Raw genomic sequence first — 125,474 nt, forward strand, 5'->3', positions numbered from 1 at the left:
GAACTTCATCGGATGGGCAGTACAGAACACTAGGGATCTAGAAGCCTACTGGTCAGAGGCCCTTCCAGGGAGGGCTTAGGAGGGCAGGAACCATCCTTACAAAGGGAGATGAGTATGTGGGAATCCTTGGTTTTCACCATGAACATGCTGCGACTAAGAGAAGGGGACCAGATGATTCCCCTCACACACCATGAGAGAGGCGGAAACTGCACCAAGGCCTAAAACCTGGGGTGGCTCCAGGCCTCCGGATGGGGCAGCTGCGTCCTCCCTGAGCACGAAGCTGACCATGTGCCCTGCACTACTGTCCTAGGTTGGAAACTGAAGAACCACCAGATTCCCTCTTGAAATGCTTGGTTGAACCAGCTGGTAACCACACGAGTAGAAAGATTATTTTGACAGGGAGTAAGAAGCCAGGGATCGGACAAGGTATCTGCCTAACCTGCCTCTGGAGACATGCGAGGAAGATGAGGAGAGAAATATTTTTTCTACCTTCTGAATTCTCCTCCCTGAAACTCACAGGACAAATCTTTCTGGGTTTGGGGTCAGCAAGGAGTTCAACCTCTCACACTGAGATTCCTGTTTTACAAAAGTGATCTACTCTTAAGACTGTGAAATTGACCCATTTATTTGACTAAATCGCTGTTACCCAGATTCACTTAAAAAAAAAAAAATCCACTGCTTCCTACATTGGGAACAATGAAAGCAAGAAACATCGTCAAATCGGGATGTTGAGAGGTAGGTTGAGGACTGGCCACTGAAACTGTAAAAATAATACAAATGCAAACTCCAGAGGTGAAATTCAGGCAATTTATTGTAAACAGGATTACCCTAGCACTCTACCACGTACTGGCTGTGTCACATGCTCTCTCTTCCACATCAAGCAGTGAAAAAGAAGACTTTTCAAAAAGTCACGGGTAACTAACACCTTAGTGTGTTTCGCAAATCTCATTTACTAAGCGCTGAGTAAAGAGCAGTAGCCAGGTAGTCTGCTATTGCTCAGGGACTGCAGCTTGGACCCATGTAGCTGAATCCATAAGGATGCCTGAGTGATCCAACAGTAGCTCTAGATCCAAAGTGGAAACCAGACAACGCTAGAGTACGCTCAAGAGCAACCACAGGCTCCTGTAAGATGACGTGAGATGCCGTTCAGATTTCTTCACGTGACTTTCTCATAAAAGTGACACCGTTCAATTTCACCCCCTCCCTTTTTTTTTAAAGAGCAAAAAGTTACCCAGTAGCACATAATTTTCCACAGAAAAGATATAAGTGGATTTTTTACTTTTCCAGTGGTGGATTTATGCACTCAGGACTAGTTTTTGATCCCTCTCGTATATATCTGCAGTTTGATGAAAAGCTGCATAGTCTACAAATGCATAAAACCAGAAGGAAGTGATGATGACTCACGCACCTTCTGATGGACAAAGACAGGCTTCATACAAGGAAGCTCTTGAAGGCAGGGATAAAAAGATGGTTACAGCACCACATATGTCTGACAGTAGAAATGGAGCCCCGCTTTCAAAAGCAGCCTCCACAGTTGGGATTATCATTCTTGCCCCAAATTCAGATTATTCAGAAAAACAGCAAATGTGAAAACTTAAGATGTGAAAAGACATGACTCTACAGAAAGAAGTCCTGGCAAATCAAGTCATATGGAGGTGAAATGTCATTTGAAAATGCCATTCTTTACTTTGCCTGAGTTAGTGAACTACAGGGCCACTTACTGTTACTAGTGCCTGTATGTCTCCAATTTCTCTTTAAGTTTTAATAACAGTAAATATTTCAAAACAGCTGTTAAATCTACAGTAACAATTTCATCCAAAATTGTATCTCATGAAAAAAAATACTTTTTAAAAGTTCACTCCAGTCATCATCTATGTGTTTGTATGTTTGAATTTATATATTCAAAAAGTAACTTTACACTTAAGGCAGTATTAGACTGGTAGCAAAACAGGATTCAGAGTCTCTATGGAGAGCACGCTATTGAAGAATCCAAGGCTTTCCTTTTTATACCTCCAAAAAGGTGTCTGTGTACGTGTTGCCTTTTATATTCATAATGGGGCAAATATTTTGGTTCGTATACTGACTGCAATTTCGTGGTAGTAAAAAGTTACAGGTGTTTAGAATAGATGATGTTGGAAAAGCATGTCACACACTCAGTGGGATCTGAAGTTGACCCTGTTTGTTTTTGTTAAATAAATACAGCAACGTGTTGATGGGAAAAAGTGACACTGATGGAACACTGCAAACCAGCTATGAACAAGAATGTCAATATAATTCAATCAGAAAAAAACAAATCACAGTAATCCTGAGAAATTCAGTTTGGGACAAAATTGATGTAAGGTAAGTCTGTATTTCTAGCACTGTAAATAAGTAGGGTGTTCTAGAGTTTTCCAGCATTTTACTAGTTTGAATAAAAAACATGTTCAAATTCTATAAAAAGATTAAAACCATGCCTTATATAATCAGCAATTTCACTAATAAAAGAAAATTACATTGCTTTGTTCATTATCTGCCAAATGTAATGTTCTCCATTATTTACATGAAACCATTAAGTAGAAAGCAAAGTTGAGGATCCATTTTTAAAAAGGTATTATCTTTCTACATGTTTTTAAGTCTTTTCTGTCAACCTAGGAGGCTTTTAGAAAAAAGCTAACATATTTTTCTTCTGACAAGTGACTATTTTACAGAATAAGGAAGAAAGTTTCTATAGGAATATCATCCATCATTTTAAGTATTGTTATATAAGGGACATTTCTCTTAGTAATGAAAAGAAAACTTTTAAAATATTAAGAGGCATGTATTTTAAAAATATTCTACATCTATAAGATTTTGTAATTTAATTACTTTGGATTTTTAATATTTCTACATAATGACATTTGACAACTTTTTTTTTTTTTTCTGTTTTTCTAATAGTGAACCAGAAAATATTAAAATGGCCAAGATTGTTTTCCTAGCCCTTGGAAGACTCAGGAATGCATCCACTTGCACTTTCCCACACGTGAGGAATCTTCAGAGTTTTGCAGCCATGAAGTTAATATGTGGTTTCACAAGGGGAAACAGTGGCAAACCACGCTTGAACTCAGTCATGTTCTGAATCACTTCAGGCTGCAAAGAAAAAAAGCTTTCTCTTAGTGTATTTAGCCTAAAAAGCAGACCGAACAGGACATAAACTTTATTTTTACATAAACACACTAGTTTCTACACTATATATTACATATTATATCTACTGACCTCTCTTCCTGGATCAGTAAGGTCAGAGGGTCTATGCAAACCTATGCTGAATGTCCCCAGTGGGACTCTGGGCCAGAGGGAAGAATCTTGGCTCTCCTCTGGGCACTCGAGGGCAGACCCACTGAGGGCTCAGGACCGCCACTTTGGCGGAGTGGTAGAGGCCAGTGTGCCCTACCGGCAAGAGCCTAATTACACTGCCAGCTTCCTCTTCTTACAAGTAAATGACAACCTTTCCAGATGATTAAAATGCACAAGCACCATGGAAAAGGCTGGGATAAATGTGGCTGGAGATGACTCATTGCAGAGTAACACAACTGTTCAAGCTAGAGGACAAGGCGGACAAGAGCAAAGGCTGAGTCTCTGCAGCTAAAAAGGAAAGAATGGCAACCTGGTCTTTAAGGGAGACCTAAAGTAGATGCCCGAATACCTCGTAACCTGAAATCTCTAGGTCTTATGTGTCCTGGTGAACAAGCTCCTTCTAAGTAGGAAGTCCTCTAACAGGGCAAGCTAACATGAAATTTATATTTCTTACTTGTGGCAAGGCCGGTGCTTGTGACAAATTTATATCATTTTGACATGGGAACTCTCCAACCACAGGACCTATAAAAAACAAAAGGTTTAATGCTTTGCACTTACTGATACTTGTACACAAGAGCAAACAAACAAACAAACACAAACCAGACTCAGCTAAAAATCTGCACCAGGTCCCGTTCATGTACCTTTCAGATCCTTTTAGGGTGTGTGCTCCCAAGGCCTTGTTCGCTTGTCCTGCCTCCTATCCAGAGTGTCCCTAATGATGGTTCATGATGTTACTGTGCTTAAATAGCCTTGGCCGCAGCTGCCTTAGTGCCCAGCTCTGACCTCACTGGACCCTGAGGCTCTGGCCACCCGGAAGGACCCAGTAAAACAACCTGGAAGGCCGGGGGAGTAAATGGTCATGGGGCAAACCGTCACAGACAGGAGATGGGAAGGACGGATAAACTGCTCACCCTTCCCCCGCCACATGCAGTTGTTCCACACAGCTTCTTTGGAGATGCCCTACCAGCACCTGGCCTTGTTTTCTTATGGAGCTGTGGCCAGCTCGGCACTGTGTCCTCTGCTGTTGGCTCTCTCCTTCACTGCCTCATTTCCTTTTTCCCCTTATTTTTGCTTTGACAGAGGAGACCCTGTCTCCAGTTAGTTCCCCTTCTGTGCCCCTTTACTTCCTGGTGGTCTATAAGGGCTGTGGCTATGGCATGGTACAGCTATCGCGTGCCTAAAAACACACTTTTGAAAAAGCCAATACTCAATACTTACAAGAATCCATTTCTCTGGCAAGAACATGGACGGATACCTTATGTCTTCTTGGGGCATCTACTGCCAACATTTCCTGGGTGGAAAGAATAGCAAGGTCACCCTTTTGCCCCACTAAGGAACTTAAAATGAGGTGCTCTCTTACGACCATGAAGAATCAGCTCTCACGCAGTCAGAAACAGTAAAGACGCCTCCCTTTCTTTCCCCTTACCTATAGTATTTCATTTGAACTCCACAAAAATTAGGAGGTAGGCAAGAATTATTCTTAACCCCATCTTACGATGAGAAAAGTGAGTCCAAGGAGATTAAGTGCTCAAGCTCCTACAGCTAGTAGGTACCTGGGCTGGGATTAAAAGCCTAGCCTAGTTCTCATTGGGGTGTGATGCAGGGCTGCACCTACTGATCTGCAGTGTCTGCAGAGACAACGGCCTGAGCTTAGTTAAGGGATGACCACGATGCCTGCCCCCCTAAGAAAAGAAGAAAACTAACATCTCTTGAGTGTCATCTTGTATCAGCCTCTCTCCTATGTTAGCTCACTTGATTCTCTGTAAGCTAAACATCACGATGATTCCTGTTTTAGAGGCTGACTCTAAAACAAAGAGTCACACAGCTGGAGTCACACAGCTTGGAAGGGATGGTGCCAGAAGTGAGGTTTGCTTGTTCTCTCCATTCCACCACGTTGCTTTGAGGGACTCCCCTTAGTTACTACCAAGAAAGCCAGGAGTGGTATGTTGGCAGAAGGATCCTATGGGGAAGTGTCTCCTCACCTTTTCCTTGATGCTGGACCTGTATTTGTCTTTTCAAAAGGGAAAACACAAGTTGTGATGCAGCTTCCCCTGATGCCTCAGCCAGCAGCAATGTTTTGTAACCTCAGAGGAAGAGATCAGCAGCAAAGCCAGACTGACTCACGGTTATTTACGGAACAGTTATTGCAAGCCTGGCCGTGTGCAGCTGCAATGGAAGCCCTGCTGAGGTTGCACAGCAAGCTTGCCCACGGCTTTGCCAGCTGGCAGAACAGCCTCTTTCAGGAGCTCAGCCCAGGTCAGCCTCCAGTAACACGCAGTGCCTCATCTGAGAGCATCTTACTGGAGTAAAACGTTTGCTTCCAAAGATCTATTTTTGATCCCTTATCACCCAAACCTTCATTGCCCTCTTAACCTGTATCGGTTACAGCAGAATATCCTGTTCAATTTCCTGACCAACTTTGGATAATCCCCATTTTTCTAAAAACCAACCAACTGCAGAAATTTCTTAGAATTTCTCTATTCTAAGGAACACTAGAGTGCTAAGAGATACTTATAGGTATTCTGTGCAAAAAAAAAAAAAAAAAAGTGTCCACAGTGACAGCAGCTTAGGAAATATTTTGTTAATCAAAACTAAACAAATGCTGGGCTAAAGAAATCTTAACTATGGGGTTCTTAGAACTTTTCAAAAGCTAACATGCTCTGTGATTCACCAAGAATGAGAATAAAGAGTAGTCATTCCCAAACGTACATGGTCATGAAACCCTTTTTTCTAGGTACCCCCTACTAGTATCTTGTACCATGGAACATAGCTAGGGAAAGCCTGTTCTAGATTTAGCGTAAGCTTGGTAATAAATACTCTCATTTTTTCAAGACAAGAAAGTCAGTCTTATAACTGCTATTTTCACAAATTCAATAATCAGGTACCACCTGTAACTTCAAATAAATAACAGAATTTGTGGAAGGAAAGAGAAATCTTCATTTCTTCTGGAAACATCACAGTAAGTCATATTAAGTCATCATTCTTTTTGAGCACACATAACTAATAATGTCTTAAAATAAATGTCTTAGGAACCAAAAAGAGCTGAACATGAGCACCCTCTTTTGTAGGCAGTTGAGAACAAGTAGCTAACCTCACAAAGTGTAACAGTCTTAAGGAGTAAATCAACACAACTAAAACCCACTGTATAACACCAAGGAGGAAAACATATTCCGATCTAAAACATTCTGATTAAAATATTTAAAAATCCTAAGATTGAGTATTACTAATAAAGAGATAACGATAGAGACTGTTTAATAAATGCTACTAAGTGCCAATCACTTTACATACCTCATTTCAATGAATACCCCATAATCTCTATTTTGTAAATAAGGAAGCTTAAGTAATTTGGCCAAGGTCACAGAGCTAGCTAGCTGGTGATAGGGCTGAGCCCAGAGTCTGTGCTCAGAGGCCATATGTGCTCCTGCTGCTGCCCCACAGATCACTGAGTGAGGCCAGCAGCTCTGAGCAGGGCTCTGGATGGCTGAACAGCCTGGCAGCGGACACGTGTCCTGGAGCCCTGCTCTCACACCCAACTCTGCCCCTCATGGTCCTACTGCAGCTCTCTCTCCACAGACACAAAGACTACCTGGGGTTATATTTCAGAACAGAATCTTATTTTATATATTGTTTTATTTAAAAAATATGTATGTGTTGGGAGTTCCCTGGTGGTCCAGTGGTTAGGACTCTGTGCTTCCACTGCAGGGATTATGTGTTTGATCCCTGGTCAGGGAGTTAAGATCCCACATGCTGCATGGTGTGGCCAAAAAATAAAAGAAAAAAAATTAAAAAAAAAAAAAGTATGCGCTTTTGTTACATACATACACACACATTTTTTTAAATAGATTTTATTTTTTCAAGCAGTTTGGGTTCACAGCAAAATTGAGTGGAAGGTGCACAGATTTTCCATATACCCACTGCCCCTTCACAGGCCGAGCCTCCCCCTTGTCAAAATATATATATTTTTAAAAGACTATCACTGGGACTTCCCTGGTGGTGCAGTGGTTGGGAGTCCGCCTGCCAGTGCAGGGGACACAGGTTCGAGCCCTGATCTGGGAGGATCCCACATGCCGCGGAGTGGCTAGGCCCGAGAGCCACAGCTGCTGAGCCTGCGCTCTAGAGCCCTCGCGCTACAACTACTTAAGCCCGCAACAGGGGAAGCAGCCACCACAATGAGAGGCCCGTGCACCGCGGCAAGGAGTAGCCCCCGCTTGCCGCAGCTGGGGAGGGCCCTCATGCAGCAGCGAAGACCCAACAGAGCCAAAATTTAAAACTAAATAAATAATATTAAAAAAAAAAAAGACTATCACTGCAAAAAAGCACAATTCCTCTACACAATGCAAGGGAGCCATGAGGTAAAGAAAATGGTAAATTGACCAGCCAGCCATGTCCATAGCCAAAATGGTTCAAATCCCATTGCTGAGAAAGGAACATTCAAAATACTGTCTTTTACCGTCAAATTTTGAACCTAAAATTGCTACTGTCTCTCTTTTCTTATTGCTAAGGTGTTGCTGGCTATATGAATACTTGTTTGCACATACAGAGACCAGAAACCTTGTCGTCCTGCAGAGGATCTGGGGGGAAAGTAACTGGTAGACAGTGCTAAATGACCCTTTTCTTCTATGAAACAATCAGCACCTCCACCCCAGGGCTATTTCCTTTTCCTCACTCTCCCACACAGCACCAACAGTGGTGAATTCGATCTGATTAGCCTTCACTGTACAATTAATTTCACAAAATCATTCCAATGAGAACTGCAAGCACCACTCCTGTTATGGCAGTTACAACAGATCCCTGAGAAATGACCTTGAAAAGCAGATGACATCCCTCCCAGAGATGTTAGCATGAGGCAGGACCTGAGCTCCCAACGAAAAACCTGGTGTCTGATAAATCAGATATGAACCAGGAGAAGTGGCTAAGGATACTAGATAGGGTATAATTCTGAGGTACTATGGTAATTATGGAGTAGAATTTTGTTCCTTGTCCTAAAAAACAGACATAAAAGTATTTTACACAAATTAGAGGTCCCAATACATTACAAAGAATATATATAGCGCTTTAGGTACAACTCTATTGCAGCATAAATTTTTAATTTCTGCACTTAGCATGGTTACTACACATTATATGCCCACTTAAAATTTTTGCTACCCTTCTATGAATTCTGTTACAGGTGGGGAAAATTTGGATGGTGTAAACCTCTTCAAGCTGTACTGGGAAAACTTTAATGGTGGTGCCTCTCTTTTCTCTTGATGAACTGAACTTTCTCAGTGAGCTCAGGCATTTAAAGCTTACAAATCTGGGACCTCCCTAGTGGCGCAGTGGTTAAGAATCCGCCTGCCAATGCTGGGGACACAGGTTCTAGCCCTGGCCTGGGAAGATCCCACAGGCCGCAGAGCAGCTAAGTCCGTGCGCCACAACTACTGAGCCTGCACCCTAGAGCCCACGAGCCACAACTGCTGAGCCCGCGTGCCACAACTACTGGAGTCTGCGCTCTGCAACAAGAGAAGCCACTGTAATGTGAAGCCCGCGCACTGCAGCGAACAGTAGCTCCCTGCTCACCACAACTAGAGAAAGCCTGCGTGCAGCAATGAAGACCCAACACAGCCAAAAATAAATAAATAAATATAATAATTAGTATAAAAAGTCATTCTACTTTAAAAAAAAACTCACAAATCTCTAGTTTGGGATTAGCAGATACAAACTACTATATATAAAATAGACAAACAATAAGACTATATTCAATATCTTATAATAACCTATAATGGAAAAGAATATGAAAAAGAATATATATATATATATATATATAAAATGGAATCACTTTGCTGTACACCTGAAACTAACATGACATTGTAAATCAACTATACTTCAATAAACACAATTAAAATAAACAACTCAGGAGATCTCTGAACACAGTTCAAAGGTGAGTAATCATTTATTTATTTATCTTTTGCCGTACGTGGGCCTCTCACTGTTGTGGCCTCTCCTGTTGCGGAGCACAGGCTCTGGACGCACAGGCTCAGCGGCCATGGCTCATGGGCCTAGCAGCTCCGCGGCATGTGGGACCTTCCCGGACCGGGGCACGAACCTGTGTCCCCTGCATCAGCAGGCGGACTCTCAACCACTGAGCCACCAGGGAAGCCCAGTAATCATTTATTTTTAAAAGGAGCCATAGTGGCAACTAAATTAGTGAAGATGATTTATAGTTGCCAGAGGCTGGAAAATAATCTGATTCCCAAGTTCTATTTGTTTTCTTTGCTCTTTCTTCCCACCAAAAGCTCAGCGATGTTCTTTGTGGGCTGGGGCGAGGAACAGAGAGAAGAAACAGAAGGGTAACCTAAACAGGTGGATCTGGAAGCCAGGAAGGGCCACCACGGTCCTCGGTCCAGAGGGAGAGAAAAACACTACTGGGTTCAATAGGGACTATCTCTTTTTCCTAACAGTAATATGTGTCAAAAATACTTAGGTCCAGGGCTTCCCTGGTGGCACAGTGGTTGAGAGTCCGACTGCCGATGCAGGGGACACGGGTTCATGCCCCAGTCCAGGAGGATCCCACATGCCGCCGAGCGGTTAGGCCCGTGAGCCATGGCCGCTGAGCCTGCGCGTCCGGAGCCTGTGCTCCACGACGGGAGAGGCCACAACCGTGAGAGGCCCGCGTACCACACACACACACAAAAAATACTTAGGTCCATAAAAATGCCTTCATAAATCCGGCCTGAATGGGTACAAAGCAGCAACACACAACACAGTGCATACAGTATTTCCTTATCAAAACCTAAACATGCAAATTGAACCTACCTTATAGAATTTGATAATATCTTCCTTGGTAAGTGTTTTTAAATAGGCAACTTCTGTATTATCTAAAAAAGTAATCAAACAAGAATTTACAGTATTTTCATTTTAAGTATCCCAGAACACTACACTAAACGACAATATACTTCACTCCAACACTCTTAAGAATCCATCTTTCTGAGTGATCATCTGCTCCTGCAAGTAGTAAGGGAATAAATTTCAAGTAAAAAGTAAGAGGATATCCTGTCTCTCTAGTTATGAGCTGTTGGGTCTTGGGCTAGTCACTTCAAGTTTTCTGAGCCTCAGTTTCCTCATCTAGAAATTGGGGATAACAACTACTTAACTGACAATAACACAATACCAGGGGCACAGGGCAAATGCTCAATAAGTGGGAGGTACTGGGTTGGCCAAGAAGTTCGCACAGGTTTTTCCGAAACATCTTACGGAAAAACCTGAACGAACTTCTTGGCCAACCTAGTACTATTAACAGTGAATCCAACTGCTAGAAAAATTACAGGTAAGGAAACACAGGCCCAAAAAATGTTACTTGGCTGAGATCTTTGGCTTGTTGGTGTCACAGTGAGAACACAACCCAACTCTTTCTGACTTCTAGTGTAGCTGAGCGCACTCCATTGTTAATCTGTTCTAAGAAAGGCAAAAGGAAGCTGATAGGCAGGACACTTTGGGGAGCACAGTCTCCCAAATCTAAAAGCACTGACAAATTTTGGGAGATCCCTAAAGGGAAATGTTTGAACCCCTGTGCCTCCAGGGCAGCACCTGTCTCAAGAGAGTTCAATTTGCACATTTTCCATTTAGAGTTATGAGAAATACCTACATATCTGTGCTCAGAACCTCAGGGGCGTACTGAATGAACACAAAAAGTGAAATCAGATTTATTATTAGTGCATTATTATGAGATACAGATAGATCCAGCTCTAGTTCAGAGAAGGAAAAAAAAAGCTCAAGTTTCTACTAGGAAATTGTTGTTACATTAAATAAAGATTCTTTAGAAGTGGTATGCCTCCACCCCCATCCCAAATCGTACTGGAACATCACCTACAAAACAAATACCATTTTGTAGAATGACATCAATGTCCTCAAATGTTTTACTTGCATGCCATGAATGTTGGGGCCCTAATTTTGCCTTACCTCTGTCAAAATTGTATTGCTGGGAGATGATCTCCCCCCAGTATTTAGCACACTCTGCAGACAGTTTCTTTGGTTTGTCTAGTCGACGAATCGCTAATGCTTGGATGTGTTTTTGGAAGGCCTCTTCTGTCATGTCCTCTATGGACTTTTCCATGGTAATTAAGAAAGCTTCCACTCTGCTTTCTAGGTAGTGAGGTGGCTTTTCTGACTGGATGATGAACCGTAAGCCCTGTATGCCATTGGCTCGGCGTGGCCCACTGAAGACAATATAGCCTGAAACGCAAACACCAGCCAGTCAGGACCTTGGCATTTGAGACATGGGTCACTCTTAATCTTTCAAAACTTATCCTGTCAGAGCAAATAAAATCGACTTTAGGGCTTTATATTATTCACCTCTGAAGAAATGAGCCATTAAAATATCTTCAGTTCCTAAGGACAGGGCAGAAGAGCTCCCTGAAGAATAGTTAGAAATTTGGAGATAAAACCCTTGTTTATCTTTCAGACTCAATATTCCCAGGCTCCTCCCTGTCTGCTAGTTAATCCCCTTCAATCCATGTTAAAGTTATTCTCATCCCTACGAAATGCTGGACTCATTTTCATCCCCTAACCATTGTCCTAGCTCGGCTTCCTTTCACGTCCAAGTTCCTTATGTGAACTTGCCTCCACTATTGCATTTCTTGCTAGATAACCCGTTCCTGGACCAACTCCATTCAGACTGCAAATCTTTAGACCAAGTAACTGAAGGTCATACTTCCACTGTCACCTTGTGAGCTCATACACTACCTACCGTCTACATCTTTCCTAAACAGCGTTCGTGGCTTGCCTTCTCCAGCTGCTCTGCCCCAAACCACACCTCCCTACCTTCAGCATAGCCTTTAGAGTTTGAACACTCTTAGTAGCATTTGCCACACTGTACTACAATTATTCCTTACAGGTCTGCATTCCTGACTAGATTGTGAGCTCCATGAAGGGAAAGACCATCCATAACTTATCCACTTTTTTTTTTTTTTTTTTGCTGTACGCGGGCCTCTCACTGTTGTGGCCTCTCCCGCTGTGGAGCACAGGCTCCACGGCCATGGCTCACGGGCCCAGCCGCTCCGCGGCATGTGGGATCCTCCCGGACCGGGGCACGAACCCGTGTCCCCTGCATCGGCAGGCGGACTCTCAACCACTGCGCCACCAGGGAAGCCCCTTATCCACTTTTGCTGTCCAGCATCTACCACTGTGGTTATTTAAAAAAAGATTGTTACTTGGGGACACTCGCCCAAATCCTTTTTCATTGGTTATTCAATGTACATTACTGGGGCTTGTTTCTTTCCTTAATTGATCAAAGCTGCCAGGATCTCCAAGGCTTTTAACACTGCCTAGAACTCTGCCGAAACATTTCCTCAACAGACACTTACTGAGTACCTTCTATGTGCCCCAGGCTTGGGAAACAAAGATGAATAAAAGAAAATACCTGCCCCCTCAATGAATCCAAAATTCAGTAAATCTAAGCTTCTGTGGATGGCTTGCTTCCCACCTTGTCACCCATAACAGACTTCCCCTAGCATCCCACCCAAAATGACCTTTTTATAGACTCGTATGTAATGTAAACACAGTATCATCTCCTTAAGAACTGCTCTAATGTCCATGCGATATTAACTGCTTATCTTCTAGAAGTGGATTCCCCACAAACAAGGCTTTCACAGTCTTTCTGAGTAGAGCATGCCTGAAGCATCATGCTAGGGGACTGTACATGTGGAGAATGCTCTCGAGAACACTGGCTGTTCCTCAAGGACTGAGGTGTCCTGCCATCCCCTGCTTCCCCCTCACCCAGCTGTTCCTTGGTGCGCAGGGTGTTGAAGCATGGCTCGGAGATGATCTGACAGAAGAGCTCCAGAAACATGTTCTCCGAGGTGCTCTGCATGTCTGTTTGGTAGTATATCTCGATGCCACAGTTATTGTGAACTTCATTCCTCTGCTGATAGACAAACCATCCTCCTAGGAAGTTTCAAGAAGACAGCAACACGTTCAAAAATTTATTTAGGGTTTAATAAAGTTACTGTTTTGTTTGGCTGTTATGAAGTTGTTCAGTTCGGTTGGTGTCTTTTGGCAGTTCCAAACTATTACAGTTAATTCATTAAGAATGTGAAACTCAACTTACCCAAGGGAATCCTAATACAGTGATCTGTACTTGGTAGGCCCTCTATAAATACTCACTGACTTTAAAGGGCAAAACACTTACAAAAAACCCATTTTATGACTAAGTATTGATGCTAAATGAGATCCATAGTTAATGAAATCTACACTGTAGTGTACATACTAGATTAGCTAATATCTATAAGAACTTCAACAGAAATACTACCTATGTTTTAATAACCATACAAAACAATTTTTAAATGACTAGTTGTGCCATTATCTACTTAGCATTCTATTCCTCATACTGTTTACCAACACCCACACTGAAGGTCAATTCACAAATTTACACAAATGTGCACAATGCTCAGAGATGACAGCCTAACACCTTACTTTAGAGATGAGGCGACAAAGACCCTGAGAAGCGGGGTGACTTGTCCAAGGACACAAAGTTGGATGGTGGAGAGCTAAGACAAAAACTCAGATATGCTGATCAAGTATTCATCAAAGTTATAAACAGATGGCCATGCTTTATGATCTGACAACTATTTCATGAGCAGTAAATGTGACTAAGCAAATACACCGTGTTTAGTCATTGCCTGATGACCATGTGCTATGGTTTTTGAATGGCAGTTTGTTCGTTCATTCAATCATCTGTTCTTTCAGCTGTACCGAGCGGCTTGTGGGATATTAGTTTCCCAACCAGGAATCGAACCAGGGCCCTAGGCAGTGAAAGTGCAGAGTTCTAACCACTGGACCACCAGGGAATTCCCTTGAATGGCAGTTCCTGAGTCTCCCTCTCTGCCATGCTGCGGTGACTGAGGAACAAACTAAGTGAAGTTTGAAAGTAACCATTACCAGGTCTGTAATGACTGGCCATGCAGAATAGCAGTGCTGTGCTCAAAGTGTCTTTGAGCATTCAACAGAGAGATCCTGAGGTAATGCTTTAGTAGCTACTCAAGTGAGCCAGACACAGACTCCAGCCTTAAGAAATGTATAGACTAACGGGGGAGATGGAGATGCACTTCAATCCCAATACAAGAGAAGAAGTGCTGAGTAGGTTCAACAAGGAAAGGTTCAGAAAACCTGTGCTGGGGGTTCAGAAGAGGAAGTGATTACTTTTAGAAAAAGTTCAAAGAAAAAAATCAATGCTTCTCATCCCTGGTCTAACATACTTCCCACCATACAGTTCTGAACAATATTGAAAATAATGCTTAATGAGTTCTATATCAAAGGAAACCACTGTTAATGTAAAAGTAACCCAACATTGCAAACTCCAATATATTATTATCAATTCTTTATATTAATTCCTTATCAAATATGCATGCAATGAATACATGGTGTTATCTGCACCTACCAAAGACTCCTATGCACTCCTAATTCTAATTTACATTTTTATAAATAAATTTTATTTCATGCTTCACAGTCAACATTTCTTTAGTTTTGTGATTTTTTTCCTAACTCCTCTATACTCAATTACCAGTCAATTCCAATATCATTCTCTTCAAAATAATTGCCTACCTCCAATTTCACCTCTTTGGCACTCCTACAGATAATTTTCCTGCAGAATTATCTACCTCTAGCTATAAATAGTAGAGGATCCCAGTAGATCTTTACCATAAAACTATATATTATCATCCAAGTGACTTCAACTCATCTGTAATCACACACGATATTATGTCAAAGTAGTCCATTACCAAAGATATAACATTTCCACTTACTGTCAGGGAGCTGAACTTCTCTATACCGAACCAGCTGACTTGGAAGGAGAGGTTTTGTATGAGCATGTTCAATAAGGGTGTCTTCAACCATCTGCATAATTCCTAACGCAGCCTGTGGAAGAAGATAGGTCACAGCACATTACAAATCACAAACGTATCTTGATTAGATAGTAGCCCATGCAATATGAAACAACATGCTTGTGAAACAAACTAACCTAGTTTATCATAAAAGTGGATTTTTAAATCTTAAATACATTTGATCCTGTTCAAATGGATAAAAGCTGAACTCATCAGTTTGCAACAGAGTCAGTATGGTAGTAGTGAAGAGAAACAGAGACCCAGACCATCATCAGCACTGATCTCGATCCTGGGGAAAAGGCACTGCCAAAGCTGGAGAGGTATTGATGATGGAAAGGTGGTCCCACGTCAATGACCCACACCAGACAACTGGGGCTATAGCAAAGCAAAGGAGGTAAGCGTGAGGCTTTATTCTGAATAAAACTGACCTGGGGAAGAATACTGTCTCAGCCACTTATTAGCACCTGACCTTGGCATATTGTTTTGGAGGCAATATAACAGAGTGGTAGAGAGTGTGGGCTTTTAAGACAGACTACCAAGGGAATCTGGAATGCTTTCCACGTGCTGAACACTTAAGAATATACTATTTAATTTAATCCTTATAAGTAATTTTACCGATAAGGAAATTGAGCATAGAGAGATTAAGACGTTTTCAGAAGATTACATAACTTGTAAGCGGAGGAGTCAAGGTTTGAATCCAGCCTGATTCTACACCATGTGCTCTTATCCACTACACAGTCCTGCTGTCCTACAGAGTAGGGATAATTATTCCCATTTCCTTCAATGATTGCATGAGGCAGGCAAAAACAGAGGAGACAGCTGTGAAAGTAGGTCCACAGTTAACCATGATCATTCTGCTCCCCCTATACCCTCCCCTACCTTCCTGCACAGGGCAGGGAAGCCTGAGTCAACACTAATGTGCTTATACAGCCACACTGTGCTGGTTAGTTAGTAATCTTAGACCAACTAGGGTAAAATTTTCTCTTGCAATGATGCATAAAAGATTATTGCTAAAACCTCAGTCCCGCACCTGCTTTGTTATGTTTCCATGGAGAAGGGCTTCAATGTGCAGCCGTGACAGGAGCTGAGGTATGAAGGCCTTAAGGCGAGGAAGGGTAACATCTGTAAACAAGAGTAAGAAATAGTAAGCTCTACCTATAAGGTTTTCTAAAAAAAAACTCTGAGACAATTTGAGATTTACAGAAGAGTTGCAAAAATATTACAGGGAGTTCCCATATACCCTTCACCCAGTTTGCTCTTACGTGAACATCTGTAACAACCATAGGATGATGACCAAAACTAAGAAGTTAACACTGGGACAATACTATTAACTAAAATACAGACTTTATTTGGATTTCGGGTTTTCCACTAATATCCCTTTCCTGTTCCAGGATCTAATCCACAATCCCACCTTGCATTTAGTTGTCATGTGTCCTTAGTTTCCTCCAATCTGTAACAGTTCCTTGGTCTTTCCTTGCCTTTCATGACCTTAAGATTATTATTATTTTTTTTTCCAGTACGTGGACCTCTCACTGTTGTGGCCTCTCCCGTTGCGGAGCACAGGCTCCGGACGTGCAGGCTCAGCGGCCACGGCTCACGGGCCCAGCTGCTCCACGGCATGTGGGATCTTCCCGGACAGGGGCACGAACCCGCGTCCCCTGCATCGGCAGGCGGACTCTCAACCACTGCGCCACCAGGGAAGCTCTGACCTTAAGAGTTTTCAGCAGTACTGCTCAGTTATTTTATGGAATGCCCTTTATTTGGGCTTGTCTAGTGTTTTCTCGTGCTTAAATTGAGCTTCTGTATTCTTAGAAAGAATACCCCAGAGGTAATATGTCTTTCTCAGGGCATCACATCAGGGGCACATGATGCTGTTACGCTGTAATACTGGTGATGTAAACACTGACCACGTGGCTATAGTGCTGTCTGCCAGCGGACTGTTTTAATCTTTTGGTTATAATTAAGTAACTCATGTATGCTCTACAAGCAATTAGGAAAAGCCACCCCACCAATGCCTTCTTTTCCCATTATAATTTTTAAATATTTACTTTGGAGGAAATACTTTGAGACCACACAAATATTTTGTCCTTACTTAACTTTTACCCACTAATTTAGCATCCAATGGTGGATACTGCCTGTATCAATTATTATTATGGAATCCTAATAGTGTATTTTCTGTTCTTCTCATTACTTTTACATGTACTGATTTAATTCTTCAGTAAAGAAGAGTTGTCCCTTCTCCATTAGGACACCATACTAATAAATGCTACAATGGATGCTAAAATTAGTGAATAAAATTTAAAGAGAGACATAGGAAGGGAATTAACAAGTGCTTACTATGCATCAGGCATTTTATAGATGTTATCTTATAAACTATAAATTGTGCGTTATTATCCCCATTTTAAAGGTGAGAAAACTGAAGTTAAGAAAATTTAAGTTTCTTGTCCAAAGTCATCAAGTTAGTAAGTGGCAGAGCTGCATTTGAATCTTAGTCTAATTCCAAAATGCATACCCATCCCACTCCACTGCACTGCCCTAGAAGTCCCCTTCACTAGACCCCTCAGCTCTCTCTGCAAACTTCTATAACAATACTCAGTCTCTTTGCCTCTATAAAAAACAATCTGTTTTACATTTACGCTTTGCCACTAGACTGGAGCTCCTTGATCCAAGAAACCCCACCTAGTTGATCATTTTTTAATCTCAAGCACCTGCAGTCTGGCGCCTGGTGCATAGCAGGCAGTCAGTAAATGCGGTTGGACCACACTGAATTCTGAGGTTCTTGCTACCCTGGCACCTGGATAGCTGACAGACGTAGAGTCACAGGGGAGCCAGCCTCTCATATTGAGTTGTCTCCAGATTAAGCCATGTTGGCATTACCGGATTATTGATGAATATATATATCAAAACAGAATGATTATTAGAGCAGAAAATTTCAACCGAAAAAGTGCTGACTTTCTCTTTATAAAACACATTTTAGGAAGGCATCACACGCCTATGTGAAACTTCAGAACTAATTCTGCTTACAATTCATATACCATCTGACCCAGAATCTAACAAAGGGGGTGGGAATCCCCAAATCTCTGCTTTTGGATCATGCTGAATGCAGGTTCGGTCTCTTGAAAATGTATTTAAAATCAATTATGTGGTATTTTTTAAAAAAGGTAAAATTCCTGCTTGTTACAACCGGATGTGACTCATAACCATTTTGCAAAGAAAAGTGTATTAACTGTCCAGATTAAAAACATATCTGTTCTAGTTAATGAATTTTATAATCTATATGCCTACTCAACCAATAAAATAATGACCTTCAATACTTTGCTCTTGATTTGTCACTAAAGTCATCAAAGGCGCAGTGATACATAATAAGAAAGGACTTGTCATAAAAGATCATTAAAGGGCTTCCATGGTGGCGCAGTGGTTGAGAGTCCGCCTGCCGATGCAGGGGACACGGGTTTGTGCCCCGGTCCGGGAGGATCCCACATGCCGTGGAGCGGCTGGGCCCGTGAGCCGTGGCCGCTGGGCCTGCGCGTTCGGAGCCTACGCTCCGCAACGGGAGAGGCCGCAACGGTAAGAGGCCCGCGTACCGCAAAAAAACAAAAACAAAAACAACAACAAAAATGCCTAAGCATTCTTTCTGTGCGATAAGACTTTCAAGCTCAGCCCTTTTTTCCTTTTCTGAAAACTTCAATATTAACAAGGTAAGTGCTTGGGTCAAAACACTGTCATCTGCAGAAATCTATTAACAGTAATAACTGACTGTTGTGGGTCCAGGTTGAAAACAGCAAATGTGGTTAAACTGCCTGAATACAAAAGCCACTTCAAAGGCCACCACTGCTTTTCTAAAAACAAAAACAAAACAAAAACAAAAAAACCCAAAAAACAGTATGCCCAGCTGGCTTTAATGGAACTACAAGTTATTAGAAAGCATAAATACTAGGTAATAGGATAAAACCAAAATGATTTTAGAAAAGAATGAAGAAAGCATTAGGCTATAAGTAGAAAGAGTCTCACCATCCAGGGCTTCTTTCAATTCATCTTTAGTCCAGGCCACTTCAGTCATCAGCAAGCGGAGGTAGTACATGGCGTGCTGGTGAGGCTGTTCAGCTCGGAAATTGTTAAGAGATCGCATATACTAGTGAAGGGAGATGTGGGTTTGTTAATTTTATCGATCTTTTTAAAATCATTTCAAAAGGTCAGCTATAACCAAACTTCATTTTGCATAAATGATGTGTTAAATGGGATGCAGAGATATCTGCTTCATCTTCCTTTTCGAAGTTATGTAATTTAGAATGGGACTTACTCCTCTCTCCCTTTGATACTTAAACTAAAGAGCATGCTTTTTCTTTTTTCTTTCTTTTTTTTTTAAGTAATTTTTTTGTTTTTTGTCCCCATAATTAAGAAATGTAAAGTTAAAGTTAAGAAATGTAAAATTCTGAGAACAGAACTTCAATTAAATTCAATTAAAATATATGTTCCTTATAACACCAGAAATAGTATCAAGAGTGAGGTGTGTACACTGAGTCTTAAAAATGATTGCGGACTTCCCTGGTGGCGCAGTGGTTAAGAATCCGCCTGCCAATGCCGGGGACACGGGTTCGAGCCCTGGTCCGGGAAGATCCCACATGCTGTGGAGCAACCACGCCCGTGCACCACAACTACTGAGCCTGTGCTCTAGAGCCCATGAGCCACAACTACTGAGCCCGTGTGCCACAACTACTGAAGCCCACGTGCCTAGAGCCCATGCTCTGCAACAAGAGAAGCTACCACAATGAGAAGTCCGCACACCTCAACGAAGAATAGCCCCCGTTCACCGCAACTAGAGAAAAGCCCGCGTGCAACAATGAAGACCCAACGCAGCCAAAAATAAATAAATAAAGAAAAACGATTGCATGTTGTACTTTCAAAAGGTTTTTTTTGGCCATACTGCAAGGCATGAAGGATCTTACTTCCCTGACCAGGGATCAAACCTGTGCCCTCTGCAGTGGAAGCTTGGAGTCTTAACCACTGGACCACCAGAGAAGTCTTGAGCATAATTTTTCTTTGTCCAGGCTGCTGCTTTTACCCCCAGCATCTGACATGTACTCTAAGTACCTTCGCTACAGGATCTCTTTCATCTCTCAGAAAGTTATCCCCAGTTTTCAAGGCCTCCATCTCTTGGCATTCTTTAATTCTTCACCATAAGGTCATCCCAAAAGTCTCTCTAAGCAAGCAACATGGATATGTATATATAAAAAATATTGAATCTTAATTTGAAAACTGATGATAATTTCTTTGGGTGTACAATGAAGGTCATAGTTTGGCTTTTAAAGTAGCTATCCATCCCATATTTCCATTACTGGACCAACCATGAGTTGAATTTAAGTGGAAGATACATCAAGCCTAAATAGTCTCCCCTAATGTGACAAGGCTGTCATGGAAGGCTGAGGTCCCTCCTGCAGAATAGAGTGTTCTTCTTTTTTTTTCTTCCCTTTTTATTTATTTGTTTGTTTGTTTATTTAATTTTTGGCTGTGTTGGGTCTTCATTGCTGCACGTGGGCTTTCTCTAGTTGCAGCGAGCGAGGGCTACTCTTCGTTGCAGTTCACAGGCTTTTCACTGCGGTGGCTTCTCTTGTTGCAGTGCACAGGAGCTAGGCACGTGGGCTTCAGTAGTTGTGGCTCATGGGCTCTAGAGTGCAGGCTCAGTAGTTGTGGTGCATAGGCTTAGTTGCTCTGCGGCATGTGGGATCTTCCCAGACCTGCGCTCGAACCTGTGTCCCCTGCACTGGCAGGTGGATTCTTAACCACTGAGCCACCAGGGAAGCCCTAGAGTGTTCTTCTTAAATGGAGGTTGGATGAAACCTTCAAGGAGTCCCTGAAAGCCACTAGGTCTACCTCAGGCTCCTCTCTGAAAGTCAGTGCTATCCTAGCTCTTAGGGCCTACAGAGAAGGGGGCCAGGTGTCCACCAGAGTCTCCCAGGCTTTCCTGGGAGATTTCCTATAGGATTCAGCAAAGATAGGATAAAGTGACTGCCACAGAGTTATGAATGTTTCTTTTCCTCCTTGCCTCTTTTTCAAAAATGTTCATAATGTGGCAATATCACCTTATGAATAAAAAAATTATAAAAATAAGTTGAGAAAACTTACTGCCTCTTTGATAATTTCAAATCTTTTTTCATCAATCTCAAAGGTAGCCATTTTTTCAATGATCTTCTTTAGCAAAATTGGCTGCTTGTCATTATAACCTTTCACCGAGAGCTATGGAAAGAGTTCAGGATATTAAAAGTCTAAAATTAACATGAAACAACTTCAACTTGACTTTAAAACATGTAGAAAATCCCCAAACCAGGTGTATCAAAATAAAAATAAAACAAGAAATTAAATGAATTTCATTTCTCATAAATATAGTTCGACACTTAGGAAGATAACATTGACGATCTTTATTTACTAATATCCAAAAGCATATGCTTTTCCTAAACAAAAACAATAGCAGGAAAACTTACCTGGTGCCAAACTACGGCAGTACACACTATATATCATCAAAATTCAAGTTCTCATTAAGTCAAAATTAATTATAGAATGTGTTTTAAATTTAACCTTCAAAAAGAATTTCTAAAGAATGGCAGGCTTAAGATTTTTATAGTTGTGTTAAGAAGGTAAAAATCATAGGGGAGGGTTACCTAGCAAACTACTGGATATGTCCCCAAATTGTTTATATTTAAATATTTAAAAAAATCATCTTTTAAGAAATCAGGAAGCCCCAATTTTGTATTATATGGCATTTTGCCACTTTTCTTGTCCAATGTTGCCCAATAATGGTCCATAGGTCTCACTACTTGCTTGTTTGATGAGTTCTGCTGATGTACCAAAAGCCAGTGGCAAAACAGATGTGAAGTAAGGATACACTGTATGTACTGTCTGGATTTTGCCTTAGGACAATTTACTTTAATAGTTTCTGAAAGCGTAACGTTTTGAAAAGCAGGGGAAGCCTATTATCACACTTCCTACTATTATACTGCCACATGGTGGCACCCACAGAGGTTAGAGGATACACTGGAACTAGAATATCTCTGGACGCCTCTACCTTATGAAAATTGATAGGCAAGGGGCTTCCCTGGTGGCACAGTGGTTGAGAGTCCGCCTGCCGATGCAGGGGACACGGGTTCGTGCCCCAGTCTGGGAAGATCCCACATGCCATGGCGCGGCTGGGCCCGTGAGCCATGGCCGCTGAGCCTGCGCGTCCGGAGCCTGTGCTCCGCAATGGGAGAGGCCACAACAGTAAGAGGCCTGCGTACCGCAAAAAAAAAAAAAAAGGAAAAGAAAAAGAAAATTGATAGGCAAGTATCTCAGCAGGAGTGAAGGTCACTGCCCATGGAAAGCACATCATGTACCGTGGGAACTAGACTGACAACTAGCAGGAAGCCCTTTCTGTCACAGATTAAAAATTATTTATTTTAATGGTGATATGCTACTAAAACTCAACAGCAAAAAATAAACCATGGATTATTACTTTTCTATTTGGATTTTATTTTGACCTCTGAGCTTCAAATTTCCCTGGACTCTGAGAATGGTTAGGTTATATATATACTTATACATTAAACAAAAACTACCAGAAAAGTTACTTGTATGAAGAAAAAAAGTCACTGCAAAATAAATAAAATTTAAAAACCCTAAAACCTTTTGTATAGAATTAGAAAGAGTACACAGTGCATGCTCTCATTTTAGTTGTTATGAAAACATACAACATATTTTTAAGAAAAGTGAAGGTGAATGTGTGCTAGAAGAGGGATGTTAATTTGGAAATGAGATATAAGTTTGGAAACATAACAGAAACGGTTTCAAGAGAAAGGATCTAGTTATTTCTTGGGATGCATTTAATAATGTTTATCTTAAAACACACTTAAAAGTAGTTAATGATACATGCTACAAAATAAATTAAATGAAAATGTCAGTCATATTTGAACACAGGAACTTTCTACTACCGTCAGCAGAAATAAAGAAGCTTATAATATAAGTAAAATTCAGCACCACAACAGTAACTATGGGTATCTTTCACTTACAGATGTTAATATATTCAAATACATGGAAAGAACATGCTTTCAGGATTAATACGTTAAACATTTCAAGCAGAGGAACATGCAAATAAACGTAGCATAAATACATGTTCACAAGATGCACTAAACTCTACTAAATCATTTGTTAGTGGAACTAATACTAACTTGAGTTCTTCAATCATTAAAAAGGTGCAAGGAAAAAACCATCAATCTTCTTGCTTTAAAATGCAGAAGTTAATAGTTTTCCCAAGCTCAACATAATGCTTAAACGGTGTGACGCCTTTTCTTTCGTTTTCATTTTACTTACAAGTATTGCATTCATTCCTGATGCAATGCCATAGCTCAAACCTGAGAGGCGTGCTGCATATGTATACTCTTTTAAATCATCCTTCAATAACCTGATAAACAGGTATGTCATGTTGCAATGGAGAGGATCAGCATAAATGTAGCGACTAACAAAAAGAAAAACAAAAGAAATGCTTTGATACCTCAAGCAGTGGCATGGTAATGAAGAAACATGACCGAAGAGTATGAATATGCAGCCTCATGATCTGAATTTCTAGGGAAATAGTATAGGCCAACCTTTTGTTCTACAATGGCAGGAAGATTTCATTCTCTGTTGTCAAAGACCAAGACTTCAGATACAGAATGGGAGAGATCTAAACCTAAATCAGGGTCCAATTTTGTTTTGAGGAGAAAAATATGACAGTCTGATGAAAGATGTTTAAAAAAAAAGAAATCAAGGAAAATTCGCATAATATGAATGGTATATTGCTGAATACTTAACAGTAAGAGCTAACTTAAAAATTAAGTGATGCGAAAATATGATTAGTCACAAAAAAAAGAAATTAAACTCACACCCTCAATCAAAAGTGCTTCCAGCAAATCAATATAAAAAATGTTGATGAGTGGAAGGCTCTAAGACGTGGGTACTTACATACATCCCATAGATGGTATTTTGGAGGTCATAGCTCAAGCCTGCTAGCTCTGCTGCATATGCATACTCGTTGAGTGAGTCTTTGAGGAGCTCAAGGTACAAATAGGCCATGTTACAGTGCAAGGGGTCCACATAAGCAAATGGGCTGGAAGAAAATGTTGACAGTAAAATAGCTGATTTATTACTTCCCAATGTGATATGGCCTTTCGAGATGGATCAAGGAACTGAACAGGGGTTAAAATAACTTCCTGAAGATACACTTTGAATACACATGAATTCTCATGAGGAAAAAAAAACAAGATGTTTAAAAAAGAAGCTTGAAATATGCTATGTGTGCTGGTAGTGGTGAAGAGGGAGAAGGAATTGCTTACCCCAGATGGCGTGGTAGAACTGACAAGTTAGAAATGCTGCGTAGGTGAGGAGGAACAGGCCAAAACGCATGCCTACATTTAGGCTAATAGGAGAAGGCATGGCTGACAGAGCTGATAACAGCATGTGTGTGTCCTCTTTCTCCCTCTAAGCAAGCCATACCCTTGGTGGACAGGAGGATGAGATTGAGAAGTTTGTGTGCTATGATTATATAAACTTAAAAGGGAAAAACTGAGACTTGAAAGAGAAAAATTAAGACCTGTGAAAATGTTAGCTTATCTCTTGAGTTTCCTCCCAAACCAAGAGACTGGAACACTGTCAGTAAAGTAATTGATAATATCCATCATACAACTACAGCCAGAACTAGGAAAAAATATTAAAACAGGAAAATTTTTAAGTGAGAAAGAGCAACAAAAGAGAGGAAATAATTACAGAGCGCAAGAGCTAAATAGGACCACAGAGATGACCTAACTTAAATCTTCGTTTCCCAAATAAGAAGCATCACTTTCCTCATGTCACCTGGGCTAGTAGCAGCAGAGTTAGGATTCAGATTTAAGTCAAATGACCTATTCATTTGACTATGTGACACTGCTTACCTTTATGGGAAGCAAGTAAAAGATTCCTTCATTCAACAAATATGTACTACATTCTCACTATAGTGCTAGGCACTTCTCTAGGTACTGGGAATAAAGAAGGAACAAATCAGGCAGAGTCCCTGACTTCACAGAGTTTAGAGCCTAGTTGGAAGAGACAAATAATAAATTTAAATATGATACATCAGGTGGTGATAGTGTGCAGGGTCAGAGGAACAGGAGTGATGGGTAGTGGGACAGGAAGATTGCTAATTTACATACAATTATTAATAAATTAAATTGTTATAATTAAAATTATTATTAATTATTAATCAAGGCCACTCTGAAAGGTGACATCTGGGTCCAGACCTGAAGGAAGCAAAGGAGCAAGCCCTGGGGATATCTGGGTGGAGAACTTTCCAGGCTGAGGAAACAACCAGTACAAAGGACCTGAGGTAGCCTCGTGGCTTGGTTTGTTTGGCAGCAAATTAAAAATTTCACTCTATCTATAGCACAGTAAATATAACCAATGCACTGACATCAGAGCCAGAAATTTTATCAAAAACTGATAATTAAGTAAAAATAGGGGTAAAATGCTTAGCTACAGAGAATTGAAATCAAAGAGAAAATTCTAAAGCTATACATTCTCCACCTGGCAAATCTAAATAACACTCTGTCATTTAATTTTTTAAGTATTATACATGATGACAGACTTCCTTCTTTAGTCAAATAGAAGGAAGCAGTTCAGAAACTTACTAGCACAGCTCACAAAAGCATCAAAACAAAAGAGAGTCCTTGAAAGGGTTCATCCCCACAGGCACCCTTAGGTGGAAGTGAAAAGCTAGAAAAAAACAAATCTGGGAGTTCAAAGTCATGTGGATCAAGCTCAGAACGCAACTCCAAGAAGTGTCCTAAAATGCTGCATCCACAGCAGCTATGCTGGTGAACTGGAGAGGGTCCTAAACTAACTTTGAAAAGAGACCCTGATTCAAGTGGAATTCTTAAATCCTGGTTCACTTGTTAACTTAAAACATATTATTTTGTAATCAGATATTATATGCTTAAACATGGATCACAGAGTTTTAAAAACTGTACATATGCATGATATTATCCTATTTCTGAAAAGATTAAAAGGATAAACACAAACAGAAAATTTATTTAAGAACGTACAAGAAACCTAATAGTGTTTACCTCTAGAGAGACCAGAACATGGAGAGGGATTGGTGGGAAGCAGACATTTTAAATTCTGAGAACTATGCTAGGCAGTTTAGAGAACGCAAACATATCAAATGGTCTCTCAAAAGGTATTCTGAAGCCAGATCATAGAAGCCAAATGGGAAAGTGTGACAAGATGCTTAGAGGGTTAAAAATATCACTCTGAACTATCAAAAAATAAAACCAGCTTTGTAATGCTCTCTACCAACAGCAAGCCATAATCAGAAAGCCCATGTTTGATGTAAACAAACAAACAAAAACAACACCAACAATCTCAGCACAGCTCTAGATAATCTATGAATCTCATGCTATAAATAAACAATGTTTACATCCCTACAGTCTCAACATACTTGTTCGTGAACTGTTAACTTCCTACTTAAGAGATTCTTTTTCTCTTTTCTAAAACATTTAAAACACATCCAGCTTTAATTTCATGCCAAGCAAATCAAATAAAAATTAATGAAAAAGTTGATCATTATACTGAACATTATTAAAAAATGATAGATTTATTTTATAAACACAAACCACTGAATTTTAGAAATATAAAATTATAGAGTGCAAACTCACAAAGTAAAATTTGAATTGAGTGATAACATTATTACACATATAAAAGGAGATAGAGATAAACTAAAGATTTATACTGAGAAATCATTGCAATAGTAGCGTTATTCATAAATTTTATTAAACATCTTCTACCAAGCCAGGAATACAGAAAGCAATATCTGAGGGCTCCAGACAATTAAAGGGCTGGAAGAGATTCAAGATCATTTAGTAACTACTACCTCTTCTTCTGGGCAAGTTCCAGGAATATAAAACCAAAACCACAACAAAAAAAAACCCACCCCAAATTATTTAATCTTTCTTCAGTGAAACTTCTGGTGAGTCTACAGCCTTCCCTTAACAAGAAGGAGCAGCTTTCCTTTGTCTAGGCTAAAAAACTCTAATTCCTTTTATTTCCAGACATAGGTCCTTAAGGAAGCAAAGAAAACTTTCAGAAATGTAATTGTTGATTTTCATAGGAAGCTTTGTAGCTAGATTCATTTTACGTACCTGAAAAATTCAAAGTTGAGACAGGCCTTGGGCAAGAAAAACTTATCATCTTGTTTGAACCAGAGTTTGCTCATAGCTGTATCCTGTGATGGAGAAACAGTATGTTTAGGGAAATACAGGCACATTCGGCAAAAATCTTCAATCAAATCACTCTTCAAGAGGAGGAGGACAAAAAAAAAAAAAAGAGGAGGAGGACAGAGGCAATAGCTGAGCTTTGTTCTGGAGAGACTGCTGTCCCATGGCCTTGAAGCATACTCAGGGGGTCAGCTGGTGGGAAGCTGGAGAGATGACTGGTGATTCCAGTAGTAGAGAGAAATCACCCTCTTATCAGCACCCTGGGTCAAAGAGATGGGGACACAGTGGAGGAAGAGACAGACAGGTGAAGCCAATACCAACTGTCCTGTCCCTGTCTTTCTGGATGCAGGGACACAGATGCAGGAGTCCTTGGGGGCGGGGGTGTGTGTGTGGCAGCCAGCCACCAAAGTGGGCCACATGGATCCCTGCCTGCTGGAATTCACACCCTTGTGTGGTTCTCTCTCCTGCACTGGACCAGGGTTGGTCTCTGTCTGACCAACAGATTATGGCAGATGTGATGATACGACACTTCTGAGATTAGATTATAAAAGACACTGTAGCTTCCACCTTGATCACTCATTTTCCCTCTTGGATCACTCACTTTGGGGTAAGCCAGCTGCCATGTCACGCAACTCTATGGAGAGGCCCATGTACCGAAGAACTAAGGCCTGCCCAAAGCCACACAAATGAACTTGGAATAGAATCCTCCAGCCCTAGTTGAGCCTTCAGATGACCAAAGTCCCAGCTCACAACTTGACCATAACCTGAGAGACCCTGAGCCAGAACTACCCAACTAAGCTACTTCCACATTCCTGTCCCTTGGAAACTGCATGAGATAAAATAAGTGTTTGTGGTTTTAAACTGCTGAATTTTAGAGTAATTTGTTACACCACAACAGATAACTAACACAGCCAAGGATGAACAAATAAGCTACTCCTTTGCCTCTCCACTCACTCATTCATACTATATTTTAAAAAGTCTTAGGGACTTCCCTGGTGGTCCAGTGGTTAAGAATTCGCCTTCCAATGCAGGGGATGCAGGTTTGATCCCTGGTTGGGGAACTAGGACCCCACATGCTGCGGGGCAACTAAGCCTGTGTGCCACAACTACTGAGCCTGCACGTCACAACTAGAGAGCCCATGTGCCACAACTACAGAGTCCACGCTCTCTGGAGACCACATGCCACAACTAGAGAGAAGCCCACGTGCTGCAATAAAGAGCCCACACACCGCAACAAAAGATCCCACAAACTGTGAAGAAGATCCTGCGTACCAAAACTAAGACCTGACACAGCCAAATAAATTAAAAAAAAAAAAGTCTTAAAGTTCACTTGAAACTACCTTGAAACTCTGACGAGATAAATGGTTTAATGTTCTCCTTAGTTTATGCTAAGATGGCCTATTTAAAACAAAAAATAAAAATAGGAGAAGTAAATAAGCTTTCTCTTTGAATAACCTAACTCATTAAATTAACTCATTAATTAACCTAATAACCTAACTCATTAAAATGTCATTTTTAAAGAAAAATGATTGTCTCATTAATAATCTAGTTACTTGAGATAAATTAAATTTCATAGTCCTAAACACTAATTCTCATCTCATTGAGTCAATCTGAATGTTAGGTCATTTGAAGAAAAGGGAAAGAAAGATGTTTGTCTATGGTGGTAAGTTTAGAAAGAGTTAGTTTTAAAGTTTAGAAAAGAGGATGTGCTGTAATAATTTGATCCATTTTTCTACACAATCTACCCAAGGTGTGAAATAATGACATGAAAAGAACATTCTGAAAAAGAAAACACCCTCCTCAATCGTTCTTCCCACTGGCTTATAACTCCATTAACTTCATATAGCGCTCTGTCAAAATGAGAAAGAATTGTTTTTAAGGGCAGGAAATCCAACGGCTTCCCCTGGATATGCTCTCTTCCAGGCTTTAGAGATTCTTTCTTATCTCTAACTTTCATGATGCAGCATAAATCTACTTCCTTATTGGGCCTTCAGTGAACGTGGAAAAAAGCCCGCTTTCAATAGACTTGTAGTTACATTCCAGACTTACTATTTTATTGTCTGCAAAGAAAACAATTCCCTAGATTCTATGCTGTATAGTAGTTTTGTTTGTTTTAAAATGTCTAGCCTTTTAATATTTCTTGTAGTTATTCTCTCTGCAACTTTTCTGTTATCTATAGGGTGTGAGCCCCACAAATCAACATAGTATCAAATGCAAGAAAACATCTCTCTAGTCCCTTCTATGTAATAGGTCTGTCCCCTAAATTTAATATCAATGATTCTAACGTATTACCTTAATAAGAGAAGGGTATGGTGTTGCTTCTTTTTCTAATGATAAAATCTCAAAATTTGTAGGAATAAATTCATTCTTCGTTGGAAGTTTAAATTTCCCATTCAGATCAGCATTTTGCCATTTCTGGATGAATAGTGAAAACACACACACATAAAAGCGATTAGAATCTGATTTAAGAGTTTAAAACAGTCACATTGCTTAATATCTAGGCAAATAATAAGAGAATAAATGTCACACAGCATCCTCTTCCATCATATATAAAAAGGCTACTCCCAAGATCTATCAATGACTTTTCATGAAACTTGAACTGGAGTCTCTGGAACTAATCAAGGTTTTACACTCATCTATCTTTCCTCTTTACACATGTCTAAAATGACCAGCTGAGGTGAAGGAACAATCTGAGACTGTGGAACTGAGGCTAACTGGTCCATATGAAGATCATGTTTGCTCCAGCTCTTTAAAGAATGGAGAATAATCTGCACAGAGATAAATACCCACAACTGCTAGACAACAGGTCATTTAAAAGAGTTAAACTTTCAGCTACACTATATTACTTGAATGTATGGCTTGAAAACTAGGTTAAAGGGGGCTTCTCTGACTTCAGCACTTCTAAAGGCCTGGTCTACTTCTCTCCCAGACGACCACATGCATTTTCAAGTGGACCAATATTTCAAGCATAAGGTTAAGGACAAAGTTGAGATTTAAATCTGGATTGTGGGACAGGATCGACACAACCTGCAGGTTGGATCTGTTCCATGGGCTACTTCCAAAAGCTAAGTGAGGCAGATCAGACCACGATTGATGAACTCTGATTTATAAGACTTTTCATTATTTTTTTAAAAAAGCAACCAACTGCCAATCATTCTGGGTTTAGTAATTTGGTCTCCAGCTGATGTGGCACAGCCTTGCAGCTCCTGTAGTTCTATTTTGGTCCCTGCATTTGTGTCTTTTGGCACTGGGATGGTGGGGATGTTGGCCATATTATTTATATGTAGCAACTTAAGTCCCCAGTATGGCTGAATCGTAGGGACTGGTAAACACTTAGCAAGTAATTTCACTGCTGAGCTTCCAGATCAATTTGTTTAAATTCCCATTTGGGGCAGGTTTGTCATGGTCAGAATTTGGTGAACAGGGGTTTTCTCTTGTTTGAGGGTTAGTTCACCCCCAGCACTAATTCATGGGAGATCAGCTTTCCTCACAGTTTAGTAAGATGGACATTTTCACACACTAAAGGGCTTCAGTCATCTCCTTATGTGCTGTGAATATGTCAGAAAAGTACCAGTAATAATTTTTCTTTCTTAAACTACTTTTTTCTGTATCGTCATTACCCTGGTACATTTAAGAAATATCCATTACCCAAGTTTAACTAGAATTTAGTCAGAGCAAGGTTTTCTGGTGTCGCCCCATGAATAAAGGACACAGTCTCAAAGCTACACAGCCAATGAGAACCAAAAAAGAAAAAGTACTGGACCAGCAGATAAGACTCACAAACAAAATCCTGACTCCTGATGAATGGGGTAACGTACTATCTATATGATTTGTTTTGAAACAAATCATAATGACCCTATGTTGACAAAAAGAGCAAAGATACAATATGAGGCATAAAATATAGCCCCTCCTAAAGTGAAGATGTTATGAATCCCAGAAATTGCTCCCCACCTGTGTTCACAGCAAGATCGTGAGCTCTCAGCCCTTGCATCTGTCTTTCAGGTTCTCTATTTCCATCTCTTCCTGCCTGTCTTGGTGCCTTTGCAACCCTGTGTACTTTGGACTTCATTGATCTTTGACCGCATGAGACTTGGAGTCTGCTTTACAGCCCTGCTGGTCTGACAGGCAGACGAGAAGGTGGCTACAGTATCATTTCTTCATGCAAAACCCAAGCTCCAGCTCTCCACCTCCCTGTTCACTCCTCTTGGGATGGTACAGACAGTGCTGGGCCATCACTCTCCACACTTTGGGCTGTGAATTGGTTGATCTAGGGAGCTCATATTCTTGTGTGTCCCTCACACATCAGCTTATTCACAGATGGGTTAACCCTACCTTAATGACTTCATGTGGTATAGCTTCTTGCTTGTACTGGGTTCCGTACCACTCTTCTGTGCAATCAGTTTTTCCTTCAAAAGATTTGGAAACTATTGCAACCCTAGAGATAGATGGAAAAAAAATCTATAAACTCATGTTGTATACATAAATTTATAGAATCTGACTCACGAAAATATAAATAATATCCAAGAATGTATTGGGCCTCTACAACCCAGTAAGTCCTATGAGGCCTAGCTGAAACAGCAATGTATGTATAGAAGTCTTTGATCATAGTCTCTGTTATCCTTTGGTTATAGCCCATCATTTTTGGTATGAAAAGCTGCTTGCAAGAAAGATTCTTGTTATGAATGCTTTTGACTAAAACCTTAAAAGAAGAGTAGCTAGGGAAAAAAGTGGAACCAGGTCAGTTGAAAAATAGTCCTTAAAAAAGCACAACAAAGTACTCCCTCCCAGGAACAGCTCAGGCCCCAGGGTTACAAGAATGGATAAGAAAATTTGTTGGCTCATTCAGAGATCCAAAAAAAATTAAAAACACACTTTCATTATAACTTGCTAAGTTTGTACACTGTTATTTTTTTTTCCTGCCAGACACCACCATCAACCGTATGTACTACATGTACACTGGCCTTCCTGATGCTAGGGGAGACAGGGACATGACCAAGAAAACATCTCTATCTTTCTCCGCTGGGGTAGTAGAAAGCACAGAAGAGAAGTCAGAAGGAAAAAAAGTTCAGGGAGGGAAGATAGAGGTAAAATAATGTCAAAAGATTACAAGTAGAGGAGCGAAAGAAGCTCTATACCAGTGGAGCTTCTGTCCCTGTGCGGATCATCATGGACAGTTCTGCCTCTGCCGCCTTTTAACTATCAAAGTTGGAATCATTTCACTCTGACTAGCAGGCTCAACCCCAGGCTGGGACCAATCCTACTTTGAATCTTGCAGATAGAGGACTAGGCCAATAGCTTGGAAGGCTTGCCATGCAGTCAGTCCTGTTATTGGTTTCACTTCTTCTTTATGTCCCAATTCAAATAACTAGGTTCATGTCTGTTCCCGCTTATTCTCACTTGTCCTCCCAGAGGTTAGTTTCTAGCCTCTGAATGTCAGTCTCACAGCTGAAAGCCCACTGCTTGCAGTCAAAACTCCCCTCTACTGAACACCCATTAATTTTCAGGATCCTGATCTCTGTGTTCCAAACACCTGCCCATCGTTGGACCTCCCCAATTTCAATGCCTGACTGTCTGAACCACCATCTATTCCTTATTCATTCTAGATAAAATACCCTACCTGACTAGCTAGACTTGGCTTTCTCACTTGCTTCAGGGTAGATATCATAAGCAATCTGACTCACCTATCTGTTAGAATGACTGACTAATCTTCCAGTTTAAGGTGTTCCTGATCTGGCCTAACTGCCACTGACCACTATCAGTTCTAGAAAACATGCTAAATAAGAATATGTTCGACAGAAGCATACAGAAGAATCATAGGGTTTAACAGAAGAAAGAGTTCTGTTACTGTATCTAGAAGAAGTGATACATGTTGGCTATTTGAAAATCCTGTATGAGGGGTATGTGTAGTGTATACAGAACGCACATGGCCACATGAAGGGTATGTGATGTTTCTTAAGGGCATTCATTCAATACATGACAGAGCCAGCTAAGGGTCAGTCATAGAAATTGCTTCTATTCCTGTTGATTTTTCAAAGAATGAATGGAATGATTCTCAGGGAGACCTCTGAAAAACACGTTAGGAAGTAAAATTCCGTGCTAGAGAGGTGGTATTCCATCTTCTCTTCCATGAGATGCTTGATTTTGGAAGTTTATTACATAGATGGCTCTGGTTTCCCTGAATGACAGCCCATGAATCAGAATAATGAACAAGGGATTGATTACAACTTGTGAAGACTGGAGCATTCATTTGGCAGTGGACTTGCCCTCTGGAACAGGAAAACTTTAAACTCAGTTCTGAGAGAGAAAGTGAAAAAACTTGGGAAAAGCTATCAAATGCTCTGGAGGATGACTATATGACACAGAAGGAAGTAGACCCTGGAGGCTGTCCAGTGATGCTCAGGTTAAAAAAGGAGGAGAAGGGAGATTTATTAGTTACGATCCTAAGGGATCTAGATAGTTAGATACCAAAGTAAAGTGTATGGGGTAACAGTTGACATGTTACCATAAGGAAGTAAATGTGAGGCAGATAAGTGTAGCTCCTCAAACTAGGGAAATACCAAATACTGGCCTAACAAAAAGAGATACCTTTGCAGACCAAGAGTTAGCATACCATCGAGGAATTCAAAACTGAAATACAATGGAAGAGTATGTACTTTCAAATAAATTACGAAGGGCAAATAACAGAAGAGACAGAGTAGACACCGGTCAAATGTATACAGAAATCTATGAACCAGAGTGTGGAACCGCGACAGCACCTGAATAAGGAGAAAAGAGTCACAATAATTGAGGTACACCACAGACAGCTGCAGTATATTTAACTGCAGACAATTGAGAAAAACTGGCACAGACACTGCAGCATCTTAGACTACCTGCTGGAAATCTAATTATACTAAAAAATAGTCTCCATGAGTTTTTTTCTTAAATATGTGTGTGTGTTGAGGGGTGAGGGGGGAATGCCACTCTTCAATTCCATCCACAAAGAATTGGCTACTGACATGGTCCTTAGAAATGTGAGAGGAAATGGCCTCTTATTTTCATACTGAAGCTTACAACAGGAAGAAAAGGAAACAGTGGGCTAGAACGAATGCTGACTGTTGACTTGCAGTCAGCCATTTAGAAGTGTTCAGTGGGAATGAATAGCTGTTGCTGCTGATGGAATCCATTCAGAAATAATCCTGACTACAGACATTAAAAGGCAATATGGTTCCCCAGGAATGAATTCTCATGAGACCTTTGCAAATAATCCGTGAGAGAGAAAAGAGGGAAGACAGCCAAGAATGAGAAGAGGCTTCACAGGTAACCATGATAAATTAAAAAAGAATTAGTAGAAAGTGCGCAGATCTGGCCATGAGAAACTTGGATTCTGGTCGATACCGTGACTCACTTTCTTTGAGATCTTGCCAAAATCACAGTTAAGATCTAAATTAAGCAAGTCTCTGGGCTTTGGTTTCATTACTTTTTAAATAGGGATTCAAACTAGATGAACTCTGTCCCTTCTACTAGTAGATTTCCACAATATCATGATATCAAATCATATTTTTAAAAGATACACAACAGAGGAAGAAAGAAAGCACAAAAAAAATCTACTGATGACAGATTCTAAGTCAAACTTAAAAAACAGTGACAGGAAGGCTAAAGTGCTAAGAAATTGAAGTTCATGAAATGTGCTCAAAAATTTTTTTAAAAAACGGTTTCTTAAAGTAAGAAGGAATCAAGAAAGGTTAGGCTAAAAGTTTAGAGAATTCAATCAGCTTGAATTCTGGGCAAGATGTTTTAAAACATAGTTCCTGACTCAAGAGGGGGAAGATGGCGGAAGAGTAAGACGCGAAGATCACCTTCCTCCCCACAGATACATCAGAAATACATCTACACGTGGAACAACTCCTACAGAACACCCACTGAACGCTGGCAGAAGACCTGAGACCTCCCAAAAGGCAAGAAATTCCCCACGTACCTGGGTAGGGCAAAAGAAAAAAGAATAAACAGAGACAAAAGAATAGGGATGGGACCTGCACCTCTGGGAAGGAGCTGTGAAGGAGGAAAGCCCTACCTCCACTAGAAGCCCCTTCGCAGGCGGAGACTGCGGGTGGCGGAGAGGGAAAGCTTCGGAGCCGCGGAGGAGAGCACAGCAACAGGGTGCGGAGGGCAAAGCGGGGAGATTGCCGCACAGAGGATCGGTGCCGACCGGCACTCACCAGCCCGAGAGGCTTGTCTGCTCGCCCGCCGGGGCAGGCGGGAGCTGGGAGCTGAGGCTCGGGCTTTGGTTGGATGGCAGGGAGGGGGCTAGGGTCGGCGTGAACACAGCCTGCAGGGAGTTAGTGCACCATGGCTAGCCGGGAGGGAGTCCGGGGAAACGTCTGGACCTGCCGAAGAGGCAAGAGACTTTTTCTTCCCTCTTTGTTTCCTGGTGTGGGAGGAAAGGGAATTAAGAGCGCTGCTTAAAGGAGCTCCAGAGACGGGCGCGAGCCGCGGCTATCAGCGCGGACCCCAGAGACGGGCATGGGACGCTAAGGCTGCTGCTGCCGCCACCAAGAAGCCTGTGTGCGAGCACAGGTCACTATCCACACCTTCCCTGCCGGGAGCCGGTGCAGCCCGCCACTGCCAGGGTCCCATGATCCAAGGACAACTTCCCCGGGAGAATGCACGACGCGCCTCAGGCTGGTGCAACATCTCGCCGGTCTCTGCCGCCGCAGGCTTGCCCCGCATTCGTACCCCTCCCTCCCCTGGCCTGAGTGAGCCAGACCCCCGAATCAGCGGCTCCTTTAACCCCGTCCTGTCTGAGCGAAGAACAGACGGGAGCTGTGCGAACAAAGAAGAGAAAGGGAAATTTCTCCCAGCAGCCTCAGGAGCAGCGGATTAAATCTCCACAATCAACTTGATGTACCCTGCATCGGTGGAATGCCTGAATAGACAACGAATCATCCCAAATTGAGGGGGTGGACTTTGAGAGCAAGATATATTATTTCTTCCCTTTTTCCTCTTTTTGTGAGTATGTATGCGTATGCTTCTGTGTGACATTTTGTCTGTATAGCTTTGCTTTCACCATTTGTCCTAGGGTTCTGTCCGTCCGTTTTTTTTGTTGTTTGTTTTTTACTTTAAAAAATTGTTTTCTGCTTTTCCCTGGTGGCACAGTGGTTGAGAGTCCGCCTGCCGATGCAGAGCACACGGGTTCGTGCCCCGGTCTGGGAAGATCCCACATGCCGCGGAGCGGCTGAGCCCGTGGGCCGTGGCCGCTGAGCCTGCGAGTCCGGAGCCTGTGCTCCACAACGGGAGAGGCCACAACAGTGAGAGGCCCGCATACCGCAAAAAAAAAAAAAAAAACTTTCTTAATAATTATTTTTTATTTTAATTATTTTATTTTACTTTATTTTATTTTATCCTCTTCCTTCCTTCCTTCCTTCCTTTCTTTCTTTTTCTTTCTTCTTTTTCTCCCTTTTATTCTGAGCCGTGTGGATGAAAGGCTCTTGGTGCTGCAGCCAGGAGCCAGTGCTGTGCCTCTGAGGTGGGAGAGCCAACTTCAGGACACTGGTCCACAAGAGACCTCCCAGCTCCACGTAATATCAAACGGCAAAAATCTCCCAGAGATCTCCATCTCAACACCAACACCAAGCTTCACTCAACGACCAGCAAGCTACAGTGCTGGACACCCTATGCCAAACAACTAGCAAGACAGGAACACAACCCCACCCATTAGCAGAGAGGCTGCCTAAAATCATAATAAGGCCACAGACACCCCAAAACACACCACCAGACGTGGACCTGCCCACCAGAAAGACAAGATCTAGCCTCATCCACCAGAACACAGGCACTAGTCCCCTCCACCAGGAAGCCCACACAACCCACTAAACCAACTTTAGCCACTGGGGACAGACATCTAAAACAACAGGAACTACGAACCTGCAGCCTGCAAAAAGGAGACCCCAAACACAGTAAGATAAGCAAAATGAGAAGACAGAAAAACACAGCAGATGAAGGAGCAAGATAAAAACCCACCAAACCTAACAAATGAAGAAGAAATAGGCAGTCTACCTGAAAAAGAATTCAGAATAATGACAGTAAAGATGATCCAAAATCTTGGAAATAGAATAGAGAAAATGCAAGAAACATTTAACAAGGACCTAGAAGAACTAAAGATGAAACAAGCAACGATGAACAACACAATAAATGAAATTAAAAATACTCTTGAAGGGATCAACAGCAGAATAACTGAGGCAGAAGAACGGATAAGTGACCTGGAAGATAAAATAGTGGAAATAACTACTGCAGAGCAGAATAAAGAAAAAAGAATGAAAAGAACGGAGGACAGTCTCAGAGACCTCTGGGACAACATTAACTGCACCAACATTCGAATTATAGGGGTCCCAGAAGAAGAAGAGAAAAAGAAAGGGACTGAGAAAATATTTGAAGAGATTATAGTTGAAAACTTCCCTAATATGGGAAAGGAAATAGTTAATCAAGTCCAGGAAGCACAGAGAGTCCCATACAGGATAAATCCAAGGAGAAACACACCAAGACACATATTAATCAAACTGTCAAAAATTAAATACAAAGAAAACATATTGAAAGCAGCAAGGGAAAAATAACACACAAAGGAATCCCCATAAGGTTAACAACTTATCTTTCAGCAGAAACTGCAAGCCAGAAGGGACTGACAGGACATATTTAAAGTGATGAAGGAGAAAAACCTACAACCAATATTACTCTACCCAGCAAGGATCTCATTCAGATTTGATGGAGAAATTAAAACCTTTACAGACAAGCAAAAGCTGAGAGTTCAGCACCACCAAACCAGCTTTACAACAAATGCTAAAGGAACTCCTCTAGGCAAGAAACACAAAAGAAGGAAAAGGCCTACAATAACAAGCCCAAAACAATTAAGAAAATGGGAATAGAAACATACATATCGATAATTACCTTAAATGTAGATGGATTAAATGCTCCCACCAAAAGACAGAGACTGGCTGAATGGATACAAAAACAAGACCCATATATATGCTGTCTACAAGAGACCCACTTCAGACCTAGGGACACATACAGACTGAAAGTGAGGGGATGGAAAAAGATATTCCATGCAAATGGAAATCAGAAGAAAGCTGGAGTAGCAATTCTCATATCAGACAAAATAGACTTTAAAATAAAGACTATTAGAAGAGACAAAGAAGGACACTACATAATGATCAAGGGATTGATCCAAGAAGATATAACAATTGTAAATATTTATGCACCCAACATAGGAGCACCTCAATACATAAGGCAAATACTAACAGCCATAAAAGGGGAAATCGACAGTAACACATTCATAATAGGGGACTTTAACACCCCACTTTCACCAATGGACAGATCATCCAAAATGAAAATAAATAAGGAAACACAAGCTTTAAATGATACATTAAACAAGATGGACTTAATTGATATTTATAGGACATTCCATCCAAAAACAACAGAATACACATTCTTCTCAAGTGCTCCTGGAACATTCTCCAGGATAGGTCATATCTTGGGTCACAAATCAAGCCTTGGTAAATTTAAGAAAACTGAAATCGTATCAAGTATCTTTTCCAACCACAACGCTATGAGACTAGATATCAATTACAGGAAAAGACCTGTAAAAAATACAAACACATGGAGGCTAAACAATACACTACTTAATAACGAAGTGATCACTGAAGAAATCAAAGAGGAAATCAAAAAATACCTAGAAAAAAAAGACAATGGAGACACAATGACCCAAAACTTATGGGATGCAGCAAAAGCAGTTCTAAGAGGGAAGTTTACAGCAATACAATCCTACCTTAAGAAACAGGAAACATCTCAAATAAACAACCTAACCTTGCACCTAAAGCAATTAGAGAAAAAAGAACAAAAAAACCCCAGAGTTAGCAGAAGGAAAGAAATCATAAAGATCAGATTAGAAGTAAATGAAAAAGAAATGAAGGAAACGATAGCAAGGATCAATAAAACTAAAAGCTGGTTCTTTGAGAAGATAAACAAAATTGATAAACCATTAGCCAGACTCATCAAGAAAAAAAGGGAGAAGACTCAAATCAATAGAATTAGAAATGAGAAAGGAGAAATAACAACTGACACGGCAGAAATACAAAAGATCACGAGAGATTACTACGAGTAACTCTATGCCAATAAAATGGACAACCTGGAAGAAATGGACAAATTCTTAGAAATGCACAACCTGCCAAGACTGAACCAGGAAGAAATAGAAAATATGAACAGACCAATCACAAGCACTGAAATTGAGACTGTGATTAAAAATCTTCCAACAAACCAAAGCCCAGGACCAGATGGCTTCACAGGAGAATTCTATCAAACATTTAGAGAAGAGCTAACACCTATCCTTCTCAAACTCTTCCAAAATATAGCAGAGGGAGGAACACTCCCCAACTCATTCTACGAGGCCACCATCACCCTGATACCAAAACCAGACAAAGATGTCACAAAGAAAGAAAACTACAGGCCAATATCACTGATGAACATAGATGCAAAAATCCTCAACAAAATACTAGCAAACAGAATCCAACAGTACATTAAAAGGATCATACACCATGATCAAGTGGGGTTTATTCCAGGAATGCAAGGATTCTTCAATATATGCAAATCAATCAATGTGATACACCATATTAACAAATTGAAGGAGAAAAACCATATGATCATCTCAGTAGATGCAGAGAAAGCTTTTGACAAAATTCAACACCCATTTATGATAAAAACCCTGCAGGAAGTAGGCACAGAGGGAACTTTCCTCAACATAATAAAGGCCATATATGACAAACCCACAGCCAACACTGTCCTCAATGGTGAAAAACTGAAACCATTTCCACTAAGATCAGGAACAAGACAAGGTTGCCCACTCTCACCACTCTTATTCAACATAGTTTTGGAAGTTTTAGCCACAGCAATAAGAGAAGAAAAAGGAATAAAAGGAATCCAAATCGGAAAAGAAGTAAAGCTGTCACTGTTTGCAGATGACATGATACTATACATAGAGAATCCTAAAGATGCTACCAGAAAACTACTAGAGCTAATCAATGAATTTGGTAAAGTAGCAGGATACAAAATTAATGCACAGAAATCTCTGGCATTCCTATACACTAATGATGAAAAATATGAAAATGAAATTAAGAAAACACTCCCATTTACCACTGCAACAAAAAGAATAAATATCTAGGAATAAACCTACCTAAGGAGACAAAAGACCTGTATGTAGAAAATTATAAGACACTGATGAAAGAAATTAAAGATGATACAAATAGATGGAGAGATATACCATGTTCTTGGATTGGAAGAATCAACATTGTGAAAATGACTCTACTACCCAAAGCAATCTACAGATTCAATGCAATCCCTATCAAACTACCACTGGCATTTTTCACAGAACTAGAACAAAAAATTTCACAATTTGTATGGAAACACAAAAGACCCTGAATAGCCAAAGCAATCTTGAGAACGAAAAGTGGAGCTGGAGGAATCAGGCTTCCTGACTTCAGAGTATACCACAAAGCTACAGTAACCAAGACAGTATGGTACTGGCACAAAAACAGAAATATAGATCAATGGAACAGGATAGAAAGCCCAGAGATAAACCCACGCACCTTTGGTCAACTAATCTACGACAAAGGAGGCAAGGGTATACAATGGAGAAAAGACAGTCTCTTCAATAAGTGGTGCTGGAAAACTGGACAGCTACATGTAAAAGAATGAAGTTAGAACACTCCCTAACACCATACACAAAAATAAACTCCAAATGGATTCGAGACTTAAATGTAACACCGGACACTATAAAACTCTTAGAGGAAAACATAGGAAGAACACTCTTTGACATAAAACACAGCAAGATCTTTTTTGACCCACCTCCTAGAGAAATGGAAATAAAAACAAAAATAAACAAATGGGACCTAATGAAACTTCAAAGCTTTTGCACAGCAAAGGAAACCATAAACAAGACCAAAAGACAACCCTCAGAATGGTAGAAAATATTTGCAAATGAAGCAACTGACAAAGGATTAATCTCCAAAATTTACAAGCAGCACATGCAGCTCAATAACAGAAAAACAAACAAGCCAATCCAAAAATGGGCAGAAGACCTAAATAGACATTTCTCCAAAGAAGATATATAGATTGCCAACAAACACATGAAAGAATGCTCAACATCATTAATCATTAGAGAAATGCAAATCAAAACTACAATGAGATATCATCTCACACCGGCCAGAATGGCCATCATCAAAAAATCTAGAAACAATAAATGCTGGAGAGGGTGTGGAGAAAAGGGAACACTCTTGCACTGCTGGTGGGAATGTAAATTGATACAGCCACTATGGAAAACAGTATGGAGGTTCCTTAAAAATCTACAAATAGAACTACCATACGACCCAGCAATCCCACTACTGGGCATATACCCTGAGAAAACCATAATTCAAAAAGAGTCGTGTACCAAAATGTTCATTGCAGCTCTATTTACAATAGCCAGGACATGGAAGCAACCTAAGTGTCCAACATCGGATGAATGGATAAAGAAGATGTGGCACATATATACAATGGAACATTACTCAGCCATAAAAAGAAACGAAATTGAGTTATTTGTAGTGAGGTGGATGGACCTAGAGTCTGTCATACATAGTGAAGTAAGTCAGAAAGAGAAAAACAAATACCGTATGCTAACACATATATATGGAATCTAAGGAAAAAAAAAAGGGTCATGAAGAACCTAGGGGTAAGATGGGAATAAAGACACAGACCTACTAGAGAATGGACTTGAGGATATGGGGAGGGGGAAGGGTAAGCTGTGACAAAGTGAGAGAGTGGCATGGACATATATACACTACCAAACGTAAAACAGATAGCTAGTGGGAAGCAGCCGCATGGCACAGGGAGATCAGCTTGGTGCTTTGTGACCACCTAGAGGGGTGGGAGGGAAGGAGACGCAAGAGGGAAGAGATATGGGAACATATGTATATGTATAACTGATTCACTTTGTTATAAAGCAGAAACTAACACACCATTGTAAAGCAATTATACTCCAATAAAGATGTTAAAAACAACACAAAACAAAACAAAACATAGTTCCTACCTGGCAGGAACTCATAATCCAATGAGACACATGACCTAAAGCAAAATGTGATATGCTGGACTTCCCTGGTGGTGCAGTGGTTAAGAATCCGCCTGCTGGGCTTCCCTGGTGGCGCAGTGGTTGAGAGTCCACCTGCCGATGCAGGGGTCATGGGTTCGTGCCCCGGTCCGGGAAGATCCCACATGCCGCAGAGCGGCTAGGCCCGTGAGCCATGGCCGCTGAGCCTGCGCGTCCGGAGCCTGTGCTCCGCAACGGGAGAGGCCACAACAGTGAGAGGCCAGCGTACCGCAAAAAAAAAAAAAAGAATCCGCCTGCCAGTGCAGGGGACACGGGATTAATCTCAGGTCCAGGAAGCTCCCACATGCCTCAGAGCAACTAAGCCCACGTGCCACAACTACTGAAGCCCGTGCGCTTAGCGCCGTGCTCTGCAACAAGAGAAGCCACCGCAATGAGAAGCCTGCGCACCGCAACGAAGAGTAGCCCCCGCTCGCCACAACTAGAGAAAGCCTTCGCGCAGCAACGAAGACCCAACACAGCCGAAAAATTAATTTATTAATTAAAAAAATGTGATATGCTGATCCCATGTTAGCAGATACAGGACTTCATGGATCTTTAAAGTGCAAAGGTGGACCAAACAACAGAAAAAAGGAGTTGAAGCTCAGGATCGGTGAGTGAGCCAGCCGGGTGACTCAAATGAACTCACATCTCCAACACAGATGAGCCACATTTTCTGATGCTTAGGCAACTAACAAATCCCAGCAGGATCATTGCCTATCACCTTTTATAATTAATGGATGACAGGAGAAGAGGCAGAAGACTGAAGATGGGCAAATGCTCTGATTTTCAGAAAGGAAAAGGAGTGTGGCCTAAAAACCATAAACCAGTGGATTAGGCACTGACCTCCTGACAAAATTCTACAGTCAACTGTCAGACTGTCAAACATCTGGATAAGAAGACAGTTATCACTGGGACCTACATGGATTTACCAAGAATAACTCCTCCCAAACGAATGGATTTATTTATGACCTGAGCAAGGCATGTGGCAAAAACTCTATGGCTGTATTTGTAGGTTTAAAATGGGCACCAAATGATAGGATCAAAGAAGGTGGGTGATGACGATGATGAAATAGGAACAGGTAAAGATCTTTGAAAAGGTAAATCAAGTCTCAACATTGAAAAGAACTCTCTAACAATTAGAACTGGCAAAAACGGAACTGGCTACCTTCGTATTTAATGAGTTCCCCATCCTTGAAGGAATTTAAGCTGAGGCTGGTAACTACTTGTTAGAGATATTGCAGAAGAGATATATACTTGACAGAGGTTGGATTAAATGACCTTTAAGGTTCCTTTCATTCTGAAGGATTTTCCTATTAATTTTCCTACCTGGTTGCAATGCTAAACTTGTCTCAGTGGGTATTAAAGAAAATAATCTTACCCTCCAGCAACCCCAATCTGGCTTGGCAGTTGGCATTATTATCCCAGGCTGTTCTGCACTATGTCACTGACTGCAGTTACAATTATAACAGCCACAGAGATCAATCTTATAGAGAAAAAGTGCTTTTTCGTTAAAGGTGAAGGTAGAGAGAAAAAGAGGTTCTCAATTCTAACTGTATAAGATATGGAATTTAGAAACAGGCAATTTAACAGAAGTAAAATGTATGCTCTGGCAAATTCACTCCTATAAAATGTTTCCGGGTCTGGGAATTCCCCGGCAGTCCAGTGGGTAAGACTCCACACTTTCATTGCCGAGGGTGCAGGTTCTACCCCCGGTCAGGGAACCAAGATCCCACAAGCTGTGCAGTGAGGCCAAAAAAAAAAGAGAAAGAAAGTGTTGCAGGGTCAAATAACTGGATCTAGGGCTGCAAAAATTATACGAATATAATTAAATCATGATTTTTCTTGCCAAAAAAAGCACATCTTTGTTATATGATATAATCTTAAATAGGATTACCTCGTATTTGTACAATAGTTTTCAACTTTGCTAAATCATTTTGCATCACATAGAAAGATAAAGCACTACTACATTTTTCAGGTGGGCAATTTTCCAGGAAATTAAATGAGAGTAAGTGTTCATGACATTATATAACTTTTCACATGTCCCCTTTGCAGAATAATGAACTCTGAGGTTTCACATTAGTTATTCAATAAACACTGGTTGAAGGAAAAAAGTGATCTCTCCAAGATAGCATGACTAGTAGGTGAAGAAACCTTAAAAAGTGTTTACTGAGTTTTATGATTAAGTTTAAAGCTCTTTCTCCTCATTTTGATAGGAGGTTTTGTTTTTAGAAGGTATATAATAAAATTCAACAGAATTTAGGTGTTTTTTTTTTCTTCAGAATATATAAGGTACATTGAGGAAAATAGAAATAAGTAAACTGTTTTACTTACCTAAAATGATTTAACGTGTGTTCTGAGTATTCTTCTTCCTTGTATTTTAATCATCTAAGCAAATGCATAAATCACCTTAAGAACAGAAGTTCTTAATCTTGATGAAGTCCAATTTATCAATGTCTTTTCTTTAATGGTTACTGCTTTTTATGTTCTAAAAAATCTTTGCTTATCTCAAGGTTTTAAAGATATTTTCAAACTGTATTTTCTCCTAGAAGTTTTCTAGTTTTACCCTTTATACTGAGGTCTGTGATCTATCTCAAATTAATTTTTGTGAATGTTGTGAGGTAAAGGTCACATTTAACCTTTTCTTCCATGTGGCTATGCAGCATGTGGAAGAGCACCATTTGTTGAAAAGATTTTCCTTTCCCATTTTAATTATGTCGGTGCTTTTGTCAAAAAAATCAACTGACCAATGATTAATGGGTAAAGAAAATGTGGTGTATACATACTATGGAATACTATTTAGCATTAAAAAGGAAGGAAATCCTGTCACATGCTACAAGATAGATGAACCTTAAGGATGTTATGCTAAGTGAAATAAAGACATGTTTCATGAGTCCATCTATATTAGGTATCTAAGTAGTCAAATTCACACAAAGAGAAAGTAGAACGGCTATGAACAGGATATGGTGGGGTTGGGAAGGGTAAGAGGAGGAGTTGTTTAATGGGTATAGATTCAGTTTTGCAAGATAAAAAAGTTCTGGAGACGTTTCACAACAATACAAATATACTTAACACTACTGAATTGTACACTTAAAAACAGTTAAGATGGGGACCTCCCTGGTGGTCCAGTGGTTAAGACTCTGGGCTTACACTGCAGGGGGCACAGATTCAATCCCTGGTCTGGGAAGTAAGATCCCACATGCTGCATGGCATGGCCAAAAAAAGGTTAAGATGATAAATATTATGTTATGTGGGGTTTTTTTTACCACAATAAAACAGAAATCAATTGATCATATATGTGTGGGCTTATTTCTAGGCTCTGTTCTGTACTAATGATTTCTTTGCCTATCTTTATGCCAATACTACAATGTCTTAAGTACTGTAGCTTTATAGTAAGCTTTCAAATTTGGCAGTTTTAGTCCTCCAACTTTTGTTTTTTTGTGCAAGAGTGTTATGGGTAATCTAGGTCTTTTGTAGATCCTTGTGAATTTTGGAATTAGCTTACCAATTTCTAAAAGAAAAAAAAGCCTACTAGGATTTTGATTGTGATTACACTAAGTCTGTGAATCAAATGGGAGAGAATGGACATTTTAATAAAATCAAGTCTCCTAATCTACAAACAAGGTCTTTAATATCTCTGGGCACTGTTTTGTAGTTTTTTGTGTAGAGGTCTTGTTTATCTTTGGTTAAATTCATTCCTAAATATTTTATGTTTTTGTTGCTATCGTAAAATAATTTTTTTAACTTAAAAAGGTTTTGTTTTGATATAATAATAAATTCCTACAGTTAGGAAGTCGCAAAAATAGTACAGGGCGGTCCTGTGTACTCTTCACCTAGTTTCCCTCAATGGTTACATTTTACATAATTATAATATAGTACAATATCAAAAGTATTATAAATTAGATTATAAATTGGTGTTGGTACAATGTGCACAAACAAAATTGGTGTTGGTATAATGTGTGTGTATAGTTCTATGTCATTTTATCACATATACAGATTTGTGTAAACAGCAATAATATTCCTTTTAACTTAATTTTCCTACTGTTTGTTGCTGGGATACATCTGAAAAAGTTCAAACAATGGTAACTAGGAAAATGACTTTGATAGAATAGTTCTGTCAGAGGATTTTTTCTTCAAAAAGTTCTACCATATTGTTGATTTTATTCATAAAATGACTATTCCAAAAAACATATTTACTCAATCACTAAGTTCCCAGGAGAATTTTGGAAATATGTGCTCAAAAGAGGAGAAAAAGAAAAAATGCAAAGTATGTGCCAGTCAAGTGTATTCCTTTTATTCTTGAATTCAGAAAATATAGATGAAATTAAATTCTAAGGCAGAAATATCATGTAGTTCATAAGCTCTTTAGGGCTGACCCTCCTCCAACAGGAATACTTCTGTTACCGTAAGAGCTCCTCCAACTTTTGATCTCCTGGTTAACAACGGGTCAGTCAGAAGCATTCTGAGATTGTAATCCTTACTTCTACTTAAAAAAAAAGAGGGTGTCCTCACTTGCTTTTTAAACCAGATAAGTGAGCTGACACTTCTAGTATTTGAGTAAGGATGAAGCCAGGTTAAGACGATCTATTACTATATTTTATTCATAATGAAATTATGATTATGTTAAAAAAAAAGAATCTTCATGTGTTCGAGATATTGACTTAAAATAATCTAGAGTGGAGGGAAGGGTCTTCCCTGGTGGCACAGTGGTTAAGAATCCGCCTGCCAACGCAGGGGACACGGGTTCCATCCCTGGTCCAGGAAGATCCCACGTGCCGCAGAGCAACTAAGCCTGTGTGCCACAACTACCGAGCCTGTGCTCTAGAGCCTGCAAGCAACAACTACTGAGCCCACGTGCCACAACTACTGAAGCCCGTGCACCTAGAGCCCGTGCTCCACAACAAAAGAAGCCATTGCAATGAGAAGCTCGCGCACCACAACGAAGAGTAGCCCCTGCTCACCGCAACTAGAGAAAGCTCAGGTGCACTAACAAAGACCCAATGCAGCCAAAAATTAATTAATTAGTTAATTAATTTAAATAAATAGAGTGGAGGGAGGATGAGTGAACAAGTGTAGGTAAAGATAAAAAAGACCAGCCGTGTACTGACTGTTTAAGTTTGGTACTGTTTCATTATACTTATTCTCTCTACTTTTGTAATCATGCTTGATAAAAACTTTAAAAGCACTTTATTCACAATTTCAAATTTTCAGATTCCAATCATTTTTGAAAATTTAGTATGTAACAGGAAAATCTGTAGAGCAACTCACCTGACATTTTCTGGTCTGAGTTTATCGAGAACCATCTCTATTAAATCGGGTCTAAATTCTTCCAGTAAATATTCAGCTGTGAGCACTTCTTCTAAGGGATAGTACTTTTTAAAAGGAAAAGAAAGAAATAAAATTTGCAAGGCTACAATAGAGTCTAACTTATTAAAGCAAACAGATCTCTAACATGTTAAATCCTCTATTTTACACCCCCCTCTTCCCTTCAATTAAATTTTACTCCACTGGAAAAATTTCTGAATCTTTTCTCTTTCCTACCACACTTTAAACAATTTCATATTGTGGGATGATTCTGCAGTTAACCCCTAAACACACTTACATTATAGAGAACAAAATCACATTTTTTCAGGGAAAAATGTGAGTAATACCTCTAGCTAAAACTGAGTACTTGTTAATAAAGAAAATTTGATGATTAAATGCTGACACCTGTAGGATTCTTAATATAAAGTACATACATTTTAATAAACAGAATTTCGACTCAAATTTCTATGAATGAAATCAGACAAGCATTTAGAGAGTTGTTGTGTAGGAAAAATGGCTTATATTTTCAGTTAGTAAAGAAAAATAATGTAGAAGATGCTTTTTAGTACAAGCAACTTACTGACAGACTGATTCATTCATTCAACAAGTATATAATGAATACCTACTCTGTGCCAGGCACTGTTCTAGGTGCTGCTGTGGATACAATGGTAGATAAGACAGATGATGTCCCTGCTCTCTAAGGAGCTTATATTCTAATTGGGAGGGAGGCAGACAACAAACAAACAAATACTGTCATTATAGTGATAGGTGCTATGAAGAAAGTTTTAAAAGGGGCAGGGTCATGATTGGGAGGTCAGGGAAGGTCTCTCTGAGGGAGAAACATCTGAGAGGAGACCCAAATGATAAGAAGAATCTAGTCATGGAAAAACCAGAAGTGTTCCAGGCAGAGAAAACAGCAAATGTCAGGGCCCTGAGAGGGAGGAGTAAACTTAATGCTTGAAGATTAGGCACATAGCCAGTGTAGCTGGAGTGGAATGGAAGTGGTGTGGAATTCAGTCAGAGAGAGGCTGGGACCAGACTGCCATGTAGGTCAAGGTAAAAACTTAGAACTGTTCCAACTCTGATGGGAAACTTACTTGACACAGAGGAGTGGAACAATCTGATTTGGGTTTTCCAAAGATCACTGAGGCTGGAAAAATAAACTATGGTGGGGCAGAAGAAGGCAAGCAGGGAACCCAGGTAAGAGACTATGACGGTAGTCCAGGCAAGAAATGCTGGTAGCTCATATGAGGGTGGTAGCAATGGAAATGGAGAAAAGTGGATGATTTATAGCTTTCACGTAAGTAGCACCCGACACACTGTAGAATTGAAAAATACTTAAAGCCAACAAGCAAAATGCCTATGAAATGAAAATATTACAGATGATGATGTTTAGGATGACGAAAATTAAGACTTAAAGAATGTCTTCACATCAAATTTTACCTGGTTGCTACGAAGTCTGAAGTTTTAGACTCTACCTTCAATTTTTATCATTTGTGTAGTAATGAAAGTAATATTATTTATACAAGATCACTGTATTATTTATACAAGATCTACATGCCAATGTATAGAGTAAAATAACAATAAACTTACATGCAATATTCCTGCAATCTTAGAGGTATAACCCCGTGGCCTCTCTTTATCTTTAAACCTAAAAGCAACAGCATTCAAGTCCTAAACGAAAAATTAAATCAATTAGACATAAGTCACCTATTATTTAGAAATACTTTTTTTGGGGGGGGATTGGTTTGCACTATAGACTTTCTACTCCATATTTAACTATCACACTTCCTGAAAAAATGGCTATGCTTGATTTAGGAATGTACAGAACATGAATGAAAATAACAAACACAGAATATGATTCTGTTGAAACTATTAGTCAAAGAATTAGGAAAACTGTGGAGGAAGCTTGTGAGATCCAACAGTTGCATACATGATGATTTTGCTGACCCTTTCAGAGAACTGCAGCCTGATTAGAACTTATTGTCATAAGTTTCACAAGCAGAGATTATACCTTTAAACTTTTATCTATGTAAAGAGGTTATCTCTTATCCTAAAATACATTTCAGAGTCTTGATAGTCCTTAATTATATAGCAGATATTTTTAAAAACTCTTAAAAGAAGGCTTTAAACATTTAAAAGACAAATACCTTCTGTTTTATGCAAAAAAAAAAAAGGCCAGGCTTTTCCATACATAAGACAATAAAATCACTTTTAAGAACACAATCATATATATAACAATTCACTGTTTCTTTGAGAGTATGCTACAAATTTTTATCACGAGATCTGAGAATGACACAGCTCATGCAACTTCAGGCCGGCAGAGAATAGAGTAAGCCCTGATAGATAAAAGTTCAAGAAACTGCTGGCTTCTTCTGAGGGATAGAAAAGCAGTCTGATTTCTTTCCTTTTCCTTATATTTAAATTAATTCACATATATTTGTTTCTTGAAAAGTTTCCTTAAGAAAAATTTTGGTGAAACAAAAGTACCTTGCACTCTTGGAAAACCCATTCTTGAGGTCCTTCTGCTCGTAACTTCTGAATGTATTGAAACATGTGCAAAATTATATCTTCAACATGTACTGGAAAAAAGGGGCACACTTAAAAACCATTCAGTCCTCGAATCCTTCAAAGCAATGAGCTCATTCCTAAGGTAAAGTCAGGTAAGTAGAAGATGGTCCCTCTTAGAGATGGAGTGAGTTCTCACCTCCCTAAGACTGGTTTTAGGGTCCCACATACATGGCCCTCCAGGATTTGGTATATGTGACTAAAGGGGCTTAGGGGTAGTAAATGAGCAAATAAGTCAAGTACACATTTTACAAGTGCAACATAATGATCAGTTGTTAAGGAGGGAAAATCATCCATGAAATGAAGTTACACATGAAAAATACAATGGATAAAATGGTATGAATTAAAGTGTTTATAGCTTTACAGCAAAAAACAGGTCCACAGCATAAGTTAATAAAAGTAAATCATAAGAAATCAATTTTCATTCAAAAACAAAAAGGTCAATACTTACATAATCCTTCCTCAGTCAAGTCCACATTAATGATAAAAAACATAAAACCTCGGGCTCCTTCCTTTTGCCCACCAACAAGAGTATTTACCCAGCCTGTAACATTCAAAGGAAATCAACATGATCGCATGTGTGTCTTCTTTTAAGACAAGGAATTTAAAAAAAAAATTCATTCTGTATGCTCCCAATGGAACATACAGAATGGCTCTCTTGCAGAAAAGACTGGAAAAAAAATTAGTTCAGAAAAGCACTGAAAAGCAGTTCAGACACTGCAAAAGATTCAAGTGATTTTTTTAGTTTGGGAGCTTTCCTTGGGACGCCTCAAATCATTTCCCAAATCAAGAGTAGATGACTGTGCTTAAGTGTTATATAAAAAGAGTCTGAATGGAGAGGAACCTTGGAAATCTATTGAGTGATCCTAATACACCCTTTGGTTTGATGGATAAGAGCAGGGAAATAAATATTTCAGCACATTTCACAGAGATGGTAAAGAATACCTAATGTGAGCTTTTACTTTTTTTAACCTCTATCTTATTTAAAACATGCACTACAACACCTTTTGAAATATGTAAACTTCACAGCTCAATACTGAAGGATAAAACAAATTATGGAAAAACAAAAACCCCAAAGCAAAAAACAAAAGCGTACTAACAACCAACACCTCACTCTCATCAACCCTAAATGGTATCATCTGAAAATGTTCCTTCACAGGAAAATATTTAGGAGAAATGAGAGTCAGAGTAAAAAAATATGGTGGAGGTGGGGTACTACCCTCAGAAGCTGGTGTCCAAGAGACTCACCCTTTGATTTAAGTTCTGATAACAGACTCCCAGGACCTTCATGTCCAATGAGATGACCAAGATAATGACCCGGATTTGATTTGTAGTATTTCTGAAGGTCAGGTATGGGAAATGTCACATAAAGATTCCTAATGTCCTTAATGGGTACTATTTTGTAAAGTTGCTGGGGAAAGAATAAAACAAACAAATCGCAAAAGGTTAGCTCTGCACAACTCCTGCTGAATAAAATACTTACAAACTATGAAGAATAGTGATTTTCAAAAAAAGAAAAAAAAATACCGATTTTCATGGAAAAATCCCAAATTCAGGAGAGAATCTACTGCCAGAGAAAACCATACTGACCACACAGAAATAAATGACCTGGGCTCTTTCTTAGTGGGATTTCATTACAGTTGGTATGCAGTCCACGTTTGGTCCCCTTGACCATGCAGCTCAATACTTTTGGATACTTGCCTTCTGGCACTGGATAACAGCTTCTACAGTCTGCCAAGGTTATAGCTAGCAAAACTACTTTTAACATGCAAGGATCAGAACATATTGTTATCTTTTTGGTGATACATGTCCCTAATAAATGTGAAATTGATTTGATTTGATTTTAATATAAACCAAATATTAAAAACTATATAAATAATAGAACCTCCAAAAATGTTCATGTACTCTTTGGTAAACCAGGCATATATTATGTCCATAAATTTAAAAAAGAAAAAAATACTAGAAATACATGTACTTACTTTAAGATGTTCTTCTTGGAAAGGATGTTCAGGAAATTCTGGCAATGGGACATTTTTGTTCTCCACTTCGGAAAATAACTTCACCACCAGATCAGTCAAGTCATCTAAAGATTCTACAAGAACACAGACAATGGAAACAGAACTTAAACTAATCATAACACATGATGGGTAGTATTTAAAAAACTTAGGATTATATAAAAATATATAAAATCACTATGTTGTACACCTTAAGTTTTTTTTTTTTAATAAATTTATTTATTTTTGGCTGCGTTGGGTCTTCATTACTGCACACTGGCTTTCTCTACTTGAGGCGAGCGGGGGCTACTCTTCATTGCGGTGCATGGGCTTCTCATTGCAGTGGCTTCTCTTTGTTGAGGAGCATGGGCTCTAGGTGTTCAGGCTTCAGCAGTTGTGGCACACGGGCTCAGTAGTTGTGGCTTGCAGGCTCTAGAGCACAGGCTCAGTAGTTGTGGTGCCTGGGCTTAAGCTGCTCCTCGGCATGTGGGATCTTCCCGGAACAGGGATCGAACCCGTGTCCCCTGCATTGGCAGGCAGATTCTTAACCACTGTGCCACCAGGGAAGTCCCTGTATACCTTAAATTTATACAATGTTATATTTTAATTATATCTCAATAAAGCTGGGGGGGAAGAAAACACCTTACGATCGCCTGAAAAATCTCAGGACTATTAAAAGGAAAACCTAGGAATTTTTAAAAAACTCCATCTGATAAAGTTGAAGCATTCAGTAAAATCCCACCAGTGCCTATATAACTTCTGAAGCTATGCAATATTGATATTGATTATACCTCACATATATCTGCCTCCTTATAGTTTAAAAAACTGTTTTACAAATATTATCTTGCAATAAATTTCAAACAAATATTGGAAACAATATAGAATAATGAGTGGCATTTGGAAACTGACTATTTTATCTACGATTCCCAAAAGGCACATATGAAACCACTAGCTGACAGATTATAACATTAACTTTATAAATAGACACAGTCTAAACCCATTGCTAAAAGTCAAATATTAGTGTTTTTAAGCAATTGATTTTGTGGGGGAATAGTATAAAATGGTGAGAAGAATCCTGGGTGTTCAATTCTAACCCCAACTTCACCAACCAATTATGTCAAGAGACTATTTGGACAAACTGTTTAACCACTCCAGGTTCTATAAAACACGAAAGCTGGGTAGGATGATCACAAGTCTCTTCAAGGTCTAACACTATATAATTCTGTACCATACTGTGTCAAACTCATGCAAAGATTTGTAATTGTTGACAAGATTATATAGCCACTTATGTGAAGTTCTCCTATGTTATCATCTATCTATATTTTTAATGGACAGTTGTATTTGCAAAAGTATGAGATGTTCACTGCAACACCATTTATAACAACAATAAAAACTGGAAATGACCTAAACGTCTATCAATGTGTACATGTTACGAAAAGTCTGTATACTGGAATATTATGTAGCCATTAATGAGGGAGAGGTGTGTATGTGCTGATATGAAAATATCTCAAAGCTCTATTAAGTGAAAACCACAGACTTCAGTGCCATGTAGTATAATCTCATTTAATCTTTTAACAGACACACATAAATCCAAGTATATTAACAAAATTCTACTTTTGGAAGTATAACAAAAAATTATATAAAGTGACTATCTTTGAGGAGAGGGCACAGTGGTCATAAGGTGGGATAAAGAAGAACATGCTTTCCATTTTATATCTTTCTGTATGGGATAAATTTTTTTCTGTGCACACATATTACTATTATTCTAAAAAGAAAAAAGTGGAAAAGGTTATCTTTTTATAAATAAGATAACCACTCACCTTGATTCTGCCTCCTCAAAAATAGGTTATTTATAAATGGTATAAACATTCATTACTTGTTACTGTCAGGAAGCATTTGAATCGAATAAGAAATTTCCCTTGATATTCTAGGACCCATTTTGAACTTTTCCATGAACTCTCTAAAAAGCACTTAATCACTATATGAGAATTGCCTATAGATAATATGAAGTTCTCTTTTAGGCCTATGAATGTGGGCATGTGCACTTTATTTATAAAACATATGTATTTTTACTTTAATTTTTTTGACATGTATGAAGGACCCTAAAATGTCCAGAGCCAAATAAAAGGCCAACCCATGGCTGCTTGTTATACAAGTGAACTCGGGAATGAACCGGGTATATTTGGAGCAAGAGATGTCAGAGACAACTGACATAAAGAGACACACAGATGGGACACGTAACTGGAAACAAGATGGGCAGTCAACAATGATTTGTCAACCTGAAGTGCTGATGACAGCGAGGCCCTTTAGAGAAAGGTTCTACTAGGGTAGGCCTTTCCTTTTAGAAGCACAAATTCACCATGTAGCTTTTTAAAGGTAAGGGAGCCGTACAATAATGCACCATCTGTCTTCACTATGAGCTACCAGAGATCAGGGAACTGAGTCCCATTCATCTTTACATTACCAGGACTTGGCAATCCTAAGGTCTCCACTTGACAGTTACCTATTTGTCAAGTGTCCAGGTAATTGGTGCTGCCACAACTAGAGGGAGGACCCCATGGGAGAAGAGAGAAAAACTTTTTTGTCCCTTTGTGACAGAGATCCTTCCACATGGTTACTCTTCCTCTCCCCTCCTCCTGGGAGAAGGAGAGGATTATCTATTAATCCTTTAAGAGATTCTGTTTCCTCCACACACCACTGTACTGTAAGGACACTTCTCCCAGACATGTCATCAAATCCACTGAGCTGAGCACAGGAGGTCAGTCACACTGGGAGAGGGAACTAGAACAAAGAAACTCTTTGTCTCTTTCAGATGCTTGTTCTGTCATTTCCACTAAACCAAGAACACAGGGCAGGGCTTTCGTATGTGTCATCTGTTGCCGTTATTACTTGCCTAATAAGTGCTTATTGAAATCATGTGTTTTATCTCAAGATGACATGGACAAAAACACAGCTTAGAAACCTACTCCCAGGACTAGGCTCTAAATACCAAGTGATATTTTTTTAACACTCTATAGATCTACCTACCTTTAGAAAGCACACAGGATTATAACATACACTTTTTATTAGCCTTACTCCTTGGACCCATTTTATATCCTTGTTCCTATTACCAAGTTCAAATACATATAGTTGTTTATTTTCTACCCACAAAAGTAACATTTGTCAATAGCAGAATACTTTGAAAAACAAAAGCAAAAAAAACAAAACTAAAAACAAAAGAAGAAAACAAAAGTCGCCCATAAGCTCATGATTATGGAATGCTGAAAGCAGCTACCATTTATAGAGCATTTCCTGTGTTGCCAGGCACTATGCACTTTTTCTGCATTATCTCTATTAAACCTCATAAAAGGTATGAGGTACCCCCTTCATTTTACAAATGCAAAACCCGAAGTGCAGAGTACTGAAGTAACTTTGTTAGCTCATAGCCACTATATACTGAGTAGGTGGTGTATTAGGAATTCAAACCCAAGCTCTCAGACTCTAGAGCATGAGTTCTTAACTACTGTACCACATTATTAAATTTCTGGTATGTTTTTCTACTTTGTCTTATGTCTCCCATTTATGTCTATTAGAATTTTTTAGAAATCCCCAAATGGGATCAGATAGCACACAGTGCTTTTATAGAGTGCTTTTGTTTTCTATTTAATACAATGAGAGTATTTTCCCAAGTTATGAAAACACTGTCATGAAACTATTTATTCATTCAATATTTATTTACCGAGTACTTATGATGGGTCAAGCGCTAAACCAGACAAAGCAGTGAACAAAACAGTTTCTATTCTTAAGTAACTTACATTCTGGTACAGCAGACAACAATAAAGAATATTTAATATTTCAGGTGGTGATAAATGTTTTAAACAAAAATAAAGCAGGTGAGAGGAGAGGAAGTGGGAGAAGGGATGCTATTTTCTATAAGATGCTCTATTATATACCTATAACATCACTATTTAACCAATCTTCTGTTAATGAACATTTAGCTTGCATCTAACTTTTCACTAATAAATACTATACAGAAACATCCTCGTACATCACCTGGAACAACTCTGATTATTTCCTTAGATTGCACTTCTAGAAGTAAAAAGGTACTTTTTAGGGTGATGCATCTTAAACTGTCCTCCAGAAAGTGTGGAGGAATTGCATAAATTGTATACACCACAAATACAAAAGAGCACCTCTCCTCATAATGGGTATTAGTTAAAACAAAGCCCAAACCAAAATTATGGTAATTTAATAGGGGAAACAATATCAAACTTTGTTGCTTTCTAATAGTTTTCCTAGTTTATAATCATCTGTCTTTTAATTTTTTTGTTTTTTTGAATTTTATAAGGTCAAATCTCTCAATCTTGTCCTTTATACTTCCTTCCCTTGCTATTAATTTATATTTTCTTCAGGTCTCCATTTAAAATCACCTAAGTTTCTTTTTAGAACACAGTGAGTTAAAAACAAAATTCCCCTCCACATATTCTCCAACAAGATCATTTTCAAAAGCCTCTGAACAGATAAAAGGAAGTGCCTTATATCCTTCTTCCAATACTTTGAAAAAGCCAAAGTGGAAAACTAAGATTATCCAACACCACGAAAAAATTTTAAGGATTCTTACCTCGACCTAAAACACAAATAGCCATTAAGTTGGATGAATAATAAGTAGAATGGAATTTCAGTAGCTCTTGTCTTACATCAATGCCTTCTTGGTTTGGTCTAGTCTCTAGAGTATATTTGTTACCTGAAAGGAAGGAAAAACATTTCTAAGAAAAAGCAAAATATGCGAATTTTAAAGCCTTGCAATTATTACTGACATTGCTGTAAGGTAAACTTAAAAAATAGAGTCCAAACAAACACATATAATGATTAGTCAAATATGTTTGACCATAACCTGGATAAACAGGATAGTATAGTACAAACTAGTAACATTTTAATCTATAGAGAGTTTTCCCTCAAGAGCTTAAAGTGCCTTATAAAAATTATACTTCTTAAAATTCCTAAGAGATAGTAGGTATTATGAGCACTTATAAGACAAAATGAGATCCACATGGCCTCCATTCACACTTACTTTAACTTCCAGTTCCCTAGGTGCTCCACAATTAATTGAACATAGTCACTGAGGGATCTTTTTGGAACTTGCCAAGTTACTTGTGGAAAGAAATGTACTATTCTTGGCTGAAGCATTAAATTTGTGATGTGAATTCTCATTAATTTGATCTACACTGGTAAAAATAGGATGCAATGCTATTTTTGTAAGTCTCAAGCAATGTACATAGCGTACCACTATGAGATCTTATGAAATTTAATAACTAATTCAATTAGGATAAAATATGCATGTCAAAAGCAAATAGTCAAACTCTCTAAGTAGTACATTTCTAATAAAGATCTTGCCATTTAAAGGCTGGGAGGTGGAATTTCAATGATTGGTATCTCTCTAAAAATGGCATCTTGACTAGAAATACCCTAAGATCTAGTATAATAACTTTTATTATTGTTCCTGCTTATACTATTAAATGGGCTACTCTTTTTCACCTGCATAGATGAAACTATAGCAGAACATATTCTTGATGTGTTTTTTCCCCTTGGGTTATTGTAATGGCTGATGAACTGGCATTGGGAGAGTCCCCTTCACTAAACTGGGTATCTAGAGAGAGCCACCAGATGGCATTCTCAGACCCAGTCTTTAGCCACGTAGAGCTAAAGATTCTGAGCCAAGATTCATGCCCCAGAATGCTTCAATCAACAGATCTAGTGGAGTGTGCAAGAAAGAGCCCAGCAAGTACTCATTAACCTTTCTCTAGTCAGAAAGCAACCAAATGTACTCATATTCACTAGCATAGCCTGCTAATCAAGTCTCCAGGTTCTTTATCAGTCCTCTCAGTTTCACTAAAGATCCAGTTCAACTCCAGATCTGCTCTGCTATAGGGGTCCTAAAATACCCCCTCATTCTACCTGAGGAATCCAGGTGATCTAAAAAGTATCGAGGGGCCTAACTCCTCAGAAAAAAAAAGGAAAAGAAAAAAAAAAGCTTTTTGTTGGGTAATGGTTTGAAGTTCTCTCATATTAAGGTAAAGCTTGAGTATTGATGGTACCTCCCTTTTCTACTAAATGAAGGTTATAAAAAGCCTCAGTTGCAGAGAGACTAGTCCTTAGAGCTTCCTTACTCATTTATACTGCCAAGCTCAGAGTCCTACAACATGTGCATCAATATCCACACACTGGGACACCCGAGTTTGGAGAAATTATGTTTTATTTCAACAGACTATAAATGTGATAGTGTTAGACAGAAATCAGATTTTCAGTCTAAGTGTGATATGCCTATTCACAACCTGGTCAGTATTCTGGTTAAAAAAAAATCTCAAATCAAAGTATACAAAAACCAAGATCATGGCCTCCATCTAGAACTTAAAATTCTTTCAGTTTGACTAGTTCTAGCTCATTCTGCTTTGATTTTAATGTACCTGAATATCTTACCATTCTAATCCTTACCCTTTACCTTTAGGTTCATTTAAAAACACAGAGATAAAGCAAGAACATACCCCAAATACACTAAGACATGTACCACTGGCAAAATACTGACAATGCTAGAGTAAAAAGATCCAGAGGACCACAACAGAATAGTATACCACACAAAAAACGAAGAATTCACTGTTCATATGCAACAGCATGGAGGAATTTCACAACTTTTAAGGTTGAACAAGAGAAGCCAGACAGACACAGAAGAGTACACACTGCATCATTTCATTTATATAAAGCATAAAAACAGGCTAAACTAAGATCTGAGTCATGAAAAGTCAGAACAGAGGTTATCCTTTGGTGGGTGGATAGTGACTACAAAGGGGCAGAAAGAGGTGCTGGTGATCTGTTTCTTGACTGGGTGCTGGGTCCATGGTGTACTGAGGTTTTGAAAATTCAGTGAGTTGTACGTAAATAATAGCAGTATATTCACTCAGCTGATTCTTCAAATAGCAGCAAAGTAAAAACAACAACAATTTATCAGAGCCACACACACTTTTCAGTTATTATATTTCAACAAAAAGTTAAAAGAAAAACGAGCCAAAGGAGCCACTCTGTCAACAGCAACCTGACCTACCTAAGGTACAAAAATCTAGTGATTCTGTATCTCTGGCCAAACTTCTAAACAGAGGCCCAATCATTTTGTTCTGAAAAGTGGCTTTTAGCCACAAATAGATACCATTCTGTGAATCTACATATTCATTTATTTGCTACCTAGATGCTTTTAGGCTTTCTAATATATGATGACACAAGGAAACTGTGGTCTGTTTGGGAACACAGCCCAGAATGGCAGTCTTGTATCCTTAGATGCTCCTGAATCAGAAAGAGGAAAAAGTTCTCCAGTATTACTCTCTTGGGGTCAGGATAGTCAGCTCTTAATACAATGACAGAAAAAACATGAATATTTGGTAAAAATGGGCCAAAGAGTCAGGCTTGTTATTAAGTTTATTAGCCCTTTTATAACATTTTTTTAAAGTTTTTTAAAAACAAGAAGGTTAGCTATAGTGGAAATTCTCAAGAAAGTTAGTTGAGGAAATAGAAGGAAAAGCAGGACATAATGCACAGAATTCCATAATTAGTCCTTAAATTACTGAGTAGACTCTGTTACTATCAGTGCCATCAACCCCAGGTAGGGAGGTGCAGAGGAACAAGCACTGGCTTTGGTGTTGGCAGAGCTATCATCAAATCCAGGGTCAAATGTCTTCTGGCTGCATGACCTTGAACAAGTCACCCTACTTCTCTTAAGCTCAATCTGCTGTCCTGACATTGGTAGACTTATATAACACCAAATTAAAAAAAGAAAAAAGATGTACAAAAGCATAAGGCTAATATTTAACAACCAATAAACAGAATAGAAAATCTGATGACACCAAGTGTTGTGGTGATGGTGAAATGAGAACTCAGACGCTGAATGAGGGAGTGCAAACTGGATCAACCACTATAGGAAACAACTTGGCAATATCTGTTTAATCTAAAAGATGTACATATCCTAATATACAGTAATTCCACTCCCAGAATTCCACTCCTAGAACCCTAGAGAACTGTGTACAAGGAAACATGTATAAGAATGCTTATAGCAGCAATGTTTTGTCAACAGGAAAATGGCTAAAGAATAGTACATGCATTCAATAAATTTTTCAGAGAGCAGCAAAAAATAAAAAACTTATCAGAGGGGGCTTCCCTGGTGGCGCAGTGGTTAAGAATCCGCCTGCCAATGCAGGGGACACGGGTTTAAGCCCTGGTCAAGGAAGATCCCACATGCCACGGAGCAACTAAGCCTGTGCGCCACGACTACTGAGCCTGCACTCTAGAGTCTGCATGCCACAACTACTGAAGCCCACGTGCCTGGAGCCTGTGCTCCGCAACAAGAATAAACACCACAATGAGAAGCCCACACACCACAGCGAAGAGTAGCCTCCGCTCGATGCAACTAAAGAAAGCCTGCATGCAGCAACCAAGACCCAACGCAGCCATAAATTAATTAATTAATTAATATATTAAAAAAACTTATCAGAGGCACACTCTCTAATATGGATAATCCTTACAAATATACCACTGAATGAAAAAACACAAGTGGTAGATAAATAATAATAAAATACCATTTTTATAAAACTAAAAAAACTATACAACATATTGCTTAGAAATAAATGCATGACTTAGCAATGTTTTATTAAAAAAAAAGCATGGAAGTGACAATCACCAAACTTAAGATAGTGGTTATCTCCCGGGAGCAGGGAGAAAAATGCAATTGGAGAAGTGTACAACAGATGCTCAAACTGTATGCTCAAAGTGTACAACAGATGCTCAAACTGTATTAGTCATGTTCTGTTTCTTTAAGTAGTGTGTAAAGAATGATCTGGCAAATGCTTTTATACTGATCTCTTTTATGACAAATAATAAATCTGTAAAAATGTTACAGAATTTAATATAATACTTGATTTACAGCAGAAAATGGCAATAAACAGTATCTACTTCTGTTACGATTTGAATTGTAGGAGGAATTCCTGGCTTCTGAGTACGGCACAGAAACCGTTCCACCAAAGTAGGGAAGAAAGCTCAGTAAATGGTCCAGATGACTTTCCTCTACCTAAGAGTCCATATGTGGAGAACAATGTGAATATGGCTGGAATAACAAATACCAGTTCAGTCTCTAGACATATACTGTCCTAATTTAACACTAATTCAGGTGGGTCATTTATATCAAATTAAAATGCTGCTACAAAAATCTTGAATCCTACCTTTCTGGCTCTCTCACTGTAAGAGTGAGCTCCAGCAGAGGCTTGAGGATGTCAGGGTTGCTGACCCACTGGGACCTTCCGCTCTGGGCCTGCCAGGAGAGAGCACTGGCTTGGCAGTTGGGAGATTCAGGGTTTCCCATCCTGACTCCCATCATCGACTAATTAAGCAACCTTGGAAAAGTCTACAAATATCTCCAAGGGGTCATTTATTTTATCTGTGAAATGGGGGTAATATGGGTACATGCCCAACTGTTAAAAGCAAGGGTCAATCCCTGACCCCTTCGTTTACTAGCTGTCGAGACAAGTTTCTTAACTTCTCTAAGCCCCAGTTTCCTTATTGGTAAATAAGAATCATAGGAGAACCAACCTCACAGGACTGCCATGAGGATTAAATGAATAATCTGTTTTAAGGCTCAGCATAGCATCTGTCAGACAATAATTACTTAATAGGAACTTGGGTTGCTGTGAAGTTTACTGAAAGTGATAACGGATATGAAGACAGTTTTGTAAATTGTAAGCTCAGTAAATTTTATTTTATATTTTCATTATAAGAACTATAAATTCTATTTTAAAAAAAGCTTATAAACTCAGTACTAATATATATGAGTGCTAATTTTCAAGTAAATAGAATGTATTTTCCTGGAAAGTTCTAAAGCCAGCCAAATATTTCTTATACTCTGTGGGAAGGACTGAGTTTGAAGTTTTAGAAATGTGTTTTAGAAATCAAAGCTGGCTCCAACTGTATGTCTCATAAGGTTCTCAGGGAAAAGTCATTTGATAGTTATAACCATGAAACTCTTAATTGTTCTCGGAAAACCCGAGATTCTGAAGGTTAGGTTAATATATCTACAGTTATTATAACCCTTTTTTCTTTTTAAGCTCTTTCTTCTTGCTATAGCAATCTTCTAAAAATCCTGGAAGAGACCAAAGCCTTTGGAGATTCATAAATTTCCCTAAAAAATTAAAAAGGACAATTCTCCTGCAGCTGGGTAAGTACATGTAAGTACAAGATGGGAGTTACAAAAGAAAAGGGGACTTGAAGTGAAAGCCTCTTAAATGCCATAATAAAGCACCTGTACACTTGTAGTTTTCAGTAAATTTCTAGTTTTCCATAGACACATTTCCTAGCAAGGAAAAAAAAAAAAAAAAAAGATACTAACAAAAGCCAGGGGAAATTTTGGAGAATAATAAATGACTAAGCAGGCTGAAATGTATCAAATATTTTTATATCTATGAGTTTATCATGATACTAAAAAAAACAAATTAGTCATCATTCAAGGATGCTAGGGAACCAACTCAATATTTTGAAAGCTGGTAAATAAAGGGAATGAATCAAACATTTGTCTTGCCTTTCCTATAATAATTGTACCACTGGGTAGGCAAACGTAGAAAAAGAGATTTTCTTTTTATAGTAGTATTCAAGCAAATCAATAGGAGAAAAAACAGTAGAATTAGAATTAGAGAGATGACGCATCGAGGATGGTTGCAACATCATAAACAGAAAACTAGACATCATATGCCCCTGATGAAAGAACACATCACCACCTATGAAGCCCTCCCCGCAAAAAGACAAACATGAATCTGATCAAGCCTCTATATTCAACTGCCAATTTGTGGAAATACAGAAGACAGAGGAATATGTTAAACTACACTGTTGGGAATGCAATCAGCAAAAGCTAGGCTGTGAAAAGTTCTACACAATAAATATCCTGATTCTTCAATAAATAAATTCTAGGGGGTCAAAGGCAGGGAGCAGAGGAGAGAGATGAAGAATGAACCTGTAGACTAAAAATTTAAAAGACACATTAATCACTAACATTTGACACTTATGTGGATCTTTATTCAAATAAACCTTTAATAATTATGACTTTTATGAGACAACTAGAAATTTGAACACTACCTGCATAGTTGATGATATTAATGATAATGGTACTTTTACCATGTTTTTTAAAAGTCATTATCTTTAGAGACATATATTGAAATATATGTGAGTGAAATGATATGATGTCTGGGATATTTTCAAAATAATACGAGGGCATGACTGGGAATGCAGATCAGACAGGACTGGCCAGGGGCAAAGTGATGTATACACAGGGTTCGTTATAGTATTTTGCCTACTTTCGTACATTTTAAATTCTTCAGTTAAGAAGAGGAAGGCATGGAGGGAGGAAAGGGAGAAAAAAGTAAATGATTAACTTTTATTGGGGTCTAATTTTTTGTGTCATTATCATCATCCCAGGGTCAAGAGATGTTCAACTACCTTCTGGTTCATATTTCACAATGTTTTTTTTGGTCCTAATCCATTTTCCTACTCCTTCCTACAAAAGCATCCTTTATTATGGCGAATAACAGCCAAGGGCTCACTCCTTGGTCTTTGCTTCTTGTCATGGTTTCGAGGGTCAACCTAACATTACCACAAAGAACATAGGCTTAATAGTTCAGACTGATTTGATATTGAATTCCATAACCTACACAGACACTTCTGCTACCACCCTCCCTCTCTCCCTCCTCCCTGTATTCCCCACGAGGCTATGAAACTTTGGTCTAATTATTCTGTCAGTATTAGTTTTGGCATCTGTCAAATGGGATGATGAAAATTTCAGTATCATGGTTAAAGTTAAGTGAAATCATATTAGGTAAAACACCTGCCCAGTGTGTGGCACTTAATACTCATACAATAAATATTGTTCCTTTTCTTCTTGAGTGGCTCTTCCTCTACTTAAGAAAATCCTACCCAACCTTCAGGAAAATTCAATTTGCATCTCCTCTGAGATCCTGGAGAATTTAATTCTAGGCAAGCCTAAAGCAGGTAAAACAGTAGTTAAAAGCACCAGACCTGGCTCCAGCATTCAAAAAGCTGAATGACCCCAAGCAATTTAATTACCTTCTCTGAAGTCTTAGTTCACTCATCTATAAGACAGAAATAATAAGAGCACGTACCTACTGGGGATATTGTGAGAACTGAGTTAAACAATCCAGGAAAAGTGCCTAGTACAGCACTCAGTAAAAATTAGCAAGGAGGAAAAAAGACAGAAGAGATTATGATCCTGGAAAATCAAATCTGAGATTATACTCCAGTGAAATCCTGGGTTTGACTCGCCTCTCCGACTAAACCAGAAACATCTTCAGTGCAAAGACATTGATTATACTTCTTTGCATTTTCTAATGCACTTTACATGTAGAGGACCTTTAAAAAATTACTTGTCAACTGAGAGAGAAAGAGAGATAATCTGAGCGCACTTATGACACCCTATTCAGATTCTTATGATCCTGTGGTACATGCTACAAAACATAACTGTCACATGACATTTAAGAAAGAAAAACATCACCCATATCTAAATACAGCTCCACCCTCTATTTCCAGGCACTCTCCCACTTTGCCTTTCATTCTATCAAGGAGTGCCTGTTTTGTTTCCCTCACCCACATCCTGACTTCCTTCTTTTATTCCCTTCTCAGCTGACTAAACCCAGTTGCTCCCACAGTGTCTGTGGGGTTATGATTAGAGAAACAGATCACTAATGAATAACCAGAACTAAGTTTTCCCTTTCCTGTTCCAAACTACTTTTAAAAATTCAAGTGCTTCTGCTCTTATTCCATGGAGATGCAGAGAAAAAAAAATTTTAAAGGCAACAGGGCAGAGAAAAGACTTATAATTTATCAGGAACTATGGAACTAAAACTAAAGGCATATGTGAGTGATAAATAAAGGGGCAAAGGGAATGTGGTCACCAACCACTGGTTCAGCCTAAAAACAGAACAGGAGAACAACACTTCTCTAATAACACTGCCCAACAGTCAGTTCATCAAACCCACTGACTCCTCAAGCAGCCCTGGCTGCCCCTCACGACTTCATGGCAAAGACCTTTTCAAAGTTTTGCTGTCTTTCACAGCTACTGATCCTCTATTATATTGTTATTACGGAGGCTACTATCATTTACTGAGCACCTTTATGGCCAGACTTTTGGCTAACCACTTCACATGCACAACCTCTTTTAATCCTCACACCAACCTGACATGGGAGGAAACTGAGGCTTACAGAAGCTAAGAAACTGGCCCAGGGTCTCTCTCAGCCATTCAGTGGTACAGCAAAGATACAACCTCAGCACAGCCCACCTTCAGAGGACAAAACTTTACATCACGTAGGAATATGCTAGTGGGAGGTGGGATTCCTGGCTGAAGTCTGAGGCTAGGAGGATCACACATGGAGTCAATGAAGACGTGTGTGTGGAGACAGATTTAGCACATAATATCTACAAAAATGACTTTCAAACAAAGTAAATGACTCAAAACAGCCTTTGCCTATTTCTCTAGTGAGCTGTTTTATCTTTTACTTATTTACTTATAGAAGTTCTTATCTGCTATATGCTTTGCAAATATCTTCACTGGGTATGTGCTTGTCTTTTGTTTTTGTGTTTCTATTGAACAGAAATGTTAAGTTTTAATGAAGTCAAATTTATCTTTAAATCTATGGCTTATCTTTACCTCTAAAAATATGGTTTGTGCTATGTGTGCTTGAGAACGCTTTTCCCATCTTAAGATTTTTAAAAATTCTCGTATATTTTCTTCTAAAAGTTGTATAAAGTTTTCTTTCTATAATTAGGTCCAGTCAACCTGGAATTTATTTTTGTGCATGGTGTGAGATGAGATCTAATTTTATTTATTTCTACATAGATAATTGCCACTACACCAGTTACTGAAAGGTCCATCCTTTACCTACTCATTTGTAATGTACCTCTGTCTTATGTCAAGTTTCCATACACTTGTGGATATGCTTCTAGGGTCTATAATCTATTCTACTGTTATCTTCAGGTATCCTTGCACCAGTTCCACTACTGTAACAACTAAAATTTTGATATCTGGTAGAAGTAGTGCCTTCTTTGTTGTTCTTCAAAATTATCTTAGCTCTTCTTGGCCCTTTACTCTTTCAATTTTATAATCAGATTATAAAATAAAAACTTCTAGGGCTTTCAAATGGCACTACACTGAATTTAGATAAATTAGGGGTGAAATAACTGTGTAATGTTGAGTTTACCCATTCACGGACATGGTTTATCTTCCTGTTTACTCAAGCTTTTTTTTTTTAAATTTATTTTATTTATTTATTTTTGGCTGCATTGGGTCTTTGTTGCTGTGTGTGGGCTTTTCTCTAGTTGTGGCGAGCGGGGGCTACTCTTTGTTGTGGTGCATGGGCTTCTCATTGCAGTGGCTTCTCTTGTTGTGGAGCACGGGCTCTAGGCGCGCAGGCTTCAGTTGTTGTGGCACGTGGGCTCAGTAGCTGTGGCTCGCAGGCTCTAGAATGCAGGCTCAGTAGTTGTGGCACATGGGCTTAGTTGCTCCATGGCATGTGGGATGCTCCTGGACGAGGGCTCGAACCTGTGTCCCCTGCATTGGCAGGCGGATTCTTAACCACTGCACCACCAGGGAAGCCCTACTCAGGCATTCTTTTATATCCATTATATATTTCTTGCTCTTCTGTTAGAGTTGTTTCTAAATACCTTATAGATATTTTTATATTGTAAATGAAATAATTTTTCCTGTAGCATTTTTCTAATTGATTACTATTGATACAAGAATGCAATGTTAGTGTTTCTCTTCTTTTGGCAACGCTGGTGAATAATCTTATTTTTAATGACTGATTTGAAGAGTTCTTGAATTTTTTATGCAATCATATGGAAATAAGGGAAGTTTCCTTTTGCTTCCTTTCAACCTCTTACTTATCACGTTTTTTTCCCTTAACTTCCTGCAATGACTAGTACCTACGGCACAACTGAACAAAAAATTGATTAGAGGGTATTCTTGTTTTGTTTTTGCCTTTCAACAGAAATCCCTTTGAAATGTCAGAATTAATCATGATGTCTGGCATAGGTTGTTATCAACTCGAGAGTTTTTTGTTGTTTTGTTCATGAAGGAGTTTTATCAAATGCTTTTCCTGGGTCTATCACTGCCTATGAAATGACTGCCTATCACTCTGAATTACTTAAACTGTAGGTTGGGACCCACTCGATTGTGCTGAAATAAATTTAATGTATTGGCAGACCAGAATTTTTTTTTAAAAGAAACAATATAACAGAGGGTACCAGACTACATCTGAAAATATAAGAAAGATATTGTTTGGTAAAACTTTTGTTTCAGTTGCTTACACAAACACACATACATGTGCTCTGAGTAAAATATGCTTCTTACTGTGGGTTATATAAAGAAAAAGTACTGTTAAGGACTAACATTTTATTGTAAGGTTTTCTTAAAAATACAGAACACAATGCTTGGTTTTTGTTCATTTAAAAATACCCAGCTTTTCCTGATAGTAAATAATAATAATATTATTAAAATAATATTTTAAATATTAATGTTAAAATAATAAATCATAATCCCTTGATGGACAAAATGGCCCACATTCACAGAAACATCTGAAGTTACTAAAAAATAATAGAAGTAAATTAAGTATGAATTTCTGACAAGGATTCTTCTGCAAGAATAACTTCTGCAAAATTTTATACGTGTGTAATTTCTAAGGTAAGGGTATACAGCTTTCATCATACTTTCAAACTTGTCTGTGACCTTAACTATCGACAGAACCTCTACTCCAAAAAGTTCAATGTTAGTTTATATTTCTAAACTGAGTAGGTAACTTGGTATTTGCATTACTTATATCACATTTTCTGTACTTTTGTACTGAGTCTGGCTAACTCACCTCTTAGCTGTTTATATTACCTCATATTTCACTAACTGCCTAGCCTTCTCAGTGGTTAAAAAAGAAATATGCTCTTAAACTCCACCTCTATGTAACTGACCTCATTCAATGTTTTTCTTTGCCCATCACTCCCGAAACCTTCTTCTAGGACATTTTAAGATTGTTTCTTGTTTGTGACCAGAGGTAATACTGCTCACCTTATTCACTGGATTTATTTCTGGAAGATCTGTGGCTGCTTCCTGATTATGCTGATTGTGATTTATCACCAGTGAGACTATTTAAAAGAAGGCAACTCCCAAAGAGGAGCTCTAACACGTTCTGCACAATAGCAGCACTGTTGGTGGAGGTATCTAACCTGCCAAAGGGACCATTTAAAGGACAACACTCATTTGGATGTAGTAATTTGAAATTTGGTTTTTAAAACTCAGTCCCTCTTGATATACCATGTGTGCTGATGTCCTCTACGAAAGCCACTTTTCAGATAATTAATCATTACATAGACATTTTAGAGACCACAATATCCACCTTAGCAGTGATGCTGTCACAGGGTGCCAAATATTATAAGTCTAAAGAATACAGTATCACTGCTTCTAATTACGATTTTTAAAAACTCCTATTTCTATAAAGCTATGCTAATTCCCTGGCTGCTGCTAGATACATTAGAATGGTATCCAAACTGAAAGAAAGCTGTCTTTATAGTCTTTTTTTAAAAGTTCCCCAAATTAACTTATGTAATAAGCATAAATTTTAAGTACACTAAACAATCTATTATTTTTATGCTATTTCATAATCCCCAAAGCAGTATTTTAAAATCACAGCAACCTTTTCTTTTTTTTGCGGTACGCGGGCCTTTTACTGTTGTGGTCTCTCCCGTTGCAGAGCACAGGCTCCGGATGCGCAGGCTCAGCGGCCATGGCTCACGGGCCTAGCCGATCCACGGCATGTGGGATCTTCCCGGACCGGGACACGAACCCTTGTCCCCTGCATCGGCAGGTGGACTCTCAACCACTGCGCCACCAGGGAAGCCCCCAAAGCAACCTTTAACAATGATTACATCTGGTGAAGTGGTAATGGCAAGAGTAGATGAAGAAAAGGGCAACTTTTTGTTTTTGCTTTTTTAAAAAAAATACTTTTGTATCATTTAAATATTTAAATTAAATGTACTTTTTAATGAAAAACTGAATAAAGAAAAAGGGTACAATTGTAAAATCAAGAATCTCTATATTTATTTTATTCTACTCCCTGTTACTCCCCACCTCTAATCTCCTACCAGGATGTTGTAGCACTTTGAGAGCAGGGACCTTGTGTGTCTTCTATGGTCATGCCCGGAGCAGACGCTATGCATCTATCTACCTGTAGATAGTAGAGGTGGAGGTGATGGGAGCAGGGGGGTTCAACAAGCCTTGAAGTGAGCATTCTATTTACTCAGAATAAAGAGATCTATTATCTCCTCCCTTTGAAATGCTGGTTAATATCTACTCACAGGGACTTCCCTGGTGGTCCAGTGGCTACGACTCCAAGCTCCCAATGCAGGGGGCCCGGGTTCAATCCCTGGTCAGTGAACTAGATCCCACATGCCGCAACTAAGAGTTTGCATGCTGCAACTAAAAGATCCTGCATGCCGCAACCAAAGATCCCACATGCCACAACTAAAAGATCCCATGTGCTACAACTAAGACCCGACGCAGCCAAATAAATATTTTTTTAAAATATCTATTCACAGCTCTAACTGCTCTGTTCCTTAAACAGTCAGACCCCTATTTGTATGGGATGGCCAGAGTAACCTCTAGAGGGCTAAATAACTGCTTATGTCACTGTTACTACAATTTTGAGAATATCATTCCACGTATTACGTACAAAGTCCAATGCCAGAATCGCTCTGGTGTACACCTGAAAATTACATAATATTGTACATCAACTACACCTCAATTTAAAAAAATATCCAATGCCAAGGGCCCAACTCCTGTTGACATCCTTCTTTTTGAACTACAAGCCAAAATGTTACTCATCTGTTAAAGGAATTATTACCACTTCATTCTTACTATTTCTAAAATCTAAATTCAATTCTATCACCTTGTTATCCAACAAACTTGCTTCATATTTGGTCACTCTTCTTCTCAATAAACTATCACCTTCTCCATGAAGCTCACATACCTAAGTTTTAACCTCTTCTTAGGTCACGAATCACATATAGGTACCTACATAGGGACCTGCCAGATAACATATGTGTAGGGGCATGGTTTAAGAAATACCAAGTAGTAACAATGATATAACAACCATTTATCAGCTCCAGACTCTGAGTTTATGAACAACAGGGTAGGTGGGAACAAGGAGTTCTGCAATCTTCTATCCTGAACTGTAAAATACAATACTGGGCAAAGGGGCCATGGTTTAAATGAGGTCAAGGAGAATGGATGCATTAGAGCCGCAGCTGACAAACCTGTTCCAAATTTGCTGAAGGGGTGTTTGGGATTCCCTGTAGCTTTTTCCAACTGAAAGAGTCTCCAAGCATCGTTCATCACATTCTTTTCATGTTCTGAATCAACTGCATTTACCTCTCTGTCTTTGCAACTCTCATCAAACAAGGGGCACAGGAAAAACTGTGCAAACCTAAGGGTAAGAAACATAATTAACAATTTGAAAGCTGTTATTTTAAGTGGCCTTTTAAAAATATGTTTAAAAAAATATGTTTGAAACTTAGATAGGAAATATGAATTCTACAGAATAAGAAAAAACTACCATTCCTACTTAGAGAAAAGGAATATAAGTTCTAAGTAACAAAAAATATAATATCATACATATGTAAATTCAGAGAACTCTACACCAGATATGTTAAATAATTAGTGAAAATATAAAAAGATTAACACCTCTGATTCTGACAATTGCCATGTGTTGTTACCACACCACCAAGCAATTCTCCGACACCAGCTGGGTGGCCTAAAATTCAACTCAATACTGGTATCATCAGATCTCACAGGTCCTACAAGGCTGCCCCCAACTTCAAACACCAATTGCAAGTCCAGGTTGTCACCTGGGCTTCTGACCAACTGGCTGTAGATCAGAGGTTCCCACGACCTCCTTCCTCCTCGGGTTCGATTAATTTCCTAGATCAGCTTACAGGACTCAGAGAAATGTTTTACTTACTAAATCACTGGATTTATTATAAAAGGATATGATTCAGGAACAGCCAGATGAAAGAGATGCATAAGGCAAGGTATGTGGGAAGGGTATGGAGCTTCCATGCCCTCTAGGCAGGCCACCCTCCCCAAATCTCCATGTGTTCACCAACCTGTAAGTTCTCCAAACCTCGTCCGGATTGGGTAAATCACTGATCACTGGTGACTGAAGTCAATCTCCAGCCCCTGGACTGAAAGTTCCAACCCTTAATCACAGGGCTGGCTTCCCTGGCAACCAGCCCCCAACCTCAGATTATCAAGGGACTTCCCCAAAGTCACTTCATTAAAATAACAAAAAGCAACCTTTGGCTCTCATCACTTAGGAAATTCCAAGGGTTTTAGGAGCTATGGGCCAGGACCAGGGACAAAGGCCAAATATATATTTCTTATTATAAACCACAATACAACAACAACAAAAAGTCAGGGCAGACTTATGAGACAGAAGCAATGTATTTAAGAGTTACAATTCGGCATGTCTATGAAAATCCCTGTTGTATATGCCCAATTCTCCAAGAAAGGAAAAGGCAGGTGATGGTTCTTAGGCAATAAATCTTAAATTTACAGTTTTAAGTGCAATTTCACTAAGACTCAGGCATTTTAGGACACACTAAGTGACCTATTTTTAAAAGGTTCTATCTGAATATTTTTCCTTCTTATAAAGAAAAGGAAACAAACTTTAATTAGTGGAAAAAATAATGGAGTGAAAAACCTATGACACAGTAGTTTGACTAAGACATAATTATGGGCTTTTATGAAATACTAAGAGAATTTTTAAAATTTAATAAGCAGTGGTTCAACAAATAACATGGCATGGAACTTTAACATAAGTAACCAATATGCTTTTCTTGAGGCTATTCTTTAATAGCAGTACCAAAGCTGAACTAAGATTCCTTTAGCTAATAAATTAACTCTCCTATATCAGGTTGCAATTTAAATCATGATTTCATATACTAATAAGTCTTCTTAAGAAACTTTAGACCCCATCTTATAAAAAAACAATGTCCAGAATTTAGATGAAGCCAAGAGAAGAGGCTCTGTCTGAATGCGACTACTACTCAGTGGGCCTAAGAGACTCCTGGGTTTATAAACATCTCATCAACTGCACCTCATCATCCAGCCGTCAAAAAGACTGTTACCATTACTTGATATTATTTTAAACACATAGTGAATACAATCCCGTGCTAAGTACTTTACGCATACCAATCCAAAGGGAAACTCCATCTATCCGGAGCCTATAATCAAAGATATATGGAAATAGATAATTCTAGACATATAACCACTTTTACCTACCTCAATCCAGGCTGGGAAAAGTGCCTAATAGCTACATACCATAGTTGGACAAGTCCACATAAAGGGTCATGATTCTGACACAGTATAATCAATATTTTTGAAAGATGCTCTATATAAGTGGTTTTTTAACTCTGATCCAAGTAACAGACATCCTCCATCAAACAGAGATCTATTATATGAACATCTGCTGAAGCATTTGTAAAGCAGGAAATTAAATTCAGTGTATGATCCCAGGGAACTCATTAATGGAAGTCTTCTGGGAATACATACAAAAGACGATTACACCTCAAAGCTGCTGCCTGAAGACTGAAACATAAGCTAGAATAAATAAGAAACAGGCTACTCTGACCCACTCCTGTATCCTGAACCCATGCCCTTGTTCTGTTAATGTTCTTTGTGCTACAGAATAAATTCAAACTATTAGGTTTGAAAAAAAATTACTATTAATATAAGTAAGCAATTAAAGCTGAGAATTACTAAAACTGTGAAGTCAAACTTCATTATAGACCCATCAAAAGGCTGCAGAATTACATCTTCTTGGTAACACAGAAAACTGTAAAAATTCACCACAGGAAAAATTACACTTTGAACAATGAATCAAATCACTGATATGATAAAAAATTATATACTGTTAGCTGTATAGAAAATTGACCAAGAAATTAAAATAGCCTAATGGAGCTTGCTCCAGAAAATACTTTCACAAAATGTCCCCAGGGCTGAAACAGCAGGTCAAAACATTCTGTAACCACTAAGTAGTCCTTGAGGATTGAGGAACTAAAGGAGAACAGAATATTTAAGTTCTAGCATTCTGGAACAGGAGATGTTTGAAAGGAGATCCATGACATCACTACAGTTTATTCTTCATCACATGCTTCATATGTAACACCAGTTAGAATGGGAAGGCCTGGTGAGAATTTTATAAGTCAATAAAATATTTTGTAGGCTTAAAGTCTGGTTTAAAGTCATGCCATTATTTTTCCTCTACCACAAAGTAAATATACGACATCATTCATTATTTTCTTTTTTATAAAATCCAGAGGGGGAAAATACTGGTTAAAATATCTTTTGTTAAGCTATAAAGCTGTGAAGACATCTTTGTAAAAATATTAATTATTATTATTAACATGATAAGTGAACACAGGTGGATAATTCATAGGGTATTTTCAGCATTACCTGTCTAGGGCACCTTCTAGGTGTTCATGAGAAACATCAAAATAGTAATTGGTATGCTCTCCACTAGTAAAGGCATTTGAACTTCCTGCATGCTCACTGAGAAACTGGCTGTATTCATTTTCTTTAGGGTATTTCTTTGTTCCTAAAAATAGCATATGTTCACAAAAATGACTTAAGCCAGCAATATTTGCAGGATCTGACAAGGAACCTGAAAGAGAAGAGAAAATATATATATATAATAAATCATTTTTTTATATGTTGAACGCTATGGAGTACAGATGAATCACAGATGATTTGGAACTTCTGTTAGCATGATAACTCCAACCACAGTCAGAGAAAGTTAAGCATAGGCTACTCTAAATGGTGCAGTTTAGATTCAAGCCCCAGCTTTTGACATCAGTTAGTTGGTGGCCTTGGGCAGATACTTAACTCCTCTGGACATTAGCTTCCTCACACATATTGCAGGAGACAATATAGCATAGTGCTAAGAGCATAAGTTTGGGGGTTAGCAGCTCTACTAGCTGTAAAACTTTGAGCAAAATATTTTGCTTCAGTCACTTTTTTTTTTAATTTGTTTATTTATTTATTTTATTTATTTTTGGCTGCACTGGGTCTTTGTTGCTGGGCGCAGGCTTTCTCTAGTTGCGGTGAGTGGGGGCGACTCTTCGTTGTGGTGTGCAGGCTTCTCATTGCGGTGGCTTATCTTGTTGCGGAGCACGGGCTCTAGGCACGCGGGCTTCAGCAGTTGTGGCTCGTGGGCTCTAAAGTGCAGGCTCAGTAGTTGTGGCGCACGGGCTTTGTTGCTCCGCATCATGTGTGATCTTCCCGGACCAGGTCTCAAACCCCGTCCTCTGCATTGGCAGGCAGATTCTTAACCACTGCACCACCAGTGAAGCCCTCAGTCACTTTTTGTATACATACCTTACTTAGAGAGTTGTGCAACTACAAATTAGACGATAATTTGCAAAGCACACTGAGCTGTGCTTGGCAATAATTATTTGTTCAACTTATGATGGTTATTATCTTATTTTCCCAATTCTAAAATGCCATTGAATTAAATAAAAGCTTTTCAGAGAGGAAAAAAAGAAACTAAATGTACATATAAGAAATAACTTGATTAAAGCAGCATTAAATGTGGAAGAAATGTGCACACAAGAATTTAGGAAATATGGTATTCCCTAGTATATCAAAAGTTTATAAAGTAAAGGCATTAGAACTGTCACTGTTTTAAAGGATGGGAATGAATTTCCTTGCTGCTAGGTCACCTTAGCTGGGAACCTAACAAGATACTTTTGGTAAATGTAAGGCGATTTAACTTAGACAACTGTAGATTACCAACAGCTGTACAGGACTACTGTACAAAGTAAGGTACATTGAACTGGTAACTACCAGGTCTCCATTTGCACAAATATGGAGAGTTCTAATAATTGTCAACATTAGGTCAATGAAACTGAACAAAGCTTAATTCATAATTTTAAACTGTACCTATGTGTACATCAAGTGCTGCTGATGATTTATCTGTTGTGGGATCACTGATGAGAAGTACTTTGATCCCATTGGCCAGCTCTAGTCCACGGTATTCTCGCTTGTCTTCAGGAGATTTGATGATATGATTTCCTACTCTCTTGATAGCTGGATTATTCATTTTGCTGTAAGTCTTTTTTTGGAAACTGAAAAGAAATAAATTATTAATTGTTGGATTGTGCTTTTTTCTTTAAATGAACAAAGAGTAACAAGCAAAACCATATAATATATCATCAGATTAAAAAATGTGTACAGTGAAGTACAACTGACATACAATATTAGTTTCAGGTGTACAGCACAGTGATTCATCATAAACTGATCACCACAATAAGTCTAGTAACCATCTGTCACCATACAAAGTTCTTAAAATATTATTGACTATATTCCCTACATCCCCATTGACTTATTTATTTTATAACTGGAAATTTATACCTCTTAATCACCTTCATCTATTTTGCCCAACCCCCTGCTCCATCCTCCCCTCTAGCAACCAACAATTTTTCCTCTGTATCTATGAGTCTGTTTCTGTTTTGTTTGTTCACTTATTTCGTTTTTTGGATTCCACATATAAGTGAAATCAAACGATATTTGTCTTTCTCTGTCTGACTTATTTCACTTAGCATAATACCCCTCTAGGTCCATCCGTGCTGTTCCAAATGGCAAGATTTCATTATTTTCATGGCTGAGTAATATTCCTGTGTGTGTATATGTGTGTGTGTGTGAGGTATGGTACACAAACACACAGACACACACACAGACACACACACAGACACACACACACTGTAATATTACTCAGCCATGAGAAATAATGAAATCTTGCTATTCGCCATTCATCCATATCTTGGCTACTATAAATAATGCTGCAACGAACAAAGGTCTGCCTGTATTTTTCAAATTAGTGTTCTCATACTTTCTGGATAAATACCCAGAAGTGGAACTGCTGGATTGTATGGTAGTCCTATTTTTAATTTTTTGAGGAAACTTCATACAATTGGTGCATTGCATGAAGTCCACCAATAATGCACAAGGGTTCCCTTTTCTCCATGTCCTTGTCAACACTTAATTTGTTGTCATTTTTTTTTTCACATTTCTTTGTACCTGTCTTGTGATAATTGGCAATTGGCACTTCTTGCTTACATTGATTTGTTAATATTTCTGATTTCACGGCTTCACATCTCAATATTCAATTATAAATTCATATTCCAAAAGTTACACTAAGATTCAGAAAGATCCAAATATAAAATGAATAATTCAAGCTTTCAATACAGAAAAAATCATGTTCACATTGGTTTTTTTTTTAATTTAAAGTAACAATGGTTCTTAATTGTTGTCTTTTTGATAACAGCCATTCTGACAGGTGTGGGGTGGTTTTGATTTGCATTTCCCTGATGTAGTGATGTTGAGCATCTGTTCATGTGTCTGCTGGCCATGTGTATGTCTTCCATGGATAAATGTATATTCATTTTTTAAATGTCCATTTTTTAAATCAGATTGTTTTTGATATTGAGTTGTGTGAGTTGTCTGTATATTTTGGATATTAACCCTTTATCAAATATATCATTTGCAAATATCTTCTACCATTCAGTAGATTGTCTTTTCATTTTGTTGATGGTTTCCTTAGCTGTGCAACAGCTTTTTAGTTTGATGTAGTCCCATTTGTTTATTTTTGCCTGAGGAGATACATCCAAAAAAATATTGCTAAGAACGATGTCAGAAAGCATACTGCCTATGTTTTCTTCTAGGAGTTTTATGGTTTCAGGCCTTACATTTAAGTCTTTAATCCATTTTGAGTTTATTTTTGTATATGGTATAGGAAAGTGATTCAGTTTTCCCAGCATCACTTGCTGATGAGAATGTCTTTTCCCCAATGTATGGTCTTGGCTCCTCTGTTGTAAATTAACTGACCCACATGTGAGTGGGTTTATTTCTAGGCTCTCTATTCTGTCCCATTGATCTATGCATCTGTTTTTGTGCCATATAGTTTTGATTACTATAGCTTTCTAGTATAGTTTGAAAGCAGGAAGCATGATAACTCCAACTTTGTTTTTCTTTCTTAAGACTACTTTGGTTATTAAGGGCCTTTTGCAGTTCCATATGAATTTTAGGATTACTTGTTCCGTTCTGTGAAAAATGTCATTAGTATTTTCATAGGGATTGCACTGAATATGTAGATTGCTTTGGGTAATGTGTACATTTTACCAATATTAATTCTCCTATCCATGAACATAATATAATCTTTCCATTTATTTGTGTCATCTTCAATTTCTTTCATCAATGTCTTATAGTTTTCAGAGTTCAGGTCTTTCATCTCCTTGATTAAATTTATTCCTAGGTATTTTACTCTTTTTGATGCAAATGTAAATGGGATTATTTCCTTCATTTCTCCTTCTGAAAGTCTGTTATTACTATACAGAAACACAAGAGATTTCTGTATACTGATTTTGAATCCCACAGTTCCACTGAATTCATTTATTAGTTCTAAGTTATTTTGGAGGAGTCTTTAAGGTTTTCTATATACAGTAGCATGTCATCTGAAAATAGTAATCCATTACTATGTTGAATAACAGTGGTGAGGGTGGGCATTCTTGTCCTGTTCCTGATCTTAGAGGAATAGCGTTCAGCTTTTCACCATTGAGTATTATGTTAGTTGTGAGTCTGTCATATATGGCCTTTATTATGTTGAGGTTATATTTCTTCTATACTCACTTTGTTGACAGTTTTTTCTTTTTCTTTTTCTTTTTTTTTTTCTTTTTTTTGCTGTACGTGGGCCTCTCACTGCTGTGGCCTCTCCCGTTGTGGAGCACAGGCTCCAGACATGCAGGCTCAGCAGCCACGGCCCACGGGCCCAGCTGCTCCGCAGCATGCGGGATCCTCCCAGACCGGGGCACGAAGCCGCGTCCCCTGCATTGGCAGGCGGACTCTCAACCACTGCGCCACCAGGGAAACCCCTGACAGTTTTTTTCATAAATCAATGTTGAATTTTGTCAAATGGTATTTCTGCATCTGTTGGGATGATCATATGATTTTTATCCTTCGTTTTGTTAATATGATGTTTCATGTTGATTGATTTGCAGATGTGGAACCATCCTTGAATTGCTGGAACAAATCCCACTTCATTGTGGTATACGACCCTTTTAATGTATTGTTGAATTTGGTTTCCTAATATTTTGCTGAGGATTTTTGCATCTTTGTTCATCAGGAACACTGTCATGTGATTTTCTTTTTTTTTTTTATAGTGTCTGTATCTGGTTTTGGTATCAGGGTAACACTGCCCTTGTAGAATGATTTTTGAAGTGTTCCTTTTCCTCTTTAATTTTTTAGAATAGTTTGAGAAAGACAGATTGATATTAAGTCTTTTTTAAATGTTTGGTAGAGTTCACCTGTGAAGCTGCGTGGTTCTGGACTTTTGTTTGGAACTTTTTGATTACTGATTCAATTTCATTACTAGTCATCTGTCTGTTCAGATTTTCTGTTTCTTCGTGATTCAGTCTCAGAAGATTGTATGTTTCTAGGAATTTATCCATTTCTTCTAGGTTGTCCAATTTTTTGGCAAGTAATTGTTTATCACAGACTCTTATGATCCTTTGCATTTCTGTGGTATCAGTTGTAACTTCTCTTTCATTTGTTTTTATTTATTTGGGTCCTCTCTATGAGTTTGGCTAAAGGTTTATCAATTTTGTTTATCTCTTCAAAGAATCAGCTTTTAGTTTCATTGTATTTTCTATTGTTCTTTAATCTCTATTTCATTTATTTCTGCTCTGATATTTTTTATTTCCTTCCTTCTACTAACTTTGGGCTCTATTTGTTCTTCTTTTTCTAGTTCCTTTAGGTGTAAGGTTAGATTATTTATTTGAGATTTTTGTTTCCTGAGGTAGGCCTGGATCGCTATAAACTTCTTTCTTGAAAATGCTTTTGCTGTGTTCCACTGATTTTGGAACATTGTATTTCCATTTTCATTTGTCTCAAGGTATTTTGTGATTTCCTCTTTGCTTTCTTCACGGGCCCACTGGTTGCTTAGCATCATGTTGTTTAGCCTCCATGTGTTCGTGTTTTTTCCATTTTTCTTGTAACTGATTTCTATTTTCATACCATTGTGGTCCAAAAAGATGCTTATTTAATATAATTTCAGTGTTCTTAAATTTTCTGACTTGTTTTGTGGCTCAGATGTGATCTATCTGGGAGAATGTTCCATGTGCACTGGAAAAGAAGGTATATTCTGCTAGTTTGGGGTGAAATGTTCTATAGATATCTATTGAGTCCACTTGATATAATGTGTCATTTAAGGCCAATGTTTCCTTATTGATTTTCTCTCTGAATGATCTATCCATTGATGTAAGTGAGGCTTTAAAGTCCCCTACTATTATTGTATTACTGTCAATATCTCACTTTACATCTATTAATATTTGGTTTATGTATTTAGGTGCTCCTGAGTTGGGTGCACATTTACAAGTGTTATTATCTTCTTGTTGGATTGATCCCTTTATCATTATGTAATGCCTTTTTGTGTCTTCCGTGACAGTCTTTGTTTCAAAGTCTATTTTGTCTGATGTAAATATTGCTAACCCAGCTTTCCTTTCATTTCTATTTGCATAAAATACCTTTTTCCATCCCTTCACTTTCAGTCTGTGTGTATCTTTAAATCTGAAGTGAGTCTCTTACAGGCAGCATATAAATGGGTCTTTTTTTAATCCATTCAGCCACCCTATGTCTTTTGATTGGAGCATTTAGTTCACTTACATTTAATTACTTACAGGGATATACCTATTGCTATTTTGTTAATTGTTTTATAGTTGTTTTTACAATTCTCTGTTTCTTTCTTATTCTCTTGTTCCTTCCCCTGTGCTCTGATGACTTTCTTTAGTGTTATGTTTGTATTCCTTTCTCTTTATTTTTTGTGTATCTGTTATAGGTTTTTGTTTGTGGTTACCATGAGGTTCATATATAACAAATCTGAAAATCTGTTTTGCTAGTCCTCAGGTCATTCTCAGAGATAGTTGTCTATATGTAGTTGTAGATTTGGTGTGTCCAGGGGAGGAGGTGAGCCCAGGATCTTCCTACTCCACCATTTTGATCCAGACTCTAGAGGAAACTTTTTATAGCCTATCTATAGCGCATAATCATTCCTCTCCTCCCTCTCAAGCATCATTCTTTCACAGAATGATAACAATATTGTTTCTGTGGAGCCATATTTGTACCTAGGAGAACACATCGATGGGGATTTGCAACAAGACTGGTTGGGCCATGAGTTGGTCAGTGTGCTGACCTAGAAGAGTTTTCAATGATCAATAACTGCTTTCCCACATATTTCAGAGGTATCTACTAGAGTAAGGGAGGTGAGAAGTTGTGAAAGTATTATTATTGGGTTAGCCAAAACACTGCTCAAACTTATGATATCCAGAGATAAGGCAGATCTGGAACTGATGGGTCTGATATTCACATGCTCAAAACCTAGGAAACAACACCATTGAGGAAAAATCCTGTGAAGTCCTAATAAAAATAAGAGACCTGGGTTGTCCTATGAAGGCAGCAAAAGCAAACACATAAAAACAAACAAACAAAAAGTTGGAAGGACCCCAAGAAACTTTTGTAATCTGGTGAAGAGTTGAATGTCTGAGTAGGAACAGTCCAATGATCTTAACAGATATCCTTGATAATTTCTCTTACAAAGGACTTCACTTCCTCTGATAGTCTTCTCCTTTCTTCTCTAGGAAGGCTGGAGTTACACTGATGGGAAGGGACCCATCCCTTCACTGCACCCATAAGTTGGTATGACTGCAGTGAAGGGATTTTCCAGATCTGCAGTATGTATGTTTTTGAGACTAAGAGCGAACGCTATTTTTGTCTATGTTGGGGACAGCTTAAGAGACAAAAACTGAACCTGCTATTATTAGTAGGTCAACATACTAATCGGGTAAAGCCAAAAACTTATCTGAAACTACAGAGAAAAAAATAAGCCTGTGCTAACACATCTGCTTTTTACCTGGAACACAAAAGAAGTGGATCTAACTGCTCTTTAAAGACTGACAGACATCCAGATTTCATGGTAAATCCAGATTTAATGGTAAATCAGATAAAATTTTTATTTTTCTGTGTTAAAATCTCTGGAGATTGGGACTTCCCTGGTGGCGCAGTGGTTAAGAATCAGCCTGCCAATGCAGGGGACACGAGTTCGCGCCCTGGTCCGGGAAGTTCCCACATGCCAAGGAGCAACTAAGCCCATGCGCCACAACTACTGAGCCTGCACCCTAGAGCCCACGAGCCACAACTACTGAGCCTACGTGCCTAGAGCCCATGCTCCGCAACAAGAGAAGACACTGCAATGAGAAGCCCGCACACCACAACGAAGAGTAGCCCCTGGTCGCTGCAACAAAAGAAAGTCCGCACACAGCAACGAAGACCCAACGCAGCCAAAAATTAATTAATTAATTAATTATAAAAATTGGTACTGGAATGTGCCTATGTTTAAATTAAAAAGTCTCTGGAGATTAAGAGAGGGAAAAATCCAGTTTGCTTCTCTCAGAATATCTTTCTCTATGAAATCATCTGTGACTAGTCTTCTGGGTAACAACTGATTAACTAAAGAGGTTCACTCTTATAAAGAATGTCCCCTAACCTACTGTATAGCACAGGGACCTATATTCAGTGTTTTGTAATAACCTATACGGGAAAAGAATCTGAAAAAGAATAGATATATGTATATGTATAACTGAATCACTTTGCTGTATACCTGAAACTAACACAACATTGTAAATCAACTATACTCCAATATAAAATAAAAATTATAAAAAAAATATGTCCCCTAGATCTTCTTTTGAGGAGAGTATTTGGAATTCTGGATATCAACACTATAGGTCATACTAAATGTGCAATACTTATTTTTTTAAAAAACACATAGTACTTTATAGTATTAATAATCTTGCCCTCTTTATAGTAAAAACTAATTTCTTTAAAAATAAAGCATAAAATATAATACTAACATTTTGGAGCTATAAGGCTACCATGGACAATTCAAAAGCAATTTGAAAGTGAAAAGGCATTATTATTATTAAGAACTCCTTTCTATTTCATTAGCTATAAGCTACTTAAGTTCAATATCAAAGACAAATTAAAATGTCTAAGTGGAAAGTCTTTAAATAGTGCTCTGTTGTTAAAAAAAAATTCTCAGGGTAATAAAAATGGTCTGTCTAAGCCTCCAAAGAAGGTCACAACAATAATAATCCTGGTTAAGGTATTTCCCAAAAGACAACCTGTTTGGACTGCAGCAAATGCCTTTGATACACAGCTGGCTTCAAAAGCTTTAGTTTGGGTTCAACATACATTACTATTTTAAAAATGAGTTCCAACCTAACAGCAAGATTAAGATTAAATAAGCCACTAGGTAGCCTCCATTAAGACCCCCAGCAAGAATGACAGCATTAAAAGGCAACATTAGGGCCTTCCCTGGTGGCACAGTGGTTAACAATCCGCCTCTCAGTACAGGGGACACGGGTTTGAGCCCTAGTCCAGGAAGATCCCACATGCCTTGGAGCAACTAAGTCCACGCGCCACAACTACTGAGCCTGTGCTCTAGAGCCCGCGAGCCACAACTGCTAAGCCCACGTGCCACAGCTACCAAAGCCCGCGCGCCTAGAGCCCGTGCTCTGCAATGAGAAGCCACCGCAATGAGAAGCCCTCGCACGGCAATGAAGAGTAACCCCTGCTCGCCGGAACAAGAGAAAGCCCGCGCGCAGCAACGAAGACCCAACACAGACAAAAATAAATAAATAAATATATTATTTTTTTAAAAAAAGGCAACAGTAAAAAAAAGCTCCATGTGTACCAAAGAGGATGCCTAAGCTCCCTCCTGTAAGGCTCTACCAGGAGGGAGGGAGAAGGTTGGAATTCTCGTGATGGATTCCACTAAGTGGGAGCAAAAACCAAAGGCTATTTATTTTGGTTCCATTGCCATTGCTTATACCCAGCTCCCTCTACTGTTTGCCCCAGCTCGTTTGATCTAGGGGAACCAAGGGTTACAAATGATTAAAATGCAATGACGATGATGATGATGAAGAAGCAAGCTCTAAAACTTCTGTTCAATCCACAACCATAGTCAGGAAATGAAATACAGCTCACTTTGGTGAGACAAACTGTCTTATTCTGTGGGAGGTGAAAAATTCATTATAATTAAGATAACCACCCTCAACTATATGCTACATTCTGTACTTTTTTCAGGGTTTAATTTCCCTTGTCCAGATTTTCATTTGCTTAGAGGAAAGAAAATGATCACAGTCCATCACAGGCATGTATATAACTCATGTGGACACCGAAGCTATGTCCGTTTAATATTCCTGGTGTGGTTAAGAGTAAAGAGATGGATTTTTTTTTCTATGAATCAAACATAAAAATTAACCCAACTACTTTTAGACATCTGTACACCAGATCAAGGGCAGCTATAAATTTCTAAGCTGGCAATGCTCCCAAATCAAATATCGTGACTTCCTGAGGAAGTAAAAGCTAAAAGAAACAGTAGAGACGTTTTCAAACAAGACCCATCCCCAGCAATCCATATTCAATAGGTACAGTCTGCCTTTACCTACAGCATATCTATCAATATGTCATACGACAATTTGATTCTCACCTTCTGGAGAACTGAAGGAAATGATCAGGAGCTCCTCTGATGATGATGAATTTCTCAACAGCTTGCCTGTCTGAATTTATACTGATGGGATCACATGTCTACCCATCTCAGCTCCCTCATTAGCATTTTATTTATTGCAAATGTTCTCCAATATGCACCAAAGAGCAAGCAAGCAAGTAGTGACTTTTAGATGACAAGCTAGTGCTAACTCAAATGCTTTTCTGGACATCTATCTGATATTTTTAACCTGTCGAAGTCAAAATCTTGGAAGTAATACAGGGACATTATCATACAACTTCATAATTAGGCACAGAATTGTCAGTGTTTCACATTCTGATAAACTGGAGAGATGTTTAGCAATTACAGCATATCTTGTAATTTTGTTCATAATTTAAAACAGTGACTAAAATCACAGAAGGTAAAAGCTGGAAAAGCCATTAGATGTTATCTTGTCCTTTGTAGCTCTTGAACTGGCAGCACTAGCTCTTCTTGTAAGCTTGTTAAAAATGCAAAACATTAGAAACCACTAGAGACCTCCTAAGACAGAATCTGCAGTTTTAACAAGATCCCCAGGTGAGCTAGTCCCCTCATCTTACTTAAAAGAAAACTGAAGAGCACTTGTCCAAGATTATACAGCAAAAAGTTACAATTAGGACTTAGCTCTTAACTCCCAGTCCTGTCCACCTAAGCACCCTGATATCCAAACAAACAGTTAAGGTCCAGACACCACACCACACATGTTGGCTACAAAGATGAATACACCAGAGCCCTTGCTCTGAAGGAACCCAGACTTATGACAAGAGATGAAAACAAGACATTATTTTTTAAGTGTGGTGACAAAGTTATCCCCAGGGAACTATGGGAGTAATAAAAGGGGCATCTAACTCAGTCCAGGAGGGGAGACAGGAAAGAGAGTAGGTGAGTAGACGCATGCCAGATAGCAGGACGGGGAGACCTGAGCAAAAGAATGGTGGTGAAGAAAAAAATGTGAGGCATTCAGCGGAAAAACAAGAGCTTGATGTTAACAGAACTACAACCAGAACTTCCACTGAAAGATCATGGACTTTTATCTAGGCCTAAATTGCAGGTCTGCAAAAACAAATTCCCAAATAGATCAATTATAAATTCCTGTGCCAAGAGAAAAACTTTTACGCAAATAATCTTTTATTCAGATGACCCTTTACAGTCTTTTTTCTCACATCTCTAAGTGTTTCACAGCTGATTTAATAGAAGATTGAGCAAGTTTACTCTGCTGTTTGCTCCCTACCCACCCCCACAGCCCGAGACATATTTAAAGTTAGACCTGATCCATTTCTAATTTCTAAATGGATGACCTATAAACCTGAACAGGCAAATGATTGGGCTAATAGTCAAATTATAAATCAAAACCTCCCTTCTGTGGAATCCATCCATCCAGTACCAAAACCATAGGCGGAAGTGAAGCTTACCTATGGCACTCCTGAATGTGGAGGAGGTACCCAGAGAGAAAACGCCTCAAATCAGAACCACTCCACAAACACCCTTTCTTCCCTGTACAAGGCAGAGGTGAGTAAAACAGAATAGTGGTGATATGAGCCCTCGGATGTCTCACTATAAGACCACATATTCCCCAATACTATTCATGTTACTTGACCTAAAAAATGACATGTCTCAGGGAACCATCTACCCCAGCGGTCCCCAACCTTTTTGGCACCAGGGACCAGTTTCGTGGAAAACAATTTTCTACAGACGGGGGTGGGGGTTGTGGGGGTAGGAATGGTTTAGGCGGTAATTCGAGCGATGGGGAGCGGCAGATGAACCTTTGCTTGCTGGCCCGCTGCTCACCTCCTGCTGTGCGGCCCGGGTCCTAACAGGCCTTGGACTGGTACCGGTCCCCGATCTACCCCATGGCTCTTCACTTACAGGACCAGTGTATCTCACTTCATGCGCCAGACAGATCATAAAGGTGGGTATAAACTAAAATCCTGTCAATTAAGTCTTACTTTCCCACGATGTGATGCTCTGTCTTTGTTCCAGGCAGCATGTCCGCTGTTCTAACTCTCTGGAAAGGAGTTTACAATGAAAAAACAAACCCTTAAATGAACACGGGTTATTTTAATTTAAAGGAATCCTACAGCAGTATCATTTTAGAGAAAAGAGCTTTTGCAAATTTTGTTTTAGCTTTGCTACATACATATCAATGGTTGTTCATTCCAAAAGTGACAAGCTTAGCTCTGAACAATTTATAGAGACCTTATGAAGGTTTAAACAAATTAACAAAACCTCCATTTGATACCTCTTGCCACAGTTAACTACAGGTTTCTTACAGTTGTAGTTTGGGGGCCGAGGGTGTTTCACAAGCATCCTTCTTCCACAGGTTATTTTCAGGCTGTTAGAAAATGTTGATAGATGCCACTGTAGAAAACTAATCCTAACAACCACTCATGGAGGGGATATGGGGATATGTGTATACGTATAGCTGATTCACTTTGCTGTACAGCAGAAACTAACAAAACATTGTAAAGCAATTATATCCCAATAAAGACATTTTTTAAAAAATCGCTCGCATTTTAAAAGTGTCATATGCTTTATAAACTGCTCATTGAATCTTTCCATTCTCCGTAAGTGGAAGGTCACAGCAGCTGTTCATGGCCATTCTCCTCAATCCCAGATAAGGAAACAAAAGCTCAGTGATTAAGTGACTTGTCCAAGGTCATTCACACAATTGATTTGTGGCAAAGCTGGGACTATAATGAGGAAGCGTGGGAAGGGGAGGAGCAGAAGGTGATGCTTAAGGAAATCACATATGGCTTTCTTCCCCAGCTCCCCGTTATCACCCCCTCAGCCCTTCCCTGACCCCATTCTCCTCCCTTATAATCCCAAATAATAAAAACAAGGAAATAAAAATTAAAACAGGTCAAAATCATGCTCTAAGGAGATTTTTCAGTTTTTCACTCATTCCTCCCTATATAAAATAGAGAGAGGTAGTGGTAGGAGCCCGGAAGAATATTTCCAATCTGCCAGAGTAGTCCCTGGGCTGAGAACTATATTATCTACTTCACTAATAAAAAATAAAAAGGAAAATGTATGGTAGGTTTAAATGTACAGCAGGTTTAAAGAGAGAATTGTCTCTCTGTACAACTGTCTCATGGATGAAAGGGATTATGAAAATAATATTACAGTAGACACGGTAAGATTATATGTGATTTTTCAGAAGCATACATTAAGCCATAGGAATAGGGGAAAGAAAGAGAAAGTCATATAATCATCTTGGTATGTGCAAAAAAAGTATTTAAATTCAATAACCATTCATGTCTTTAAAAAAAGTCAGCAAACTAGAAATAGAAGAGAATTCCTTCATCTAGAAAAAACTACAAAAACCACGGCAATTGTCATACACAATGATAAAATAATGCATTCATTCTCCATCCCTACAAAAAAGATGCCACTATCACCTCTTCTATTAAACACTGTACTGGTAATTATGACCAGTCTGATAATGCAAGAAAAAAAAAAAGATGAGAAAGGAAGGGGGAAAAAAACTAACATTACTCACAGGTGACATCGCTGGGCACACAGAAAATCCCAAGAATCTACTGACAACTTCCACTTCTGCGTAGGATATAATAGGTCGTGGCAACCTGATTTAGCTTCAATAACTAGAAAAAGCCACAAAAAATTTAAAAATCACATTTTCATAGATGTTGGAGAGTTGTGGAAGCAATGAGGAGTGGATAAACTGGAATTCCAGAGGGGAGAGCCCTCTGAGGTGAGTGGATGATCATCACCTATTCTCTTCTCTGGAGGTATCTGCCAATTCTGGGTGCAGACTAAAGATCATACTTGACCCAAGAAGAAGGACTCTACTAAGGGAAGAGAAACAAATGAGGCTCTGGTGGGTGCATGAGCTTGGTTTGACAGATTAAAGCCCCAAGATGCCCCAAATTCACAGCTGAGTTTTGCCACAGGAGGTTTTCTGAGATACCACTACATACCAACCAGAATGGTTAAAATGAAAAGAATAAAAAACACCAGTGATAGAGAAGCCAGAGGGCAACCCAAACTCTCATACACTGCCAATGGGGATGCAAACTGGCACAACTATTTTCAAAAACTGGCAGTATATACATATGACCTAACAGTTCATGTATTAGCTATATACCCCATATAAATGCATTTATATGTTCATAGCAATACTATTCATAATAGCCAAAACTAGAAAAGATCAAATGTCCATGAGCAATAAAAAGGTAAATACACTGTGATATATTCACACAATAGAATAGTATACGACAATGAAAATGAATAATCTAGAACAAAGAACAAAAATAAGGATGAATCTCATTAATGTAAGGTTGAGTGAAAGAAGTCAGATGCTAGAGTAAGTGGTTTTTCTCCCATTTAAATAAAGTGCAAGAATAAGTAAAATCAAGCTATGCTTTATGTCAGGATGGTGGTTACCCTTGGGGGTAGTGGGTAGTGAACAGAAGAAAACATGAGGGGGGCTTCTGAGATGCTGACCATGTGCTGGTTATACAGGTATGTTCACAGAGGTATGGTCAGTTTGTGAAAATTCATCAAGCTGAACACATGATATATTTCGATTAAAAGTTTTTTAAAATAAGAGTTTTTGAAAATATAAAACATAGTAAAATAAAAGAGGAGGGAGATAAATGAATTACTCAAGGCTGTAAAGATCATCCATCAAAAATCATCCTGGAGGGACTTCACTGGTGGCGCAGTGGTTAAGAATCCACCTGCCAATGCAGGGGACACGGGTTCGAGCCCTAGTCCGGGAAGATCCCACACGCTGCGGGAGCAACTAAGCCCGTGCTCCACAACTACTGAACCTGCTCTCTAGAGCCTGCGAGCCACAACTACTGAGCCCGTGCGCCTAAAGCCTGTGCTCCGCAACAAGAGAAGCCACCGCAATGAGAAGCCCGCGCACCGCAAGGAAGAGTAGCCCCCTGCTCGCCGCAACTAAAGAAAAGGCCACACGTAGCAATGAAGACCCAACACAGCCAAAAATAAATAAATAAAATAAAATTTTTAAAAAGTCATCCTGGAAATAGTACCACTTAGACACTGAGAAGTAGCTATCCATATCAAACAGGTACTAAACTAAGAAGGCTCAGAAGAAATAACAGTCCAATTAACATAATAATTATCTAAACCTTCTCAGGTGTGTCCTGAGACAATTATTTCTTTTTTTTTTTTTTTTTTTTTCGGTACGCGGGCCTCTCACTGCTATGGCCTCTCCCGTTGCAGAGCACAGGCTCCGGATGCGCAGGCTCAGCGGCCATGGCTCACGGGCCCAGCCGCTCCGCGGCATGTGGGATCCTCCCGGACCGGGGCACGAACCCGTGTCCCCTGCATCAGCAGGCGTACTCTCAACCACTGCGCCACCAGGGAAGCCCTGAGACAATTATTTCTGTTGATGTCCTCTTGGCCACAACAACTAGGAGACCCATGTCATAAGCACAGCATGAGTCAACTGAGTCAATAATATGTTAAATCATTTAACAAGTCTTTACTCATTATGTATGATTTGAAGGCTAGCTTTTAGTAATTACTTTAGACCCCAGTAAAGATTTCAAGATAAAACTTGACACTCCCAGCAACCAATTAAGAGTGACAAGCAATAAATGTGATCCAAATAAAAGCAAAATGATTAAACTTCAAATAAATAAATTCTCCCATCAATAATTTTCAACATTTACATTAAACAACAACTTCTAACCCAGGATTTTGTTTTTTTTACATCTTTATTGGAGTACAATTGCTTTACAATGGTGTGTTAGTTTCTGTTGTATAAGAAAGTGAATCAGCTATATGTATACATATATCCCCATATCCCCTCCCTCTTGCGCCTCCCTCCCACCCTCCCTATCCCACCCCTCTAGGTGGTCACAAAGCACTGAGTTGATCTCCCTGTGCTATGTGGCTGCTTCCCACTAGCTATCTATTTTACATTTGGTAGTGTATATATGTCCATGCCACTCTCTCACTTCGTCCCAGCTTACCCTTCCCCGTCCCGTGTCCTCAGGTCCATTCTCTATGTCTGCGTCTTTATTCCTGTCCTGCCCCTAGGTTCTTCAGAACCCTTTTTTGTTTTTTTTTAGATTCCATATATATGTGTTCACATATGGTATTTGTTCTTCTCTTTCCAACTTACTTCACTCTGTATGACAGACTCTAGGTCCATCCACCTCACTACAAATAACTCAATTTCGTTTCTTTTTATGGCTGAGTAATATTCCGTTGTATATATGTGCCACATCTTCTTTATCCATTCATTAGTCGATGGACACTTAGGTTGCTTCCATGTCCTGGCGATTGTAAATAGTGCTGCAATGAACATTGTGGTACATGACTCTTTTTGAATTATGGTTTTCTCAGGGTATATGCCCAGTAGTGGGATTGCTGGGTCATACAGCAGTTCTATTTTTAGTTTTTTAAGGAACCTCCATACTGTTCTCCATAGTGGCTGTATCAATTTACATTCACACCACTAACCCAAGATTTGAATTAGACAGGTTCTTTTCTTTATTTTAAAACAAAAAAAGAATACTATATAAAGTGAACATTTCCTCAAACTCAGAATTAATTTTACACATGGGTCATCTTCCTCATAGATTCTCCATGACCTCAGGACAGCAAGGACAGTTCAAAGATCCCTATCATGGTCTCTAAAGATTAATTCAAATCACAGTCTAGGAAGAGTTATCAATCTGTAAATAATTCTCTCAAGACAGCCCTCCAAGGAAAGCAAACCGCAAACACTCGTATTGTGTACAGAGTGGTGAATCTCCATGTGAGGGCTCAGTTCCACTGACAGGTACACCCTGGTTCTAACAGAAAGAGAATCCTGCCCTCTTCAGATAATGCTGGTTCAGAAAGCTTGACCTGTACTCTGCCTTAGCATGATTCTCCATGCCAATACTGACTCAATGACCACTTCCAGACAATGTTCAGTAATTACATACCTTCACCTTTACCAAATGACCCCTATGCTGCTCAGATCCTGGATCCTATTGAACTCTTGGTCAAACGGCTTTGGGGCCTCATCTGGTACTGCCAATCAAGAGTCACGTGAAGTGTTCATATGGGTGCACTAAACTGACAGAGGTACCTAAAGTTGCATCAGACTTGGACAACCTTTACAGCTTTTCTCCTGTAATATAGGTATAAGTAAACTTCACCCAGGCAGTGTCTGGTACATAGTAGGCACCCACAAATGGTAACCTTATAATCATCACCATTGTTATGTTCCTAGGGTGGCGAGAAGCAAACAGACCACCTCAACAGTCACCATGTTATTACTGGCATTCTTAACATATACTCATGCAAATTCCAGCTGTATACTGTCATCTCCAGGACGGCCTGGTAAAAGGATGGTACTTTATAAGACTATAAGAAAAACAGGCAAATAATTATCCCTTTATAATTGCTATAGGCAAGCCACTGTTTAAAAGTCAGTGGTTCTCAACAGAACCACTCACTTCCCAAGGGGACATTTGGCAATGTGTCACAAATGAATTGTCACAACTGAAAGGTACAACTGGCAACTAGCGAGTAGAAGCCAGGGATGCTGCTAAGCAACCTACAATGCACAGGATAACGTTCATGACAAAATTATCTGGCCCCAAATGTCAACAGTGCTCAGGATGAAAGACCCTAGTTTATAGTTCTGACTTCATCATCCAAAAATAATGGATAACTGCAACCAATTTAATCCACTTAAAATAAAACCTGGAGATAGATTTATCAAAACACAGAAAGCTGTTATCTATTAAACTCCCACCTATTTATTTTTAGTTTTTAAAATTTATTTTTGGCTGCATTGTGTCTTTGTTGCTGTGCGCGGGCTTTCTCTAGCTGCGGCGAGCGGGGGCTACTTTTCCTTGCGGTGCGCGTGCTTCTCATTTGGTGGCTTCTCTTGTTGCAGAGAATGGGCTCTAGGCATGGGCCTCAGTAGTTGTGGCATGAGGACTCAGTATCTGTGGCTCACAGGCTCGAGCGCAGGCTCAGTAGTTGTGGCGCACGGGCTTAGTTGCTCTGCGGCATGTGGGATCTTCCTGGACCAGGGCTCGAACCCGTGTCCCCTGCATTGGCAGGCGGATTCTTAACCACTGCGCCACCAGGGAAGTCCTACCTATTTATTTTAAAAAATCTGAACCAGAAAAGGTTTAAATGAAGAGAGGGGGAAAACTGATAATGAAGGAGAAAGAGAGAGGTTTGTAGAAACCTTGTCCTTGAGTAAGCAATCTAGTACACAAGTAAAGGGATCTGCCTTAGAAGGAGCACAGCCAGGGTACTGCGACAGACTCTTACTGAATGCTCAGTCAGTATTTTACACAGCATAAACTCTTTGTAGGGATTACACCTTCAACAAATTCCTTAGGTAGATCCTATTATTCATGTTCTTCCTGGATGGGGAAATTAAACCTCATAAAGTTATTTGGCTAGGGCCATACACGCATTAAATAAAAGGACGAAGATTTAAACCCAAGTCTTTAGAGACCACAGCACCATGCTCTTCTTAATCACTCCATCAAGTTAAAAAGCTTATCTTATGTACAGAGACTAAATCCCTGGAAGGATACTCACAGAAATGTTCAGTATGGTTATCTATGGATAGTAAACTATTAGTTGGTCTTTATTCTTTGTACTTTTCAGGTCAGTACAGAAAGAATCTTTGAAAAGATAAAACTTAATGGACTTGAACATACTAGTCTCTGCTTAGTAAATTTATAAGTCCAAAGTGAACTTTTTGTTACTGTTGTTAACTTGCATCAGCAACATCACAATACAACAAGCTGATTAATAAGGAAAAAACCTGAGCTCCATTTCCATTCACTGTTGCTGCTGACAACTTGGTTCCCTTAAGAAACTAGTTTGTTGGCTCACAACTTGGGCAATTTCCAAACAAATTTTTTTGAACTGTTTGTGATGTGAGGTAAAAGCTTTAAGCAGACAATGGAACAGAACCCACAGCCTAATTCCGGAACCTACTTTCTCAATTGCTGACCTATGTGGTTTGGCCCAATGTTGCTGTCAATTTTAGGATTCATTTTGTTTCTTTCTACAAATAGCATAAGAATTTTAGGTAGTTTCGTAGGTAAGAGCCTAGATTCTGATGACTTTTTTTTTAATTGCAGATGCTATTCTATTTAGAAACAGACTTTAAAAAAACTTACCTCTCAAGCCCCATCTAGGTGGCTGCCTACAACTTTGAAATTACACCCCTGTTGTTGCGTCCAAAAATAAAATACATAACACTTTCTTCTCCTCTTCATAGCAATGGTGGCATTGTTACTGTTATTAGTCCACATTTATTGAACGCTTAACTATATGATGGAGACATATACATTACATGCATTTCCTCGTTTCATTCTCACCACAAACTTGTAAGGTAGATACTATTATTGTCCCCATTTTGCTGATGAGGGAAAAGGCTTGAACAGGGCAGTAATGATAACCAGGCCACACAGAGGTGAATGGCAGAGTCCAGGCGTTGTGGCTCCAGGATCCCAATAGCAATGCGAGCCAAAGAATAATTATCTACATTCTTGTCTAGTCCCAAAAGGATCTGTATCAGGATGGACTCTTCCACAACACTATGACCAATCCGTAAAAGCAACGTTCAAATATCCAAGCCTATTAGGTAAAAGAGCAAACTCACTTTGTGTTGCCTCAGCAGGCAAAACTAAGTTTAGTGGTGGAAGGTGGAAGGAGAGCTACTGATGCTTATGTAACCAATGAACAGTTAGAACAGTCGCCACCGACTAGGTCGTGTCAGAAGCACCTGACCACCTAGTATTAAAGTAGAGGCTTGAATACTATTCATAATGTGATTCCCAAACTATTTTTTTAAAAAGAAAATATGCTTTCCTCTACTGAAATCTTATAGAACTGTAAATCATAAAACTAAACTACTCTGGTTCAAGAGGAGCAGAGGAAGTCAGAGTCCCCACCTCACCATCTCAGGGCCCCTCAGTGGCAGTGATACTGTCAAGCATTCCCAAGACTCCGACAGTACAGTTCAAAAGTTAATACAGAATCCCAACATGGATGAATCTTGAAGACGTTATGTTAAGTGAAGTAAACTAGTCACAAAAGCACAAAGACTGCTTGATTCCACTTATATGTGATATCTAGAGTAGTCAAATTCAGAGACAGAAAGTAGAAGGGTAGTTGCCAGGGGCTGAGGGGAAGGGGGAATGGGAAGTTACTGTTTGCCGGATACAGAGTTTCAGTTTGGGAAAAATGAAAAAGTTCTGGAGATGGAAGGTGGTGATGGCTGCGCAACAATGTAATTACACTGATGTGATACAGTTAGTGCCACTGAACTGTACACTTAAAAATGGTTAAAATGGTAAACTTTATGTATATTTCACAATTAAAAACAATAAAAAACCATTAAAATCAGTCAGGATGTTAGTGTGCAAAATAAAATAAAAATACTAACAAAAGAAACGAACTGTATTAGAAATGAACATAATCATACTGAAGAGGGTGGGAAAGAAATGAACTAACTTGAGACTTCCCTGGTGGCTCAGTGGTTAAGAATCCGACTGCCAACACAGGGGACACGGATTTGAGCCCTAGTCCAGGAAGATCCCACATGCCGCGGAGCAACTAAGCCTGTGTGCTACAACTACTGAGCCTGAGCTCTAGAGCTCGCGAGTCATAACTACTGAGCCTGCGTGATGCAACTACTGAGGCCCGCGCGCCTAGAGCCTGTGCTCCGCAACAAGAGAAGCCACCACAAGAAGCCCGCGCACCACAATGAAGAGTAGTCCACGCTCACTGCACCTAGAGAATGCCCGCATGCAGCAACGAAGACCCAATGCATCCAAAAATAAATAAAGTAATTTAAAAAAAAGACAGTGGGCTTCCCTGGTGGCGCAGTGGTTGAGAGTCCGCCTGCCAATGCAGGGGACACGGGTTCGTGCCCCGTTCCGGGAGGATCCCACATGCCGCGGAGCGGCTGGGCCTGTGAGCCATGGCCCCTGAGCCTGCGCGTCTGCAGCCTGTGCTCTACAACGGGAGAGGCCACAGCAGGGAGAGGCCCGCGAACCAAAAAAAAAAAAAAAAAAAAAAAAAAAAAAGGTAACTTCTAAAGAAAAGACAGAAATGAACTAACTTTAACTGGAAAATAGTATTTTGACTGGATACAATAAAGACAGAAATTATTGTACATAAATATTATGATATAGTTATCAAAAGTGTTTCTTACAGAGGTGCGGGCTAGCAATTATGAAAGCACTTTATATGTATACCAGAACTGATCAAATAAGTAAATAAACTGTAGATAATGAAATCCAGTGTACTCGTTGTTAGAGGAAGAAACTATAAATAGGGAAAAAGAAAAGACTAAAATAAGCTTTGTAATACTAAATTGGAATCAGAGATATCAATACAAACTCATGATTTGGAGTATATCCATCCAGATTTAGAAACATAAATATGTTTATGTGTGGGGGTAGCTAGACTATCCACTAAACGCAATGACACCTCAGTGACCGTAAGTACATCTAGTGTCCAGACTGTGATCCCTAAACATCACTTTCCAATAAAAAGAATCAAGTAGTTGATTTCAGGGATAGGGCAAAGAAAATACGAAATGAGTCTGAAACACCTTATAGTGCCAGAAGTAAAGTAGTTCTCTAAAAAAGATGGGGGCTTATTGAAAGTACACAGGAGCCAACCCAAAGGCGTTCCTAATGGCCAAAAGCTAGAACAATTTGTTCAACACATAAATGATAGCAATGAATTTTAACCTGTCGAGTAAAATAAGTATCTGTGAATCCATACTGAAAGAAATAAGTAAATAAACAAATGAGGGAGAAAAACAGTTCTCCCTCACAGAATTTCAATTAATAAATAAAGAGGGAAATAATCATCTTTTTTTTTTTTTTTTTTTTGCGGTACGCGGGCCTCTCACTGCTGTGGCCTCTCCCATTGTGGAGCACAGGCTCAGCGGCCATGGCTCACAGGCCCAGCCGCTCCGCCGCATGTGGGATCTTCCCGGACCGGGGCACGAACCCGCGTCCCCTGCATCAGCAGGCAGACTCTCAACCACTGCGCCACCAGGGAAGCCCCGAAATAATCATCTTTAAGGGCAGTACTAACTGTTGCAGAGATCTACTGGTGGATGCTAAAAAGTAAGGTCAAAAAGGATTTGCACAGTCCCAAAGTATCTCCTCCAAGATATTTATCAACTACAAAGGTAAAGATACTAATTTCTTGTTCTTGATAATTATACAATGATTAAGTACAGGGGAAGTGTATTATTTCTGCAACTTTTCTGTAAGTCTAAAATTAGTTCAAAATAAAAAGCTTTTTAAAAATTAAAAATACATCTGTATCCAGACCCTCTGTCCCCACCAAAAAAAAAAAAAAAGTTAATGCATTGGGATGTCTACACTACATTATAGAAGATGTGAAGAGCCAGGATTCTATGCTACTAGAAGGCCAAAGGTAGAAAAAAACAAAACTAAATTAAACTAAATAAATGTTTATCAAAGGCTTTCCTAAGAATATGGGCACATACATTTTTCGTTTTTCTTCTCCCGTATCCCAGGACCATCAAGCAAAAGTTCTCAGTACTGGGCATTTAAAGCACTTGTTTTATTTTTATTTCTTTTATTTTATAATTACTCATATAATAAAAGAAACAAAGTTATCTATGCTAGTTGTATATAGTTTTTTTTAAGTATGAGGAAATACAAATTACCTAGATTCCACCACCTAAAGATAAACACATTTTTAATGTACCTCCTTCTAGAAAATGTGCTAATATACTTTTCCCACATAAATGGTTACAAATTTAAGTCCAACAACCCACTCTGCACCTACAACTTCCTATTCAAACAGCACCTGTTTTACAGCCACCAACCAGAAAACCCCTAGGAAAAAAGACAAGATAGTGTTGTTTTTGAGGACATGGTTACCCAAACCCTTTTCCATCACTTTCTATTCCCTGAATTTTATAGACAACATACAAAGTTAGGCCTTGTACTCGGCTCTATTTACAAACTTTGGGGTATTTAAAATAAAGGCTAATGCAAATTTCAAAATATCCCCATTCCTGAGTGGGGTGAGGAGAGTAGAATTGCTCTTGGTGGCCCAGCATGGTAGTTGAGGCCCAAGCAGGGTTAAGGAGGCACGCATACTTTTGAGAAAACAGCCTCAAGCAGGGTGTCAAAGCTCTCACAGAATAAAAAGGGCAATGACTCCTGGGGCAGCCCAACACAGGGTGACAGTGCCCAGGAAGCACCTCAAAGGGAAGGGGGCGGCAGCAATGATGAGATGTTGGTTACATCTAGTGGGATGGATTAAATAAGTGTATTTATTAAGAATAATGAGAACCAGGGTCCTCACTATCAGGGCAAAGAATTACAAACACGGAAAGGAAAAAAGCTAAAATGAACTTTGTAGTCTTTGATTGGAATTGGAGGTTATCTGTATGGCTCATGGTTTTCAATATACAAATAGACAGGAAATAAATACAGATGTTAACGTAGGTCTGTGTACAGAATACCTGTCTATATCTATGTATCTGTATCTATATCAAATACCTATTTATGTATATACATGTATGTCTGGCTCCGCCTAATAAGAGGGCCAGGAAGTAGCCATCTTCCTCCTCTTCCTCCCCAAACAGCAGATGAGTACATTTAGCACCTAGAACTTGGTTTCTAAATTTTATTCTCCACTAAAAGGAACCAGGGTTCCTTGGAGAAATGGTTGATTCCAGGACTGGGACAGGGAAATGAGATGATGAGCCTGGTTATATCTCATTGTGCCAAAAAATAAAAAAAAAAAAACAAAAGAAAGATGGATGTTAAATGCATACAGGAGCCAGCTTGAAAGGGTCCCCACTGCCCATGTGTGGGACAATCTGAGCATCAGATTAAATCACGATAGTAACAGAGTAAAGCTCTTTAAATAAAACAGGACAACACAAGTCTATACTGATATAAATAAATAAAATGAATAAGTTGAAAGTTTGATGAGGAACATTACAGTTACACAGTTTTAAAGCATCTCTCCTGAAGATATTTATAACAAAGGGAAAAGAGTAATTTTACCGTGGAGAAGCCTGGGAGGAACTATCTTAAAGTGATCAAAGTAAATATAGCCAATAAAGGACAAAACTGAGTGTCAACTGATAGGATGCAATGAAAACATACACTGCATCGATTTTGTGATATTTCTGCCAAAGCTGGGTAACCTGCATTTGATCATGAGGAATAATCAGAAAAAAACAAATTAGGGACATTCTAAAAGTAACCGGTCTGTAAATTCTAAAAGAGTCAAGGTCATGAAATGCTTTGGCTGTGGAACTTCCCTTCTGAAGAGACTAAAGAGACATGACAACTAAAGATGACGCTAATTCTGAAATGAATCCTTTCATTAGGTATCCTTCAGTAAAGGATAAAACTGGACAACTGGTGACATTTGAATGGGACCTGAGATTTAAATGGCAGTAATGAATGAATGTTAATTTTCTGATTTTAACGATCATATTGCGGTTATATAGGAGAATGTCCTTGTTTACAGGAAATCACACTAAAGAATTAGGGAGTGACAGGGCATCAAATTGGCAGCTTACTGTCAAATGGTTAAAGAAAAAACTCTGTTTAATATATTTGCAATATTTTCAATGCCAAGTATGAGGCTGTTTTTAAAATACATCTCTCTTTTTTTAATTAATTTATTTTTAGCTGCACTGGGCCTTCATTGCTGTGCACAGGCTTTCTCTCTAGTTGCAGTGAGCGGAGGCTACTCTTCCTTGTGGCGCGCAGGCTTATTGCAGTGGCTTCTTTTGTTGCAGCGCACGTGCTCTAGATGCGCAGGCTTCAGTAGCTGTGGCGTGCGGGGTCTAGAGCACAGGCTCAATAGTTGTGGCACACGGGCTTAGTTGCTCCGCGGCATGTGGGATCTTCCCGGACCAGGGCTCGAACCCATGTCCCCTACATTGGCAGGTGAATTCTTAACCGCTGTGCCACCAGGGAAACCCAAAATACATTTCTTCATACCTATTCATAATGAAGTCAAAAAACTAGGAACAGAAGGGAACTTCCTCAACCTGATAAAGGGTATCTATGAAAGAGCCACAGCTGGCAACATAATTAAAGGTGAAAGACTGTTTTCACCCTAAGATCAAGAACAAGACAAGGATGTCCACTCTTGCCATTTCTATTCAACACTGTACTTGAAGGTTCTAGCCAGGCCAATTAGGCAAGAAAATGAAATAAAAGGAATCCAAATTGGAAAGGAAGAAGTAAAACCAGCTCTTTTCACAGAAGACATAATCTTGTATATAGAAAACAAAAAATCAACTGTACTTCTCTATAATAGCAATGAACAAACTAAAATTGCAATAAGAAAACAAGTCCATTTACAATAGCATCAAAAAATGAAACAGAAATAAATTTAACAAGGAAGTAGAAAACGTATACAGTGAAAACTGCAAAACGCTGTTGTAAGTAATTAAAGCAGATCTAAATAAATGGAAAGAACTCCATATTCATGGATTAGAAGATTTAATATCTTTAAGATAGCAATACTCCCCACAGAGACGAAAATCCCATCTGGTTGCTTCTTTGCAGATATTGACAAGCTCATCCTAAAATTTGTATGGAAATGCAAGGGACCCAGGATAGTCAAAACAATCTTGAAAAATATGAATGAAGATGGAGGACTCACACTTCCTGACTTCAAAACTTACAATAAAGCTATAGTAATCAAAGTAGTGTGGTCTGGATAAGGACAGACTTACATATTAATAGAATAGATTGAAACCCTCACCCTTACAACCAACTGATTTCTGACAAGGATACCAAAACAATTCAATGGGGGAAAGAATAGTCTTTCCAACAAATGGTGCTGGGACAATCAGACATCCACATGCAAAAAGATGAAGCTGGACTCCTACCTTACACCATATACAAAAATTAACTCAAAACAGATCAAAGGCCTAAATGTAAGAGCTAAAACAATAAAACTCTTAGAAGGAAACATAAGGGTAATAATGTATTAGCCATCAGCAGAGCACACAAAAACCACCGAGTAGCCCTAGGGAAGAAAGGAAGGTGGGAAAACTTTCACCAACCAAATAAAGAAGGAAAAAAGAAAGCTAATGTTTGTTTTCGTTTCTTCTTGTTTGAAAAGCAAAATCTCAAATGCACTTGCTCCATAAAAACAAATCTTTTAAGTTCAATTAAAAACAAAGGATTTCATTCTTTTTTATGGCTAAGTAATACTACATTTTGTGTGTGTGTGTGTGTGTGTGTGTGTTTGTGTGTGTGTACACATCATCTTTATCCACTCATCTACTGATGGGCACTTAGGTTACTTCCACATCTTGGCTATTGTAAATAATGCTGCAATGATCACAGGACTCCATATATCTTTTTGAATTAATGTTTTCGTTTTCTTCAGATACATACCCAGAAGTGGAATTGCTGGATCATATGGTAGTTCTATTTTCAATATTTTGAGGAACCTTCATACTGTTTTCCACAGTGGCTGCACCAATTTACATCCCCACCAATAGTGCACAAGGGTTCTCTTTTCTCCACATCCTAACGCTTCTTCTTTGTTGTCTTTTTGATAATAGGCATCCTGACAAATGTGAGGTGAGATCTCACTGTGGTTTTGATTTATTTCCCTGACGATTAGTGATGAGCATCTTTTCATGTGCCTGTTGGCCATCTTTATGTCTTCTTTGGAAAAAATATCTATTAGATTCTCTGCCCATTTTTTTTCTTTTAGTTTTTTTTTTTGATGTAGACCATTTTTAAACTTTTTATTGAATTTGTTACAATATTGCTTCTCTTTTATATTTTGGTTTTTTGGCCCCGAGGCATGTGGGATCTTAGCTCCCCAACCAGGGATTGAACCCACACCCCTTGCACTGGACGGCGAAGTCTTAACCACTGGACTGCCAGGGAAGTCCCTCTCTGCCCATTTTTTGATTGGGTTGTTTATTTTCATGTTGAGTTGTATGAGTTCTTTGTATATTTTGGATATTAACCTCTTATTGGATATATCATTTCATTGTAGCATGATTTACAATAGCCAAGTTATAAAATAATCCAAGTGCACATCAATAGATGAATAAAGATGTGAGAGATACATGTGTGTATGTGTGTGTGTCTATGTGTGTGTGTGTGTGTGTGTGTGTGTGTATATATATATATATATATATCAAACAATGGAATATTACTCAACCATAAAAAAGAATGGAATCCTGTCATTTGCAACAACATGGATGGACCTAGAGGGTATTATGTTAAGTGAAATAAGTCAGAGAGACAAACACTGTATGATTTCACTTGTATGTGGAATCTAAAAAACAGAACAAATGAACAAACAAACAAACAGATACAGAGAACAAACAGGTGGTTGCCAGAGGGGAGGGGGCTAGGGGAGGAGAGAAATAGGTGAGGGAGATTAAGAAGTACAAACTCCCAGTTACAAAATAAATGAGTGATGGGTATAAAATGTACAGTGTGGGGAATATATTCAATAATTATGTAATATCTTTGTATGATGAGAGATGGTAACTAAACTTATCATGGTGATCATTTTGAAATGTACAGAAATACCAAATTGCTATATTGTGTAACAGGAACTAACATAGTGTTATAGGTCAATTATACTTCAAGAACAAACAGGGACTTCCCTGGTGGTCCAGTGGTTAAGGCTCCTCACTCCCAACACAGGGGGCCCAGGTTCAATCCCTGGTTAGGGAACTAGATCCCGCATGCCACAACCAAAGATTCCACATACTGCAACTAAAGATCCCGCATGCAGCAACAAAGACCCCTCATACTGCAACTAAAGACCCGGCGCAGCCAAATAAATAAATAAAATATTTTTTAAAAAAACAAAACTCCTAGGAAAAGAGGTCAGATTTGTGGTTACCAGAGGTGGAGGGATAGGGGAAGGGAGAATTGGATGAAGGCAGTCAAAAGGTACAAACTTCCAGTTATGAGATAAATAAGTACCGGGAACGTAATGTACAACATGATAAATATAATTAACACTGTTTTATGCTATACAGGAAAGTTGTTAAGAGAGTAAATCCAAGAGTTCACATCACGAGGAAAAATATTTTTTTCTATTTCTTTAATTTTGTATCTATATAGATGATGGATGTTCAGTAAACATACCGTAGTAATCATTTCAGGATGTATGTAAGTCAAATCATTATGTTGTACACCTAAGACTTACACCATGCTGTATGCCAATTAGATCTCAATAAAACTGCAAGAAAAAAAATAAAATGGAAATACGCAAAGAACAATCAAAAGAGAGGGGAGAAAAAGAAAAGCTATATGTCCATTTTTTTGTCAAAGTTCTGCAAAGGGTCTCTTCAAAAATGTGTTGCTTTAACCATTTGCTAAAATGATCTGTAAAATCATTTAATTCTCAAGTATTTAGAATCCTACAACTCTAGAGCTGGATGGAAGAGTGGAAGCCATTCAGATCATCTTTCTCAATTTTGTAGATTTATTTTACAAATATGTAGATTCATACGAAAACCCAAATCTACACTTTTCTGTTTAGGAAATCATTAGAAGATCTTTAAAAAGTTATCTCCCATGTGCTCTCTTTCTCAAGAAGTTACTGGAATACATGTTTCAAATATACCATATATCTTTTGAATGAAACCAAGATAGAACAAAATATGAGATTCAGGAAATTCATTATAGGAGAGAAACAAAGGGAAATTCCAGGCAGCCACTTTACAGCAGGCCTGGAGCAAAACTAGTTCAGACTGCAGCTCAGGGGAAAGTGTCTGGAGGGAAAGTCTCCAAGGAAAAAATATGGAATCAATAGATCATTTAATAAGTTTGGTCATGTGACAAATTGTACTAAGTGGCTATGGAAGCAACTGGGAAGAAGCAGAAATAAGTAAACAGAAAATGACAAAAGGCAAAAACAAAAATATGAACAAGAAAAAGAATGTCATCAGATTACACTACTTAGCCTGGCAGTGAATAATATTTGCAAAGGCATAATAATATAAATACTGAAGACTGCTATATCCAAAATCTGTGATATAACTAGTTTGGTAAGATGGAGCAAGAAGGAAGGATAAGGGAAGAGAATTAAATCTTTATTACCGTAAAAACAAATCAACAGATAATTCCTAAAATTAAGAAATCAAGGAATAACAGTATTAGCATATTATTTGGAAATATTAAAATAAATTTCAAAATAAATAGCTTAAAAAGTTGAATGTGGGGACTTCCCTGGCGGTCCAGTGGTTAAGACTCTGCCCTTCCACTGAAGGGGACGCAGGTTCCATCCCTGGTTGGGGAACTAAGTTCCCTGCATACAGCGCAGTGCAGCCCCCTCCCCACAAAAAAAGTTGAATGTGGTTGCCTCTGGGAGCAGGGAACTGCTGTTTTTGCTGTAAACCTTTTAGTACTATTTAACTCTTAAAACTGTGCCTGTATTACTTTGGTAAATATAAAAATTAATTTTTAAAATCAGCCATGTATTAAATAGATTCATTTAAGTTTTCCCTTAAAAGGCAGAATGTTGGGCTTCCCTGGTGGCGCAGTGGTTGAGAGTCCGCCGCCGATGCAGGGCACACGGGTTCGTGCCCCGGTCCAGGAAGATCCCACATGCTGCGGAGCAGCTGGGCCCATGAGCCATGGCCGCTGAGCCTGCGCGTCCGGAGCCTGTGCTCCACAACGGGAGAGGCCACACAGTGAGAGGCCCGTGTACCACACACACACACACACACAAAAAAAAAAAGGCAGAATGTTTGATTTTTAAGCATATATGTAGTAGGTCATGTGTTCTTCAGAAAAAAAATCACCAGTGCAAGTACTGAATTCAGAATCTCATTCCTAAAGAATGTCAATTACACATTAGGTTTGCCCCAAAAGCCATTTTTTTGTATTTAATAGACAGAAGAAAACAAAAACAAAAACAAATGAGTTGCAGGGCCCATTATGCTAGTCACTGAATTGCTGGATATTTTTTATCCAGTTACTATTGCAAGTGAACTTGGATCCTTTGTGACACAAAGCTCCATAATAAGCAGTATTATCTTCCTCATAAACTGATCTTGAGTGAGACTCTGTTGCTATACTACAAAGGCAACTATACAGCTATCTAAAAAATTAAAACTATTAAAAAGCACCGATTACAAACATTGATATGTATCACATGAGCTGTCAAAGGAATATTCTTTATTATATATCACTTCATAAAACAATTATACAATCTCTACTGCCAGCAACTCAATTATACTAGCATCATGACTCCAACTGATTATGAGAAACTGCCTATTCTCAGAGCCAAAGTACAGCTAGAGAGCAAGGCAAAATCCCTTCTGAGGTTCTAACAGAGGTTAGAGCTTTTAAAAATATAAGGTCTCAGATTCATGGAGTTGGGAGGAACTTGAAAGATGATCTGGTCCAGCACCCACAACCACACGGCCAAGCTCATGGCAGACCAAGACCAGAATCCAGTTGAACTGAGTCTTTGTACAATATGTAGAGCCCTTTTCCACCCCACTGTCCTGTCCCTTATGTCCTATCTCTTTTCAAACCAACATAGTTCCTATGAATAACTCAGACCTGCAAGAAATCTTGGAAATACACTACCACCTCTAATTTCTTTATAAGAGACACACACACAAATACTAATTATTGGCTACACTGACATTAGGAGAATGGAAATGGCAAACTGTAAGCAAAAACTGAATTATGTTTATGGTTAGGGCTTCCTACTTCCAGGAGCCTGTGTCCCCGTCAAATTCATCCAACAAATAATGGACTCCTACTATGTGCCAGACACTGTGCTAGGTGCCAGGGATACCATTACAGGGACCCTTGCTCCTTCAGAGCTCCTGCCCCCAAATATAACTCCACATGTCCTAAAATAAAGTAGCCTGTAACACTGGGCAAAGGATCATGATGATTTTTTAAAAAAATAAATTTTTTTATTTTATTTTATTTATTTTTGGCTACGTTGGGTCTTCGAAAGCTGCGCGAGTGCTTTCTCTAGTCATGGCAAGCAGGGGCTACTCTTCATTTCAGTGCGCGGGCTTCTCATTGCGGTGGCTTCTCTTGTTGCAGAGCACGGGCTCTAGGCATGTGGGCTTCAGTAGTTGTGGCACGTGGGCTCAATACTTGTGGCCTGCGGAACCTAGAGCGCAGGCTCAGTAGTTGTGGCACACGGGCTTAGCTGCTCTGCGGCATGTGGGATCTTCCCGGACCAGGGCTCAAACCCGTGTCCCCTGCATTGGCAGGCGGATTGTTAACCGCTGCGCCACCGGGAAGTCCCATCATGATTTTTTAATTGAACTCTTCCCTGAGCTACCAATCCACAAACTGGATCATCATTTTGGTTCTCTTCCTGGATGTTTAAGGACTGCTCAGCCTGGTCCACTGTCCTGAGGGGCCTCGAGTTATCCAACTTCCCAATACAGCCAGCTCTTGAAGTGCCAACCTGACTGCACTGCTGTGCTCTACCGCTGCACCTGACCAACCTGTTCTCTTGGTATGCCTTTAGAACACCAGCCACCCAACAGGCAGCACCGACATCTCACCTGCCTGGACTTCTTCCCACTGCCTGCAGCTGAATCTCCCTACAACAGCCTTCTCTACCCTGCTGGTCCCTCCTAGCTAATTTCAAAGTCACGCAGGCCCAAGTCCTTAGGCCTCTTTGATTCCTCCATCTCCCCCCATACCCAGTCAAAGCTGCTGAATCTTCTTTCACACATATCTTCTGCAGACATTCTCCTTTCCTTGTTATTTGCACTACTACTTTATCCTCTGTCGATCTGACTGCATTTCAACTGTGCTTCCAAAAATAGCCAGATTAATTGTCCACAATCACAGCTTACGTGTCACTACTACTCAAAAGGTATCTGAGGCTATTTCCTTTACGATACAATCTCACTGTGCCTTGATTATACTGTGAATTGAACAATATACACATCTAAGCCTTTGCTAATACCATTCCTTCTATCTAAAATATTCTTTCTCTTCCCCTTCTCTGTTGACCCAAATTTTATATTCCCTTCAAAGGCATTTGCCTACCATATTCTCTGTGAAGCCCTCCCTGATCTCACTGCTGGAAGAGCATCCTGAGCAGAGGGACAACAGTGCAAATAATCTGAGCAAGAGCGAATCAAGCAAGACCAGTGCAACTGGATGAGGTGAGAGCATTTTGGAAACAAAATCAGAGAGGTAATGCAAGGCCAGACGCCACAGGGCCCTCTTAACCGTTATAAGGACTTTAAGTCTGAACAAAATGGGGATCAACTGCAAGGTTTTCTATATTCCCTACAAAGATGTATGACTTGGATTTCAAAAAGATCATGTCGCCAGTGGTGACAAGAGCAGGTTATATGTAGAGTGGCAGGTGCAGAAGCGAGGAAACTGGTTAAGAGGCTATTATAGTAATCTGGGTAAAAGGGTGATTAGAACCAGGGTGGTGGCAGTGAGAAGAGTCTGAATCTGGATGTATATGCTGACTGGATGAGGGCTATGAGAACAATAAAGGAGTTAAGGATGATTCCAAGTTGTTAGCCTAAACAAGCGGAAGAGCAGAGGTGTCACTACCTGAGATAAGGGAGAAGACGGTGGCAGGAGCAGGTTTTGAGGTAGAATATTTGGTGACAGGTTTTGGACATGATCAGTTTAAGATGTATATCAGGGGCTTCCCTGGTGGCGAAGTGGTTGAGAATCCGCCTGCCAATGAAGGGGACATGGGTTCAAACCCTGGTCCGGGAAGATCCCACATGCCGCAGAGCAACTGAGCCCGTGTGCCACACTACTAAAGCCTGTGTGCCACAGCTATTGAAGCCTGCACACCTAGAGCCTGTGCTCCGCCACGAAGGGGAGCCCCCACTTGCCGCTAAAGAAAGCTCGTGCCCAGCAACGAAGACCCAAAAAATGCGCAAAAAAAAGGATGTATATCAGACGTGCAAAGGAAAATGTTGAGTAGAAGTTTATTACTTAAATCTGAAATTCAGGGGAGAGGCTCTGGCTACCGATACACATTTGGGAATTGCCCGAATACAGATCAAGCCAGTTTCATAAAACTTCTGTGATGATGGATATATTCTATATCTGCACTGCCCTATTTGGCAGCCACAAGCCACATATGACTTGAAATGTGGACAGGGTGACTGAGGAACTGAATTGTTAATTTTAGTTAATTTACAGTTAAATAAGCACATGTGGTGAGTGGCTACAAATTGGACGAAACACATATATGTGATTGGATGAGAACCCTGGTGAGTGTAGGTAGAGAAGATTGGGTACTGGGGCAAGCCTACCACATGGATTATTTGTGATAGGAAAAAAAAAAAAACCTCAAATCTCCATCAACAACAGAATAAAAAAATAATTAGTGACATTTTCACATAAGATTGTCTTTCAACAGTGAACACATACATCTATGTGAATGAATCTCAAAAACACTGTTAAACGAAAAATAGTAACTCAGAGAAGAAAATTTTCCATAAAGGTCAACAACAGACAAAACTAAACAATGTACTGTTTAGGAATACATTAAGATTGATAAAGCAATAAAGAAAAATCAAGGGAATTAATATCCAAATTCAGGATAACATCATCTCTTCAGGGGAGGTGAGCACAAAGGGCTTCAAAGTTACCAGAAATTTCCTAAACTAGATGGTGGGTACACAGGTGTTCATTTTGTTATTCTTCTTTGTCCTATACACTCTGGCATGTATAATATTAAATAATTAAAAGAGTAAAAAATTATGAGGCAGTATATGGTTAAATGTAAAATGGGTATTTCAAAATATCTTAAAATCATTAAGTTCAGAAAAAGGAAAGATAACTGTGTGGCCTGTATAAGGTCTAAAAAGGACAGGTTGAGTCATATAAAGAAAAGAGGGAAAGGCATTCTAGAATGGGAATCAACAGGTCATGTACAAGAATCAGTAAATTAGTGAGTCTGACCAGAGAAGAATGAAGTTAGGTTGAAAAGTTGGGCTAAGACCAGCTTATGAGATGCTTAAATGCTGGGTCAAGAAGTTTGGACTTGATCTTGAAATAGTGCATAACCACTGATGGTGTCTAAACAAGACAACAGCAGTGATAAGCATCAACTAACAGGAAAATAGGAGGCTGGAAAAATCAGTTATGAAACTAGAAGATGTGAGATGTCAGGGAAGATTTATTATGGCCTGAACTAGAATCCTGATGGATAATCAAGTTTACTCCAAGAAACTTTAAGATGAAAGATTGAAGAGAGTTTGGTCTTGGGAACAGGCAGTGAAGGGAAAAGAGAGATTCATAGATTACTCCAATTTTCAAGCTACACTGAGAAAATGATAACACCAACATATGCAAAACTAGGAAATTAAACAGAGAAAACCAGTGTTGAAGGAAGACCATTAATTCATTCATGGGATAAATATGTCAAGCAGTGTGATATCTTCCCCTCAGGGAACGGCCTGTGAGTCCTACTTTTTTCTTTCTTTCTTTTTTTTTTTAGTTACATACTTTTAATGGGCAAAGAGAAAGTATACAGTTCTTTGGGAAGAATAAAAGCTTTTATATCTTTTAACTCTATAAGAATTTTATAAGTACCATTTTATTTTATTTATTTATTTTTAAATTTATGTATTTATTTATTTATGGCTGCGTTGGGTCTTCATTGCTGTGCGTGGGCTTTCTCTAATTGCAGTGAGTGGGGGCTACTCTTCATTGTGGTGTGCGGGCTTCTCATTGTGGTGGCTTCTCTTGTCACGGAGCACGGGCTCTAGGCACGCGGGCTTCATTAGTTGTGGCATGCGGGCTCAGTAGTTGTGGCTCATGGGCTCTAGAGTGCAGGCTCAGTAGTTGTGGCGCATGGGCTTAGTTGCTCCATGGCATGTGGGATCTTCCCAGACCAGGGCTCGAACCCATGTCCACTGCATTAGCAGGCAGATTCTTAACCACTGTGCCACCAGGGAGGCCCAGTACCATTTTAAAAGAAGAGTACTGTGGGGACTTCCCTGGTGGTCCAGTGGCTAAGACTCCACAGTCCCAATGCAGGGGTCCTGGGTTCCATTCCTGGTCAGGGAACTAGATCCCACACGTGTGCCGCAACTAAAGGTCCTGCATGCCTCAATGAAGACCTGACACAGCCAAATAAATAAATAAATAAATATTTTTTTAAAAAAAAGAAAAGAGGAAAACATGATCTACTAATTTTTAGAAAAAGAGTACTGTGAAAATAATACTGAGTTGCCTTTCAAAATAAATTGAAAGAAGGAACAGAACACAAAAATGGAGATGTTCAGTGAAAGGTCAGAGGTGAAGGAATGGACGAGTCACTACATGACTGAACGCTCCTTGAGGACAGAATTTATAACTGACTGTCTTTGCATCCCCCACAGCAATGAGCACAGTGAGTGATCACTACAGAACAGACATTCAAGTAAGGCTGAATGAACAGACAGAAGAGTGAGGGCAGACTGAAGACAAGCCAGTTAGGAAGACCCTACCCGAGCCTTCAGAACCCAACATACCTTAGAGGATCTAACCCTATGGAAAGAGAGTTTAGCCTTCTCACCCTGGCTGAAAGGTAGGCTGAGCCTCTGGTACCTGTTTAGGAGATCTAAAATACCAACAGGAAAACGGAAAGGAAACCCATTCTCAAGGAAACATATACTGAACTTCTGCTCCCCACATTACTCCCTAATGAGACCGTGCCCAACTCTAACCTTTAAGGCAGATAAGCAGAATGTAACTTTTTATGTGTGTGGCTAATGCTAAAGATATTCAAGGGCATCTGGTCCTTTTAAATTGTTAAAAGACATTGTTCTGGTTAAGAGTGGTTTAAAAGCCTGAATCTTAATAGGTAGCCCCACCTAGCAAACCACTGTTTCTTAAGCCTGTAGAACAGAGAAATGCAAAGTAGAGCTACCTGCAAAGTGAGATGACTGATGCTCAGGTGTTTCAAGTGGTTGCTAGGAACTGGGCTATTACCTCCAGGTTCCCCTAGGTTCAGGTGATTCTGCAGAGCTCCCGTTTATCCAATATGGCTGAACAGAGAACAATGAGGCTGCTTTTTAAATGAACTGATCTTATACAAATGCTGTAAGACCACTCCTTTCTCAAGAGGTTAGAACAGGAAACGAATGCCCAAACACTGGCAAAGGCAGTATAAAATAACAGTTAAGAGCTCAGGCTCTGGCACCAGACAGACACAGGTTAAATCCCAGCTCTTCCAATAAATAGCTAGGTAACCATCTCAGTTAACGCATTCTTCCTACTATGTAGAGTAGGATTGAGTACCTTCCTTAAGATCGGAATATATGGTAACTTCCGGTGTTAGTATGTTCCTTCCTAAAACTACACCCTGATCCCTTTGATTGGACCTGCATTTTCCTTACTAGCCTCAGCCACTAATTTTTAGTGTAGAGCTTTCTAAATGGTTGATCTCATTTATTACGCTTTGAGTCTCGAATTTCCCTCTCTGAGAACCACCATATTTTGAAGCTCTGGTTGTTCAACCCATGCCCTGGACTTCATCAATGAAAGTGAAGAACAGTGGCAGAAAACCATAGAGAAAAATGAATTGTAAGTTGAACATATAAACCTTTTAGTTGTATAAAACTTAAAATTGATGCTTTCTTTAAAATCACAAATTCTGTACACTGGAGATAAGGTGGAGTGAAACACAGCCTATTAGCAACAATTTTAAAAAGTGTTCTGACATGAAGGAGGCCCAGGGAGGTACCCCGCCTATGCTCAACACCTCCACTTCCCTTTCTAAACTCAGGGATCGTTTTGCATGTTGTAGTGGATTCTGGGGTGTAGTAGGAAACAGAAGAGGGAAAAGAAGTTCCACAGATTCTTCATTTGCATTAGGCCTCCTTTAGTACCATTACTACTATCCTAGTTCAGGCAGTAAAGACTAAGGCCCAACCAGTTTCTCTGCCTCAGGCCTCTCCACTCTCTTAAAATCCTGCACACAGCTACCAAACTAATTTCCTAAACAACCAGTTTCATTAGATCACTTCCCACCTCAAAAACTCCTAATGGCTCCCTACCAATTGTTAACCAGAAAAAGCCCAACTAAAATCCAAAGGTCAAGCTAGCATTATCCTACTTTTATAACACAGGACTTGTTTCTTCCTAATTCCCCCAAGGAAATTCTCTAAGGCTCCGACTAATCTGCTCACCGTCCTCCCAACACAGACAGGCTAACCTGCACACCTAGGTAGGATTACACCCACCTTCTGCCTTTCCTTCAAAGGTCAGCCCAGACCCCCTCCTCTATCTTTGTCCCGCAACATGCTCCTAAAACACATCCCGCGCAGCTTCTGACCCTCTCAGTTGGCTATGCTTTCGTGGCATCTCAATCCGCTCCAGCAATTATGAAGGCAAACCATATTACACAGAGGGTCATCACTGTACCCTGCACTTATTAGGTCCCAGATATTTGTTAAACCAGACGAAGAGTTCAAATAATGTACCTAAGCAGGGCAAGACAATACTGCCCATCTTTGCCAATTCCTCTTTATTCACAGTAAAGGGTATTCAGCGTTCGCTACAACGCTGAAAATTTCTAGTACACACAGAGCAGCCAAGTGGAGAGAGCACGCCACCGGATGGCAAAAACCTGCGTCCCAATCCTGGTTTCTGCCACAATCTCTCCTGGGCCTCGGTTGTCTCAGGTGTAAAACAAGGGAGTTGCGGTGAAGGATCCCAGGGTACCTTTCGGCTCCCAAATTCCCTCCCACAGTAAAGCCAATATTCGGCTACTCGCTAAGGCGGAGGCAGGCAAACTTTTACACTTCCCAAGGCTGGCATTTCCATAGAGGAGTGGAAACTCAGTCCGCAGAAGAAAAAGCGGAGCTGACAGGAAGGTGAGAAGCGGTCTCCCTGGACTCGGATCCTTTACCCCATAGCAAAGGACAGTCCGCCTCGGCTTCCCAGTCACTCACAGGAAGACTCTCCCCAGAGTGGCGCGGCCCTGCGCGGCTCCCGGCAGCGGGCCGGGGTGACTGTCCGCGCCCGCGCCCCGCGCCCCCCGCACTTGTGACACACGCCCGCTGACCCCGGGTCACAGCCTCCGTCCGCCCTCACCGCCCGAGGGACACCCTCCTCTCCGGGCAAGGGCCCAAGCTCCCGCCCCGCGAGCAGCCCTTCCGGGCCCCGTGCGGCCTCCGTGCGGCAGTCCGGGCCCCAGGCCGGCGGGACAGGCGGCGTGAGGGGCGACGGCTTTAAGTGCTGAATCACCACTTTGCAACCCGAGCTCCAAACCACCGTGACCCAAGGGCCCCGAGGGCCCAGGCGCTCCGCTCGGCTTACCCACAGAGGCGCTCCGGAGGGGGCAGGCGGGCGCCGAGGACCGAGCGGAAGGTGCTGGACAGCGCGGGGTGCAGCAGCCACGTTAGCCGGTACCGCATACCCCAGCGCAGCCGCCGGGACCACAGCGAACGCTTCCTTCTTGCGCCGGAGCCGGCCTTGCTCACTGCGCATGCTCAGTCCGCCGCGCCGCCTCCCGGGAGCCTCCGAGCGGCCGCCTCCCCGGGTTTTGCCTGGAGCCCGACAGGGCGGGGACGGAGGGCGGCCAGGGCCGGAGCTAGCGGGCGGGACGGAGTCTGGCCAGGGAGCTGTGGAAACCCAGCCATCAGGCTTCCCGGGGCGGGGAGGGGCCCGGCCGGCTCACGCCAGGCACACGCGTGAGGGTGGCGATGTGTATCTGGCTCTGTGTTAGCAGGGGTCAGGGGGCTCACGTATTACTGTGAGGACACAAGGGACGACGTTTGCGGAGGCGCCCTCATTGGCTGTCGGCCCCGGCAGTGCAGGTGTTGGAACAAGGTCTGCGAACTAGGCGACCTCGCACAAAAACCAGTCGGCGGCGGGCGCGCGGCCCGCGGGCTCCCTCTAGAGCGCGGTGGGGACGTGGACCGCGGGGTAGGGGACCGGGAAGAAGTTAGACTCGAGGGCCCCCCCAGATGGAGGCCGGGACCCTGGGAGGAGTTTCCATCCTGGGAAACTAGCAGCCCTTCAAAGAGCAAGGTGGAGATGGGACAGGCCACAGCAAAACAAGGCTTTCGGGGGTTTACAAATCTAGAATAGAAACTACCGCTCTGTACTACTACTATATATTTTTTTAAAACATTTATATGTAGTACTACTACTATTGTTAGTGTACTTCAGTCACTATTCGTAAGACAAGACGTTTTTCCTCCCGATGGCTTTCTGCTGTTTTGCACCCGAAAATAATTTAATAGTTGTTATGAATCTGACTTTCCGTTACGTTATTTGACAGGGGTCTTTAAAGAAAAGCGAAATTAGGGTCAGCAACTCTCTAGCTTAAGTGCTTTTAGGTTCTTGATGTGGCATACCGGAGACTACAGCCGAAGACAGTGCTCTGAATCCTATTATAGCTTCAAATGGGAATTCAGGAGGATTCCTTAATCAAGTGGTTGCTTCATCAAAGAGTACTCGGGCATCTTTTTTACCAGTTTCTGCTAAAGGCAAACGTTGGATGGATGAAAACTGAGATAGCAGAGAGAAGGAAGCACTCCTAGTGCAGTGTAAGGTAGAATTTCACAATGTTACTTTCTAGTTCTAGCCCATCTGTATGAGTTTCCTGTGGTTGCCGTAACAAATTACCACAAATTTAGTGGCTTAAAACAACAGAAATTTATTCTCTCACATCCTGGCTGCCAGAAGTCCAAATCAAGATGTTGGCAGGGCTGCACTCCCTGCAGAAGGTCTTAGGGGAGAATCCGTTCTTTGCCTCTTTCAGCTTCCGTGGCTTGAGGCCATATCACTCCAATGTCTGCCTCTGTCTTTACATTGCCTTCTCTTCTGTGTCTTTCTTCTTTTGCCTCTTATTAGGACATTTGTCATTGGATTTAGGGCACAATCAGGTAATCCAGGATGATCTCATCTCATCCTTAACTTAATTACATCTGCAAAGACACTTTTTCCAAATAATGTAACACTTACAGGCTACTGGGTTTAGGACGTAGACATATCTTTTGGGGGGCCGTTACTTACCCCACCTTTCTAGCCTCTACACCTGCCATCCACCAACTCCAGTTCACACAGCTGTCACAGCTAATTGATGCTTACAACAATACTAACTTGTCAGTGCTCTTTCAAGCCCTATTGAAAAGGCATTGCCTTTACAAAACTTTCCTTCAATTCCATTCCTCACATACCCCACTGGAAGTAACACTCTGATCTGAGCCGCCACTCTCTAAAGGCATTTATTTGACTCTTAACCTTCCATATGGGTAAGAAGCAGTAGATTAGGAATGATGTCTTTATCATTTTTGTATATCATCTGGCAGCAAGCACAATGCTTAGGCAATGCTTGTCAAGTGCATGTTTGCTGAATCTTATTAAGCCTCTAGATGTAACTACCATTTATAGGAAATACAGGGGACAAATGTGTTAACTTACACCATAAGGATACAATCAGCAAAGTTTAGAATGTTTGGAACATTACACAACAAATGACTCTATTACTTTGACAAATAAATTGCAAAATAAAAAAGAGGAAGGAGAAGCCTATGGATTAAAAGGGACTTAGAATTGTCAAGCTATGACAAGCTGTTATAAAATTTGAATGAAAATGCAAAGGGCCAGGAAGACCCAAGCCAATCTTGAAGCAGAATCAGAAACACTTACGCTACCAAATTTTTTTCTTTTTTCTTCTTTCTTTTTTGCCACACCACGAGGCTTGTGGGATCTTAGTTCCCTGACCAGGGATTGAACCCGTGCCCTCGTCAGTGAGAGCACAGAGTCCTAACCACTGGACTGCCAGTAAATTCCCACCACCAAATATTAAAAGTTACTATTAAGCTATAGTAATTGAGATAATATGTTAATGGCATGAGGGCAGACAAATAGGCCATGGAAAACTAGTAGTATCTACTAAAGCTGCACACATGCATATGTTATGACCCAGCAATTCCACCTTTAGCTGTATACTCAGAAATGTGAACACACATCCACAAAAATACATGCACTAGAATGTTCATAGCAGCATAATTATTAATAGTCCCAAACTGGAAACAGTTCAAATGCCATCAAGAGTAAAATGCACAGGAAAAGTAAACTGGGGAATAGTCACACAGTGGAATACTATACAGTGATGAAAATGGGCATGCAAAAATTACACTGGACAATATGAATGGATCTCACAAACGTGATGAAAGAAGCCAGACCCAAAAGAGTATATACTATATGCGTCCATGCTCTTTCAAGCCCTATTGAAACCAGACCAAACTAATCTATAGTATTAGAAGTCAGGTTAGCGAGTACTCTGGGGTCTGCAGTGACTGAAAGAGAATGCAGGGAGCTTGTTTTACATGGGTGTGTTCAGTTTTTGAAAATTGAGCTTATGATTTATATACCTTTCTTTTTGCAATACTTCAATAAAATCTTCAAAAACAGATTGTCTTCAAAAATGCAAAGCAAGAGGGCTTCCCTGGTGGCGCTGTGGTTGAGAGTCCGCCGGCCGATTCAGGGGACACAGGCTTGTGCCCCGGTCCGGGAAGATCCCACATGCCGCGGAGCGGCTGGGCCCGTGAACCATGGCCGCTGAGCCTGCGCATCCGGAGCCTGTGCTCCGCAACGGGAGAGGCCACAACAGTGAGAGGCCCGCGTACCATTAAAAAAAAAAAAAAAAAAAAAAAAAGCAAAGCAAGAAAAGAGACATTAACCAAATGAAATGCTTGGTTCTTGTTTAAATCCTGATTTGAACAAACCATTGTGGAAAAGAAATGTTTATGAGACAATTAGGAAAGTAAGAACACTGACTAGAATTTTGATGATATTAAATAATCAATTTGGGGGTTATGTTAGTGGCTGTTCACAGCAACTTTTTTTTTTTTTATTTGCGGTACGCGGGCCTCTCACTGTTGTGGCCTCTCCCGTTGCGGAGCACAGGCTCCGGACGCGCAGGCTCAGCGGCCATGGCTCACGGGCCCAGCCGCTCCGCGGCATGTGGGATCTTCCTGGACCGGGGCAGGAACCCATGTCCCCTGCATCGGCAGGCGGACTCTCAACCACTGCGCCACCAGGGAAGCCCCATGAACAGTTTTTTAGTGCTTGGAAGAATGTTTAAGTTATGTTAAGTAAAAATTCAGGTTGTGAAACTACATATTTAACTATGATTTCAATTATTAAAAACATAGACATTGGAAAGAAATACATCAAAATATTAATCACTAGGTAGTGGCAATCTATTATATATATATATATATATATATATATGAGTTTAAGAAAGAACAGAAAAAAAAAAAGGAAACCAGTAGAAATATTCAATGGATACTTCAAAATTATTTTCCAGAACTGAAGGAAATGAGTTGCCAGAGTGAAAGGATTCACCAAATGTCAGCTCAGTGGGTGAAAATAGATGCGCACCAAGTCAGATTATTGCAGAGTTTCAGCACGTTGAAGGGAGAGAGAAGATTATTTAAGGTTCCAGAGAGAGAGAGAGAGAAAAAAAAAAAGAGGCCACAAACAAATGACTGGGAGTCAGAATGGCTATGGACTTCTCAGCAGGAGCAGAACCTAGAAAACACTGTCTTCAAAGTTCTGGGGCAGCAATGCCCCTGTCCTAATGGTGGCACAAAAGCAGGAGAGTTCCCACTCTTCAGGGGCTATATGCGGTTGCACAATAGGTATATCAGAAGTAACTCATATAAATCAAAGTCTGGAGGGCTCTTCCCACGTGTTTTTCTCTGTGTGAAACCCCTGGACCTTTGCACATCCCAGAGTGTGAGTTGTGGGGGGGGATCTGCAATAGTAATCAAGGTTGAAGTTTCCAGGTGGAAGAGGAACTCAGGGTCACCTTTAATATCATTTAAATAAAATAAAGTAATGTGATATTTCTTAAACCACCCAAGATCGTGGTTGCAAAATCGTATCTGCTATAATAGTTTTTAGGGTAAAATTTAAGGACATAAAAATTATAGTAATAATCATAGGTATAAACTAATTACTATGGAAAATCAAATGTTGGTGAGTTGGTGGTTTATAGAAAACACTAAGTTCTCCAGATTACTAATAACTTCCAACAGGTTTCACATAGAAGGTCCAAGATAGTAGCAAACGCCTGCCATCCTTAAATTATTCTTCGAAAAGACCTAGCTTCCTGCTTGGAAGGAAATACAGTGAGAACAAAACACAGATTTATATTTCAATAATTCTGCACTAGGTTAGTAGGATGCCTATTTAAAATGCTTTTCTTTATTGTGAAGGTAAAAATAAAGCTCTGAAATGAACAGAAGCACTTTTTTTTTTCAAGTTTTAAAGACTATTTTTTTAAGACCAGTTTTATGTTCACAGGAAAAGCGAGAGAAAGTTTCCGAGATAGCCCATACACTCCCCGGCCCTGCACTCGCATGGCCTGCCCTACTATCAACATCCTCCACAAGAGAGGTACATTTCCTACAATTGATGAACCCACACTGAAACATCACTACTACCCAAAGTGCATAGTTTACATTAGAGTTCACTCTTGATATTGTATATTCTACGGGTTTGGACAAATATATAATGACATGTATCCATCATTATAGTACAATACATAGTATTTTCACTGCTCTAAAAATCCTCTGTGCTCTGCCTATTCATCCCTACTTCCCCTCTAACTCCTGGCAACCACTGCTCTTTTTACTGTCTCCATAGTTTTGCCTTTTCCAGAATGTCATATAGTTGGAATTATTCAGTATGAAGCTTTTTCAGATTGGCTTCTTTCTTTTAGTAATACACAGTTAAGTTTCCTCCATGTGTTTTCATGGCTTGATAGCTCATTGCTTTTCATGGCTGAACAATATTCAATTCTTTGGATATATCACTTACTAAAAGGATATCTTGGCAGCTTTTAAGTTTTGGCAATTATGAATAAAGCTGCTATAAATATTCACAGGCAGGTTTTTGTGTGGACATAAGTTTTCAGTCTCTTTGGGTATATACAGTGGTCCGTCGGTACCCACAGGCATTGGTTCCAGGACTCTCGTGGATACCAAAATCTGCGGATGCTCAAGTCCCTTATATAACTTGGTATAGTGTAGGTGGTCCTCCATATTAGCAGGTTCCACATCCTTGGATTCAACCAACCACAGATCAAAAATCGATCTACAGGGCTTCCCTGGTGGCACAGTGGATAAGAATCCGCCTGCCAATGACGGGGACACGGGTTCAAGCCCTGGTCTGGGAAGATCCCACGTGCTGCCGAGCAACTAAGCCGTGCGCCACAACTACTGAGACTGCACTCTAGAGCCCGTGAGCCACAACTACTGAAGCCCGGGCGCCTAGAGCCCGTGCTCCACAACAAGAGAGGCCAACGCAATGAGAGGCCCGCGCACCACAACGAAGAGTAGCCCCCGCTTGCCGCAACTAGAGAAAAACCTGCGTGCAGAAACAAAGACCCAACGCAGCCAAACATTTTAAAAAAAAATTTTTTTTAAAAAGATTAAAAATAAAAATCGATCTACAGGGAATTCCCTGGCAGTCCAGTGGTTAAGACTCCCACTTTCACTACCACGGGCACAGGTTCGATCCCTGGTTGGGGAACTAGGATTCCACAAGCTGCATGGTGTGGCCAAAAAAACAAAAAATGAAACAAAAACAAACAAAAATCGATCTACATCTGTGATCCACTATGAGTTAATTTTTGTGAAGGGTGTAAGGTCTGTGTCTAGAGTCATATTTTTTGCCAGAAACACTTTCTGTGTTTAAAAATTAATCACTGTAGAGAGAAGATGCAGAAGTACTTCTGTTTCAAATACCAAAAATCACACTGAAGAATTTTTTTATTGAGATATAATTCACTTACCATAACATTTGCCATTTAAAAGTGTACAATTTAGTGGTTTCTAGTATATTAACAAGGTTGTGCAACCATCACCACTAATTTCAGAATATTTTAATCACCCCTAAAAGAAACACAATCAGCAATCACCACCACCCCAATGCCACCCTCCCCCAGACCCTGGTAACCACTAATCTACTTTCTGTCTTAACGAATTTTCTTATTTTGAACACTTTTTTTTTATTAAAATTATTTATTTATTTGGCCATGTCAGGTCTTAGCTGCTGCATGCGGGGTCTAATTCCCTGACCAGGGATTGAACCCAAGCCCCCTGCACCGGGAACGTGGAGTCTTAGCCACTAGACCACCAGGGAAGTCCTCTGAACATTTTATACAAATGGAATTATACAATATGTCGTCTTTTGTGTCTGGCTTCTCTCACTTAGCATAATCTTTTCAAGGTTTATCCATGTTGTAGCATGTATCAATACTTTATTCCTTTTTACTGTAGAATAGTAAGTAGTCCATTGCTTAGATGTACCACATTTTTAAAACATCCATTAATCAGTTGATGGTCATGTGGGTTGTTTCCACTTTTTTTCCTATTATGAATAATGCTGCAATTGAATATTTGTGTACAGTTTTTATGTGGACATTTGTTTCCATTTCTACTGAGTGTATACCTAGAAGTGGGTTTCCTGGGTCATGTGGTAACTCTCTGTTTAAACTTTTGAGGAACTGCAATACTGTTTTGCAAAGTGGCTGCACCATTTTGCATTCCCACCAGCAATGTGCGTGGATTCCAATTTCTCCACATCCTTACACTAGTTATTATCCATTTCTAAAAAAATATAGCCATCCTAGCATATGTGAGGTGGTATCTCCACACTGAGATTTTAAAAGTATTTGTGGAACAATTACTGATTGTAGACTAAATACTGATTATTTTAATCAGTGAGTTTTTTTGCGGTACGCGGGCCTCTCACTGTTGTGGCCTCTCCCGTTGCGGAGCACAGGCTCCGGACGCGCAGGCTCAGCGGCCATGGCTCACGGGCCCAGCCGCTCCGCGGCATGTGGGATCTTCCTGGACCGGGGCACGAACCCATGTCCCCTGCATCGGCAGGCGGACTCTCAACCACTGCGCCACCAGGGAAGCTCAATCAGTGAGTTTTTCAAAGCCCAAAGTTCACTTATTTCTGAAGTGATTAATGAGAGTGTAATTAATGAATAATCACTATCTCCTACTCTAGCCGTTTTATGACTTCACACAAGTATCTACATCAAGTTACACAACCCAGACAATTATACAAATATTGGATGATTGTGTTTGTGATGGATATAAACGGGCTATACAATAAAACCACTGACAGCTAGAGGTCCCGTATAACAGCTCACAGAAAGAGAAATCTACTTTTGATAGAGAACACAGTAAAGCTACATTAAAAAAAAATTTTTTTTTTGGCCGCACGGCACGGCATGCGGGATCTTAGTTCCCTGACCAGGGATCAAACCGGTGGAAGTGGAAGTGCAGAGTCTTAACCACTGGACTGCCAGGGTAGTCCCTAGCTACATTTAATCCTTTTTTTAAAAAATACATTTATTTATTTATTTATGGCTGTGTTAGGTCTTCGTTGCTGCTCGCGGGCTTCTCTAGTTGCGGAGAGCGGGAGCTACTCTTCGTTGCAGTGCGTGGGCTTCTCATTGTGGTGGCTTTTCTTGTTGCGGAGCACCGGCTCTAGGTGCGCGGGCTCAGTAGTTGTGGCTCGCAGGCTCTAGAGCGCAGGCTCAGTAGTTGTGGCACACGGGCTTAGTTACTCTGCGGCATGTGGGATCCTCCCGGACCAGGGCTCAAACCCGTGTCCCCTGCATTGGCAGGCGGATTCTTATCCACTGTGCCACCAGGGAAGTCTGCTACATTTAATCTTATTTGGGATATTTGTATTGGCTTGTTTAATCAGCTAACCAAAGCTCTTAAAAAAAAAATCCGTTAGAGTATAAATTCAGGTTCCTTATCAACATTAAGGCATTTAACAGAACAGCATCAAAATAAATAAGGTATTTTTATGATATCCTTCCTGTGGTAGGCTGAATAACAGTCCCCCCAAAGTTATTTATATCCTAATCCTTTTGAATGTTACCTTATGAAACAAAAAAGGACTTTGCAGATGTGATTAAATTAAGGATCTCTAGATGGAGGGGAGTATTCCGGATGACCCAGGTAGGCCCTAAATGTAATCACATGTATCCTTATAAGAGAGAGACAGAAGGAGATTTGACACAGAAGTGAAAGCATGGAGGTAGATTGGAGTGATGTGCCACAAGCAAAGGAATGCTAGCAGCCGCCAGAAGGCTGGAAGGCACATGGAACCGATTCTCCCCTAGAGCCTCAAGAGGGAGCCTGGCCCTGCTGACACCTTGATTTTTTTTTTTTTAAGAATGTTCTTTTTTAAAAAATTAATTAATTTATTTTTGGCTGTGTTGGGTCTTTGTTGCTGCCTGCGGGCTTTCTCTGGTTGTGGCGAGAGGGGGCTACTCTTCGTTGTGGTGCACAGGCTTCTCATTGCGGTGGCTTCTCTTGTTGCGGAGCATGGGCTCTAGGCACGCTGGGGCTTCAGTACTTGTGGCATGTGGGCTCAGTAGTTGTGGCTCATGGGCTCTAGAGGGCAGGCTCAGTCGTTGTGGCACACAGGCTTAGTTGCTCCACGTCATGTGGGATCTTCCCAGACCAGGGCTCGAGTCTGTGTCCCCTGCATTGGCAGGCGGATTCTTAACCACTGCACCACCAGGGAGGTCCCTGACACCTTGATTTTGATCCAGTAAAATCGATTTCAGACTTCTAGCCTCCAGAACTGTGAAAGAATAAATTTCTTTTGTTCTAAACCGCCAAGTTTGCTGTGATTTGTTACAGCAGTCATAGGAAACTGATACACCTCTCAAAAAAAAAATCTGAAATAAAAATACTTAGAATCTGGACTCTATGTATAACCTACCTAGCAATCAAGAGTCAGAGTAGAATAAAAACATTTTCAGAGAAGCAAGCTCTCAAGAAATTTATTTCCTCTGCACTGTTTCTCAGGAAGCTACATGAGTAAATAAGGGAGTAAAGCAAGAAAGAGTACACAGATGAGATCCAGAAAACATGATCTCCAACCCAGGAAACTGGCAAAGGGAATTCCAAGATCCTGCATGCCACACAGCATGGCCAATAAATAAATAAATAGGTAAAAACCAAAAACAAGCCAAGGGAAACCCTAGGATGGCAGCTGGTACAGGCCTAGAGAGTAAGCAGTTCAATTACAAACAACTTGAAACTGATAGATTTCTGTTGTGATTGAATTGGTGGAAAGTTTTACTGAGGGGCTATAGGAAGAATTAGGAAAATAAGGAAAACTAATCAAACAAAACTGGGCAGTTATTAACTTTAGAATAGACAAAAAGTAAAGGAAACATAATCTCACTAGATTGAAATGCTCAGCTATGAGTAGGCATATAACCTAAATACAGGTCTTTGATTTAACAAAAATTGTAATATTGGGGGTATGCGGAAGGGAAAGCAGAGGGGATAGTAAAGTTTGAGAACTAAATCCTCATCTTCCATAAGAGGAAGTCAATAAATGAAGTCTAAAATTAATTAATCAAAAGGTAACAGTACATACAAATTCTTTACAAAAATGAAAATGTGTAAATGCTAGAAAAGTAGCTAAGTTGAAAGTAGTTGTTTCTGGAGTGGCGGTCTGGAGGGATTGGGGTGAGATAAAGCAGGGAAATAGCTTTTTTGTTGTTGTTTTCATAAGCCCTTTAGAAACTATTTAACTTTCAAAATGATGTCCACGTTTTAATTTAAGAAAAATAAAATTCAATTTAAAATAATTTATACAAGAAATATACATACTCTTGAAAGAGAGAATGCCAGGTCAAACACATGGCCAATGATATGGCACTGGTAGAACTTAGGTTAACTATTCCTAGAGTATTAAAAATAATTTCTAAACATGGGCGAACTTTCAAGAGAGAAGTGTTGACTCACCTGCGTAGTTTGAGCTCCACAGAGAGTGTAAAATAACTTATCAATGACAGCCACCTGCCTAGTGGAACAAAACTCTTACAAATTTCCATAAGACCCTGGCCATCTCCGTTAGATTTAGTCTAGTCTCTAGGGCAGGAACTATAATTCAGCCTATTTCTACAATGCCTGGCTTGTAATAAGCAACTCAATAAGGGTATGATGAAAATGGGATGCAGGTGCACCGACCACATGAAAAAATTAGGTGAATTAGGTGAGGGAGATAGCAGTTAACAATCTGGGATTTGGGATCAGAAAGAATTCCGAGTTCCTTCTCTGTTATTTATTAGCTGTAGACTACAGACAATATACTTAGTTGGCCTGTTTATTCATAAAAGAGTGAGAAATACTAGTTTCTGTTTCAAAGAGTTGTTCTGAAGATTAAATAAGATGGTGCACACAAAGTCTTTCATAAAGTCTGACACATGGTAGCCCTAGATAAATGGCAGCTCTAACCATTAACAAATGGAGACTCTTGAATTTCTTGCATCAACCCAAATGTCAGCTAACGTAAATATTGTTTTTTGTTTTTTTATTTTTTTGGCCGTGCCACGCGTCTTGTGGAACCTTAGTTCCTGGACAGGGATCTAACCTGGGCCCCAGCAGTGAAAGTGCTTAGTCCTAACCACTAGACTGCCAGGGAATTCCTTAAATGTAGTTTAGATATTTACTAATGAGAAAGAAAAGGAGAAGAAATTAACATTTCTTGACCTATTATGTGCCAGGTACTTTACACATGTTATTATTTTAATTCTTACAATAATAGTAATGATTATTATCTCCATTTTACAGACAGGGAAGCCAAGGTTGAGAGAGGTTAAGTAATTTCCTACAGGTACTCATATATTTTTTTAGTGACTACTTTGTGTAAGGCTCCATTCAAGACACTGGGAGGGACTTCCCTGGCGGTTAAGACTCCGCGATTCCACTGCAGGGGGCACAGGTTCCATCCCTGGTCGGGGAATATTGAACACAGTCCCTGAAGAAACTTTCATTCTAGCAAGGTAGATAGACAATACAGTGACAATGTAACTATAGATTATAGTAAGTGTTATGAAGGAAATAATCAGCATCTTGAGACAGAAAATTAAAGGAGGAATATGTTTTAGATAGAATGGTCAAGAAGGGCGTTTTTTAAAGAGAAAGTTGAGTTGAGATCTGAAGGATGAGAATGGGTAAGCCATGCAAGGAGCCAAACGAGAGTTGTAGGGAGATGGTACAGCAAATACAAAGGTCTGGCTGCAGGAAAGAGCTTAGGAGTTCTGGAGCATGGTAGTAAGCTGTGTGGATTGAGGCTGGAGTTGTTTGTATAGGCCAAGGCCAGATCATGAGGGTGTTGGGGCCCATGATAGGCTGCCCCCAAAATGTACCTCAGTGGCATATTGATGATTTGGAAATAAAGTTACTTAAGAAAGGGTCACTGCCACAGGGACACTTTGACCCTTCTGTCTCCCTGTGAGCAGGAAATAAACCTCTCATGTGAAAGGTGCACTCCCTGCATCTAGAGGTAAAAGGACACCCTTATCGCCAGAGACAGGGAATTCAGGCAAGAAGCCTATATAAACAGATCTTGTGACTTCTTTAATTTGCTACCCCAAGCCTAAACTCTGTTTAGATTATTTGCTAATTGAGCACCTCAAACTAAGTTTCTCTGTCCTGTCAATTTCTCATAAATTTATTGTTTCTTTGTCTAAAAATTACAAGCTGCCTGCTTTGGCCACTTCCTAGGTCCCATTTCTATGAGACCTCCTTGTGCTCCAATTAAAATTAGTTTTTTCTGCCTGTTAATCTGTCTTGTGTCTATTTCATTAGTCCAACAACAAGAATTCAGCATGGGTAAAGGGAGAGATTTTTCCCTTCCTGACAAGGGCCTTACAGAACATGGTAAAGAGTTTGGATTTTATCCTAGGTATACAATGAGAAGCTAATGTAAGGTTTTAAAGTACATGAAGGGCATAATCTGTTCGTTTTTAAAAAATAGCCTTCCCTTGCTGAGTGAATGCAGTGGGAATGGAAAAGAGCAGAAGCAGCGAGACCTGTTAAGTAGGTTGTTAAGGACAGTTACTCAGGGAAGACATAAAAGAGACTTGGAATAGAGTGGAGGGCAGAGGTGATAAAAGCAACAGGACTGCACTAGACAGGGAGAAGAAAGGAATCAAAGGTCTGGTTAGCACCACGTGTCTAAATGAGAAAGATTAGGGTGGTGGTAAGGGGGGTAAAGGGGGGACCTGTTTTGGACAGGTCCATTGTGAGATGCTGGTGAGCCATCTAAGAGGAGATATCAGTTAGACACCTGGCTATGCAGGATGGAGAGGACAATCCATCTAAGCTGTAGATGTAGATGTTTCCTTGGGGGAATGTAGGAGGTTAATAAGCAGAGGAACACTTAAAGGGGCCTGAGAGCTTTCCACCCCACCTGGCTGTCACTTAAGAAACTACAACGTATCTTGGGACTTACCTGGTGGCACAGTGGTTAAGAATCCGCCTGCCAATGCAGGGGACACGGGTTCC

General features: G+C 39.6%; 1 protein-coding gene across 4 annotated transcripts; it reads right to left on the bottom strand.

Moving 5' to 3' along the window:
- Positions 1-792: 792 nt before the first annotated feature.
- On the bottom strand, positions 793-112,592 carry IDE (insulin degrading enzyme). Of its 4 annotated transcripts, XM_029245482.1 has the most exons (26): positions 112,430-112,549; positions 87,654-87,756; positions 75,463-75,647; positions 73,978-74,185; positions 70,779-70,948; positions 57,012-57,134; positions 52,397-52,509; positions 51,666-51,828; positions 50,869-50,961; positions 50,340-50,431; positions 49,443-49,523; positions 47,814-47,917; positions 31,742-31,844; positions 29,702-29,824; positions 27,335-27,417; positions 24,129-24,273; positions 21,285-21,395; positions 19,173-19,293; positions 16,192-16,283; positions 15,084-15,195; positions 13,060-13,227; positions 11,245-11,517; positions 10,102-10,163; positions 4,528-4,600; positions 3,764-3,831; positions 794-3,105 (listed from the first exon to the last, which is right to left on the bottom strand). In XM_029245482.1, exons 1-26 carry the CDS (start codon positions 112,521-112,523, stop codon positions 3,010-3,012), a joined length of 3,159 nt encoding a protein of 1,052 aa, XP_029101315.1. In that variant the 5' UTR covers positions 112,524-112,549; the 3' UTR covers positions 794-3,009. The 4 variants fall into 4 exon arrangements, with proteins under 4 accessions (XP_029101316.1, XP_029101315.1, XP_029101313.1 ...); XM_029245483.1 differs by lacking the exons at positions 24,129-24,273; positions 87,654-87,756 and adding an exon at positions 23,499-23,643 and having other exon boundaries at positions 793-3,105; positions 112,426-112,574; XM_029245480.1 differs by lacking the exon at positions 87,654-87,756 and having other exon boundaries at positions 112,426-112,592.
- Positions 112,593-125,474: the final 12,882 nt, after the last annotated feature.

This window comes from Monodon monoceros, unplaced genomic scaffold, assembly GCF_005190385.1.
Source record: "Monodon monoceros isolate NGI ecotype Baffin Bay Population unplaced genomic scaffold, NGI_Narwhal_1 Super_Scaffold_4, whole genome shotgun sequence".
NCBI classification, from domain to species: domain Eukaryota; kingdom Metazoa; phylum Chordata; class Mammalia; order Artiodactyla; family Monodontidae; genus Monodon; species Monodon monoceros.

What these genes read in the sequence shown, in the direction of transcription:
- IDE (XM_029245482.1), bottom strand. Translation starts at nt 112,523, where the DNA reads ATGCGGTACCGGCTAACGTGGCTGCTGCACCCCGCGCTGTCCAGCACC. An exon ending in AGCACTTGATGTACACATAG is followed by an intron (nt 74,186 to 75,462) that starts GTACAGTTTAAA and finishes CTTCTCTTTCAG; the next exon opens with GTTCCTTGTCAGATCCTGCA. An exon ending in CATACCCTTCTCTTATTAAG is followed by an intron (nt 27,418 to 29,701) that starts GTAATACGTTAG and finishes TCTCCATCACAG; the next exon opens with GATACAGCTATGAGCAAACT.